The sequence below is a fragment of the Oryctolagus cuniculus genome, chromosome 1 (assembly GCF_964237555.1).
Source record: "Oryctolagus cuniculus chromosome 1, mOryCun1.1, whole genome shotgun sequence".
Taxonomy (NCBI): domain Eukaryota; kingdom Metazoa; phylum Chordata; class Mammalia; order Lagomorpha; family Leporidae; genus Oryctolagus; species Oryctolagus cuniculus.
Genome location: NC_091432.1, coordinates 13,513,637 through 13,657,815, shown reverse-complemented (window position 1 = coordinate 13,657,815; position 144,179 = coordinate 13,513,637). Strand labels below are relative to the sequence as shown.

The 144,179-nt window shown below is 40.9% G+C and overlaps 4 protein-coding genes across 9 annotated transcripts; 2 read left to right on the top strand and 2 right to left on the bottom strand.

The window, feature by feature from the left end:
- Positions 1–23,760: 23,760 nt before the first annotated feature.
- OR5B21 (olfactory receptor family 5 subfamily B member 21) lies at positions 23,761–25,728 on the bottom strand. The gene is made up of 2 exons (XM_008273279.4): positions 24,777–25,728; positions 23,761–23,863 (listed from the first exon to the last, which is right to left on the bottom strand). The coding sequence occupies exons 1-2, from the start codon at positions 25,667–25,669 to the stop codon at positions 23,761–23,763; spliced, it is 996 nt and encodes a 331-aa protein (XP_008271501.2). The 5' UTR covers positions 25,670–25,728.
- Positions 25,729–50,501: 24,773 nt separating this feature from the next.
- Positions 50,502–94,335, bottom strand: LPXN (leupaxin). Of its 5 annotated transcripts, XM_051833960.2 has the most exons (10): positions 92,142–92,676; positions 91,585–92,033; positions 84,803–84,960; positions 78,429–78,475; positions 72,262–72,361; positions 67,113–67,280; positions 65,631–65,804; positions 65,423–65,504; positions 51,628–51,776; positions 50,502–51,302 (listed from the first exon to the last, which is right to left on the bottom strand). In XM_051833960.2, the coding sequence occupies exons 2-10, from the start codon at positions 91,595–91,597 to the stop codon at positions 51,033–51,035; spliced, it is 1,161 nt and encodes a 386-aa protein (XP_051689920.2). In that variant the 5' UTR covers positions 91,598–92,033; positions 92,142–92,676; the 3' UTR covers positions 50,502–51,032.
- A 101-nt stretch (positions 94,336–94,436) lies between these two features.
- Positions 94,437–132,032, top strand: ZFP91 (ZFP91 zinc finger protein, atypical E3 ubiquitin ligase). Of its 2 annotated transcripts, none has more exons than XM_051854290.2 (11): positions 94,437–94,950; positions 99,995–100,023; positions 114,649–114,861; positions 115,664–115,700; positions 116,279–116,380; positions 116,928–117,062; positions 117,820–117,870; positions 118,603–118,681; positions 119,642–119,756; positions 121,370–121,469; positions 121,767–132,032. In XM_051854290.2, exons 1-11 carry the CDS (start codon positions 94,592–94,594, stop codon positions 122,275–122,277), a joined length of 1,731 nt encoding a protein of 576 aa, XP_051710250.1. In that variant the 5' UTR covers positions 94,437–94,591; the 3' UTR covers positions 122,278–132,032. The 2 variants fall into 2 exon arrangements, with proteins under 2 accessions (XP_051710250.1, XP_051710241.1); XM_051854281.2 differs by having other exon boundaries at positions 116,276–116,380.
- Positions 127,029–128,672, top strand: CNTF (ciliary neurotrophic factor). Its single transcript, NM_001082283.1, is given in 2 exon segments — positions 127,029–127,142; positions 128,187–128,672. Coding segments are annotated over 2 exon segments (600 nt in total).
- Positions 132,033–144,179: the final 12,147 nt, after the last annotated feature.

The window sequence follows — 144,179 nt, the reverse complement described above, 5'->3', positions numbered from 1 at the left end:
CAATTTCCATCTTGATTATGGGTCTGTTTAGGTTTTGTATGTCTTCATGGGTCAATTTAGGTAGGTTGTATGTGTCCATGAATCTATCCATTTCTTCTACGTTTCCTGGTTTCTTGGCATACAGCTCTTTGTAGGAATTTCTGATGATTATTTTTATTTATGGGGTGTCTGTTGTTACATTTCCTTTTTCATCCATAATTTTATTAATTTAGGTCTGCTCTTCCATATCTTGGTTAGCTGGGTCAATGGTGTGGCAGTTTTTGTTTATTTTTTCAAAAAACTAGCTCTTCATTTATCCTGATCTTTTGTATTGTTCTTTTGGTTTCAATTTTGTTCATTTCTTCTCTGATTTAAATTATTTCTTTTCTCCTACTAGTTTTGAATTTGCTTTACTGTTTTTTTCTGCATCCTTGAGATGCATTGATAGCTCATTTATTTGGTACTTTTCTGATTTATTTATGTAGGCATGTACTGCTATAAGCTTTCCTCTTACCACTGCTTCTGCTGTATCCCATACATTTTGATATGTTATGTTGTCATCTGCATTTTTTCCAGAAATGCTTTAATTTCTCTTTTGACTTCTCTATGACCCACTGTTCATTCAGGAGCATGTTGTTCAGTCTCCATGTATTGCATGTGTTCTAGACTTTCCTGAATTGCTGATTTCCAGCTTCATTGCATTGTGGTCCAAGAAGATGTATGGTATGACTTTGATTTTTTTGAATTTGCTGTGACTTGCTTTATTGCCTAGCATGTACTCCTAGAGAAAGTTCCATACACTGGGGAGAAGAATGTGTATTCTACAACTATACAATGAAAAGTTCTGTATATGTATGCTAAGTATATACTGTGTTGTTTCCCTGTTAATCTTCTGTCTGATTGATCTATCCATTGCTGAAAGTGGAGATTTGAAGTCTCCCATTACTATTGTATTTGAGTCTATGTCTCCCTTTAGATCCGTAAACATTTCTTTCAAATAGCCAGGTGCCCTGTAATTAGGTGCATATAAAGTTATAATAGTTACATCTTCCTGTTGATCCCTTAATCATTACATAGTGCCCTTCTTTGTCTCTTTTAACAGTTTTTTTTTTTTTTTTTGGTTAAAGTCTATTTTGTCTGATGTTAGGATGGCTACACCAGCTCTTTTTGGGTTTCTTTTAGCACAAAATATTTTTTCCATCTTTTCACTTTCAATCTTCTTGCATCTTTGTGTTGGTGAGATGTGTTTCTTATAGGCAACAAAGAGATGGTCTTGTATTTTTTCCATTCTGCTAGTCTGTGTCTTCTAATTGCAGAGTTGAGGCCATTTACATTCAAGGTGACTATTGATAAGTAATGGCTTTGCTCTGCCATTTTTCCAAAAGTATTCCTATTTTTTACTTTGGATTTCCTTTGTACTTTTACTGGGAGTTTTTCTTCTTTTACTTCTTTCATAGTGATGACTGTGTTTCTGTGTTTCTGTGTGCAGCACATCCTTAAGCATCTTTTGCAGGGATGGATGGGTGGTGACAAATTCTTTCAATTTCTGTTTGTAATGGAAGGTGTTCATTTCTCCTTCATTCATAAATGAGAGCTTTTCAGGGTACATTATTCTAGGCTGAAAGTTTTCTTTTAAACTTGGAGATCCTCTGAGAGTAATCTGGCATTTCTCTAGTGCACATTTTAGAATCTTTATTTTTTACTATGGAGAGTTTGATACAATGTCTCATGTTGAAGATCTTTTCTGGTCATGTCTATTAGGAGTTCTATGTGCTTCCTGTGCTTGGATGTAGCTTTCTTTCTCCAAATTAGGGAAGTTTTCTGTTATTATTTCACTAAAAAGGTCTTTGTGGAGATATTGGTTGGTTTCTTTTTTTTTTTTTTTTTCCTGTGGTGGCTTTTACCTTTGGACTATGTGTAGATTAGTGGAGTGTCTGCTTTCTGTGAATACCTAGAGTCATGTGGTGGGTTGGCCAGGGAGCTCTGTTCAGTGCTCCAGGGTTAAGGGTATGTCTGAAGTGACACCCAGGTTGGGCGTGGTAAATCTCCTTTTCTTAAAAAATCTGAGGGTAGATTTCTCCTTGTCTGTTGACGTAGACTCAGCTTAGCTCCTCTCCTTGGAGACCAGTGAGTATATTATTCATCCACTATGCCACAAGGACCACACAAAGGATCTGTGCAGTCCTCTGTTTAAGCTCAGATTCCACAGTAATATCTCTCACCGGTAACCAGGGAGCCCTGATGGTGTGGGGCCTCCTATAGTGACTGCCAGTGTCCCAGCCACACCCTGAGTCCTCCCATGCTCCCTCAGTGTTTTAACAGTCCCACAGTCCCAATGTTTTCACAGTTCCAGCACACAAGTCTCCCACTGTCAGGAGCACCCAAACCCCTGTCAGTTATCCCCACCAGACTCAGGAGTCTCCACTAGGTTGGTTGCTGGGCAAAGACACCATCTGGTGCAGCTATTACATGTGTCCAAAATAGCACCTGCTCTCTGTCCACTTGATACAGGACTCAGTTGCAGGGTGATCAGGGAGAGAGAAATGTGCCGCCGCCTTTTTTCTGCTCTAGTGTGGCAGATACACTGTTCCCCCACAGGGCTCTATGCTGGTTTCCCTCCAGGCTTTACCTGCAGCTTTTTTGCCAGTGGCTTGAGCTGCTGCATTCTGGTCACACCTCTCACTCCAAAGGGGGTGCAGAGGCTCACAGCTGCTGGGGTCCTGTTTTGTACATGTCTACACCCTCCATGTAGCTCTGTTGTTCCCCCCAACCTGCATGGAGTTTCCTATGCTGTTTTCTCCCTAATTCATCCCTGAGACTGCATCCTTTCCATTTTTTTAATCTTCTAGACTAGAGGAGTAAGCTCCCTCCCTACTCTGCCATCTTAATCCAATATGCAAAAATCCATTAATTTTTCTTTAAAAATTTTTATTTACATAGTCATGTTTTTTGAAATGGATGGATATATATATATAAACTGGAAACCCAATCTGAGTCTCCCACCTGGATGGGACAGGTACACAGCTACTTGAATCATCACCTCCTGCCTCCCTGAGCCATCACCTGCTGCTTCCCAAATAACCCAAAAACAGGAAACGGGCAACAGAGGCAAAGCTTGAACTCGTACCAGGCACATTTCTAGTGATATCTTAACCATTGTGCCACATGTCTGCCCCAACATCATAATTTTCAAGAAAACAGACAGTGTGTGGGAAGAAGTGGGGGTATGATTTAGAATTGATATTAAGGAGAAAAGTAGTCAAATAATAGGACAGAGAAGAGGCCAGTGAACACAGAATGCCATGGAACAGTAGATAATGATTAACTCAATTTCATGTACCTGTGTTCTTTATCCCCAGAGAAGGAGGTTTTGAAAACTGGTTTGTTTTTTTTTGTTTGTTTGTTTGTTTGTTTGTTTGTTTTTTTTGACAGACAGAGTGGACAGTGAGAGAGAGACAGAGAGAAAGGTCTTCCTTTGCCGTTGGTTCACCCTCCAATGGCCGCTGTGGCCGGCGTACCACACTGATCCGATGGCAGGAGCCAGGTACTTATCCTGGTCTCCCATGGGGTGCAGGGCCTAAGTACTTGGGCCATCCTCCACTACACTCCCTGGCCACAGCAGAGAGCTGGCCTGGAAGAGGGGCAACCGGGACTGAAAACTGTTTTAACCCTAGAGTCTACCAAGTTAGCTTCATCTCCAAATTGTCATTGCCCTTCCCTGTGGTGCATACAGAACACAAACAATCAATGGTGATACCTCCAAAAGTTATGCAACATATACTTGGGTACAACAGTGCTTGGCATTCAATAAACACATCTAGACCCACACTACATAATTCTTTCAGTAAAAATAATTTCTCTCAAAAAAATTTCAAAAAAACAAATGAACCAAGTTACAGAGTACAGTCTAAATGACAAATTAAGAAAAAACAACTATTTCTCCTTCCAGTGTAACTGAGGGAGTCAGCCAAAGATAAATCAGACACTAGACATGATGGAAATTCAACACAGGATTGACTCAGCTAACCATGTTGTTCCACTGAATGAAGTTGATCCAAACTGCCCAGAATGAGAAAAGCCAAGAGCATATTCTGATGGGAATTCCCTCATCTCTCAGGCATTTCTCTAAATTTAGGACTTGTTTATACTAGAGAAATACATCAGCAAAAGCAGCCACAGCTACATGGATTGGCAGCATTAGTAGATGAAGCAAAGTGAATCCTCCAAAATATTTCGAATGAGATTCGATGCTCTTCAGACTGGTATGTGATTGCATACACTCATTCCAACAACTTAGCACCTTCTTAAACAGCCAGATGCTTGGGATGGAGAGATTAACTGGACTGTTTCTTAACATCAGGGAGCTAAGCTCTACGTGCACAATGACTATTCCTAAGAAATGTAATAGGACTGTTTTAAAAGGACAAAGGAGAGCTCCAAGACGGTGGAATAGTGGCAAGGATTTGTGTCTGATTTACACAGAGAAAAATTAATATAAAAGGTGGCAGGGCTGGCGCTGTGGCTAAGCAGGTAAAGCTGCCACTTAAGTGCTGGCATCCCATATGGGTGCTGATTTGGGTCCCAGATGCTCCACTTCTGAACCAGCTCTCTGCTATGGCCTGGGAAACCAGTAGAAGGTGGCCCAAGTCCTTGGGCCCCTGCACCTGCATGGGAGACCTGGAAGAAGTTCCTGGCTCCTGGCTTCAGATTGGTGCAGTTCCTGCCATTGTAGCCATCTGGGGAGTGAACCAATGAATGGAAGACATCTCTCTCTCTCTCTCTCTCTCTCTCTCTCTCTCTCTCTCTCTCTCTCTCTCTTTCTCCCGCTCTCTCTCTGACTCTGCTTCTATGTAACCCTGCCTTTCAAATAAATAAATAAATCTTTTTTTAAAGTGGAGAAACTACACTCTCATGATAAAGCTGCAGGGGAAACTGCAGTGGGAGACCTGCGAAAGCTATAGAAACGTCCGAATCTGTGCAGAAATGCAGGCATGAAGAAGGGCACAGTGAGACAACAGAAGACTCAGCAGCTTAGATCTGGGAAAGAAGTCACCCGCCCTGGAAGACCAGGTGAGATCAGACTCCATGGGCCCTTGCTGCTGTTCACACAGAGGGACAGCTTAGAGAACTGCACCTTCTTGAATCTGGCTAGGGTACCTCAGGACAGCCGGGCAACTGTTCGCCCAGAAGTGGGGAGGGAGCAGCACATCTCTCTCTCTCCTCCCTCCTACAACAGTGACCTGCTGCCAGTGGTGGGAGGGCTGCTCCATTTTTGGACATAGGCAGGTAGCAGCCATTCCAGCTTGTATGCGTGAACCCAATAATTATTAGGGTCACCCCCACTCAGTGGGGGCAACCTAATCAGTTTAAGGCAGCCGAATGAGATAATTTCCATCATGCTAGCTTCACCCACCCAGCAACTGGAGAAGAGGGGGAGCCATCCCTGTGGAAGGGAAGTACCGCCTGTGGGACTTTCCTATACACCCAGCACAATTGTCAAGCAAGTAGGGCTGCGGCTGGTGGGTATTTTGCAGGCCTGTGACCCAGAGATCTTATCAAAAAGAAAAACCCATGTACCCACTGGCATCAAATGTGGTTGGGAGGGCCGGCGCCGCAGCTCACTAGGCTAATCCTCCGCCTTGCGGCGCCGGCACACCGGGGTTCTAGTCCTGGTCGGGGCACCAGATTCTGTCTCTGTTGCCCCTCTTCCAGGCCAGCTCTCTGCTGTGGCCAGGGAGTGCAGTGGAGGATAGCCCAAGTGCTTGGGCCCTGCACCCCATGGGAGACCAGGAGAAGTACCTGGCTCCTGCCATCAGATCAGCGTGGTGCACTGGCCGCGGCGGCCATTGGAGGGTAAACCAACGGCAAAGGAAGACCTTTCTCTCTCTCTCTCTCTCACTGTCCACTCTGCCTGTCAAAAAATTTTTTTTAATTAAAAAAAATGTGGTTGGGAGGACAGGACTCTATCCAGCGGGCTGGAACACATGTGGACAGCAGCCCTGGGAGAGCCTCAGTCCCCCTGCGTTCAGGACAGGATAATAGGGCAGAGTGGCTCCACCTGTATTCCTTGACCTGAGAGCCCTGGGTGCTGAGACTGAGAAAATACTGTGATTGTGTGAGACGAGATAGAGTGTAGCTCGGTTCTGGGCAATCAGAATGCTATGGCACACTCACAGAACTTGGTGGCCTACAGCAGCTCATAGCAGTGGGAACAGTGTTGACAAGAGGGGCTGCACAGATCATATGTGTGGTTCCTACAGCAGTGCAGATGAGTGTTAAGCACGCACTCCTCAGCTTGGATAAGAAGCAGTTGCAACAACAGAGGTGACCATTCCTTTCCATACAGTTAACCAGAGGAAAGCTACCACGCTCAACACAGTTCTTACCTCAGAACTTGCAGCATCCTGGACCACTGATCAAAAATCCCTGGCCACACCTTCCACACACCTCTTGGTATTCACAAAAAGCATAGACATTCCATTAAGCCACAGAGGGATAGCTCAAAGATAAAAAACCATCAGAGGAAAAAAAAATTCTACAAATGTTTAAAAATAAGTGCAAAAAAATTCAAAAAAAAAGAATATAGGAAGACACTATGATTTCTGCAAAAGAGTACAACAACATTTCAATATTAGAATGTGAACATGAAGAGATTGAGGAGATGCCAGAAATGGAAATTTAAAAACTAGTCATAGGATTACTCAAAAGTAATCAGAAGCAAATCCATGAGGTAAAGAAAACCAGATATGATATGAATGAAAATGTTTCCCATAAAATTGAGATTTTAAAAAGAAATCAAAATGAAATACTAGAAATGAATAATTCAACAGATCAAACAAAAAAAATACAGTGGAAAGCCTTAACAGAGTTGGTTAGGCAGAGACAGAATATCTGATCTGGAAATTTTACAGTCAGAACAAAAACAAGAAGAAATTAGAAAAACTTAAAAACAGTGTTGGAGATATACAGGATACTATCAAATGACTCAACATACGGGTCTTGGGAGTGCCTGAAGGAGTGGAAAAAGAGAAGGAAAAAGAAGGCTCAGTTAGTGAAATAATTACAGAAAACCTCCCTAACTTGGAGAAAGAAAGTAAGGTCCAAGTACAGGAAGCACACAGAACTCCTAACAGCTTTGACCAGAAAAGATCATCATTACAACACATTATAGTCAAGCTTTCCAAAGTAAGCATAAAGAAAAGATTCCAAAATGTACAAGAGAAATGCCAGATTATCTTCAGGGGATCTCCAACTAGACTCACAGCTGACTTCTTTTTGTTTTGTTTTGTTTTGACAGGCAGAGTGGACAGTGAGAGAGAGAGACAGAGAGAAAGGTCCTCCTTCCGTTGGTTCACCCCACAATGGCCGCTGTGGCCGGCACACTGCGCTGATCCGAAGCCAGGAGCCAGGTGCTTCTCCTGGTCTCCCATGTGGGTGCAGGGCCCAAGCACTTGGGCCATCCTCCACTGCACTCCCAGGCCACAGCAGAGAGCTGGCCTGGAAGAGGGGCAACTGGGACAGAATCCGATGCCCCGACCAGGGCTAGAACCCAGTGTGCCAGAGGATTAGCCTAGTGAGTCACGGCACCGGCCACAGCTGACTTCTTATCAGAAACCCTACAGGCTAGAAGACACTGGCAAGATATAGTCCAAATCTTAAGAGAAAAAAATTGCCAACCCAGAATACTGTACCCTGCAAATCTCTCACTTATGAATAATGATGAAATAAGCACATTCCATAACAAAAAGAAATTGAAAGAATTTGTCACCATCTGTCTAGCCCTATAAAAGATGCTAAGGATATGCTGAACACAGAAACACAGAAAGAAATCCACCAACATGAAAGAATGAGAAGACAGAAAATCCCCCAATAAAAGTATAAAAGAAATCAAAGCAAACAATGGGAATATTCATGGAAGAATGGCAAGGTAAAGAGTTACTTTTCATTAGTCACCTTGAAATTAAATGACCACAACTCTCCAGTTAAAAGATAGACTAACCTAATGGATTAAAAACCAAGATCCATCTATTTGCTGCCCACAGGAAACACACCTCACCAACAGATACACTTAAACTGAAAATGAAAGAATGGAAACGGCATTCCATGTGAACGGGGGAAAAAAAGGGCTGGTATGGCCATCCTGATATCAAGCAAAATAAACTTTAATACAAAAACTTAAAAAAAAAGATAAAGAAGGACATTATGTAATGATTAATGGATCAATACAACAGGACGAAGTGATTATAATAAATGTATACACACCCAATTACAGGGCACTTGGCTATTTCTGGTGGGATGGCCCCGTGGCGTAACAGGTAAAGCCGCCGCCTGCAGTGCTGCCATCCCATATGGGGGCTGGTTGTAGTCCCAGCAGCTTCACTTCCACCCCAACTCTCTGCTATGTCCTGGGAAAGCAATAGAAGATGGCCCAAGTCCTGAGCCCCTGAACCCATGTGGGAGACCTGGAAGAGGCTCCTGGCTCCTTGCTTCAGATCAGCTCAGCTCTAGCTGTTGTGGCCATTTGTGGAGTGAACCAGCAAAAGGAAGCTCACCCTCTCGCTCTCGCTCTCTCTCTCTCTCTGTAATGCTGCCTTTCAAATAAATACATCTTTTAAAAAACTGGTAACTCATAGGGGAACCATTGTGGAGAACAATGAATGTAAACTATCGTGAAACTCAAAATGGTAAGATAGCCATTGAAACCCACGAGGAAAAAGATGCTTACTCAAAGATGCAGGTGGATGAGTGTAGTAAATATACAATTAAAAAAAAAACCTTAACATATTATTATATGGTAATGCTATTTTTTAGTTTTTGGAGGAATCTTCATATTGTTTTCCATAATGGTTATATTAATTTAAATTCCCCACAACCAGTGCACAAGGGTTCTGTTTTCTCCATACCATCATCAACACATTATATTTTGTCTTTTCAATAATTCTATACACTATGGAATACCATCCAGCATTAAAAAGGGGATAAATCCAGTCATTTGTGATAACATGGATGAACCTGGAGGACATTCTGTTAAGTGAATTGAGCCAGGCACAGAAAGGCAAAAAAAAAGTAGTATTTCACTTAGATATGAGATCAAACAAAATTGAACTCATAGAAGTAGAAAGTAGAAAGATGGTTATCAGAGCTGGAGGGAAGGGAAGTGAATGGGGGAAGGGAGATATTGATCAAAGGGTACAACATTTCAGTTACAGGAGGGATAAGTTTTAGCAACTTGTTGCACAAATGATGACTATAATAAGTAATATATTTCAAAATGGATTTTGAAAGAAAATATTTTAAATATTTTCACCACAAAAAATAAGCATGTGAGATGTTGAATTTGTTGATTAGCCTGACATAATCTGTTCACACTACAAATATATTTTAAACATCATATAGTACCCCATAAATATGTATAATTATTATTTTTCAGTTAAAAATAAAACTTTAAATCCTTTTATTAATAGTAACTATAGGCCGGTGCCGCGGCTCACTAGGCTAATCCTCCGCCTTGCGGTGCCAGCACACCGGGTTCTAGTCCCGGTCGGGGCACCAGATTCTGTCCTGGTTGCCCCTCTTCCAGGCCAGCTCTCTGCTGTGGCCAGGGAGTGCAGTGGAGGATGGCCCAGGTGCTTGGGCCCTGCACCCCATGGGAGACCAGGAGAAGTACCTGGCTCCTGCCATTGGATCAGTGCGGTGCGCCGGCCGCAGCGCGCCAGCTGTGGCGGCCATTGGAGGGTGAACCAACGGCAAAGGAAGACCTTTCTCTCTGTCTCTCTCTCTCTCTCACTGTCCACTCTGCTTGTAAAAAAAAATAGTAACTATAGTTATTCATTTGAGCTTATTAACACTTTCAGCAATATTGAAAGTGTCTAAAAATATAAGGCATACGAGCAGTTCAAAAACTAAACTCACAAATTTCCATTTGTGGGTTAACTTATCCTATAATAAAGAATTCAAAAATTGCCAATATTTTCCTATTCAAATCACATACCAGTGGACAATCTTTTAGTTGCAATCTGAGTAAGTCTGTATGAGACATAATAAAGTCCAATGAGTTAAAACTTTTTATTTTGAAGTAACTTTCTCATTCAGCAAATAATCATGGAAGAGGGAAAGTCTGACAGGTTATCTTATAAATAGAAAAATGCTGCCAATTGCCAATGCCCAATCCGGTAGGTAGGGAGTTTAGAGAATAAATACTTTGATATATCTTTCCTACAGTCTTCTGGTCACCTACTGACCAAACCCAAAAAGAAGCCACCAAAAGGAGTCCAGGTGATGTAGTCCATGCAGGAAGTCCCAGAGAGATGGAACAACAGAGTGATGGAAAAAGCAAGGGTATAGAGGGACATTCGGAAAAGGCAGCATGACTTCAATAACTGCCTACAGAATAATCCAACCCCTATTTCTTAACTCAACCATTTTGCAAATTATGGGGCAGTCAATAAACTTACTAGGGTCTAGCATACAACCAGTGCTCAACAAATGCACATTGGAATAATAAATAATGGCTTCTTAAAAGAATTTTCTGTATTATTTTATTCTTTTGACAAAAAAACCTGTACATATTTATCGGATACAATGTAATGTTTCAATTCATGGATATTTTATGTAATGATCAAATCAGAGTAATTAGCATATCCATCATTGTAAACCTCTATCATTTCTTTGGGTATATTCAAAATCCTCTTGTAACTATTTTGAGAGTTTATTGTCATCTACGTTCACCCCACTGTGCAATAGAAGTACAAAACATATTCCTCCTATGTGGTTGTCCTCTCCTGACAGAAGGCTACACATATTCTTGGGGGCCTTTTTGGAGAGGAGTTTTGTACATGGACTGAAATAAGAATCCATGAGTGAAATAAACACTGATTACCAATCATGAATCTTCTGTGGGCTTTGAGGGTGCTTTTCTGTTTTACTTTGAAATAAATAAAAGTGATCCCTTCTGATTTAACAAATTGTCATAGAATATGCATTTCTTGGTCTCTCTTTCTCTCTCTCTCTCTCTCTCTCTCTCTCTCTCATACATGCTTCTAATGTGTAGGCTGGACACAGGAGACAAAAGAAGTAACTTAAATCTGTGAGGAATGACTTCAGCATCCAATCCTGGAGCTACAAAAATGGCTCATAAACAAGAAGAGTGTATCTAAGAGTTATAATCTCCTGTGAAAAATGTCTCTGAGTATCTGGAGTGTCCTCACCACAAAGAAATGATCAATGTTTGTGGTGATGGATTTGTTAATTACCCTGACCTGATCAGCACACATTGTATACATGTATTTAATATCAGAATTTGCCCCTTAAATACCTACAATTATTATACATCAATTAAGAAGGAAAAAGAATATCACTGAACGTCTCCCAAATGTCTGACCACGCCAGATACCACTTTGATTTTCTTTTTTTTTTAAACTTTTATTTAATGAATATAAATTTCCAAAGTACAGCTTATGGATTACAATGGCTTCCCCCCCATAATGTCCCTCCCACCCACAACCCTCCCCTCTCCCACTCCCTCTCCCCTTCCATTCACATCAAGATTCATTTTCGATTCTCTTTATATACAGAAGATCAGTTTAGCATACATTAAGTAAAGATTTCAACAGTTTGCTCCCACACAGAAACATAAAGTGAAAAATACTGTTTGAGTACTAGTTATAGCATTAAATCTCAATGTACAGCACACCAAGGACAAAGATCCTACATGAGGAGTAAGTGCACAGTGACTCCTGTTGTTGACTTAACAAATTGACACTCTTGTTTATGGCATCAGTAATCACCCTAGGCTCTTGTCATGAGCTGCCAAGGCTATGGAAGCCCCCTGAGTTCACCGACTCTGATCATATTTAGACAAGGCCATGGTCAAAGTGGAAGTTCTCTCCTCCCTTCAGAGAAAGGTACCTCCTTCTTTGATGACCTGTTCTTTCCACTGGGATCTCACTTGCGGAGATCTTTCATTTAGGTTTTTTTTTTTCCCCCAGAGTGTCTTGGCTTTCCATGCCTGAAATAGTCTCATGGGCTTTTCAGCCAGATCCGCATGCCTTAAGAGCTGATTCTGAGGCCAGAGTGCTGTTTAGGACATCTGCCATTCTATGGGTCTGCTGTGCATCTCATTTCCCATGTTGGATCATTCTCTCCCTTTTTGATTCTATCAGCTAGTATTTGCAGACACTATTCTTGTTTATGTGATCCCTTTGGTTCTTAGTCCTATCATTACGATCAATTGTAAACAGAAATTGATCACTGGGACTAGTGAGATGGCATTGGTACATGCCACCTCGATGGGATTGAATTCGAATCCCCTGGTATGTTTCTAACTCTACCGTTTGAGGTAAGTCAGCTTGAGCATGTCCCGAATTGCACATCTCTTCCCTCTCTTATTCCCACTCTTATATTTAACAGTGATCACTTTTCAGTTAAGTTTCAGCACTTAAGAAGAATTGTGTATTGATTACAGTATTCAACCAAAAGTACCAAGTAGAACAAACAAAAAAATACTAAGAGGGATAACATATCAAGTTGCTCATCAACAGTCAGGGTGAGGGCTGATCAAGTCACCGTTTCTCATAGTGTTCATTTCACTTTAACAGGTTTCCTTTTTGGTGCTCAGTTAGTTGTCACCTATCAAGGAGAACAAGTGGTATTTGTCCCTTTGGGATTGGCTTATTTCACTTAGCATAATGTTTTCCAAATTCCTAACAGGGATCACTTTTCAGTTAAAATTTAAACACCTAAGAATAATTGTGTGTTAATTACAGAGTTCAACCAATGGTACTAGAACAAAAAAAAATAATACTAAAATGGATAAAGCACTTTGATTTTCTTTCTGTCAAACCCTTTGAGACATTGGTGAATACATTTTGGAACATTGGTGAGAATATTATGTGAGTTCCAAAAATAATTCTATGTTGTCAAAAAATGTAAAATGTTTGAAACCAATACTTAAAACATCCCTATTGAGGAAAGCAAAATGTTCACCAGTCTATTAAAACCACTGAGACAGGCTATTATAAAGTAATAAAAAGCTATTTAACTTCTCTGCTTATGGAAGCACTTTTTCCTATATTACTCTGTCAACTACCCACAGCGTGAGTGTTTGGGGAAAAAATTCAATATTAGAAATGAAACAATCCAATATTACAGAGAAGTGTATAACCCAGGGAATTCCTGTATTGTGCCTCCTTGGAGCAATGTTTGGGACATTTATTTAGACTTTGAATGGTTCATACCAGTTCAGCAGACCTCATATACTATTTGCCCATTTTCATGTTTCTGTTTCATTCACTTGAGTGTTTCACAAGTGTATATTTTTATTATTTTTTCCTTTAAAATGCCATAAAAGAATCTGGAATGTATTATTTATCAGTAAATATCTCTTGAATAAGTGAATAACAGCATTTTTGTTGGTTTTATTGATGGTGAATAAAGTAATCAACTGTTCCAATTTTCCCAGGCTTGAGGGATTTCCCAGGATAAGGACTTTCAGGATTAAAATCAGAAAGTTCCATGCAAAACAGGATAGGAGGACGGCGCCGCGGCTCACTAAGCTAATCCTCCACCTTGCGTCGCCGGTACACCGGGTTCTAGTCCCGGTCAGGGCGCTGGATTCTGTCCCGGTTGCCCCTCTTCCAGGCCAGCTCTCTGCTGTGGCCAGGGAGTGCAGTGGAGGATGGCCCAGGTCCTTGGGCCCTGCACCCCATGGGAGACCAGGAGAAGTACCTGTCTCCTGCCATTGGATCGGCGCGGTGTGCCGGCCGCAGCACGCCGGCTGTGGCTGCCATTGGAGGGTGAACCAATGGAAAAGGAAGACCTTTCTCTCTGTCTCTCTCTCTCTCTCTCACTGTCCACTCTGCCTGTCAAAAAAATAAATAAATAAATAATAAAAAAGAAGATAAAAGATCTCTCTCCTTCCCTCTGTCACTATGCCTTTAAAATAAATTAATATTAAAAAAAAAAAAACAGGATAGGAAAAGTTGGTAATGCTGAGTGGTGGTGACCTTTTATTCGGAGTTATCTTATTTGTTCCCGTATTAGCCCAATTGAGTGGTCAGGAATTACTTTGTTTAATCTTTACAAAAATCCCAGAATATGGATATAATGGTGTCTGTTTCACTGGTGAGGAAATTAAGATAAAGGTTTCATGCCTTGCCTAATGATAAACAACCTTCCTTCAATGTCTGGCTGCAGAGCCTACACCCTTAACCATTTCACACCCATGTCTTCCAAAACTAATTCTTCAGGTGCAGCAAAGAGCTTAAGGTCATGCAATTTATATTTAAAAATAAAAACCCACTAATTTGCATAGAATATAATGTGGGCAATCATAATCCACTTCCTGCTGGGTGAGACAGAACATAAGAGAAAGAAGCCTGGAGAGCCATAATCTTTGCATTAATCCAAGAAGCGAGCCAATTTGAATGTGAGCTTTTAATATATTATATACAGGCCAAGCAAGCTGAGAGTTATTTTTAGCTCCAAGTTATGAAATGAAATCACATGGGCAGATGGCCTACATTTCCAATTTGATATGTGATGAAGAGTTTTGCAATTTAAGTGAGCATGCCATTCTCCTGTGCTTGGAAAGGTAGCAGCAGTCCGACAAATTCAGCAAATGCTGAGCAGAGAGCTAACTGGTGTTGCAGAGTAGGAGATGGTAAACTTGGGGGCTGGACTCACTGCTGGCATCCCAGCTATATGATATGGAGCTACATAAGGATATCTTGGCCTCAGTTTCTTCATCTGAAAGATAGGAGGCGGTAAGGAGGGCAGGATAGAGTAGAAGGCTTCTAAAACCAGTGAAGAAGTGGGTCAGAATCCTGGTTCTAATGCTTAGCACATGTGTATCTAAGCCTCCGTTTCACCACGTGTAAAATGGGAAATTTGGTTCTTGGACCACAGGTTATCATTATTCAGTAGGAGATGGTGGCATTTCCCCAGCTGTTTGATGTTCAGTAAGTTACTTCGCATCTCTGAGTCTTGCTTTTAACAACTATAAAATTAGGATAATAACCTATTTTTAACAAGATAATATAGAAGCAACCAAAGTAATGACACCCAGCAGTGCTCCCAGTACACAGGAAACCATGGGAAAATATCTAGGGATGGGAAATTCTCTAAGGCTCCTGTGCCAAAAATCTGCATTTTGTGCCCACCAACCTCAGGACCCCTGTTTCTAGCAACATAAACTACAATCCTGAAGAAGGTAAAAACAATGTTATCTGGCCCTTAGAAGTTCTCACAAAGCTGAGAGTAGGTAAGGGGACCACTTAGATCAGACACACTGGGAAACAGACTCTGAGGCTGGGACCCCAGGCAGCCTGGCAGAGAGGGCTCTAAGGACCAGCACCTGTGTGAGAGAGAGGGCAGCAGCATCAGCCAGCAGGGAAAGCTGGGCTGACAGGCAGTCACAACAATGGCCTCTGCCAATCCCTGCAGAGCTTGGGAGCTGAGCTGGACCTTAGAGCTGCCTCAAGGAAACAGGAAAAGCAGGCCTGGCTTTTGTCCCCCTTGCTTGGATGCCACTTATCTGAAGGAGAGATCCTAACCCCAGCACGAGCTGGAAGATGGGCTTCAAGATCCAGCCAGCTCTCTAAGGTGTACACTATGGAGGACAGTTATTGACATAAGAGATGCTTGGAGCAGAAGTGGAAAATTGAAAGAGTAGCTAACTAGGGACCTAACGTTGCAATTTACTTGAAAGGCAACATATTGGCTCCTGGACATGACTTTCGTTCAAGCTCTAGCTCAGAAAGTGGCCATTATCTGAACAGAAACTCAGTAAAATATCTGTAAACACAAAGGGTGACTCTGTCAGAAGCGTGCAGAGTGAAGCAAATTAAATGGGTTCTCACAGCACAAAACGCCGTGTGGCCACCTGCCCGAGCAGCTGTGGTGGATGAGGTGGAATGCATAGGTGGAGTAAGGCACGAGATCTGGTTCAGCCACTTCCTGGACATGAGACTTTCTGTGGCCACTTCCTCTTCTCAGGCCTCGACTTCCTTGTCAGTAACACGCAAAGGTGGAATGAAAATAGGTCAAAGGCTCTTTCATCCTCACGGAGGTCTTTATTATTATTATTAGCAAGGAAAAGTGTTTGCAAAATGCATTCCTTGATAATTAGCAGTTTTCTACTGTTAACATTTCATAGAAATGCTTTCTCTGCAGTACTCACCTTCCTGCTAAATTTCTACCTACAGTACATATGGACTTCTCTTGTATTATTGAGAATATTTTTCTCCTACTTAATATTTCACATTTCTATTCTATTCTTTCAAATCCATAAGATCAGTGACTTACCTCTTGTTCACTATACAGTCCCTGGAAGATCATCTGTCACATGTTAGAGAAGACTTATGTTTCATTACAGAGGGCAACTTGGTCTAACTTAAAGAAAAGCAGACAGGTAATGAAAAGGTATCTAGAAGTTCTCAGAATCAAAGAGAAACAACAAAAGGCAGGAATCAGGGCAAGTCTGAAGAATGAGGAATAGAAGTCAGGAGAGAAAAAAATTATCTTGTGTCTGGAATGGTCCTACTAGAATACCATCAATGGATGAATGAGCCCCAAGCCTTCAAGTGATCCTTGCACTACTTGGTTCAGATTCAAGTTTAGGGAATGAGAATTTTTATTGATTGAGCTTAGGACACATGTATGCTTGTCGCTGTCCATCTGTGTGTTTTTGTATTGGGGCTGTAACCCAGTGGGGGCAGGAAAGGAGATTCTCCTTGCCTCTACTCAACAGACTTGGGGGTGCACCGGGAATTCTTCTACCATGAAATTCATGAGTGTGAGATCATTTGCTATTGAAATAAGAAAGTTTTAAGAAGAAAACTGGATCTCAATACGCAAGACAGTGGCCAATATCTGCTATAGCAGGTGCTCAAACAACATTTCCTGTGGATATGTGCTCACACATAAAATACTGAATGATTTCTCTGAAACAAACAAGTACTTTACTTTAACATACGTGCATAAGCAAAGCCATTCTAAAGATTCTGCTGTCATAGTTGGGATTTTGCATTTAGCTCTGACATTTATCTGAGACCTAAAATTTTCTTGGTGGAGTTTGAATCTATAGTATAAATGTGGAAGCCTTAACATGAAAGAGAATGCCCTGCACAGCTGGATACCAACAGTCAATTCTAGACTTATTTTGTGTTACTTCTCTTTGCAAATATTATACTCTGGTTAAACAGAACACTGTTTGCTGAATTCATCTTCCTTCTCATTTCTCTGTATCTTTCTTGTCCACCCTGGAAATTATCCCTCATCCATCTGTCATAGCATTTTATATGGCTCTCTCTTGGTGCTTTTTATCATTCTCTATATTGAATTAAAGTTTCTTATGTATAAGCCTTATCTCATCTTTGGTTAATACTGTAAAATTCTAGAATATAGGAGTTCTGTTGAATATATCATTTTAACATTTGTACTATGAATGATGACATATACATAAGAGTATATTACAAATTTATATAATGGTTTTGATATAGGAGCTATATTTGATTTACCTTTTTATATATTTTTACTCAAATGCATTTTTATATATGATATATTTGTTAAACCAAATATATGCCACATTTTACTTTGACATATTTTTATATATGTCTAACATAGAATAGGATATATTTGCTATACTAAAAAAGTCGTATAGAGTATCTAAGTTCAGTTTAGCAGCAACTACCAAACACCAATATATCTGTCACTCAAGTCAAGAATAGACCGAAAGCCCCTATATAGCTATTATCATTCATTCTCTTATAATTTACTCATGGTAATCTATGGAAAATGAATGAAATATGGGGAGGAGGTGTGCTGAACATCAGTAATCACGGAAATGCAAATTAAGACAACAAAGAGACTATCCTGTCATCAAACTAGCAAAATTTAAAAATTAAATTGGCAAAAATAAAAATTTAAATTAAAGAGACTATCCTCTCATCAAATTGGCATAATTTAAAAGACTAGTGATATCAACTATTGTAAATGAAAACTCACACACAGGGGCCGATGTCGTGGTGTAGCAGGTTAAGCCACAGCCTGCAATGCCGGCATCACACATGGATATTGGTTTGAGTCCTGGCTATTCCACTTCTGATCCAGCTCCCACTAATGCACCTGGAAAAGCAGTGGAAGATGGCCCAAGCACTTGGGCCCTTGCACTCACATGGGAAACCTGGATCCAGCTTGGGGTTGCAACCATTTTGGGGAGTGAACCAGCAGACAGAATACCTCTCTCTTTCTCTCTCTCTCTCTCTTTTTATATCTTTGCCATTCAAATTTTAAAAAAGAAGAAAGGAAGAAAACTCATGTATCATTGATAGGAATAGAAATGTGTTAAACCATTTTGGAAAACAATGTAGTATTATTTAATAGAGTAAAAAATTTGTGATCAGCAATTTCACTTCTAGGTATATATTCCCCAGAGACACAGTTATATATATTCCAATATGTATGAATATACATGTTATCCAACATACATAATCAAAATATTCACCTCACCATTATTTACCATCAACTCAAATAAGCCAGATAAATGATCATGAAAATAAAATACATAATTAAATTTTATACTTTCTAATTTTTATTGGATTGACTGTCTTTTTTCATTGATTTGTTGAAAGTTTGCTTAAAATATGTTTTATACAAAAATGTCTCAAAAAATTCAATGAAAATGCAGATTATGAAAACTATATTGATTTCAAAAATTTTTGCATCAAAATGAGCATCATTTAATTGCATTTTCCACCAATGTTTTTAAGTATATATTGCATTTGTGTGTGTGCTTACATTAACTTTTTTCTAGTTAAATATGCTATGAATATATTTTCACCACACTCACACACACACACACACACACACACACACACACCTTGTGAAATAATCACAGACCAACAACTGAGAAATCCCATGTGTGAACAGGAGGCAGAATTCATGGGCTTTAGGATTCTGGATAACTGAGTGGTGAGTACAAAAATTTCTCTATAAAATGGGATATTTCCATAAGGATGCTATTAACTGTCATAGGCCCAGGCTCTTCATTTAGTCTGATGGAAGTAAGTCCAAATGGCCTGCAGAAGTGATGAAATGAGAAGGAAGGGGTATTCAGGAATTAGCGGTTCACCCACTTCTAAGCTAATTGGTCTACTTTCTTAAAAGCTCCTGCCAACATATGATCCTGAATTCTTCATTCAGCTCTGCTCATAAGATTACCGCCATCAGCAATACCATAGTTAGCAAGAGCAAAGCATTTGGAAAAGGTTTCCCATCCCTTATTTCAGTTGACCCTCACAACGCCCTTGATGAAATTTTGGTGTTATTACCTGCACTTCGACGATGAGGAAACTGGCTCAGAGAGAGGTACCCCATGGCAGTTTCACAACTGGTCAGCGGTACAGTTTTAACTAAAACCTGAAAGTTTCCCATCTTGAAATCCTGGGTTCTTTCTACATATCCTTTAAGAGCCTGGCTAAAGCCCCACCTCTTCCAGGGAGTTCTCCCTGACCACAGGACTCATTTTTTTGGAAAAAAAATTTATTAATACAAACAGAACAGACTTCATGTATTCCACAGGATTCTTTCTTGTCTCTGAAGAGTTCTAATTATTATTTTCTGTACAACTCATTCAACAAAGACCATAAATGCCTGATCTAGAACTCGCATGGGCCTTATTCCACTAAACTTTTTTTTTTTATTTAATGAGCATAAATTTCCAAAGTACAGCTATGGATTACAATAGCTTTCTCCCCCCTGTAACTTCCCTCCCACCCACAATGCTCCCCTCTCCCACTCCCTCTCCCCTCCCTTCACATCAAGATTAATTTTCAATTATCTTTATATACAGAAGATCAATTTAGCATATATTAAGTAAAAATCACATTTTGCTCCCACACAGAAACACAAAGTGTAAAATACTATTTGAGTACTAGTTATAGCATTGATTAAACACCTAAGAGTAATTGTGTATTAATTACAGAGTTCAACCAATAGTTTTAAGTAGAATATACACTGCAACTTTTGTATTGTTGTGGCTTCCCCCCTCAACCTCCCTCCCTCCCGTGGCCCTCCCCTCTCCCACTCCCTCTCCCATCCTGCCCTTCATCACGTTTCATTTTCAATTATCTTCATATACTGAAGATCAACTTAGTATATACTAAGCAGGGATTTCAACAGGCTGCACTCACACAACCGAACCAGGTATAGGGTATTGTTCGACTAGTAGTGTTGTTTTTGAGTTTCATAGTTAAACACATTAAGGACAGAGATCCTGCGAGGGGAGCATGAACCCAGTGACTCCCGTTGTTGATTTAACAATTGGCACTCTTATTTATGACGTCAGTAATCACCCGAGACTCTTGCTATGAGCTGTCTAGGCTATGGAAGCCCCTTGAGTTCACGGACTCTGAATTTGTTTAGTCAAGGCCGTATCACAGTGGGGGTTCCTTCCTCCCTTCAGAGAAAGGCGCCTCTCTCCTGGATGGCCTGATCCTTCTGCTGGGGTCTTGTTCACCAGGATCTTTCATTTAGATTGTTTTTTGCCACCATGTCATGGCTTTCCATGCCTGTGAGACTCTCATGGACCTTTTAGTCAGACCCGAATGACCCAAGGGTTGATTCTGAGGCAGGAGTGCTGTCCACTAAACTATTTGTAAGTTGCTCTTGAAGCAGGAAAAGTGCTGTATATCCTTTGTTTCCTCAGATACTTCAAACTACGCTTTCCTGCAGTGTTGACTGTGGCCTGCTTGTCTCTGTGGGCTGCCACTTCAAAGAATCAATTCCAATAATAAAGACTAAAAACAATTGTGCCTGAACCATTTCTGTTCCATGGAGAACAAGAAAAATTCCTTAAGTAACTGGACATTGAGTCATAAATCTCAAAATGTATTGTGTCACTTAATATCTATGCAGTAGGCTTTGCTTTGTTGAAGTAGGAGTTACATCTTGTCGTCTTCCTCTTGTTTGTATTCTACAGAGTACCTTCCACATAGCAGGGATTTCTCATGAAAGACTGTGAGTGATTTATATATAAATTTACATCTCCATTGCAAATTACCAAAACATAAGGCAAAGGCCATTTTTCTTTTCTCCACACATCAGCTTGGGAAGGCAAAGACTCAGGAACAAATCCTGGCTTCTCTTTTGAGCTATAGGTAGGGAAGTCAACTTTTCAAAGTTTCCACTTCCACAGCTGCAAAACAGAAGCACAAAAACCTCTCTCAAGATGAGGAAATGGTCAAAATATGAAGATGTCTTTGATATACCCAGAACCTTATCAAATGGAAGCTGCGAAAAAGTGCCAAGCAAAATTTAATTCTGTGTTTGAGTTTGAGCAAGTTAAATTGTAGAAATGAGGCTTTTTCAATTGTAAAATGAGAGGGTTGATTCAGATGATTGTAAAGGGTTCTTTGAAGGTCAGATACTAGGATTCTGTAACTCCATCTCCAATCATCAAGGATTCCTATTATTTTTATTTTTCACCCCCTCTACATAAAACTAACTAAATTATCTAATGCACACAAGGTGCTTAACTGTGTAGAAAAAATCAATTATAGTCTTTTTTCAAAGGAATATTCTATTCTGATATAAATAACTGCCCTGACTTGTGTGTGTGTATATTTTGTTTTGATGTTACAGATAGGAGGTTTCCCTGTGCAGGCCTCGCTCACCAGGTCTCTCTTTCATCAGACCATTCCTGCAGAGAAAGGGTGGATGTTGTTAATAACCAAATGAGCATTCAGCCTCTATTTGACAGGTTTCCCGTGTGGAAGTGAAAAGCTCCCCACAGGAATGTGTACCCTGCAAACTGACATCATGCTGGCGACAAGACGTCTCCTCCCAAGTGGCTTCTGAGAATGAACACTCATAAAATGGATCCTTGAAATGCGTCTGCTTGAGGACTGGGAGCTTGGAAGTTAAACAAAAGATCAAAACAAAGGCTTGGCTTCAGGTGGTGGAGAGAGAAGAAGGGAGCTAAGGAGCCAAAGCAGAAAGGACAGCCGAGAGCTGACGCGGGGTCCCAGCAGAATCAAGCACTCGTTCATTTGGATGGGCATGCTCACACACTTGATTCCACGTTAGCATCATGGGTTATCCCATACTTGGCCTCAGAGACATTAAATGACCTTCTGGAAGTCACACAACTCATAAGAGGAGTAAGAATAGTCACCCTGGGACCAGCACTGTGACGTAGTAAGCCTCAGCCTGTGGTGCCAGCATCCCATATGGGTGCCAGTTCATGTCCTGGCTGCTCCTATTCCAATTCAGCTCTGTGTGTATGGCCTGGGAATGCAGTGGAGGATGGCCCAAGTGCTTGGGCCCCTATACTCACATGGGCGACCCAGAAGAAGCTCCTGGCTCCTGGCTTCGGATCAGCCCAGCTCCAGCCTTTGAGGCCATTTGGGGAGTGAACCAGCAGATAGAAGACCTTTCTCTCTGCCTCTCCTTCTTTATCTGTAACTCTACCTCTCAAATAAATAAAAAAATAAAATATATTCACACACTTCTGATACTAGAACTAAATATACTCTTTTATACCCATTTGCAATCAAATGTCACACCTTTTTGAGGTGAGTACAACAGAAAATAAAAATTCATAGGCATTAGTCCTTTAACTCTTGGAAGATCCACACTTTCTCCCTAAACTGGTGTATAGAGACATTAACAAAAAAACACCAAGAAACCTGCCACACTACCTACCGAAACAGTTACAGTATATCAGCTCTGGACTTGAGTTTTTCAAAGGGACCTAATGATTTAGTGCTGAGAAAGGTCTGTCTTGGGACGAGCATTAAAAAGGGGTTGGAGGGGGAGGAAAAAAAGAAAGGGAGAAGAAAGGAAAGAAGAAGTAGAGAAAGAGAGGCGGGAAGAGGAATAAAAGTCAATTCTATCAGGTAAGGGGAAAGGTGAGTTAAAACTGAAAAGCATTCCACTTGGAAAGTAGATTCCCGGGCTAATCTCCAAATCTGGAGACCCTTCAGCCCCGTAACTCCTGTTAAGTCACCAGAAGGGTTCCTTGTGCAATACAGCCCAACAACTGAAGGCGATTTTTCCATGGATGTGGCTGAACAAGACTCCTTGCTAAAAGAGGGAAGCAGGAGGGTGGATGAGTTAGGTGTAGCTCTCCAGGCCTCAGATGCTTCTGGTTTGGGGAGGCGAAGGAGCTGCATGCCAGACAAAGCTTTTCCCACGCTTTGGTCTTCTGTTCTAGAACTCCCTCTTTGCTTCTTTCTCCAGACCTAGGAGAGTACTTCAGACAGCCCATGGAAATGTGTTCTATGAAAAAATTATGCATGAATTTCAAAAAGTTTTGCACAGCATTAAGCTTATATTTTAATTCCATTTTTCCAAAAACTGTTTGAGATACCCTCATGAGATTTACCTTCATCAGGTATAAGCTTCCCTGTGCATTATGATGTCTGATCATCTCAAAAATATTTTGCCTTTCTAAGTTACATGATTTAGCCAACTAAGATTTGTGAGTTTCACATTTAAAATAAAATTGATATGGTTACTTTGAGGATTTGCTTGTTATCTTGAAATCATGAGTTAAGTAGCAGTTTAGGTTAATTGTAGCTGTAAACACCATCAAAAAGTTGATATGTGAGAAGCAAAATTAATCACCACTCCCTTCCCACACACACACAATTGCGCACACCATCTAGCACATGAAATGAGACCTTAAAGTGGACTAGCACTGTGCGTCATTGTGCCATTCCCTATTTTAAGAAGTAAATTTCCATGCTGATTTTTTATTCTGGAACATCTAACCACCAAACATCAGAATGCAGTGGGGACCCAGAAGTGAGCTGAATTATTGAAAAAGTAAAAGCAAAACAGGCCCAGAAAGCTATTATGTGCATTCATAATAGATTTACCAAATTTAAGGGTGCTGAGAAATGCATTTATTTAATTTGGAAGACAAAAATCTCTTAATAGCCCTTGGAAATTTGTGGGATTTTTTTCCTCCAAATCTTCTGAAAGCTTTGTTAATTAAATTAGACAGAAGCCAGAAGCACGGAGCAGAATGCAGACTCTCTAAAGAAAGGTATGTTAATTCAAGTTCAGGTTTAAGCGCTTCATCTCATACACTTCTATGTACAAGAAAGCTTATTATTTTTTACTAAACATATCCTTACATATTCGTATGAGGAGTGGAGAATACAAAGGTGTCTGCCAAGTGAATGAGAGTAGGAACATGGGTAGGGATGGGAGGATAGGACATTGAAAAGATTTGATCTCAAATCACCCAACTCTTGGTCAAGTGCCCTGTCCTTCAAATTACAACCTTTTCTGAAACATTATTAAAAGTGTTGAAACATTCTTTGTTAGAAATTTTAGCTTTCAAACTCATGAACCAAAGAAATGAAAAACACAATACTGTGCATTTCAGTTGATAAATCTTATAAATAAGGATGTGATCCTTTCACCAAATTCAATGGCAAATGGAAATTTCTTACAATTGAAAATAAAAGACAGAAATTCAACACATTCAGTTGTGTGCTGTGGTCTTCTGCTTTAAACCACATCAAGAAATGAATGCACGAAGAGTTTAAATGTGCTATGCTGTTCGCTAAACGTAAGATCATCTTCCTGAGATATTTCCCAGTGTTGCTCCCTACAACTTCTCCTAGTGGCAGAAATAACCACTGTTGTTGGGGAAGAACTGAAATTTGCAAAACCTCAAAGTCATGAATGCATGTAGATCTGAGAGAAGGTTTATGCCTCAGCTGCCTGCCGACTTCCTACACACACTTAGAGACTGGGGGCAAAGTTTGTTCAGTAATTTCCAGAGAGCGTTTTTCACTTCTTTGTTCCTGAGACTGTAGATCAAAGGGTTTAGCATGGGAATCACCACAGTGTAAAACACAGATGCTATTTTGTCTGTGTCCATAGACTGGCCAGAGCTGGGCTGCAAGTACATGAAGATGATCGTGCCATAAAAGATGGAGACCGCAGTGAGGTGGGAAGCACAAGTGGAGAATGCTTTCTTCCGCCCTTCAGCAGAACGCATTTTTTGGATGGCGATGTATATGAAGAAGTAAGAGGTAAGGATGACCAGGAGTGTGAAAAAGACATTGAAGCCCACCACAGAGAAGACAACCAACTTGCTGATGTGTGTGTTGGAGCATGAGAGAGCCAAGAGAGGTGGAATGTCACAGAAAAAATGGTTAATCTCATTAGAACCACAAAAGGAAAGTCTGAAGGTGTCTGCTGCATGGATAGAGGCATTGAGGAAGCCACAGACATAGGAGCCAATAGTCAGGAGGGCACACACACTTGCTGTCATGGTGGTGGTGTAGTGAAGAGGCTTACATACTGCTGCATGGCGGTCGTAGGCCATGGAAGCCAAGAGGTAGCACTCTACAGTGGCAAAACCCACAAAGAAGAAGAACTGAGCCGCACAACCATTGTAGGAGATGACCTTGTTCCCTGATTGCAGTGCAGCCACCATCTTGGGAGCTACAGCTGAGGAATAACCCAGATCCACAAAAGAGAGGTTACTGAGGAAGAAGTACATTGGAGTGTGGAGATGGGAGTCTGAGTGGATGATCATCATCATCCCCCCATTCCCAACCAGAGTGATGAGGTAGATGAACAAAAATATCAGGAGGAGAGGAACCTGAAGATTGGGGTCATCTGTTAATCCCAAGAGGATGAACTCTGTCACTTCTGTGCTATTCTCCATTGAGGTCAACTGTAGGTTAGCCTGATGATTAAAGAAAATGAGTTAATAAAACTCAAATGAAAGAGGGGATGATGGGATAATAAAAATAGAAACCTTATATATATATATAATATATATATATAAAGCATGATACGTAAGACACACATGAGACTTTTCAACTGTATAATAGAATTTAATCTTAAGAGATATGAGCTATTACGCCTATTTTACAGATGAGAAATTTAGTGCTCAGGGAGCTTAATTTTTTTAACTTTTATTTAATAAATATAATATATAATAAATATATATAATAAATATAAATAATATAATAATAAATATAAATATAAATTTCCAAAGTACAGCTTATGGATTACAATGGCTTTTCCCCCCCATACCTTCCCTCCCACCCGCAATACTCCCATCTCCGTTCCCTCTTCCATTCCATCCACTTCAAGATTCATTTTCAATTATCTTTATATACAGAAGATCAACTTAGTATATATTAAGTAAAGATTTCAACAGTTTGCACCCACACAGAAACATAAAGTGTAAAATACTGTTTGAGTACCTGTTACAGCATTAATTCACCTTGAACAACACATTAAGGACAGAGATCCTGTGGAAGGTCTCTCCTCCCTTCAGAGAAAGGTACCTCCTTTGATGGCCCGTTCTTTCTACTGGGATCTCACTCACAGAGATCTTTCATTTAGGGTTTTTTTTTTTGTTTGGTTGGTTTTTTTTTGTTTTTTTTTGTTTTTTTTTGTTTTTTTTTTTCAGAGTGTCTTGGCTTTTCATGCCTATAATACTCTCATGGGCTCTTCAGCCAGATCTGAATGCCTTAAGGACTGATTCTGAGGCTAGAGTGCTTTTTAGGATATCCGCCATTCTATGAGTCTGTTGTGTATCCCGCTTCCCATGTTGGATTGTTCTCTCTGGGAACTTAGTTTTGAGCAACAGAATCTAATTAGTAGGCATCAAAATCAAAGTTCACCCATTTATATTTCTGAATCTAAAGTACACTTATTCAGAGCTTAAATTCTTCATGTTTACATCATATAAACACCTGTTGTGATGCAGATATTATATTACTGATTCAATTTTTAAAAATCAAAAAGACTTTGAAGTAAAAACTTACATCCATAATTTCTTATCTTTTTCATTCCACACCCAGTAGAACAACCTCACTAGAGATTTCCTGAAATTTTCTACGCACATATAACTAAATAGGATTAATTATAGAAATCAAAATAGTTTACTATTGTTCAATAGGTTTTACTTACATTGAACTTATTTAATTCTTATACCAACACTTTGGGACTGATTCTATTATTTTCCTCATTTTACACAAGAGAAACTGATAAAATGGCAAAACTGCACTTCTTCATTTCCAGCGCTTTACCTTTACATACAATGCTCCACGTTCCTTACACTAGGGGATTCCTAATGGGCTGCATATTTTACACATAGTCTTTTTCTGGCTATAATCAAATCCTAAATTTGAGTAGCATGGAAAGCTATAATTATAATATAATAGTAATGAAATAACAATGGACCAGATTCACATGACCGGTAAGTACAGGAAGTGATATTAAAGCCCTAGTCTATTTGATAATAAATCCAGAGTTCTTGAACATAATGTTTAATGTCTTTAGGAGTTTATCATTTAATAGGAGTTCACCCAAAATGGAGTATTGTATATATAAATATAAACATACATTTAATATAGAAGCATAAATTTTATACATATACTCAAATATATTTAATTCTTATACATGAATGTATATAAGTGTGCCAATCAGAAGTCTTTGTGGTTGATCCTGTTCACAACTAACACCTCCCTTTTCTATGCTTTCAAAGCTCTTGGATCTTGCTTGCTTATCACAAAGTTGGTTGGGCAACCATCCAGCTCCTAATCTAGCTCTAAGCCCCTTGGGGCACTGACTGTTTGTACCTCCTCTGGCCTGCCCTGACCCCTTGTGCATATGAATAAATATTTGGTTGATTGAATAGAACACTAATAGCTACATATTTAAATATTTTTCCATGCTATTTAGTTCTACCACAAACAGCCTATTGTTCTCTTGTCTAGCTGCAGTCCAAACTTCCTGCTATAATATTAGCTTAGACGTGTGGTATGAAAAATATTTGGAGGTAACAATGAGCTTGGAGATAGCCAGGTCTGAAGAAAGGCTTGTGTCCTAATTTTAGAGCCCATTCTCCCCCTACCCCACTTGGTGTTTTTCCTCAGCCTGAGGTGTTCACAGTCTTTCCCAGTCCCTGGTAGCAGAGAAGGCTCAGAAGAAGGAAGAGAGGAAATTGTGATAAGAGGAGGGAATGGGAAAACAAGGCCAAAAACTCTTCAGTTCTGCTTGATCTTATCTTACCTTGGAGAGCCATAGTGTTGACCCAATTGGCGAGAATTCCTTTTTTATAACACAAAAAGGAGACAGCTGGGCTTGCCCTATTTGGCTGGCCATTACTCACACAGGTGGTGTGACTGGTTTCGCAAAAACTGGCTCAGCCCATTTGGGACACACTGTTGGACAGGAGCATGATAATACTCCAATCCACAGTTTCCAGTTTTTCACCTTAATAAGAAAAGCTCCAGTGAGTACTCTTCCAGATGTCTGCTCATGCCTCTTTTTCCCTTAGAGTGAATTCCTAGAAGCTTCTATTTCTCAGCCTTTTTCTACTTGCTCATTGATTTCCATCCAGTAATCAACTCATTAGCTTTCTGATCAGCAGCACTCCGCATTACATTTATCCAGACATTTGTGGTTTTTTTTCTTTTGACTTTTGACATGTCAAAACTGAGTAGACGCAGTATCTCATAAACTGTGATAGGCAGTGTCCTTATCTTACATATTAGGAAGCTGATGTATGCAATGCCCTTCGAGATTGGACAACTGCTTAACTGTAAAATCTGTGCAGGCCTCCAAGGCAGATCCCCCAGCTTCCACACAAATGAGGTTGGGGGCTGGACAGCCTTTGTTGCAAGGAAGCTCCCCTATGTATTGTAAGATATCCAGCAGTTTCCCTTGCCTCTACCCACTAGATTCAGAAACCCAACTTTCCATCAATTTGTGACAACCAAAAATGTATCCAGATTTTGTCAAATGTCTCAAATGTTGCCCAAGGGTAACATTCCTCCAGGTTGAAAACCACTACTATGGAGTTCATAAAAGAAAAGGAAAACCATGGGTCTAGAGTTTATAAAACTTTTTTTCATGCACATCTTCATTTAATAATTGTATGATTTGACAGGTAGATTATATAGCAATATATATATGATAAAAAAACTAAGGTTTGGTGAGATGAAGTGACTGGTTCAAGGTCCAGCACACTTATCAAAACTCCTACATTGCAGGGAGTTCAGGAAGGGATAACAGCTTGCAAGGACCATGGTCCATTGACTAAGAAAATTTTAACCCTCCCATTGCGTCAACCAATCTCATTTTCCTAACACGGGGGGATAAAGAGGAAAAAAAACTGGAGAAATTCCAAGAATTAAATGCATCTGACTTAGGGCAGATTGAGAATTCTTTACCGAAACATCTTCTCAAACGCTCATTTGATCTTGCTTTGTTAATTCTGGCCACCCAAGCATATTCCGTCAAACTCTAGGTCCCATTTCTAGAAGCTATTACATGTTCCCCACATGGAACTGCCCAAACTGTTATCTTCATCCATCAGCAGGTAATACTCAAGGTATTTGTATATTTTCCCTGATCTGTGGTAAATAATAGAGTACCAAAAATGTAATGTATAGGAGTGAAATTGACATTTTGAGATTTGATGATTGTTTACAGACCTTGTCTCTACTGTTGAGGAACAGAAGTTTTGTTTTCTTATATTGTTGAACCCTTTACTTAGTGTAGGGTTAATCTTATCAGTATAAAGTAAACTGAAAGTAGATTATTGTAAAAATTAAGACAGGAAATAGGAGAGGACGAAGGAGGAAAAGTGGGAAGTAACATTATGTTCCTAAATCTGTATATATGAAATACATGAAATTTGTAAACCTTAAATTTAAAAAGAAGAAAAATACTCAAGGTACTTTCCATGTTCTCCTGATGAGCAGCCTTTTTCTCATACAATGCAGTCAGAGTTAATAAATGGATTGATTCAGAGCAACAAGAATTCTGGAACCAGTGCAAAGAGATAAGCTTTGCTGGCCGGCGCCACGGCTCACTTGGCTAATCCTCCGCCTGCGGCGCCGGCACCCTGGGTTCTAGTCCCAGCTGGGACGCCTGATTCTGTCCCGGTTGCTCCTCTTCCAGGCCAGCTCTCTGCTGTGGCCTGGGAAGGCAGTGGAGGATGGCCCAAGTGCTTGGGCCCTGCACCTGCAAGGGAGACCAGGAGAAGCACCTGGCTCCTGGCTTCGGATCGGCACAGCGTGCTGGCTGTAGCGGCCATTTGGAGGGTGAACCAAGAGAAGGAAGACCTTTCTCTCTGTCTCTCTCTCTCTCTCACTGTCTAACTCTGCCTGTCAAAAGAGAGAAAGAGAGAGAGAGAGAGAGAGAGAGAGAGAGAGAGAGAGATAGGCTTTGCTTACATCACACATCCCTAAAGGATTGTGAAGCCTAGATCCAAATCTTACTCCACTGCTGTGTCTACCCCCACCCAAGTCCTGCAAAACTAAGCTTTTGTACATGGGTCTTAAACAAATATCAGTAGGAGCCTTGAAAGGGAAAAAATTTTTTTTAATATTTAAGGAAAGTAATGTGTATTGAAAACAGAAAAAGCATTAAAATCTAGGGACTGTTATTGTTATCAAGGGAGAAGAAAGAGCCTAAGCTATCAAGATGGCCTGGAAATGAAGAGTTTCATAACATTTGCTTCTAAAGGGGTTTCAAGAGTCAGCCCAGCCATCCCAGCCCATTTGGAGAGCTGCAAAGAAGACTTTCAATAGAATGACAGTTGGACTGTATTCTATGAAGGAAGATACAAGGTCTATTTTGTCTGTCACTATTTTGTGCATCATTACCCACTGCCTAGGTTAGTGGCAGACACATAATAGACTCAAACATTTGTTAAGTGAATGAGTGAGTTAAAATCCCAGAAGTTGATTTAGAATAACAGCTTTAATGCAGCCTTGCTTTGGGACTGCATACAAACCAATTCCTCTCTGAAAAACAGGACAAAGTAATAGAAAATACAGGAAAAGCCAGGCTCTATGTAGTCTGGGGTCGATGCTCAATACAAACTGATTTATCTATTTCTTTAGATTGTGAGATAATTGCATCACTTTGTTTCCCAGTTTGTATTAACACAGTTGGTAGCAATATTCCATCCAGCAATGATTGTGTTAATATCTCCTTAAGTAAAGATGAGTTAACATTATCAATGGGAATCATTTTTGGTCTCTATTCTCATGAGATATGGCAGAGGAGTTCGGGAAAAATGGAATTAACAGCCTTTTCGTAAACCCACTGCTGGGCTCCCTTCTCCTAGACAAACAGTACTTCTACCTACAGTGTGAAGAATGCAGCTTTAAAACAAGGATTGGGGCCAGTGCTGTGGCGTAGCGGGTAAAGTTGCCACCTGCAGTACCAGCATCCTATATGAGTGCCGGTTCAAGTCCCGGCTGCTCCACTTCTTATCCAGCTCTGCTATGGCCTGGGAATTCAATAGGAGACCCAAGTGGGAGACCCAGAAGGAACGCCTGGCTCCTGGCTTCAGATTGGCCCAGCTCCAGCCACTGCAGCCATTTGGGGCGTGAACAAGTGGATGGAAGACCTCTTTCTCTCTCTCTCTCTCTCTCTCTCTCTCTCTGCCTCTTTGTAACTCTCTGCCTTTCACATAAATAAATAAATCTTTTTAAAATAAATAAATAAAACAAGGATCAAGAGAAACATACCTATGTCCTTGGGAATTGGGAGATCTCAATTCAAAAATATCTTCCACTACCAGACTTTGAAGTCTGTAAAGAAAAGAAAAGCTGTTTGGTCTCTGAGGACACTAAATTTCAAATAATAAAAGGCTATGTGAGAGATGTGTGAAGACAGTTCAGCTGCTGTTGCAGTTTGCATGAGACCCTACGTGAATCATATCAAACTGTGTGAGAGTCTGAGATTAGCCAGAGGCTGGTGCCCATGTTTGTTAGGGTCCTCTAGAGGGAGGTTCCCTAAGGTCTCAACTGCAATCCAGGTTCAGCAACACGCAAACAAGCAATCAAAAGTCTTCCCTGAGGGAACTGAAACATTACTGTGATGTGAAGGAACCTGAAAGATCCCTGACTGGCCAAAGGAGAGCCCTGGTTCTTCTAGTCACAGGCTAGGATTATTGATGAGCAAATTTCGCAAAATACGTTTTCCTTCAAAGGTGCCTGGGGGGTCTAGCCACTCCACACTCAACCCGTGGAAGACGGCCTGTCCTGTGAGTTGGCCCTTTCTCTCTAAGACTAAATGGGGAGAAATTTTAAACATGCCAGATTATGGACCACAGACTTTATCCGAACCCATTTTGCCTAAACCTGTCTCTGACTGCAGAACTCCAAGTTCCAAAGACCTCTGAATCAGAACACTTCCTGGAATGTTTTCCCCAGTGAAGTTGTTTGTAAATGAGTTTTAACATGGAACTTAGAAGAAGTAAAGCATTCTGTTTCATCCTCCACTGAGTTAATATATGTTGAATGAGCTTGATGTTTCTTGCCTTTGTGATCTGTGTGTGTTGTTTCTGTTAATGTCCCCACAACTCTTATGAGAAATTCTCTTTCCAATTTTACAGATGTGAAAACTTCAATATATAATGGGTATACCTAGACCTTTTCTAATATTATTCTCCAATAAACGAAACAGGGGTCTGTGGAAAACACCTAATTTTAGGACTGGAAATGGGAATATATCAGACAAGTTTGGAGCATTTGGTGGTTCTAGAAAGTAAACAAATGCTCAAATCTGTCTGATCTAAAGTCTATGTGCTTGTTCTTGTGCTCCTCTTGGTAACCAAGGTAGGAAAGCCAAAATGCTCTCCAAACCGAGGAGACGCTGTTTCTGCAGGGTTCGTGCCAATGTGTGTTCCAGCACAGTCGGTTGCAAAAGTGAAGCTTATTTAAAACTATTTTTTTTCCTCTCGTGAAAATGCTGTCGTGGAAAATTCCCTGTTAGAATAAATTTAAATTTTTTGATGAAGAAGAAATAAGAAGTAGCCATGCTAGTGAAAACCAGTGATATGAGCCCAAAGATATTTTTGAACTAGTCTTGGAATTTTTAGCATCCAATCACCTGACTTGTATGTCCTACTCCAAACACTTGGCTTTCCTCCTTGCTGTTTTATTTGATAACTACAGGAAGTGTGGGGAGCAAACCGGACTAGACTGAGTTACTGGAATTAAGACTTATTCTATGCATCTGCTCTCCCACTGTGGGGAGCAAACCGGACTAGACTGAGTTACTGGAATTAAGACTTATTCTATGCATCTGCTCTCCCACAATATGGCGCTGGGAGAGAAGTAAACAGCTTCCGCACAGCTGCCTCCAGTTCAACCAATAAACTGTAGGACTTGCTACTGATTGGAGGAGAGCAGCGTACTCGGCGTGTGGGCAGCCGAGTTGGGATTGGCGGAGGAGGACTATAAAGGAGGAGAGAGACGGCATTCACCAGGAACATCTATGGGGAACATCTAAGGGAACCCGTGCAGCCCCCGAGAAAGCCGGCCGGCGGTGTGCCGCTCCCCTGCGGAAGTGGGGAATGTGGCCAGGGGGAACTGCCCTTCCACGGAGGTGGAAGGGATAGTAGCCAACCCGGGAAGAACCAGCAGCAAACCCGGGGAGGGCCGAGCAGACGAAAGAACAACGCAGGGTCCTGTGTCGTTCCTCCACGAAGAGGGGGAGCGACAGGAAGCAAAGAAACGAGAGAGAGAGAGAGAGGGAGAGAGAGAGAGAGAGGAGAAAATTGAAGAGAAGAAGAAAAGGACAAAGAGCAGAAGGGAAGAGAATTAGAAGGAGACGAAGATGAGGAGAAAAGAGGAAATTTCACCTATAGAGTCAATGTAGCCCAAACATCTGGCCTATAAAATAGTTCAGTATTCTCTCCCATAAGGACTTGATATCCTAAAAATTTAAACAGCCTAAACTGAAGACTATTAATATCACAAGTGGTCCTGGATTCTGGCCAGGGTGAGGCCTAGGATCTGCCACTTACTGAATGGAAAATAGAAAACTCAGGTAATTATTAATCTCTGAATCTCATCATCCTCATGACACTGAATATCTCCTCTTCTTTTCTCTCCCAACACTCTTAATTGCAGGAAAAACACTGACTGCGCTGGCTCCTTCACAATATAGCTTCCTCACAAGCTTGATTTGACTCTTCACTTCCAAATAGACATAAAAGATGGGAAAGGAGTCAATTTTTACATCTGGAGTAGTTGAAGGCCAGAGCCCAGGCTGTGCCCATCTATCTATCTTTGAGTTAATTCTGCCACCTTGAGGCCACTTGAAGTTTTTCAGTCAATGTGATATTCCCAGCCATAAGACTGGAAAATTGAGGATTTGTCTTCCTTGTGGCATTGACTAGCAATGCCATTTCTCACAGGACAGAAATGCTGAGAAAGTATAGGAAAAATCAGGAAGTTACCAGTCTATCTAAAAATTTAATTCCGTGGCCAAATTGTGTGTTGGGACTCTTGTGGCATTAGATACCAGCTAGGTGGTAAGGAACACAAGGCTCCACAGCCCAGAAGTAACAATTACAGTCCTAGAGCCTGATGCGTGGGTTCAAATTCCCTCCCACCCAGTGCCTGGAAGGTTCATACAAGACACTAAACTTCTCCAGTACTCTATTTCTTATTATGAGTCACTGAGAGAATTCATAAAGTTAATAGATGTATTTAAAATACTAAACCTGGTGCAATTGTTTTGTTAAAGGCTAAACTGACACCCAAAGAGGTGAGGTAATCTTCCCAACAACACACAGCTGATTAGTGGCACAACAGAAACCCGTAGTTCTAAGACCCCTCACTGAGTTCTATCCATCGATTTCTCCGGAATTTCCAGAGTATCTGTTGCCTGAGCCCCACTCAGCTGTCTGCACTCTTGTCGTCGACACCTTCATCTCCCACACAAAAGTCAAGGCCGTCTAATGTTAGCTTCACTTAAACCTCTCCATCCAAATCCTCTTCTGGATTCCTATCTCAGAACGTCCCCCTCTTCTTTTTGAAAGGTACTCCCCCTCCTCCCTTGGCAACACAGATCCCATCTCTTAACAGCAGTCAGTTCCTGTACATGCCACCCTAATTTAAGCTCTCCTATCTCCTTTGTCCAAAACCGTGCTTCAGTGACCCATCCCTTCCCCTGAAAAAGTCTCAAGATTATTCCAGCCCTAAAACACCCTTTTGCCATACCAGTATCCTCCATTCTCATCTCAAAAATGATAGCAGAGGTCCATACCATCTCCCATTCTCTCCTCACATCATTGAGTCATGGCTTCACCTATTTCCACTCCATATTGTTGAAACAATATTCTTAAGGGGCACTCCACATCTGTGAAGGTCCAGTTTCACAGATGGACACATGAATGTGGTTAGTCACAACTGCGTGTTAGAAACACCCCACACTTGGTGTTTAAGACCCTGTAGTTGTCATCTTCAAATTCTAAAACATTCCCTTTTTGGAATTATATTTTTGCAGTCACCATTGTTGCCTGGAGCTGCCTGTGGCCGGCCATGGTCAACTCCGCAATGTCCCTTGACATCACTGTCAGTAGCCAGGCTTTGGACTGTGTCTCCTCTGAGCTATTTGCAGAAAAAGCCCTGAATACAGAGGAAGGCTTTCCTGCTCTGACACAGAAGAGAAAGGACTTGGTTTTAAGGGTTTCTGCTTTCACAGAACTATTCCAGGATTTATAAGCCAGAGTGGTGGCTTCACAGACCATAATGGCACTGGCAACAAGAATATTTACAAAGATAAATTTGATGAAAAGAACTTCATCCTGAAGCACACAGGTTCTAGTAACTTGTCCATGGCAAATGCTGGAAACAACACAACGAGTTCCCAGTTTTCCATCTGTATTGAATAGTTGGATGGCAAGAATGTGGTCTTTGGCAAAGCGAGAAAGGGCAGGAGTATTGTAGAAGCTCTGGAGCACTTGATTCTGAGAATGACAAGACTAGGAAGAAGATCACCACTGCTAACTGTGAACAACTCTAATACGTCTGCATTTGATACCCCATAATCTTTGTTTTCTCAGTTGAGCTCTTTGGGTTCCATGTTTTCTTTATTCCCCTCCAAGTTTAGCTGGGTTGCAGAGTTTAAGTTATTCTTAGGAAATAAAAACTAAATACCCCCCCAAAATAAGTAAACTCTAAGGAGACAATGTATTATTCACAGTAAGCTTTGAGCCTCAGCTCACATATGTTCATACATACTGTTCCTCCTAGTCTTTCCTCAATTCACCACATTCAAAGTCATTGACAAATGCTTGTCATCTAGAATATAATGTCCAACCTCTCTAGCCTGACATTCAAAACAGTCTAATCCCAAAAGTCTTTCCAGTGTTTATTTCACTTTATAATCCCTATGTATCTTAGTCTCTATTCACGCAGATCCAAAGTACCTAAACCAAAATGTTTGGCACACAGCAGACCCTCAGTACACGAGCTCTTTTCCACCTACCACACCGTGAATGTGTTTCCCTTTTGCCTTACTTCATGCTGCTTCCTCAGATTGCAGGTTAGGTCTTTCATTTGTAGGTTCAAATTAGAGCCACCTCCATGGTGATGATATGAAAACATATATATGTCCGATTTACAATGTTTTTCCAAATCGTCTGTTATTACTTAGTTTTGTTCATGTCTTCTTTTGCCTCCCCACCCAGCTTCTCCCATCCTCTTGCTCATATGCATTACATTCCCTGATCTCTGCTTCCAGGGAAGTCATCATCCTGTATAGACAAACTTGGTTTAGGGGCCCATCCTAGGCTGCAAATCCTTTGAGGACAGAGATAATGCCTTACTCATCTTGGACTTTCTCCTGGAACCTAGCACAAGCCTTGGACCTGATAAATTATACAAATTTCAACTGCTTCTCTATTTAACAGATTAGGCACAGAAATGTCCATTGAAAAACTCACATCAGGGAATTGATCTGTCCTTGACTCACCAAGCTCACTTTCTAATCACCAGCCACAGTATATAAAATAGCACTATTGGGGCCAGCATCATGGCCTAGTGGGTTGAGACGCCGGCATCCCATGTGGGCACTGTTCGGTTCTCAGTTGCTCCATTTACAATCCAGCTCCCTGCTAATGGCCTGGGAAGAGCATCAAAGAATGGCCCAAGTGTTTGGGCCCTTGCCACTCATGTGGGAGACCTGGAGGAAGCTCCTGGCTCTGACCTGGCCAAGCACCAGCTGTTGTGGCCATCTAGGGAGTAGGCCAGCAGATGGAGGATCTCTCTCTCTCTCTCTCTCTCTCTCTCTCCCTCTCTCTCTCCCCTTGTCTCTCTCTCTCCCCTTGTCTCTCTCTCCCCCCTTCTCTCTGTGTAACTCAGACTTTCAAATGAATAAGTTAAAAAAATAAAATTACTCTCCATACTTCTGATTAGGAACAAAAATGAAGAATCATTGGTTTGTCAACTGGTAAACTTTGCGGCTATTTATTGGTGAAAAACGACAAGGGACCATTTAAATTGATGCCTTGTAACATAGCTCTGCCCCCACTTTTGAAAAGTGGACCGTATCCACTCACTATACTCACAGCATGTTAGAATTTATACATGCATAGAAAATGGACTATCCTTGTTCCTAAGCAAAACAGTTTCATCACTGCTCCTGCCTCCATCAGACCTGCCCCCTTTAGAATCTGTTTGAGTTCCTTCATCTTAAATCTCTTCCATCTGCAATATCTCCATTTCTGTGAATTCTGTCCTCTCTGATCACTTCCCAAAACACTACTCAATCTGATCATCCTTGGAGCTACCCTCCTAATTCACTTTTCATTTCCACAAACCATTCCCAAACAGAGGTTCATGTCATTGGAGTGAAGGAGCAAATGACTTAAAAAGATCTCAATGATATTGATGAGGTAACAGAACTCATAAATAGTGTAATGTAAGTGGTGGATCAGGGACAGAAACCCACCCCTGAGGTCAAGACTCACATTGGAAAGCCTCCCCTGCCTTTCTTTTTGTTAAAAAAAAAGATTTAGATTTATTTTATTTATTTGAAAGACACAGTTATAGAGAGAGGTAGAGACAAAGAGAGAAGTCATCCATCTGCTGGTTCACTCCCCAAATGACCGCAATGGCCGAAGCTGGGCCGATCCAAAACCAGGAGCCAGGAGTTTCTTCCGGGTCTCCCATGTGGGTGCAGGGGTCCAAGGACTTGGGCCATCTTCTACTGCTTTCCTAGGCCTTAGCAGAGAGCTGGATTGAAAGTGGAGCAGTCAAGACTCGAACTGGTGCCCATATGGGATGCTGGAGCTTCAGGCTGGGGCTTTAACCCACTGTGCCACAGTGCCAGCCCTCCCCCGCCTTTCAACAGCAACTCAAATGTATCAATTCCAAATGGGCCACATGCAAAAAGAAAAAAATTCCCTTTGGTAGAGTTGGGATTGGCTTACAGAGTGCCACCACCTTGCTGTGGAGTTCTATCCTTGTTGCTGAATTTAAGTAATATTTAAGTAAATTTTAAGTAATTTAAGTGACTATTTAGATTTTCTTAGGATTTTCCCCTGGATTGTGGCTAGATAAATGATAGGCAATGAAAATCTTGCCATTTGAACATTTCTGAACTCCTTCCCCAAGGCTATGCTTCTTTGACCTGCGTTACATCTTTTCTATCTGTGGGATGCAGCTAACCATGGATTTCCTGTACTGTGAAAATCATTCACTCCTGAGCATTACTTTGCCAATATAGTGCTGCAAAGGAAGATTATGAGTTCAAACTCAAACACTTCTCTTAATCTCTCAGCATTTTCAATTCCACCCACTTTCATCCTGAGCCCTAAAAAAGATTTCTAAAATCATAAAAAAAAAAAATAAGACCTTGCTAAGGTTTTACAGTTTCCATAGAAATGCTGGAGATGGATGCTGTGTTGACTTCTTCATGTATCTCTTGGACTATTTTGCAAATGCCTTTTACATATGATACTTGGTTTGCAAAGCTCTCTCTCTTTTATTATCTCAGTTAATCCTCTTGGCAAACCCATGTGGTAAGTATTATTACTCATGCTTACCATATTATGAAACTGAAGTTTGAAGAAGATAAATGGCTTAACCAAGGTTCACACAGTTTGTAAGAATTAGAATCAACATTTAAACTTGATTTTGTCTGAAGCCAAGGCTGCTATTCTTGACATAGACCCCAAGTAGCACAGCCTGCAGCAGATCACTTAAATGCCCTAGCACCCAAGCTTATCCCTTGAAAATTCACCTCATGGAGCATACTTCCTAGAGGAGCTTTATAATATTGATTCAGATACTAAGATATAGCCTCCCAGGCAAGGAATTAGCAAACTGGTCCTGACTCTAGTTTTATCACCAAATTGAGTGACTTTGTTCTATTCACATGATTAGTTACTTTTCTCTCTCTCACAAATGGAAATAATAACCCTTGCCCATTCTCTCCCTTCATCAATCACTTCTGCCATCACTACCCCTATATAAAATACATTAAACATCCTAGAATTGGAATATTATAAAGTTTTGCAAGTGAATGGCTTACCACACTTTCAAAGTACTGTGGTTACTAGTAAATGGAAGACCTTTGCAATGATTTTATTCTTTGAGGGTCACACCTCCATAGTTTTCTTCTACAGATGCTATCAGTTTCCTATCCATATCTGTTGGCACTCACTGTTAGGTGAACATTGATGCTTTCTATTGGACATGCCTATGACTTAGAAGAGGGGATTTTTTAGCCATAGAAACACATTCAGCTTGCATACAGAAGTAGGGCTGCAGAGTGGGGGTGTTGATGTTCTTTGTGCTCTTCAACAAATCCCAGATGTCTTCAACAGTGTTGAGCCCTAAACTTCCATAGCTGTTATCTGTCCATTGAATTAGCTTCCTTACCTTTGCTATTCTACCTCCTCACTCTCCTACCTATATATCCAGAGATCATCTTCTAAATAGACTATTGTACAAGTCCTAGCCTCAGGGTCCATTTCTAGGATAATCCAAACTAAGAGACATTCCAGGATAATCCACAGCTGCCACGCTGGTTATGCAGAGGGAGTGAGTGACAGGCCTGACCCTCCTCCCCACTTTTCTTTTCCTCACAGAGTATGTGCTATATGTCTATTATGGATGGAAATTTGGCTCCCCAAACTGATGCAAATGTTTAAACCTCAGAGTCTTATGTTAATATGCAATGGATTAAGAGTAGAGAATTGATCTAATTATGGCATACACGAGATGACCTGAAAACCTCCCTTTCAGACCAAACAAGGGAAAAGAAAGCTTTAAAGTTAGGACATAGCTTCCTAATGGGCATTGTCTACCTCAGAGAAACCACTACCAGTACATACCTGTGACTATAGACTTCTAGTTTAGGCCCCCAAAGATTAGAGATGGGACTGAGCACTCCTTGACTTGCATCCTCGAGTCTGCTTTAACAAAAACCAGGAGGAAAAGAAAGCTAGGCATCAGAAGCAGCGTAAAGACAGGTGGCAGACCTATTAAAGGCTGCTCTGTACAGTGATCTGCCCTCAAGGAGACCAACAGGCCAGTCCACTGCAATGGCTTTCAATGTGGTAAGCCTGGGCTTCAGCAGAAGTCAGCTTATGAAGAGCCCTGGCAGCTAGCCAGCCAAGAGTTGGATCCCTGGAAATGGAACTGCCCTGGAGTCAAAGGACACCCAGGTCAGAGCCACAGATCTTGCTGGCTCTAAGCTGAAAAGCCCTTCACTCAGCCCAGCTTCCAAAGTGACCACTGCAACTGAGGAAATGGCCAAGTAGGGTCAGTAACATTGCAGGCAGAACTGTAAATTTCCAGTTAGAGATTCCATCCCCCTCTTTGCCTGGCCAGCTGTCCTCCCAGACCAGCTAGGTAATGGAAGTCCACAAGGTTCTTCCCAAGGAGGTTCACACCTCCCTTAGGATGTATCCCATGTGAATAGATAGGTCCGGGCCTCATAACTGACAAGGTCTTAAACCCCACCATATTATTATCAAGCCCCTCTGTCAGTTTCTATTTGCCTCTCAATCAGAAAACTTAGTTGTAGCTTAGATAGCACCTTTCTTAGGTCCTCTAATAATGACTCCATCCTTTGTTCCACACCCTGTCTAGCCCACTTGGGGCCTCATTCCTTTGTAATCACAGCTTCTACTCTTACATTAATGGCCCTACTCCCAACCTGTGTGTATTAATGGTCCTTTTCCCCACTTAATGTTGTATGATTGTTCAGAATTTCTCTACAGACAAACCCCTCTACCTGCAAAAGTTGAGTGGCCTTTCTCCCGGTCTTGGCTGGGATTAGCTTTAAACCACGTCCATCAAACTGTCCCCACAAGGGTCCAGAGACCCCCTCATTTCCTCTCCTCTGTGAAATGCTCTCATTACTTGGTTAATGCCACTCTTAGGGTCATTGGTTGCTATTCTCACCCTGTCTTTTAAACTACCATGTTTACTTAAGTGTTTACAGGAGTTGATAATGGAATGAACTAAGGCTTTCAGCAACCAGGCATTCAACCAAATGCTGCTACAGGGGTATACTTGGCTCCCCACCCAGGAGACAGCAGCTTGAGATATTGCCCCGTGCCAGCGAAGAATACCTCATCACCTCATGTCCCCAGGAAGTAGCTCTAAAAACAGATCAGCATCCCTCTACCCCTCCTGGACTTTTGGGACTAATGTAATCCCATACAACTCCTGTTCTATAAAAAAAAAGGGGGGGGGGAATGTTAGTAAATGGCACAGTCATATCTATGGTGAGATCTATACCCTGACACCATCCTAGGCTCTAGCCGCCCCCCACCCCGCCATTGCCGGAAGCCAGGTGGCCACATGGCCCAACCACTGGTGACAGCCCCACCCCCATCCTAATGGGATTCACTGTTCCTACTTCCATGCCTGCCCCCCTCCCCCACAGCCAAGTTTTAAAAGGATCGTTCCTGAACACGTGGCTCTCTCTCTTTCTCTGAACTCTTTCTCTGTCTCCATCTCTCTCTCTTACACTCTTCTTCCTCTTTTCCTTCTTCACCCCTTCCCTCCAGTCTGTTGGGTTTCCCCCACTAAACTCTTAAAAAAAAAAAAAAAAAGAGGTAGCCTGGTGGGAAGTTGTTGGGAGCTTGAGCTCAAAAGGAAAGGTAGTATTCCTGATAAGGTTGGTTATAGAAGCCAAACTTGCTTCCCTGCATCTATCTTGGGTCCTCTGCACCTGTTCAACCACTGCCAACCTCCTCCAGATACTAGACTAACGGGGCTTCCTGACCTTGCTCTATGAACCTCTGACTGTAAGCCACAACAAACCTTTTCCTTCTCAGCAATCTCTTCTCAGGGTTTCAATTAAAGTAACAGAAAGCTGACTAATACTGTCACTCTTGATTTTCCCATGTCGCCTGCTTTGCTGAAAGCTCTAGAACTTCACCTTGCCCAACTCATAAGCTCCCTTATGTATCCTGTAACTTTCTCCCCACTGGCTTTTCACTCAATCTTAGCCAAAAGGCTGAGAAGCGATGCCAACTTTTCCTCTCTTCCAAAATTTTCGGATTATCTTCGGAAAGACTTCCTCTAAGCTCCTCATTTCTATTTTTGATCTCCCAATATTTCTTTACTCATGTGTGAAAATAAAAGAGCATTTCCAGAGAGGGAAAATCATATTTTCCAAGGGCTGTTGAACATAATGAAAATCATCACCCTCAACCTCCAAAGCACAGAAAACTGATCTCTGAGATAGATTTTCCTCAGAATCATGATAAATGTCTTCTTTCTCTTTCTCAGTCTCTTGTAAACCTATTTTCTTTAACAAGCAACTTTCAAGCATATTATGGACCAAATATGTGCCTCTCCAAACTGTATTGAAGCCCTAACCCCCAGTGTGGCTGTATTTGGTATAAGGAAGAAAATACATTTAAATGAAGTCATAAGGGTGGGGCCATGAACTGATAAAATTAAGGTCATTAGAGGAAGAGACACCAGACAGGACTTTTTTCCTTCCCCCTTCTCCCTCCCAGGTGAGGAAAGAGAAGGAAAGGACACATAAAGAAGGAAGCTGTATGTACGTTAAGAAGAGAGCCCTCTCCAGAAACTGACCTTGCTGGAGCTTGATCTGGGACTTCTGATCTCCAGGTCGGGGAGAAAATAAATTTCCATTATTCAAGACACCCAGTCCATAGTATTTTGTTGTGGCAGCCAAGCAAATTAAGGCAGGATAAATGCAAATCTATTTTGCATAGAATATTCTAAATTTTCTTTCTTTTTTCATTTGCAACCAAGATATCAATATTTTTACAGTTATTTTTCACTACAAACACATGGCATTGAAAACATATTGAATATTTAATACTTTTCAATGCATGAGAACTATTCAAAGCAATATGAATAACATAATTTCCATTCATTTCTGAATCTTAGAGGATATAGGCACTCTACTACCCCTTTTATTTTCCTGTAGATTACTACACACACACACACACACACTACTCATTGCATTGGTAAATTGAACAGGAACAAGAAATTAGTATTTTAAATATATGAGCTATCCACAGGATACCTTCATCTTAAAATACAAACTATTCCACTGTTCTCTAATATAAAAATTATAGGTGAAATATGAAATTTATTTTTCTATTAGTTTTTCATGATGACATGCAATGTATATTCTGTGCCAACAATGACTTTATTCATCTGTGCACTTACTCTTTGACTTAGGATGATGACATACCACACTATAGTGCCTAGGTTATACACAGCTCCAGCTTCTGACTCCAGCTTCCTGACAACATGGATCCTTGAAGGCAGCAATCATGGCTCAAGTAAGCAGGTTCCTGCCACCCGTGTGGGAGACCTGGATTGAGTTCCCAGCCCCCAGCTTCAGCCTCCCTGCCACTGTGAACATCTGGGGAGTGAAACAGCTGGTAAGAGCAGCGTCTCTCTTTCTCTTCCCCTCCCACTCCCCACTTTTTTGCTTCTCAAATTTGTTTCTATTTATTTGACAGAGAGACAGAGATATAAAAAACAAACAGAAAGATAGACAGAGATCTTCCATCTACTGGTTCATTCTTTGGCAGGCTTGCAGCAATTAGGGCTGAACCTGTAACTCAATCCAGATCTCTACTGTGGTGGCAGAGACCCAAGAACTTGAATCAATACTCACTTCATCCTAGGGTGCACATTAGCAGGAAGCTGGAAGTGGTAATGGAGCCAGGACTCAAACTCAGACTCCCCAATATGGGATATGGGTTTCACAAACAACATTTTAACCACTGTACCAAGCGTCCACCTATAAATTTTGTGTTCTAGCAATTAATCTGTGACAGATTCCCAACTCATATAAGTTTAAACAAAAAGGAGAATTTATTTTCTCTTGTAATTCTCCATTTTAGGATTGACATGCTGATATGGTAGAATTAAGCAGCTCAAAAATAGAAAGGATAGCCTTTTCCATTACTCAGTTCTACTTAATGTGTTGGCTTCTTTCTCAGGAAGACTGGCCCTGAGTGATGACAAAGATATATCTCAGCAGGCATGGGTTTATATTGTTTTCACAACTGGAATTCCAACAAATGAGAATGTTTGTTTCCAGTAAATCCAGAGAGGTCCTAAGGAGCAATGTCATTGACTTTGCCAGGATCACAAATCTACCCTTGACCTGATCACCTTAGTTCAGAAGAATGAATATGTTATTGGTCAGACCTAAGACATCATCAGCCTTTCCTAAACACACGGACCAAGAATGGTAGATAAAGTTCCTGGTGGAGAAAGTAGACTGGGGCAAAGGTAGCAAATGGAAATGGGGGAGCTGAGAAAAAAATGCCCACTATATTTCACCAATTGTATCCACTTTAAAAAAAAAAGATTTATTTATTTATTTGAAAGTCTAAGTTACACAGAGAGAGAAGGAGAGGCAGAGAGCGAGATCTTCCATCCACTGGTTCACTCCTCAATTGGCCACAACAGCCGGAGCTGCGCCAATCTGAAGCCAGGAGCCAGGAGATTCTTCCGGCTCTCCTGCACAGATGCAGGGGCCCAAGGACCTGGACCATCCTCTACTGCTTTCCTCTACTGCTGGATTGGAAGTGGAGCAGCTGGGACTCGAACTGGCACCCATATGGGATGCTGGCACTGCAGATGGCGGCTTTATTTGCTACGCTACAGTACCATCCAGTCACTTTATTAACATGGTATATTACAGTACAAAGGTATTGAAATCCAAAGTAAAACAGCACACCAAGTTAAAATTTAAAGGAAGTAACGTCATCTTTGATTTCTTGGTCTGTTCATTCCTATCTATAGAGGTATGTCCATCAGTACCTGTGACCTGAGATATATCTCACTGGAATTGGAGTAGTAAAATACATAATACATAATACGTGAAAATGTAGTGATTTCCAAAATTGAAAGAGAAGATGGACTACTCTTACAAAGATGCCAAGAAGTCTATGCAACTGTCCACAATCAATGGTCTGTGAACTTAAATTCAGAAAATATCACCCACAAAAAAATTAATTTAGGCACTGTGCATTCATCATTATCTGGAGGGGGAGGAGCCTCCTGTAAATACAGTCTCTTTTCTTTCACAGTAGATTTGAGGCCCTGTTGATTTCCAGCAAAATTATAAGTTGGCCCTAAGAGCAACCCAAGCACCAGCTCTCATCTGAGATTCATTTCTTTTTTAATCCCATGGACCCCAGGAAACTCAATTTATCATTTGAGCTCTGGGATTCCAGCTCTTAGTGCAGCCCAGATGCCAAGTTCTACCTAGTAACAAGTTTTATATATCAACTGAAATATAAAACTAAAAAAGCATATATATATTTATAAAACTGAAAAAGCAACTTCTTCCCCCAGCCAAGATACTGTGAAGGTTGTTATAAGACGAGGTCTCTTATTGAGGACCTGTTATGCTTAAGACACTTGCATCTAAGAGAATTCGCCTTATTTCTTACAGTGGAGAACTCCTTTCTCACACTCCCAAACTAAAGCTGCTTTTGATGCTTGATGCTAAGCTCTTAGGGAAGACCAGTCCCTCTGCCACACCTCACCATGACACCATCATTCCTGGCTCTTCTCTATTTTTAATGCTCTGACATTCTCAGACATATTCCTCTGACGCAAGTAGGCAATACCTACTTGTTTACTCTCTGAATTACTTTGAAACTCAAACTATATAACATTCTCACTTTGGAACACATGAATTTGAAATTCCCTCTTATCAACACCCACATTTTTTGGTGCTCACTCTTCCACAGACCTCTGGGGTTGTTACCAGAGGAAAATGAAGTCTTGCCTCTAAATCTGTGAATGCTGTAGTTTAAAAATCACTGATGACCATGTGACTTCACGATTTGGGCTGCCTACAGCTGGAGAAGAGCACTCTCTCTCCCCCTGCTGGTCATGAAAACAGGTGCATTTGGCTGGCAGCCCTCTCAATCACCATAAAATGAGTACATGATAGAACTTGCATGGAAAAACAATTTTGTGTTTATCAAACTATCATGTAGGATGACTCTGTATTTCTCCTAAAAAAATAATTATCAAGACTAGTTGAGTGATTTCTTTTTTTTTTTTAATTTTTTTTTTTTTGACAGGCAGAGTGGACAGTGAGAGAGAGAGACAGAGAGAAAGGTCTTCCTTTGCCGTTGGTTCACCCTCCAATGGCCGCCGCGGCCGGCGCGCTGCGGCCGGCGCACCGCGCTGATCCGATGGCAGGAGCCAGGATCCAGGTGCTTTTCCTGGTCTCCCATGGGGTGCAGGGCCCAAGCACCTGGGCCATCCTCCACTGCACTCCCTGGCCACAGCAGAGAGCTGGCCTGGAAGAGGGGCAACCGGGACAGAATCCGGCGCCCCGACCGGGACTAGAACCCGGTGTGCCGGCGCCGCTAGGCGGAGGATTAGCCTAGTGAGCCGCGGCGCCGGCTGAGTGATTTCTTTTTAAGAATAAAGTTGCCAATCTATGGCATATTCCTTCATACAGAGTTATGCTCATTGGCAGAACCACTCTGTGCTTTGAGATGTGTTTTATTTTTAAAAAACCTAGAAGTTACACAGAACCAAAAGGAAATAGATGAGTGGTCAGTCTGAGTAACTGAATTTCTGGAATTTTACAGAAAAGGGTAACTTTTACTTGTGAGTGGTTTCCTTGCTGCTAAAACACTGGTCCAAAGGGCAGCATATCTCTCCCTCTCTCCCTCCCTCCCTCTTTTTCTCCATCTCCCATCCCTCCTTGGCAGTATCTCTCTCTCTACTTAAAAATTTCTTATTTACTTATTTGAAATAGAGATAGAATGAGAGAAAGAGAAAGATATCAATCTTCTATCTACTGATTCATCTCCTAAATGGCCACAAAAGCCTGGGCTGAGCCAAGCTGAAGCCAAGTGCCAAGAACTCCATCATCTGGATCTCTCCCACATGAATGGCAGGGACTCAAGTATTTGATACATCACCTGCTGCTTCCCAGTCTCCTTAGTAAGGAGCTGGATCAGAAGTGGAGCAATTGGGACTTGAACCAGCCCTCTGATATGAGATATGGGCATCCCAAGCAGTGGTGTGACTCATTCTGTTGCAACGCACTCCAGTGTCTTTCTTAATTTTTTAAAAAATGTTCAATCTCTAGAATAGAAAATAAAATTTAAATAAAATCACTAACTTTTAGTGCATACATTCAGGGGGTAAAATGTGATAATACTGTGTTTTTTCCATTTAGTTAAACATTACTTTTTTCTTATTAACACATAATAATGGCACCCAGAACTTATTCCTTCAATCTAATTGTATTTTGGTATCCATTATCCAACCTCTCTTATTCCCCCACCTTCTCAGTCTCCAGTCTCTGCATTAAGGTCAACGTTTTATTTATTTATTTTATTTTTCTTTCTAAGATTTATTTATTTGAAAGGCACAGTTACAGAAAGAGGGAGAGACAGAGAGACAATCTTTGACCTGCTGGCTCATTTTCCAAATGGCTGCAAAGACTAGGGCCAAAACCAAGAGCTTGGAATTCTATCCAGGTCTCCCATGGAGGCGCAGATGTCCAAAGTCTTGGGCCATCTTCTGCTGGTTTCCCAGGCTCATTAGCAGGGAGCTAGATCAGAACTGGCACATGCAGGACTCAAATCAGATATAGGATGCTGGCATCACATGCCTAACCCACTGCTTCACAACACTGGCTGCTACTTTTATTTTTAAGAATTATGTTATTTATTTGAAATGTAGAGTGACAGAAAGAAAGACAGGGATAGAGACCGAGAGAAAAACAGATCTTCCATCTGCTGGTTCACTCCCCAAATGGTTGCAACTTCTGGACTAAGCCAGAAGTCTGGAACTCCATCTGGGCCTCCACATGGGTTGCAAGGGCCCCAGCACTTGACCCCTCTTTTACTGCTTTTTGAGGAGCGTTAGCAGAGAGCTGGACTGTTCCTAAAGTGGTGAATTGGTGCTTATATGGGATGCCAGCATCACAGGTGGCAGCTTAACTCACCACATCACAACAGCAGCTCCCAGCTCAGCTATATGGTTACTTCCACACGTGACACAGAATGAGAGTGTCAATGTATGTCTTTTTGTATCTGAGTTATTTCACTTAACATAATACCCTCCAGTTTCATTCATTTTACTGCAAATGTCAGTTTATGATCCCTTTTATGGCCTAATAGTATTTCATTTTGTAATATTCCACATATTCTTTATCCATTCACCTGTTAATGGTTGATATGGATCTTAGCTATTGTGAATGATGCAGCAATAAACAGGAGGGCACTGGTATCACTTTGATATGTTGATATCACTTCCTTGGTATATATATCCAGAAGTGGGATAGCTGGATCATACAGTTGTATTTCTAGTTTTTCACAGGACTTCCATACTGTCCTCCATAATGGCTGGACTAATTTACATTCCCACCAGCTGTGCATCAGAGTTGCTTTTTCTCCACATCCTTGCCAGCATTTGTTATTTTCTGTCTTTTTGGTACTAGCAATTCTAAGAGGGGAGACAGGCTATCTTATGGTGTTTTTGACATATTTCCCTGATGGCTGATGATATTGAGCATTTTTAAATAAATTTATTGTCCTTTTGAATTTCTTCTTTTGAAATTTCTTGTCCAGTTTTATCTCTTGTCCATTTTTGAGTCTCTTGTTTGCAGTTTGCTGGGGTTTTTTTTTGGGGGGGGGAGGGGTTTCTTTTAACTTTTGAATATGAATTTTTTGTCAGATGAATAGCTTGAAAAACATTTTTTTCCATTCTGTAAGTTTTCTCACTACCTCTTTTTGAATAAATAAAACCACTAACGTTCAGATCTTAATGAACTTGCTTTTCTCTGATATTCTTAAATATTTAGATTCTACTTAAATCTCAAAATAGCTAATACTTAAAAATAATTTTAAAAAAAGTTTTAGCATCTGCACATTTCTTTTTATAAACACCAAGTTTACTTTGTCAAATTGCCAAGGCAACTATGAACACTGTCATATTAACACCTGCACATGACATCACAGAGTGAAGACCCTGTAAAAAGGATGTTTAGAAGTTGAATGTGTATTTTGCTTAGTCTGGTAGTCTCAGCTAGCCAAACAGGATAGAAGGCCAGATGGCTCTATTTCTGTGTGGCCTTCCACATTTCTTATACACATTTGGAGTTCCTATTTTACAGATTTAACTGTTACTACTTCCTTTTAACTTTCTAAGACCCTTTAACACCCCTCCCAAAAAAGAATATAGATATCATAAAGCTAGGCAAGAATCATTTAATCTATTGCTGTTCTCTAAATACTATTACCATGCTGATCTAAATGAAGATGACCAATTTGATGCTACTTCAAAATGTTCATAGAATTAAAAGATAAGTTTATGTTGGTGAAAAAATATTTTGAAAGCTGTGCATAAAAGGAGTCTTGAAATGTTCATGGAGAATGCATCCTATGAAAAAAATTTGGTATGATTTCACAATATTTTTGCACCAAAATAAACTTATCTTCTAATCCTATTTTTCTATGACTTTTTGAACTCTATTCATATTTTTAAAAACATCTCAAACCAAGGAGTTTTTGTCAGGAACTTATTACAGAATAAAGATTCTAAAACACTGGTTTTTTGTTGTTGTTGTTGTTGTAACAAGTAATCACACAGCTATTTTAAGACTGTGGTAAGAAACATACAAGTACAGATTTTACTAATATCTTCTCGGGGAAGGATGACTGCGAAGCTTTTATTAACAAACTGATAGGACATGAGAAAGGCAAATTTCTTAAGAATCTGGAAGCTTTCCTCTAAATTTACTTATAATATTTTGGTAGGAAAAAAATAATTAAGAGGAAATTGTTCTTTGGGTCTTGGCTTTGCCAGCATCCCTTATGGTAATGGGTTTGATTCCTGGCTGCTCCACTTCTGATCTAGCTCCTTGCTCATGGCCTGAGAAAGCAGAGGAAGATGAACCCTACACCCATGTGGGAGACCCTGGTTCCTGGCTTTGGATCAGCCCAGCTCTGGCCACTGCGGCCATTTGGGGAGTGAACTAGTGGATGGAAGATTCTCTTCGTCTCTGTCTTTTTGTTTGTAACTCTGCCTCTCAAATAAATAATCTTAAAAAGAAGTTAATGAATAGGAGTCCTTCCTTTTAATTACTTCTGATATTTTAAAATGCTTATTGTATGGAAGGAAACAAGAAGTAGGATTACAAATTTAATTCACAAAGTTTACAGTATATAACATGTGAAGCAGCAAGTTTATCTACCAAACAAGTATGACAATGAGTCATTAAAATCACAAGACATTTTATTTATCAAGGATGTAATTAAAATTAAAAGTCACTTCCTCTTGAAAAAGAGAAATGCACTGAAGGAAGAAGGGGAGAGTTTAAGAGTGGTTTCATGATTCCTGACAGCAAGGATAAAATCATAGCAGTGAACATGGAACAGTGAACCACAGGGGAAAATGGGGGAAGCTGGAAAGAGGCAGTTACGTGGAGGGATATCATCAAGGTGAAAAGGGAGAAACCTAAGAAAACCAGTAGTGAAAGAAATCGCACAAGTGAAAACATGTCTTATGGGGAACTGATAGCAGGGTCTAAATCCAATCACTTGATTAAAAAAAAAAAAAAAAAAGACTAGAAGCCTAAAACTTAAGATTAGAAGCCTGTTCCTGTAACAACTACCAGTTCCCTTAGCTGCTCACCACCTTTACTCTCTCTATAAAATTATCAAGCCACAGGTCAGTAACAATTTATCCATTCCTTCCTCTTGCTTTAAATTTTAAAGGGGATCAGAAGAGGCTGTGGATCAACTGAGACTACAGTGAGAAGAGCTTGTTGAAGCAAGGCTGGCAATAGGTCTTGTCATTCTGCTCCCTGAAGACGCCCTTTGACAACTGTGTCAGGCAGAAAGCACACACAAAGTGCTCAGGATGGAACTTGTGCCCCATGGCGCTGATGCAGCGGCCCGTGATGGGCTGCCCACACCCATGGCAGAGGGTTCCTCGGCGCTGATGGTAGTGGAGCTCACAGAACGGACGGCCTTCCAGTTCAAAGAAGGAACCGGTAGAAAAACTGCTGAAGCAGTCCTGTGGGGATGGGGTGGGGGAAAGAAATAACACAGATGTTAGGAAGTAAATCATCGGCAGAGTCAAATTTTCAGACTTGACATTACTGCCAGCTGCATGCATTTCATGTGTGTCCTTGACAAATGGAGGCTAGATTGCCCTCTTACAAAACAGACCAGCAAATGCCCACATGGATGCTGTCTCTTGTTTCTCCATTAGGAAGCCCACATCAGTTCCTCATCCAGCGCTCTGAACCCTTTTACTAGTTGCAGTTCTTCGTTTCAGAGAGGAGAACCCTCGCCTTTCCCTAAACCAAAGGATAAGTGAGTATACAGACTATACAGACCCCACACACAAAGCACTCCGGGTGCCAGACAGTGTTCATGGCTGAAAGGTAGTTTTCCAACACCGGGCGGTTGCAGCCACCACACTTGGGTGAGAACATGGCTAAGAAATCCTTTCGGCAATATGGCTTCTTGTCCTTCTCATGAAAGCCTGGAGAGACAAAATCAAGGATGCACTTTTACGGTCTGAGCCCTAAAGCTATGGTAGAGGATGGAGAGGCACCAATGACCTACACTCTCCTAAACTCAGTGACTTCACACTCACAATTGGGTAAATTAGATTCCTATCTCAACAAATTGTTGTAAAAAAGAAATGAGGCAATGCAGGTATAGTGCTTTAGCACTGCGCCTGGTTCACAGTAAGCATTTAGTAAGTTAACAACTATTCTTCTTCAATGTGTTTGTACTAAGTATTCCCTTGGCCGTGGACATTCCTGCTCCAGGTCTTTTTTTTTTTTTTAACTTTTATTTAGTAGATGTAAATTTCCAAAGTACAGTTTATGGATTATAATGGCTTCCCCCCCCCCATAACTTCCCTCCCACCTGCAACCCTCCCATTTCCCGCTCCCTGTCCCAATCCATTCACATCAAGATTCATTTTCAATTATCTTTATATACAGAAGATCAATTTAGTACATATTAAGTAAATATTTCATCAGTTTGCCCCCACACAGCACACAAAGTGCCAAATACTGTGTGAGCACTAGTCATATCATTAATTCAAATTGAACTACACATTAAGGACAGAGATCCTACATGGGGAGTAAGTGCACAGTCACTCCTGTTGTTGACTTAACAAATTGACACTCTTGTTTAAGGCGTCAGCAATCTTCCCAGGCTCCAGTCATGAGTTGCCAAGGCCATGGAAGCCCCCTAAGCTCACCATCTTTGATCTTATTTCGACAAGGCCATAGTCAAAGTGGAAGTTCTCTCCTCCCTTCAGAGAAAGGTACCTCCTTCTCTGATGGCTCGTTCTTTCTACTGGGATCTCACTCACAGAGATCTTTCATTTAGGTCCTCTTCCCCCCCCCCCCCCGAGTGTCTTGGCTTTCCATGCCTACAATACTCTCATGGGCTCTTCAGCCAGATCCGAATGCCTTAAGGGCTGATTCCAAGGCCAGAGTGCTGTTTAGAACAACTGCCATTCTATGAGTCTGCTGTGTATCCTGCTTCCCATGTTGGATTGTTCTCTCCTTTTTAATTCTATCAGTTAGTATTATCAGACACTAGTCTTGTTTATGTGATCCCTTTGACTCGTAGACCTATCGTTAAGGTCTATTGTGACCTGAAATTGATAACTTGGACTAGTGAGGTGGCATTGGTACATGCCACCTTGATGGGATTGAACTGGAATCCCCTGGCACATTTCTAACTCCACTACTGGGGGCAAGTCAGCTTGAGCATGTCCCAAATTATATATCCCCTCCCTCTCTTATTCCCACTCTTATATTTAACAGAAATCACTTTTCAGTTAACTTTAAACACCTAAGAATAATTGTGTGTTAATTACATAGCTCAACCAATGGTATTAAGTAGAACAAAAACAATACTAAAAAGGATAAAGTATTAAATTGTACATCAATGGTCAGGACAAGCCTCTTCCTGTGATTCAGGAATCAGCTCAAATATCATCCTATCCGAAAGACACCTCTTCAGTCCCTTTTTATATTTCTTTTTTTTCATTGTCTCTGTAGTGATTAACATCTGAAATCATCATTATGGTTTGTCTATCTTCACTGGAAGATTAGCAAGAGAAACTACCTACTGTTGACCTTGTCACCATTATATCCCCAGTATTTAAAACAGCATCTTAAAAAAAGAGCTGATTCTTTATTTAATAAAGTATTATTAAATAATATTTTACAAATAGATGCAAGATCTAATTGTCATAATAAAAGCCATGCAACTACTTGAATTATAAATGGATAGATTCTTCTTTAATATGGAAATGGAAAAACCACAGTAAATATGGCTCAAGTTTCAAAAGCAGACTAAAGATTAGTAAGTCTAGATGCATAAAAATACGTGAACGGCTTATTAATGTTGAAAAAACACTGAAAGCAAAGTTAAAGACAGAACAATCTGAAGAAAATATTTGTTAATTATACCCTAGAGAAACACAGCTAATACAAAGAACACCTATTATATGTATTGCTTCAACCATCTTTGTATAAAATTCAAGTGAAAAAATTAAAATGGAAAAAAATCCTTGAAAATTGAATTAAGTTGAAATAAATGAATTGTATAAGAAATTAACAACATCGCTAAAGAAACAATTCATTTAATTGACTTTAAAACATAGTATTTTGGGGCTGGCGCTGTGACATGGCAGGTAAAGCCACTGCCTGCATTGCTGGCATCCCATATGGGCACTGGTTCTAGTCTTGGCTGCTCCACTTCCAATCCAGCTCTCTGCCATGGCCTGGGAAAGCAATAGAAGATGGCCCAAATCCCTGGGCTCCTGTACCCATGTGAGAAGACCTGGAGGAAGCTTCTAGCTCCTGGCTTCAAATCAGCACAGCTCTTGCTATTGCAGCCAATTGGGGAGTGAACCAGCAGATAGAAGACCTCTCTCTCTCTCTCTTCCTCTCCTCTCTCCGTGTAACTCTAAGTTCCAAATAAATAAATAAATCTTTATAAATAAAAAAACACAGTATTTTGACTATTTATATTCCTATAGGATTCTAAAGGCAATAAATACTAATAAATTATTCTATTTTAATTTTAAACTATTTTCATGAATACTAGAAATCTGAAGAGTAGATTTTTGATGTTCTTACCACACACACACACACACACACACACACACTAAAGGTAACCATACCAGAGGGTGGTTATGTTTCTTTGACCATAGTAACTATTTCACTAGGATGAATATATCAAAACATTATTTATCCTTAAGATAATACAATAAGGGGCAGGCATTTGGTGGTCTAGTGATTAAGATGTCACTTAGGATGCCCACATCCATATCAGAGTGCTTAAGTTGGATTTGCAGCTCTAGCTCTCTATTCCAGCTTCTTGCTATTGTGTACTCTAAAAGGAAGCAGGTGATGGCTCAAGTACTTGGGTCCCTGCTACCCATGTAGGAGACCTGGTCTTGTTCTTGGTTCCTGGCCCTGGCCCAGGCCCTCAGATATTGCAAGCATTTAGGGAGTGCATTAGCAAGTGGGAATTCTTTTTCTCTCTCTCTGTCTCTCTGCCTCTAAAAAAAATAAAATTTTAAAAGCATATACATAGAAAATAAAGGTTATTTCCAACATTCATATGCTTTTTTGAAATTATTATAGGTAGACTGTAAAATAAAGTAAATATAAATCATAGTAATGCCTTTGGAAAGCAAGATTTCTAGTGTAAAAACAGACACAAGTATAAAAAAATCAGACAAATTTTTAAAAACTATAATAAAACTTACATAAAATGAGAAAGACCAGTATAAACATATGATTTACTCTTCTCTTTTAAAAAGAAAAAAAAATGGATTCTAAGCCCTGCCCACTGAAAGCTGGAAGTAATGACATTCCAGAAATAACTAATACTCCTCTTACCCACATTGTGCTTTCTAAATATTCTCACTGAAACAGTGTTTTGGAAAAATTGATGAATCCAAATGTGGTGCACAGTTGATGAGATTGACACATCTTGGTGTACCAATAAAAAAAAAAAAAGAAATCACGGATAATTGAAGTCACATCAAAAGGATATAGTAACCTACTTGAAGGGTCGACCTCAGACTTCAGATAAAGCAACCAGAGCATTAAAAATAAACCTACTGCAGTGATCAAAAAAATGTCAGCTAAATATAGTTTCAGGAGTTCATAAGGATTTTCCAAAAATAAAAACCCAGCCTTCACTGGGCATTATTAACAAATCCATTCATTACATTATAAGGAAAGAGGCCATTTACTCCACATTTCTTTTTTTTTTTTTTAAGATTTATTTATTTGTTTGAAAGGCAGTTAAAGAAAGCCAAAGGCTGAGAGAGATAGAAACATCTTCCATCCACTGGTTCACTCCCTAGATGGCCACAACAGCTGTAGCTGCACCGATTTGAAGCTAGGAGCCAGGAACTTCTTCCAGGTCTCCCACATGGGTGCAGAGGCCCAAAGACTTGGGCCATCTTCTACTGCTTTCCCAGGCCATAGCAAAGAGCCGGATTGAAAGCAGAGCAGCTGGGACTTGAACCAGCACCTACATAGGATGCCAGCACTTCAGGCAGAGGCTTTATCTGCTACACCACAGCGCTGGCCCCTACCCCACCTTTCTTATACGAAATGTATTTCAAGATAACCGAATAGCTGATGATAAAAAGTTAGTTTTCTAGAATCACAGCTAATAAATATAGAAGTAATATAAAACACAACACTTTCTTACCTAGAACTTTGGGCTTACGCAATGATCATTGGCAGGGTACTTAAGAATGGAGAGATCAGGCTGGCACTGGTTGATCTTAGCATCAATAAAAATTTTTGATGTGATTCAATAAGTATGAAATGGCACCCACCACCTATAACCTACTCTTGTCCCTACATGCCCCAAACTGAACCTAAACCTAATCAAGAATCTAAGTCTAAACTAACAATTTACAGAAAACATAGGAAAAGTGGCATAGGAGTGAATAAAGCAAATAAGTTGAATTGTAACATGAGGAACCAGCTAGTCAAATCAGGAATATAGCTAATCCTCCACCTGCAGCGCCAGCACCCCGGGTTCCAGTCCCGGTCAGGGTGCCAGATTCTGTCCCAGTTGCTCCTCCTCCAGTCCAGCTCTCTGCTGTGGCCTGGGAAGGCAGTGGAGGATGGCCCAAGTGCTTGGGCCCTGCACACGCATGGGAGATCAGGAGGAAGCACCTGGCTCCTGGCTTCGGATCGGCGCAGCATGCCGACCATAGCGGCCATTTGGGGGGTGAACCAACAGAAGGAAGACCTTTCTCTCTGACTGTCTAACTCTGCCTGTCAAAAAAAAAAAAAAAAAAAATAGAATATGGGATTTTTTTTAGAAACGGCTTTTAGTTTCCTAACAAATCAATGGTATACAAAGGTGGTGAAGACAAGACTGCTAACAGAATTTTTAAAATTTGAGACACAAAGCAGCCAAATGCAATGCATAGATTTTGCTTAGAACCTGGTTCAAGAAACCAAGTAAAAATTGCATTTTTTTAGAAATTTGAATATGAGTTTTAAGTAATGTGTTCATTTTCTATGCATGAATGTGATTTTTAAAGTCCTTGTCAGTTAAAGATAATGTATGTTCAAATATTTAATCACAAGATGAAATGATTTCTATGATTTGCCTTTAAACATCCCAGTAAGAAAAAAGGTAGATGGATGAATATGTGGGTGTTAAAAGAAAAAGTCAGTTTGGCAAAACACTAACACTTACTGAATAGAGCTAAGGAAGTGCTATTGCATTTTAAATTCTCTGTAATTAAAAAGTTTTTAAAAAGTAGTTTATTGAAGTATAAGCACTTTTTCTTCAACATATGAAATTTTTATCATTAGACACATATTAGAAAATTTCTGGCTTGGGTCTTACTGAGCTCACATCCAGATAATGGATTTGCACTGAGGCTGAGAAAATCATAGGGGTTATTTTCTAAACCTTTTAAAATAAGTCCATTTTACAAATTCTCAAACAGCTCAAGAAGAAATATTTTAATAGTGCTATATTGATATGATTAATAAGTCATGAAAACAATGAAGCTCTAATTTTTCCTAATTAGTAGTATAATTTAAAATTATAGTTTATATAATTTATAATTTTTTAAGTAATTAAAAAACTGTTAAATAAATCCAATGCTGGAAAATACAGAGTGATTCACGTACTTATATATGCCTAAAACAAAGACAAAGACAACTGTTATTTTACCTTTAGAAATTTGATGATATATATCAGGAATTTTAAAAAGATTCAGACATTTAAATGAGAATTAATCCATACAAATAATTCAAAAAAGAAAACATTATTTTTAAAGATATTCATTGTAGTACTGCTAAAATACCAGAAAGATTTTAAATATGCTACTGTGAACACATTTAGTTGTTTCCAATATTTGGAACCATAAATAATGCTTCACTGAACATCTTCAGGTATATAACATTTTATCTTTTATGATTTGTTTACATAAAACCTTATGGAATAATTGAACTGTTAAAATTATTATAAAACTATGAAACAGCATAAAAATGCTTTAAAAACAATTTTAGGCACTTTATAACATATGTATGGAGAAATGTGAAAAATATAGTACATTTACTGTAAAATACTGCTTTTGGTTAACAGAAATATGTTCTAAGTGAAGTTTCCTGCAGGGACTTTTTATTGTCTTTACATTAAAAAAGAAAAACGTAATAAGCTGATGTGTCTTCAAATAACACACTTGAGTGGTATTTCTATGCTTCCTTAGTTACTCAGACAGCTTAGTCCTAAACATAACTCAGGGGTCTGCTTAAGAGAACTGACTTCACTATCCTATCGCAAACAACATCTCATCACTCTCTCTCTTAACACAGAATTAAGTCAGTGGTTAGTTGGCTAATTTGATTAATGTATGTTCCTCCCACTAGTATATATTTACTATGAGGGCAGGAACTTCCTTTTTTTCTGTTATAGTGATATCCCTGGTACCTGATCCATACACAGTAGTTGTTCCATGAATGTGGACAATGTTATGATATTACAGTTGAGACCCTAAGCTCCAGAAGTATGTTGTACCTCAGGGTCTCACTTTAGCACTGACTAGAATATGCATAAGCAAGTGAAATGTACTTATCTGCGCAGAGTATTCCTTAGTAATTACCTAGAATTTAGGCTGCCTAAAATGTACAATATTGTCTGCAATCCCATTTATGGGGCACCTGCCTTGTACAGGTTACACTGAGTGCTCTACCCACAGTCCAAAATTGAAGTGAGATTCTTCACAGCGATCCCCTAAAATGGGTTTTAACCCCGTTTTACAAGTGAGAAAACGAGAGCTCAGAGAAGTTACACATTACTAACTTGAAAGTAAAGGAGCTGAGACTCAAATTTATGCCTAATTTCAAAGTCTAACTTAAATGCCACATCTCTACCTTAGGTGCATCCTGACCTGGACCACTCCGTGGGCACTGATGGTATCAGCTGAGCTGAAATACCATAGTCCAATTGTTTCATAAATAGGAGAGCTCTGTCTGTGCTCCACTGAAACAGCACATAAAGCGTAAACAGTGGATGGTGAAGCAGCCTATCCCAGGAACAGTATCTCTGAAATCAACTTTGACAGTGGCATCCAGATGACGAACATGCAGGAGTAGCCAAGGGTTGGGATCCAAATCACGCAGCTGCAGTTTTCACAAGACCTCTTGTCACTCTTTGACATATCTTTGTTCAACTATGCTTTCATTGCAAAGTAGACAATTTAGCACAATTCTGAGGCCTATGTATCTAAAATTAAAACTATACATTTTCTTGCTTCCCAATGTTCTTTCTCTACACATTCCAGGCACAGAGGAGCTCACTATACTTCTACTGACTTTATCAAAGGATCTCTAGAGTCTGCTCAAGGCAAACTGAGTGCAGGAAGCTCTGCCGTTTAAGAAAACAAACACTCACATCTATATTTCTTGCTTTTGTGTGGCACAGTATTTCTCAAACCTTAACATACATCACTCACCTGAGAACCAGTTAAAATGCAGATTATTGGGTCCCCCCTCCCAGAATTTTTGATTCAGTGGGTCAGGGACTAGACCTAGGATTTTGCACATTGTAACAAGTCCCCATGTGATGCTGATGCTCCGTGAAGCAAATGACATCAAACTGAGCTACGTATAAACAGGTATTACTTGAGAAAACTGTAAGACACACTAGCTAACCGAGGATTGACCCTCATCTAAGCATTTGCAGGGCAGCTAGTCTCAAGAGTGGGACAGGAAGGAACTAACAGCCTCTGTTTCAACTTGGGTGAGTCTCAGGAGAGGAATCAAAAGCAATCAGCCAAACCTACTGTGATACCTGTGCATTTAGTGGTCTAATAAATGGAGAAACTTTCAGCACATACTTTTGCTGAGGCTCTCTCTGGGGCCAATTATCTCTGGAGGATGAATGAGAAACTGTGACAATTAAAAGTGTCACACAGAAAAGGAGGGTGTTTAGACTCTGGTGAGGCTGTCAGCCACAGGGGAAATTAGGGAGCACTTGCATGGCCTGGATAATGAACAATTAAAAAGGAGACAGGGAGGCAGGAGGACCTTGTCCCTGGAGGAGGATGACAAGACCCAATGAGCTTAGAGCTTTGAGCCTTAAAGAAGAATTATCTGAACTGAAGAAAAAAATGCAGATGAATTTAATTTCCCAGGAGGCTTGCTGGTTAAGCTGTCATTATAGAAACTCTGTGTGTGACTATGTGACTTAGGGTAAGGCAGGATGCCACCTAATTAATAGCCTGACAATATGGTATAAGATTCATTTAGAAAAATCCAGGTATAAAAATGGAAATATAACCTAAGAGGAACTTCCGATTAATATATGGCCCCCTTTTTTCCCAAAAGTCTCCATTTATAAATATTTTAAGTGTAGTTTCATGTTTCTATAAAGACATAAATGACCCTATTGGTCATGTATGCTTATGAGAGACCCAACTCAAGAACAACGAGAACTAAGTACTTTCATGGTACTTTCATGCCATCCTATGGATTGGGTACTTTTCATTTTCATCTAACATTTCTCTACGTGAAATGTGTATGTATCCCATGGTTCTCCTGTCAGGCAACTTCCACATCATCATCATCATCATCATCATCCAGGGGTAGTGTTCACTTGCTGACTGTTTTTTTTTTTAAAGGTTTTTTATTTATTTGACAGGTAGAGTTACAGACAATGACAGGGAGAGACAGAGAGAAAGGTCTTCCGTCTGCTGGTTCACTCCCCAAATGGCCACAGCGATCACAGCTGCACTGATCTGAAGCCAGGAGCCAGGAGCTTCTTCCAGGTCTCCCACATGAGTGCAGGGGCCCAAGGACTTGGGCCATCCTCTACTCTTTTCCCAGGCCACAGCAGAGAGCTGGATGGGAAGAGGAGCAGCTGGGACTAGAACCAGCGCCCATATGGGATGCTGGCACCACAAGTGGAGGATTAACCTACTGTGCCACAGCGCCCATCCCTTGCTGATTGTTCTACTGAACTCACTCTCAGCCTTCTATGGCTACCAGTACAATATAAATTTACTGTGACATATTTTAATATGATTTAAATTAAGTCTCAATGAAAAATGCTGTTTAACTAAAGTTTAATTTCGAAGTAAAATAACAAACAACTTGTGGAAAGCGTTGAACAAGCTCTGGTGAACAAGCAAATTACTGCAAAGTACTTTGCCAATGACCATGTCAGTGCTTCTGTATTGGGTCTACTGTGAAATAAAGTGTAGCATGTTGGCATCAAGTAAAGAAATACAGCAGCAGAAGACAAGTGGAGTCTTGATCAAAGGACAGTTGTGATGTTGTAGAGAAAACAGAGACTCTGCAGACATGAGACCTGAGTATAAATCCCTGATCTTTGACGTTATAGTTGTACAACTTTAAGAAAACTATTTTATCTCCTAGAAGTTCACTGTTTTCATCTATAACCGGTAAAATATAGAATAAAGTTGCTGGGGCCGGTGCTGTGGTGTAGTGGGCTAAGCCTCTGCCTGCAGCACCAGCATCCCATATGGGGGCTGGTTTGCGTTCCAGCTGCTCCTCTTCCAATCCATCTCTCTGCGATGGCCTAGGAAAGCAGTAGAAGATGGCCCAAGTCCTTGGGCCCCTGGAACCACATGGGAGACCCAGAAGAAGCTCCTGGCTCCTGGCTTTGGATCAGCGTAGCTCTAGTGGTTGCAACCATCTGGGGAGTGAACCAGCGGATAGAAAGCCTCTCTCTCTCTGCCTTTGCCTCTCTGTAACTCTTTCAAATAAATAAATAAATCTTTAAAAAATCAATAAAATTGCTCTCATAGGTTGTAGTGGGGATCAAATGAATAATAGCTATCAATGTACATAATACCATACCTAATACTTAGGAGAATCTCTCTACAGGTAAAAGGCCTGAACACATGGAATTATCCCACACTCCCCGCCTGTGATAACACTAAGACAACAGTTAAGAAAGAAAATTATAAAGATTCATAAGGAAATAGAGAAAAGGAAGGGGCAGGCACTGTGGCGTAGCAGGTAAAGCCGCTGCCTGCAGCACTGGCATCCCATATGGGCACCTGTTCGACTCCCAGCTACTCTACTTCCAACCCAGCTCTCTGCTATGGTCTAGGAAAGCAATAGAAGATGGCCCAAGCCCTTGGGCCCCTACACCTGCATGGGAGACCTAGAGGAAGCTCCTGGCTTCGGATCAGCTCAGCTCTGGCCATTGTGGCCATTTGGAGAGTGAACCAGTGGATGGAAGACCTCTCTCTCTGGCTCTGCCTCTCTCTAGTTCTGCCTTTCAAACAAATAAATAAATCACTAACCAAAAAAATTTTTAAAAAAAAGAGAAAAAGAAAAAGCAAAATGGAAAAGAGATGTAACCAGATGAAGCAACAACAAGTTTTTCAAAACTTTAAAGGTGGCAACTAGGTCGACATAAATAAGAAAATTGAAACCCATATCTCTACAGGTGGAAGATACCAACAAACATCAAGCCACCCTGAGCTCTCTAACATCAGAGGGGCTTAGAGACTGAACATGGAAGATACTCCTCAGGACTAGAAGTGGGATTGGTTCAAAGTCTGAAACACCATTAGAAATCAGATGTCCCACTAAACCATAGATGTAGTGATTATTTCTGAAAATATCGAGCCAGAGAATCTCAGGGATCAGCACTTGTGGGGATCATGAAGAATGAAGTCAAGTTCTCTGTTGAAAAGTGGGAATTAAGTAAAAACTGAAATGCTGAACAATGAAAATCTCATTCCTCAATCCTTCCCCCACCCCTACCCTGATCCTTTTTTTTTTTTTTCAACTCTGAATGTTGGCAGAGAGAACACGAGATACAGCTGAAAATTAACTGCGATCCCATTGACTGTGAGGGAAGAGTACACACATTTCCTATGATCCTTAACTAAAAATTCAAGTGAAAAAGATGATCTGGAACATTTCAATCATTTCTAAGTGATCACCAGAAGGGGCTGAGGAAAATCCCATGAAGACAAGATAATCTGAAGAACATATCCTCAAAGGAATAACAGGATGAGGAAAGAAAGCCAGCCAGGACACAAAGAGAAATCAAGAGTTTGCTACTGGATTTATACATAATCCACAAAAGCATCCAAGACTGTTTAACAACAGTCAGGCCTAAAGGTTACAAAACCAATTTAACAGAAGTACTACACACATTAGAACTTCCCTGCCCTCCATTTTCTTCTCCTTCTACCCTGACAGGACACTTCAGCCCTGAAGGAATTCACGTCAAGATAAGCAACAGGACTGAGGATGGTAAAATGCCAAAGGCAGGTTAAGAGAGGTGAAAGGTCATACACCTTTGCTGGTCTCCTGCAACTTGAAGGCCCCACCAGGGAGAGGCAGTTGCTGTCACTTTTAAACAGTTGAAAGTTTTATCTATTAATAGATTGAATCACCCAAGAACTAAGTTTTTGCATTTTGTGTCTTAAATTTTATGTTTAGAAGTATTTATTAAGAGTAATCAGAAAATACCTGAGATTGTTGAAGTTTTTATCTAGGAAAGAGGAGAAAACTTTCCTTACTGGACTGAGTGGTTGGTTTAAAATATGTAAGTAGTACACGAATTAATCAAAATTTTAAATAATAAAATGATTTAAAACATATAAAATAACAGGAAAAGGCAATATAAAGAAGTTTTCTGATCCCATGCATGGGTCATATTTGTTCAAAAGAAACATGAAATCAGGGGGAAAATTAAGACAATTCAGAAAATATAAGGAAAAAAGCTTATAAAAGGGGAAAAACAGGTCACATAGAAAAGATCAAGAAAAAGAATAAAATGTTAATAAATATTCTCAACAATGGAATCTGGAAGAGAGTGAAGCAATGTCTTCAGAATTATGAGCAAAAATAGTTTACATCCAGAATTCTACAGCTAGGCAACTTAAGGGTAAAAACAGATGAAAAGGAATTTTAGATATTCAATGTTTTCAAAAACATTACCTCCTATTCATTGTTTCTTATAAAGCTGCTAGAGGATATGATACACAAAAATAAGGTGGAAACATGTGGAAACCACATGTTATCCAGGAAACAGAAGATCCAAAGAGGAAAGTAGTAAAATGAATTTTCAGGGATACCAGGGTAGAATGACTAATACTTAGCAGAAAGAAACCATTTTAGGTTGGAACAAGAGGTTAGAAATCTCCTAGAGGTAGGTACTACAGGGGAAAAAAATGGAACTGACTTCCAGAGGTGGTTGAAAATTGTGAGAAGGATTTCAAATTTCTATCAGATAAATTAGTGATAAGTAGAAGAAAAACTAACCTAATGAGAAAGAGATTCAAATGTTAACTCTAGAAAAAAAAAGAGTTATACAAAAAAAGGCACCATGATAATAACATTAATCATAAGTATGCTTCCATGTCAGTCACTAGGCTAAATATAATAATGACGTTATCTCATAATAACCATGTAAGATAGGCGCTTTTATTAGACTTTTATTGTTACTGATGAGAAAAGTGAGATATAGAGAAGCTGAATGCCTTGACCAAGATCATATACCTCATAAATAACATAGCCCAGATTTCAACCAAGAAGTCTGACTCCAAAATCCATGCTCCACTGTAATCAGTTTGCTACATGGCTTAACAATGTTTGTGTGACTGTCAGCATATACACACTGAACATTGTTTTATAATTATGGAATAAGACTTAGTCACTCCAGGAGCAGGCATTCAGTCTAGCACTTAAGACACTTGCACCCCATAGTTGGAGAGCTTGGGTTTAATTCCTGTCTCTAACTCTGATCTTCAGTTCCCTGCTAACGAAGATCCTAGGAGGCAACAGAGACAGCACAAGAAATTGGGTTCCTGGGGACAGTGTTGTGACATAGCATGTAAAGCCACCTCCTGCAACACTGGCATCCCATATAGGCACTAGTTTGTGTCTGGCTGCCCACTTCCAATCCAGCTTCCTGCTAATGGCCTGAGAAAAATAGCAAAAAATGATCCAAGTAGGCCCCAGCTACCCACACGAGAGACCTAGAAGAAACTCCTGGCTTAGGCCTGGTCTAGCCCAGCTGTTGTAGGCATCTGGGGAATGAAACAGATAGATGGAATCTCTCTCTCTCTCTCTCTCTCCCCCTATCCCTCTATAACTCTGACTTTTAAGCAAATAAATAAATCTTTAAAAAAAAATTCCCCAAGAATAAGTCTGGTATGAGTGGAGCAGCAATAACATTTCTTGATCTCAATTTTCCTGGAAGAAAATGAATATATAGTGGTTAAAATGGGAGAAAATATTAGTATATAGTATTATAAGTTGTTATTTAAAACATACAAGCAAATAACAAAAAAATACTACTAAAAGAACTTGGAGAGGAAAACTGGATTTGGGGATGAGGAAGGGAAAAGCAGCGTACTATTCTTTTTAAATATTGACCTTGAAGTAATACTTGAGCTTTAAACTTTGTATTTCTTTGATTACAGTATCAATTTAAACACAAATTATAAAAGTTGGAAAAAGGTAGGGAGGGGTGCTATCCAGGACTGAAGAGAACACTTAGAAGGCAGGAAGCAGGACTCTCACATCAGACAGGCAGCAGGCCACAAAGAAAAGCACTGCGGAGCACATCATTACCCCGTGGGGTTTGGGATGAAGCCTGGGGCCATACCTTCTGTACCAAACACCTCTCCACAGTGAGAGCAGAAGAAGTGCTCCGGGTGCCAGGTCTGGTTCATTGCTGTCAGCACTTTCTGGAAAAGGAACACGGAGGGAGATATGAGAGTGCTGCAGAGTTGTAAAACATGACCCTGGCTATAAATGAGTGGTGAAAAGCTACAGGAAGGCTTGAGATGTAGGTGGGGGGAATTTATACTTACATCCAGGATGGGAGCTGCACAGTAGGCACAGCGTGGTGAGAAAAGGTGGTGGTAGTCCTTGGGGCAGTAGGCCAAGCCGCTCCGCTCGAAGAAGGGACTGGAGCCAATCTCTTCCTTGCAGTGAGTGCAGATGAAGTGCTCCGGATGCCAGGACTGCCCCAGAGCATGGATCACCTGGGGGATGGCAAACAGCCTGACCTGGGAGCGCAGCTGAGTGCTCTAGGTTTACAGGCCACAAGACTATAGAGGGCATTGTGTTCCATGTAAACCCCACTGTGGTCCACTGTCTGAGCTCTGTGGATAGTAAGACTAGCTATTTTCCTAATGATAACTCTGATGGAAACTTGGAAATGTCCCATACCACTTTACTGCCCCAGAGGGTGATAGAAACACAAGACACAGTGATGACAGGCTAAAGAGAATGGAAAGGATGTGGGGAGCAACTGGGAGCAACTTGGACTAGACTAAGTTACTCGAATTAAGACTTATTCTATGCATCTGCTCTCCCACAATATGGCGCTGAGAAGGGAGAAACAGCTTCTACACAGCTGCCTCCAGTTCAACCAATAAACTGTAGGACCTGCTCCTGATTGGAGGAGAGCAGCGTACTTGGCGTGTGGGCAGCTGAGTTGGGATTGGTGGAAGAGGACTATAAAGGAGGAGAGAGACAACGTGCACCGGGAACATCTATCTGAAGGAACACCTGTGCAGCCCCCGAGAGAGCCGGCCGGTGGTGTGCCACTCCCCCGCGGAAGTGGGGAAAGTGGCAGGGGGAACCGCCCTTCCACGGAGGTGGGAGGGACGGTAGCCAACCCGGGAAGAACCAGCAGCAAACCCGGGGAGGGCCGAGCAGACAAAAGAACAGCGCAGGGTCCTGTGTCGTTCCTCCACGAAGACGGGGAGCGACAAAGGACCCTAGGATGAGGAAAAGTCCAAGTGACAGTTTTGATTCCCTTGTCCGAACACCTCACCTCACTCTCCTATTAGGGTCAGGTCTCAATGCCCTTTCTCTTGGCTATGGAAAGGATGAGGCAGAGTGGGAGTCTGAGGCTGAACTCAGCTGGAATTTGTCATCTATCAATTTACACTGGGTATGTGTGAATAGAGGAAGCAAGCAATGAGAAAGGTCACACGGTAAAGGCAGTGCAGAAAAACGGTTCAGGGGTTCAGTCTCTCCTGGTTTCAACTCTTACACCATGTCTTCCTAAACCTTGAACATGTCAGCAAACATCTCCAGTCCCTCAGTTTTCTTATTTATATAGAAGAAACAAAAATAGTCATTTTCTTAGGCTAATGTGATGATTAAATGAGGGAACTCATGTAAAGCACTTAGCTCATTGCCCACAGCACTGTAAGCGGTCACTATTAACAATCATTAAAATGCCTTAGAGAAATAAAGAGAAAGAGCAATCTTGGGGGAAGGCGGAAGACACAAACACACAGGCACAGAGGCTGTAGGGCCAACATCTTGGCCCCTCCCACCTTCCCAACAATGGGTTTCTGGCAGGAAGCACAGTGGCCCTTGGGCACTGTCGGGATCCCAAGGTTCTGCAACTCCTGCTCCAAGCCCCCAAGCATTGAGTCCAGGGACGCCTTGTGGTCCAGATTCTCCGATACGGGTTTCTTGCCAGCATCTGCTTTCACTGACACCTGGTACAAGGAAAGAACCATGAAGAGAATCAGCCTCCACACACTTTCATTCTCACGTGCATTTTCTACACAACTTTCTGGGCTCCCTCTACTGACTGATCTTTTTTTTTTTTTTTAACTTTTATTTAATGAATACAAATTTCCAAAGTACAGCTTATGGATTACAATGGCTCCCCCCCCATAACTTCCCTCCCACCCGCAACCCTCCCCTTTCCCTCTCCCTCCCCCCTTCCATTCACATCAAGATTCATTTTCAATTCTCTTTATATACAGAAGATCAGTTTAGCATACATTAAGTAAAGATTCCAACAGTTTGCACCCACATAGAAACACAAAGTGAAAAATACTGTTTCAGTACTAGTTATAGCATTAAATCACAATGTACAGCACATTAAGGACAGAGATCCTACATGAGGAGTAAGTGCACTGTGACTCCTGTTGTTGACTTAACAGACACTCTTGTTTATGGCGTCACTAATCACCCTAGGCTCTTGTCATGAGTTGCCAAGGCTATGGAAGCCCCCTGAGTTCACTGACTCTGATCATATTTAGACAAGGCCATGGTCAAAGTGGAAGTTCTCTCCTCCCTTCAGAGAAAGGTACCTCCTTCTTTGATGACCCATTCTTTCCACTGGGATCTCACTCAGAGATCTTTCATTTAGGGTTTTTTTTTTTTTTTTTTTTTTTTTTTGCCAGAGTGTTTTGGCTTTCCATGCCTGCCTGTAATACTCTCATGGGTTTTTCAGCCAGATCCCTGTGCCTTAAGGGCTGATTCTGAGGCCAGAGTGCTGTTAGGACATCTGCCATTCTATGGGTCTGCTGTGTATCCCGCTTCCCATGTTTCTACCAACTGATCTTTGATCCATTCCCTAACCTTCCTCTGGCGCAGCAGAGGAATCCAACAATTTAACCCCAGTGAAAACACTTTCAGCTCCCTTGTTCTAAGCTCCTTGAGCCAAATGAAATGTGACTCACCTTTGCTATGTCTGTCTTTTCTGACAACAGAAAATTGAGTGTATGAGGATGATACCCCTTCTAACTCTTAGGATGACCCCAGGTCAACAGTTAGTCACATCTTCCTGTTATTTGTTTATTTTTCAATATCGGTTAAACATCTAGTGTGGGTTAGTCACTGTTCTAGGTGCTTGAATAAAGCAAGGTACTATTCAGATCAAGTATCTGCCTCAGTGGAATTTGCATTCTATGAGTGAAAGACAACAGACAAATAAACATGAGAGATAAGGTATAAGTTACACAGAGAGATGGAAGTGACAAAGGGCAAAATGGTAAGGAAGAATTGATTCAGATGTGGGGATCCAAGAAGATCCTGCTAAGGAAGTGATATTTGAAATACTGGAGTGATTACGAAGGAATCCAAAAATATGGACATTTGTAGGCACAGCATTTCAGAGGGAGAGAAGGCCCTGGGAAAGAAACAGTTTGATACATTAAAAGTCAAAAGGGTCTGCAGGGTTAGAGCAGAGACTAAGCATGACAGGAAATGATGGAGAAAAGAGAGAGGCCAAAATAACATAGGGTCTTCATGGTAAAAGCTTGGGTTTTACTCCAAGGTGATGGGATCCATTAAAGGATTTTAAGCATGAGAGTAAAGGAATCTGGTTTATAATGTCCCATAGTAGTAGAGTAAAGAATCAAGTGTTGAGAAGCAAGAATGGATGCAGAGTGACTTCTGCATAATGATTTAGTCCTGTGTTACAGAAGAAAGTAGTAGGAAATAGATAAGACTTGCTGAGGGATTGGCTTTGTTCAAGCAAAATTTTAAAATAATTATTAGAAACCATTCACAGAGAGATCATCAAATTACAGAAATATTTCTACCTCATCCTTTATCACCTTGTATCCCAATTCTGCTCTCTGTGTGCTACCATTTAACTAATATTTTGTGGATCAGAAAACTACAATGCTTCTCCAGCACCCCCATATCAAATTTGTACTTCTCAGACAGACACTCAAAATCTCTCATCCATAGCCCTCACTTCACCTTTCCAATTTCATCTTTTATAATGCAATAGAAGTCATCCCTTGCTTAAGGTCAGCCAAGCTCCCTACATCTCCTGAATATGACTTGTTACTATCTGCCTTCAGGCCTTTACTTATTCTGTTTTCACTGCTTAGAATAATTGCACCGATCAAAATGTTTGTGTCCCTTCAAGAAACTTGAATCATCTGAAAAATCTCCTTCCTCCTCTAGTATATATAGTTAATGTTCAAGAGGTTAGTGTTCAAAAGGTCAGTGTCTGAAGGATCTGAAAGGGTGACTGATATTAAGTGTGAAAAATAACTGCAAAAAATATGACAATGTTCTACAAGAAGACTTCTCTTTTTTTTTGACAGGCAGAGTTAGACAGTGAGAGAGACAGAGACAGAGAGAAAGGTCTTCCTTTTTCCGTTGGTTCACCCCCCCAGTAGCCGCTACAGCCAGCGTGCTGCGCCGATCCAAAGCCAGGAGCCAGGTGCTTCCTCAAGGTCTCCCATGCGGGTGCAGGGCCCAAGGACCTGGGCCATCCTCCACTGCCCTCCTGGGCCACAGCAGAGAGCTGGACTGGAAGAGGAGCGACTGGGACAGAATCCGGTGCCCCAACCGGGACTAGAACCCAGAGTGCCAGCGCTGCAAGCAGAGGATTAGCCTAGTGAGCCGCGGCGCCGGCCCCTACAAGACTTTTAAAAGTTGATGGAAAATGCATGTTATAAGAAAAATATGAATGTATTTCATGCTCAAGCTGACTTGCCCCAAATGGTAGAGTTAGAAACATACCAGGGGATTCCAATTCAATCCCATCAAGGTGGCATGTACCAATGCCATCTCACCAGTCCAAGTGATCAATTTCAGTTCACAATTGATCATAATGAAAGGACTAAGAGTCAAAGGGAGCACATAGACAAGTCTAGTACCTGCTAACGCTAACCGATAGAATAAATAAAGGGGAGAGTGATCCAACAAGGGAAGTGAGATACTCAGCAGACTCATAGAATGGCAGATGTCCTAAATAGCACTCTGGCCTCTGAATCAGCCCTAAAGGCATTCGGATCTGGCTGAAAAGCCCATGAGAGTATTTCAGGCATGGAAAGCCAAGACACTCTGGCAAAAGATCTCTGTGAGTGAGATCCCAGTGGAAAGAACAGGTCTTCAAAGAAGGAGGTACCTTTCTCTGAAGGGAGGAGAGAACCTCCACTTTGACTATGACCTTGTCTAAACAAGATAAGAGTCGGAGAACTCAGAGGGCTTCCATAGCCTTGGAAACTCATGACTGGAGCATAGGGAGATTACTGATGCCACAGACAGGAGTGTCAATTGGTAAAGTCAACAACAGGAGTCACTGTGCACTTACTCCTCATGTAGGATCTCTGTCCTTAATGTGCTGTGCATTGAGATTTAATGCTACAACGAGTACTCAAACAATATATTTCACTTTGTGTTTCTATGGGGGTGCAAACTGTTGAAATCTTTACTTAATGCATACTAAACTGATCTTCTGTAAAAAAAAAAAAAAAAAAAAAAAAAAAAAAAGAAATTATCAATTCCCAACTTGACTCTCACTGGGATTAAACATGACAATAGGTCTGATCTGATTTCATCATCATTTAAAAAAAATCATCTATTATTTTTCACTTTATGTTTCTGTGTGGGAGCAAACTGTTGAAATCCTTACTTAATGTATACTAAGCTGATCTTCTGTATATTAAGATAATCGAAAATGAATCTTGATGTGAATGGAAGGGGAGAGGGAGTGGGAAAGGGGAGGGTTGTGGGTGAGAGGGACGGTATAGGGGGGAAGCCATTGTAATCCATAAGCCGTACTTTGGAAATTTATATTCATTAAATAAAAGTTAAAAAAAAATTACTTACTGCAAAAAAAAAAGAAAAAAGAAAAATATGAATGTATTTCACAAGCTTTTTACCAAAATGGATTTTTTTTTAAAAAGTTTTATTTATTTATTTTTATTTATTTAAAAAACAGAGCAGCAGCAGAGAAACATAGAGACATATCTTCCATTTACTGGTTTACTCCCCAAATGCCCACAACAGCTGGACCTGGGCCAATGAGAAACCAGATCTGTTTGGGTCTCCCAAATGGCTATCAGGGACCCAAGTACTTGAGTCATCATCTGTTGCCTCCCAGAGTATTCATTAGCACAAACTGGATTGGAAGTAGAGTTGAAACTCAAACCCAGGCACTCCAATATGGGATGTGGCATACCAGGCAGCCTCTTAATTGCCTTTTCCAAACTTATTTTTTAATTCCAATTTTTCATGAACTTAACTTTTTAAAAAATACTTATTTATTTATTTGAAAGGCAAAGCTACAGGGAAGCAGAGGCAGAGAGAGAGAGAAGTCTTCCATCTCCCTGGTTCACTCCCCAGATGGCCACAATGGCCAGAGCTGGACTGATCCAAATCCAGGAGCTAGGAATTTCTGAGTCTCCCGTGCAGGCGCAGGGGCCCAAGGACTTGGGCCATCTTCTACTGCATTCCTAGGCCATAGCAGAGAGCTGGATGGGAAGTGGATCAGAAGTGGAGCTGGACTGGCACTGCAGGTGGCAGTCTACACATTACACCACAGTGCTGGCCCCAATGAACTTTAAAAAATTAACATATTTGAAAAAGAAGGGGAGAGAAAAGAGATATATGGAGAGAAAGAACTCCATCATTTGGGGAAGGCATGGGGTTGGACTAGTGCTGAGACTGGAAACTGGGAACTCAATCCAGATCTCTCATTTGAGCCATCTTTTATCATATAAATGTTACAGAGGTACATGCCTCATTTTACCACTCAGTTTCCTTACAACAATGAGTACAAACAACATAAACCTGAGTTTTTCCACTAAATTAAATTTAATTTGGAAAATGAAATGCCAATTTAAGAGAATTCCTAAGAAAAGAGAATTGAAAGCTGATTTCTACAATGAGAAACTGGGGCCCCTGCATGCCCTGGAAGTTTTATCATCAGTCTGTACCCACCTTGGCCTGCATTTCACTAAGGTGGGCCATGAGCTCATCCAACTGGGCAGCTGCTGAGGTTTTAGCAGGTGGTGGAGATTTCTTTGGCTCTTGGACCTCACTACAGAGGAAAAAAAAAAAAAAAGAATCATCCTAAGACATCAAAACCCAAGTAAATGTTAAGCCATGCATAAAATACCAGAAGACAGAATTTTAACTATTAACTCTTTAGATGTGAGTCTAGAACCAGAGACATAGTCTTTTTTTTTTTTTTTTTTTTTTGTATTTATTTGGCAGGTAGAGTTATAGACAGTGAGAGAGAGAAAGACAGAGAGAAAGGTCTTCCTTCTGTTGGTTCACTCCCCAAACGGCTGCTACGGCCAGGGCTGCGCCGATCTGAAGCCAGGAGCCAGGTGCTTCCTCCTGGTCTCTCATGTGGGTGCAGGGCCCAAGCACTTGGGCCATCCTCCTCTGCCCTCTGGGGCCACAGCAGAGAGCTGGAGTGGAAGAGGAGCAACCAAGACTAGAACTTGGTGCCCATATGGGATGCCAGCACCGCAGGCAGAGGATTAACCAAGTGAGCCACAGTGCCGGCCCCATGAGACAGAGTCTTTTAAAAATAGCTAGTAGAATATCTGAATGAGGTTTATCAGTCTTTTGTCCATTTCTCCTTGTTCATCTTAAAAAAAAAAAAATCCAGTCTTCAAAACTGAAGGAAAATGCTGGACATGTAGTTTGACAGCCACGCTCCTCCAACTGTAGCCTCTGAAAACAGCTTTAAAATCACATCTCTGAATTTAAAAAAAAAATTTTTTTGACAGGCAGAGTGGACAGTGAGAGAGAGAGAGAGAAAGGTCTTCCTTCCGTTGGTTCACCCCTCAAGTGGCCGCTATGGCCAGCACGCTGCGGGCTGGTGCACTGTGCTGATCCGAAGCCAGGAGCCAGGTGCTTCTCCTGGTCTCCCATGTGGGTGCAGCGCCCAAGGACTTGGGCCATCCTTCACTGCACTCCTGGGGCAGTGCAGAGAGCTGGACTGGAAGAGGAGCGACTGGGACAGAATCCGGTGCCCCGACTGGGGCTAGAACCCGGTGTGCTGGCGCCACAGGCGGAGGATTAGCCTATTGAGCCGCAGCACTGGCCTGAATTTTTAAATTTTAATAGCATTTTAAAAGTTAATGTAGGGCCGACACTGTGGTATAGTTGATAAGGCCACCGCCTGCAGTGTCGGCATCCCATATGGGTGTTGGTTCGAGTCCTGGCTGCTCTACTTCTGATCCAGCTCTCTGCTATGGCCTGGGAAAGCAGTAGATGGCCCAGTTTCTTGGGCTCCTGCATCTGTGTGGGAGACCTAGAAGAAGCTCTTGGCTCCTGGCTTCAGATCAGCACAGCTCTGGCTGTTGCGCCCATCTGGGGAGTGAACCAGAGGATGGAAGACTCTCTCTCTGCCTCTACCTCTCTGTAACTCTGCCTTTCAAATAAATAAATAAATAAATAAATAAATCTTTTTTTAAAAAAAGTTAATGCATCAGGTATTATAACTCTTTGTCAGTTACTTCAGACAGCATATAAAGAATAAATGAGGACATAAAGTAGGCATCGATAAACTAAGGTCTGTGGATCGAATCGGGCCATGTCCACTCATCTACCTACTGGCTACCATTGCTCACCTATAGACTTCAGTAAATGCTATACATAAATGTTATGGTAAACAAAGCCTAAAGTATTTATTATCCGGACTTTTCCAGAAATAAAGGGTGCAAATTCTTGGTCTAGATAGTTCAGATAGACCTCAAATAGCTAAAGCAATCTTATACAACAAAAACAAAGCCGGAAGCATTACAATACCAAATTTCAAGAAATACTACAGGACAGCTATAATCAAAACAGCCTGGTACTGGTACAAAAACAGAGAGATAGACCAATGGAACAGAATAGAAATGCCAGAAATCAATCCAAACATCTACAACCAACTTATATTCGACAAAGGAGCTAAAACCAACCCCTGGAACAGGGACAGTCTTTTCAACAAATGGTGCTTGGAAAACTGGATGTCCACATATAGAAGTAGGAAGCAAGACCCCTACCTTACACCTTACACAAAAATCCACTCAACATGGATTAAAGATCTAAATCTATGCCACAACACCATCAAATTAATTGAGAACAATGGGGAAACCCTTTAAGACATAGGCACAGGCAAGACTTCTTGGAAAAGACCCCACAGGCACAGGTAGTCAAAGCCAAAATGAACAATTGGGATTACCCCAAATGGAGACGCTTCTGTACAGCAAAAGAAACAGTCAGGAAAGTGAAGAAGCAACCGGTAGAATGGGAGAAATTATTTGCAAACTACACAACCAATAAAGGATTAATAACCAGAATCTACAAAGAGATCAAGAAACTCCACAGTAACAAAACAACCCAGTTAAGAAATGGGCAAAGGACTTAAACAGGCATTTTCAAAAGAGGAAATCCAAATGGCCAACAGACACATGAAAAAATGTTCAGGATCTCTAGCCGTCAGGGAAATGCAAATCAAAACCACAATGAGGTTTCACCTCACCCCAGTTACAGTGGCCCTCATACAGAAATCAACAAACAACAAATGCTGGAGAGGATGTGGGGAAAAGGGCACCCTAACCCACAGTTGGTGGAAATGTAAACTGGTAAAGCCACTGTGGAAAACAGTATGGAGATACCTCAAAAATCTGAATATAGACCTACCATATGACCCAGTCATCCCACTCCTGGGAATTTACCCAAGGGAAATGAATCAGTAAACAAAAGAGCTATCTGCACCTCCATGTTTACCACAGCTCAATTCACAATAGCTAAGACATAGAATAAACTTAAATATCCATCAACTGAAGACTGGATAAAGAAACTGTGGGATATGTACATTATGGAATACTACACAGCAGTAAAAAACAATGAAATTTGGTCATTTGCAACAAAATGGAGCAAGCTGGAAAACCTCATACTTAGTGAAATAACCCAGTCCCAAAGAGACAAGCACCATATGTTCTCCCTGATTTGGGAGAATTAATAGTGCTCCTAAAATGAAAGCAATAGAAGCGAAATTGACACTTTTAGAATCAGTGACTTGAATAGTCCTTGACCTAACTGTTGAGGGACAGTTTATCATAGTTACTTTTTATTTTGTATAACCTTTTTGTTTTGTTTTGTTTTTTTCTTTTTTCTTTTTCTTTTCTCTCCTTCATACTATATGCTGAACTCTTTATGTAACATAGAGTTAATCATATGTATTTTAAGTTATTTGGAAAAAGATCCCAGTTAAGGATAAGAGAGGGAATAAGAGAGGGAGGAGGTAGTCTATAACTGTAAAGCAGTATAGTTCTGCCAACAGTCCAACAGACTGACTTCTAAGGGTACAGCCTAAAAACTTGGCATGGGACTCCAAACCCATAAAAATCAATGTTATAAATGCCATCTGAACTATTAAAATGATCATGTTAAATGTTAAGGTCAACATATAGATAACTTTAAGTATAAAATTGATCATATAAATAATATCAAGTGCCTGGTAATAATAATAGAATTAAAAAGGAAGGAAAGTCCAATATGGGAAGCAGTCCACACAGCAGACTCCTAGAATGACATTTGCTGTAAATAACACTCTGACCTCAGAATCAACCCTTAAGGCTTCTTGGTGTGGCTGAAAGGCCTGTGAGAGCATTTCAGGCATGGAAAGGCAAGACTCTGTGGCAAAAAATATCCTACTGTGAGACCTCAGTGGAAAGAAGGGTCATCAAAGAAGGATATACTCTTCTCTGAAGGGATGAGAGAACATCCACTTCACTTATAGCTGTGTCCAAATACCGATGGAGTGAGTCTATGGTCACAAAAGGCTTCTCTAGCCTTAGCAGCCCATGGCAAGAGCCTTGGATGATCACTGACATCACAGATAAAAGTGTTAATTGTTAAAGGAACAACAGAAGTCACTGTGTACTTACTCCCCATTTAGGACCTCCGTCCCTAATGAGTTGCAAATTTTGTTCCCAGACTGTACTCTATATGCTGTATGTGTGCGTGGGTGCAAACTGTTGAAATCTATGCTTAACATGGAGTTGGTCCTCTGTATATAAAATCAACTAAAAATGAACCATAATGAAGAAGGAGTTGGGAGAGAGAGAGGGATAAGGGATGGAAGTTGGGGCTAGGGGAGGGTGAGTATGGGGGAAAGAACCATTATGTTCCTAAAGTTGTATCTATGAAAAAATGCATTCATTACATAAAAGCTTTAAAAAAGTTCAGATAATATATATGATGATGGTTTCATATTCATATAAGCAAATGAGGAATCAGTGAAACTTTGAACTCAACAAATGGAATACAGATCCTGTTCAAGTACCTGCATACTCATTAGTAAAATGATATATGAAAATGCAAAATAAAGTTCAATATATTCTAAAAAGTAAATCATAAAGATGAAATTTTTATATTACAGTGAATTATACAAGCCTCAGTGATTTATATCAGTCTACTACATATCTATTTTTGTTTTTACTTATTTATTAGAGAGAGAGAAAGAGGGGAGGGGGAAGATGCTATTCACTGAGTCACTTCCCAAATGCCCAGGCTGAGACTGGACTGGCTAAGCCAGGAGCTAGGAATTCATTTCAAGCCTCCCACTTGGGTGGCAGGAATCTAACTACTCAAGCTGTCACGGCTGCCTCTTAGGGTTCCCATTATAGAAAAAAAGATGACCAAAGGAAACTTAACGAGTTAGCCAGAGACCCACGTTAAAAAGCAGAAAGCTGGAATTAAAGCAGATGTGTCACTCTGGCAGAAATCAAGGTGTAGCTGTCAACAGAGATACTAAGGGAAGAAGGTGACAGGAGAAAATACCCTGGATTTCCCACTTTGCATCCTCCACAGTGCTTCCCACTGGTCACAGCAAAGAGAGCCAACTGACCTACAGCCTTGTAAAACCCAACCTGCAGAGTCAGCTCCCCGGGAACACGGAGCAAGAAAGGAGGAGGAAGTGAAGAGAAACAAGCCACAGCCTCATAACTACAGGGAAGAAGGTGCCAATAATAGGACTAGGGTGCCAAATATTAATCACAAAGTCAGATTAAACAAGAAAACTGCATTTGGCTGGGCTGACTTTTCATATTATATGTTCTTATATTCACTTGTGCTTCTACTGAAGCCTTGGTTTCCTAGCTCGAAGAAAACTAATACACCTGGCATGGTGTTGTACTTACTTTGTTTTGATTTTCACCAGGCCTGGGAACAGAAAGAACAGGGACCAAGAGGAATGCTCACTGTGCAACTCACTGCAACTGGAATAAACTGGAAATACTTATTCATAAATTGTCTTCGCTTCCACCAAAACAGAAAGTACCCTTGAGTGGGAAGTTCTAAAAAGACTTCTGACTTCTGGTAGCACAAGTGCTTCCCCCGCATCTTTTTTTTTTTTTTTTTTTTTTTGGCCTTCTGTGTGCACTACTGAGTATAATCCTAAAACCTAATAAGGTATGGTGTACCATTCTTAACCAAGCATGACTCTCTACTATCTGTACTTTCAGCCCCTTCATTTACTTCCCAGAAACTTGTGCCGTGTTTTTAAAAACTGCAAGCTATCGCTAAAGAGGAACACGGAAAGTGGCCTTTCTATTTTTTCAGACTGCTGACTCTGCTTTGGCCAGGAGAAGTGATTTAGTAGTGAATCTGTTTCAACACATAATTTTCATGAAAAGCAAATATCTCCATTTATACTCATTAGTATATACTAATTGATTAGTATACACTTATTAGTCTGCGATGGAGGCCCAATGTCTAGGCTTAGCCCTGATCCTAGATCTGATATTGCTGTTATTTTACTTCAGTTTTTTTCAGATGTGTTTTCACTTTTGTGGACCACAGCATGGTATGTGGAAGAGCCAGGCCAACACACCAGTAATGATTCTGGCCTATCGCTTTTATCAGGTAGTTAAAGAAATTGCAGGGCCCACCAGCCTAAACAGCCTAACTAGAAGCCAAGCACCTCGAGAAGTTGCAGTTAGCTTAGCAGAATCCCAACTCTGCTCAAAGTCTGTGGATAACTGAGGAGGGGAGGGAGTCAAAGTTCTAATAATAAACACTTGTAGAGCAAATTATTAGCCACAGATTGATAACAATTACTTCATAAGTTTAATTTACAAAAGCAATTAATAAAAAAATACCTGTAGACATTGCGGTCCTGGATATTGGTGGTATACACGAGCTGTACCTAATAAAAGTGACAGAAAAGAGCAAGGAATGAATTTTCGTTTCTAAAACGTGAGTCTTTATCAACACCCAGAGTTAGAGGATATTTTTAGCTTCTAAACCAGACTGACGCTAGAATATCTCTGAGATCTCCCTTCCTAAGGCAGAGGAATTTCCAGCCAGATAGGCTTAATTCTCAACAGAGTGGTTGTCATCTAAGCAAATACTGGCAGCCCTTCTCTGCCTAAAAATCTTTGAAATAGAGAAGTAGATCACTCTCACATAGAAACCAGAAAACAAACAAAATGGGTCAGGGTAAAGCCCCTTTAACTAGTCAGAATGGTGCTTAGGGGTAAACTATAACATGATTATCTCAACATTTAAAAAAAGATAACTGTGGATCTAAAGGGTGGTGGACCAACAATCCATTTATTTATTGAATGAATATTTGTTGTCTGTCATATCCCCAGAGTTGGGAATGTGGCAATCAAAAAGCAAAACAGAACAATCAAATAAAGACTGTCTACCAGGAAGTTTATAATCTGGTGATGAGAAATGGATCATAAACAAATTAATAAGTGCAAAAGATGGAAAGTGGGGGAAGGAGGGCCAAATACTCATACATGAATCAAGGAATGAGTCAATAGAAGAGGACACGTGAGCAAGAACTTACAGGAGGTGAGGAAAGTAAGCAGGTATCAGAAGAAATGTGATCCATGTTGGAAGAACCATTAGGAAAGCACCCTCAAGCATCTGTGGCGCAAGGAAGCCTCAGGGCCTGAGTAGAGTGAACCAGGGAGAAAGAGGCAAAGAGTGAAAGTGGTCAGATCATGTTAGGGTGCCTATATAATTTACTGTCCAAATTGGGACACTTTTGAAAGTGAAAGGCAATTCTAAAAATAATTCCTTTTTCACATTTTAAATGTATTTATTTATCTATTTATTGAGAAAGAGAGCGATTGGGAGAGAGAGGTCTCCCATCTGCTGACTCACTCCCCAAATGCCCACAACACCTGGGGTTAGGCCAGAACTGAAACTAGGAGCTGGGAACTCAGTCCAAGTCTTCCGTATGAGTGGCAGGGACCCAACTACTTGAACCATCACCTAATGCCTCCCAGAGTGTGCATTAGCAGGAAGCTGGAATCGGAAGTGGAGCCACGCCTGCTTACTTATATCAAGAGGCATCTAAACCACTACATCAAATTCCCACTCTTATTATTTTTAAAATATATTTGTTGATCAAAAATTGTTTTATCATATTGTAAACCTATGAGATAATTCTACTCAAAGCTTATTTTCTAAACAAAATTTTCTAAAATATCTTAAATGGCATGTGACTAACATTAAACCAAATTTTAAGGAATGTCATATTATCTGAACACCAAAAATCAAACAAATAAATCATTATTATTGATATATAATACATACCTTCATTGGTTATTAGTCACTTTTAAAATACATTTTACTTTTTATAATATATAATAATTGTACATATTTATGGGTACAGTGTGATAATTAAATATATGTATGCGATGTATATTGTTCAAAGTCAGGTAATTGGCATCTCAAGCTCCTTAGATATTTTTTTTCTTTGCATTGAGAATATTTGAACTCCAGTCTTTTAGTTTGTTATAAAATATATAATAACTTGTGAACTACAGTCACCCTGTGGTACTGTGAAATAGGAGGCTTATTTCTCCCAAATAGCAGTATTTTGGTACCCTTTATCCAACCTCACTCTCTCTTTCTCCCTACCCTTCCCAACCTCTAGTGAACACTATTCTACTCTCTACACGTATTTCAGTGAAATCAACTTTTTTTTAAATTAGCCATTGCTGTCTCCAACATTGTGATGTGGAACATTTTCTGAAAGATGCTTTTCAATATGGTGTCTTAATTTTCATAAAACTACAATCTTCTTCAAAGGAGTATTTTATGATTAAAATATTTGAAATTGATGGCTCTTTGATGCTTCTCTGAAGACTATAACGTTCTTAATTGAAAACATGATCCCTCTTTAGAAACGGATGAACCTCTAAATTCAGAGCAAATTCTGCTCAATTGAGAATATTCTTAATTCTACTTTTATATTACAATACATAAATATTTCAGGTCAATATTTCAAGAACTGCTGTCTTCCTGCTTCCTCCTTTCTTCAATAATATTCTTATAAGATAAAATTTCCACATTGTCCCAATTTATAATTCTTTTCAACATTTTGCCAAATACAAATACTTCAAAATCATAGATTTCCACAATTTCATTCTGTTTAGTGAAGAATATAAATTTGTCCAATTAAAATTAGGAGTTGAAAATCCATCAAAGTCAAGATTTTCCTGAAGCACAATTTTCAAATTAGATAATTAAAACATGCAGCCTCCCATCTTTTGATTTATTCAATGTCTTTCCAGGTTTTTGGGGGGAGAAATCTGAACTGCTTCCTTTTTGCAAGCTTTTCTTTAGAAACTTACACCTTGCTAAAAGCCTTGAAAGCTGAATTTTCATGCTACATTCATTGAGCAACTTGGTTAAATATTTCCAACTGATTTTGGACATACTGTAACCTAAATTTGGATGGCCTTACAAAGTGATTTTTCAAAGGCTCTCTGGCATTTGCAAAATTGACAGGCAACACAGAGAGAAAACACACACACCCGTGCTGAATTGTTTCTTTGTGTTTGGTATCTGTTTTAGCCACAAAAGTTTGTGTATTTATAGAATATAACATTTGTAAATTTTGATGACTGCAGTTTCTATATTGATTGGTAGAACACTGTAGCTTGTTTGGATGCAGTCATCAACTTTGTGCACACTGCAGCTAGTTCCAACTACATTTCTGCTTCTCAGGTTTTGAAGTTGGTAAGAATACGGCGTAATGTTACCACAATGCTATGCTCCACCAACATTTGTATGCATCTTCTCACCACAAAAACCAACATTTTATCTTTCATATTAAACTTTTCAACTAAGTTTGCAATGGCATTAGCAATCTCAGGTTTCACTTTGTAACTGGAGAGTGAACAGGCAAACGTTTTATTCTTATTCTTTTGATTAAATGAAAGAAATGGAATCGTTTTGGAATGAATAGATTCTTGATTGAAGCCTCTGATAACACTGATACAAAATGGACATGATTTGATGGTTTGCACAGGGAATCAACTCATTATTCATCACAAGTTCACGTTACTTATAAGCTTCTTGGAATTGAAAATGAGCCACGTGGATTTAGGAAAGCTGTTTGACAATGACGGAAGGTGTGATTCCCAGTGAAGTGCAAACACTCTTCCCACAGCTGCTTGTGCTGAATTGTCTCTTGTGGCACATCCTTTTGTAGCTATGTGTTAACTTTCGAAGTAGACGCCGATGCTTCTTCACCATGTGTGCCTCCTGCTTTACTAAAGGATACTGATATCTCTATTTGTCCCTGTGGTAGATGTTAATTGTTGACAAGTATTTTGAGTTACACATGCGTCATCAACTTTCTTAAGAAAACTAAACAAGCTGTTTGGCTTTTGGTTTGTTTTGAGCTAACTGCTGAAAGGGTTTATTGTAAAATTTTTAAAAAGTGTTACCAAATAAAACAAACAGAGCTTTATACATACAAATAATCTCAAAACTGCTTTAACGAGCACATTCAGATTACATTATGCTCCATGGCGAGAAAGCCTAGCCTCCATTTCCCAAACATAATTTGTAAAACACTAAGGCATAATTTCCCATCTTTCCCACTGACCCTGAGGAGACTCCTTGCATCTCTCAGACCACCGCAGGGACAATGGTAGAGCATTAGTGGTGGGACACCAAGTGGCCCACAGCAGAAAACCTGCAACAATTTTCTTATACCACCTAAGACCAGAGAAGTTAACTGCCGCTGACTTCTTGCACTCATTTAGTTTATACAGCCAACATCCTGCATATTTTCTTTGGAACACTGCTGGTTGGTTAGATTGTCCTTAACCTTTCTATCTAAGGATATGGAAAAGAGGTTAGTTACCTCTCATCATTAGTTACCTTTTGGACTTAGCCGCAATGAAGAAAGCTGGTGTTGTGGTGTAGTGCGTTTAAGCCACTGCCTGCAGCACCAGTGCTCAGGGCGCCAGTCCAAGTCCTGACCACTCCACTTTGCGCCTGGGATAGCAGCAGAGGATGGCCCCTGCATCCAAGTGAGAGAACTGGAAGAGTCTCCTGGCTCCGGCCTGGCCCAGCCCTGGCCATTGTGGCCATTTGGGAAGTGAACCAGCTAAGGGGAAGATCTCTCTGTGTGTCTCTCCCTCTGTCTCTGAAACTCTGATTTTCAAATAAGTAAAATAAAAAATAAAACAAAATACCTCTCACCACTGCCTACATGATTTAAGCACTGGAAGAGGCCAGAAGAATCAGATGGAGGTCTGCTAACCAACGCTGGCTTACTCTAACACAAATACTAGCAAGAAAATTTAAAAGAAAACAAAAATCCTGAAATTAATGGAAAAGTCAATAGAATATTGGAAAAACAAACATTAACCCAGGCCTCTTCCAGGTAAACTAAGACATAGGAGAGTGCTTCAAAAAGTTCATGAAAAATGAAAGATAATGCAGGAGTAGATACTTGGCCTAATGGTTAAACACCTGTGTCCCACATCAAAATACCTAGGCTACAGTTCAAGCTCCACTCCTGATTCCAGCTTCCTGCTAATGTGGACCCTAGGAGGCAGCAAGTGATGGCTCAAGTAGTTAGATCTGGCCAACATGAGCACTTGAGGAGTGAAGTAGTGGGTGGGATCTCTCTCTCTCTCTTTCTGATTAAAAAATGCAAATTTTAATGTCCATGAAATTTCTGGTGTTCTCATTATAATCACCCCAAAAGGATCAGTGTAAAGGCAGTGGCTTTTACTTCAAATGAGATGGGAAGTCATCATGGGGTTCTGAATAGAAAAATGGCATGGGGGTGTACATTGTGGCAGAATGGTTTAAGCCACCACTTGGGGGTGTGGATTTGAGTCCTACCTACTCTGCTTCCAATCCAGCTGCCTGCTAATGCAGCCTGTGAGGCAGCAGAGGTGATAGCTCAAGCTGCCATTCACATGGAAGACCTGGATGAAATTCTGGGGTCCTGGCTTTGGGCTGGTCCAGCCCTGGGTGTTGAAGGCATCTGGGGAGTGAACCAGTAGAAAGAAGATCTCTCCCCTTCTCCCAACCCCTGTGTTGGTTACTCTGCCTTTCAAGTAGATAAGAATAAATCTTTCAAAAATCCTCAAAAAAAAAAAAAAAAGGTATTGTCTGACAAGAGTTTTTAAAGGATCACCCTGCATGGAGGCAAGGACAGAAGAACAGTTAGGAGTATTGGGCTATAACCTAACAGCAACAATGAAGACAATAGCTCCCTAACAGAGAGAGAAATGAGCCATCTGGAGGAAATACAGGGGAGATATCTACCCATGGGTTCAAGTTTCAGGCCTGTGATACTGGTTATTTCATATGGTGGACAAGAATGAATTACGGGGCCGACGCTGTGGTGTAGTGGGTAAAGCTGCCGCCTGCAGTGCTGGCATCTAATATGGGCGCCAGTTCAAGTCTCATCTGCTCCACTTCTGATCCAGCTCTCTGCTATGGCCTGGGAAAGCAGTAAAAGATGGCCCAAGTCCTTGGGCCCTTGCACTCACATAGGAGACCCAGAAGAAGCTCCTGGTCCCTGGCTTCGGATCAGCCCAGCTCTGGCCATTGCAGCCATTTAGGGAGTAAACCAGCAGATGGAAGATCTTTCTCCCTCTCTCTCTCTCTGCCTCTGCCTCTCTGTTACTTTGCCTTTCAAATAAATAAATAAATATTTTTAAAAATAAATACAATATCTATCTCTGATGTCCAGAAATAATATCAGAATATACCAAGTGATTGATACAATACTTTGTCTGTTAGCATGACATTATGAGAAAAAAAAATTTATCATAGTCTTAGTCTTCTATGGTGATTTTCTCATTTATCCTCATCTTTCAAAAAAAAAAAAAAACCATCTTGAATGTTCAAGGACACAGAAAGCTTCAAAACTTGTGAGTAGGCCTCATTTCCAAGCCAAGTAAAGGCCCTAGGAGACACCAGATCTAGTCAATCTTGACATCAAGATCCAAACACTTTGTCTTGATCATGGACTTTTAGTCTAGAATAGTAAGAAAACAAATTTCTATCTTCAAACTAACACAACCCAAAATAAAACATACACATATGTACACAAAATCTCTATCATTGAAGGGTTATTTGCTGTCTTTCTTGGTATATGATTCTCCTTTCATATCATTTTATGTGGGATACAATTGGTTTTCAGAAATGCACTCAGAGATCTACATTCAAGGTTCTATAATAAATGAAAAGTTACCGGAAAGGGATTTGTGCTATCCTGGACGGAGAGCATCTTCGAAGTCTCATCCAGGTTACTCTCCTTTCTGGAAGACTGATCCAGTGGAAGAGGAGCAGAGTTGGAATATTCATCACTGTCCTGGAGAGTGGAACGTTCCAGTTCCTCCAACAAGGCATCTTTACCATAACAAACAAGAGAATCAAAATAGTATGAAGTTTCTGGAATCAGTTTCCCCTTAAACATCAACCCCTGCCACACTGCTGCATCACCATTCAATACCTTCTTCTCATGGGTCAAAACTATTTTCAAACACCTTCTTCTACTTATTTCACTGCAAGAATTTGGTGTTTAAAGAAGGAGATGCTTAATGCCTCCACATATTGTCACTTGTTCTTATTTTGTATGTTGCATTTCATAGTCTCACCCTATAACTTGACTTATGGAAATTAGGTCCCCATAAAGTATCTTTTATAAAGATAACAGATACTCTCAAGTCCTAGTCTCCCATGGTCTCCCAGAATCCCTCCTTTAGCTTAGTTTCCTTGTCTGGCTTATATGATTGCAAATCAATCTCTTACTAAAATTGACTCACTGAATGGAGGGAGTGGTACAGCCAACCCCAGGGTCTCTGATCAGAGGACTAATGAGGTCATTTACCTCCACTATTAATAACATTTTGATGTTCAGTTTTGTTGAAAGGTTTCTTTTCCAGGAACCCCAGGTTCCAAGTGGGAAGTAACTACCACCTGACTGGAGCCCAGTTTGCCATCACCAAAATTCCCCAAAGAAATGATATTGCTGACCATCTGAAAGAGGGCAATGAGTACTACAGACCAACAAGGGTCCTGGACATGAGCTGACTATACACCTCTCAACCCCAACTTCAACCCAGAAGAACCTTGATTTCTAATTCCTCAGGGGGCTTAGGAATTAAGCAATGGCTCCTTGGCTGTTTGATCTGAGCTTTGCCATAAATCCCTACTTCCTTCTCAACACCTTAGTGTCAGTAACTGGCTTCCTGCATGTTGGGTGAGCAGACCCAGTTTTGGGGATTCTGTAGCAATTTCTTCAACCAGTTTTGGGAGTGTTCCATAACACTATATTGCAGGTGCCAATTTTTATTGCTCATTGGGGAAGATTATTCACAAAGATCCCCAAGTAGAAAAAAATTCTCGATATTTCTATAAGAAAAAATAAGCTATTATATTACTGTTTTACAAAATATTCCAGGAAAGTTCTTTATCCTAATGATTACTCTTTATCCTGGTGCTTTTTTTTTTTTTTAAATCCCAAGCACATTACCAAAGTGTAAATATTCTGTCTTTTGAGGTATGGAGGAGGAAAGGGCTTGAGAAGAAAACTGAAAACTGAGATACTGCAAAATAAATACGATGTTGCAATCCAAATAGTTGGGACTTGTTTCCCTTGCAGTCGGAAATTCAGTGAACTTTAGAAGCACTTTAGTGTAACGTTTTGTTATAATGAAATTACTAATATTAATAATCAATAAAAATTATCATGTGCCAGCCACGTCTCCAGTTTATACATTTCATTTAATCATTCTAATATCTTGAGGCAAATGATATTATTGTCCCCATTTTGTAGACAATAACTTGCTTATGCTCACGAGCACAACACCAGTATTTGCACATGGGCTATCTTACAGCACTAACTGAAAGTTCCAGTCCCCATTCTCACAAGAACTCTCTGGATTATCTATAACATGACATCTTCTCTGAAGCTGTCTCCTCGTCTACATAAGGAAGCAATTAGATCAGAACAGTTTTCAAGCTTGTGGGTCAAGACTCATCTTGGATTGCTAGTGGATTTCTTGCCACAGGTTATAGTTTTTAAAAGTCTGGCAAAAGGGGCTGTCGCCATGGCTCACTTGGTTAATCCTCCACCTGAGGTGCTGGCATCCCATATGGGTGCCGGGTTCTAGCCTCGGTTGCTCCTCTTCCAGTCTAGCTCTCTGCTGTGGTCCAGGAGGACAGTGGAGGATGGCCCAAGTGCTTGGGTCCCTGCACCCACATGGGAGACCAGGAAGAAGCACCTGACTCCTGGCTTCAGGCCGGTGCAGTGCCGGCCATGGCGGCCATTTGGGGAGTGAATGAAAACCTTTCTCTCTGTCTCTCTCTCTCTCTCACTGTCTGTAACTCTACCTGTCAAAAAAAAAAAAAAAAGTTTTGAAAAAAAACTAGATTATATTACTTATAAGGACCTGCCTAGTTCTAAAGTTCTCAGTGAGGAAAGTGAAATTTACAGATCATTAAAAAACAAAAACATAACACAGTTTCATTTATTTTTGATTCTGGGGGGAATGGATATTTCTTGCTATTATACAATAATATAGGCAGACATACAGAAATGGAGGCAAACGAAAAATGAGTTCCATCTAATAGTTCACAATAGCCAGAGTTAGGGCAGACCTCAGTGAGGAACTGGGAACTCAATATGGGTCTCCCACGTGCGTAGAAAAGACCCAACAACTTGGGACATCATCTGCTTCCTCTCAGTACACTTATTAGGAAGAAGCTGAAATCGGGTGTGGAGCTAGGATTAGAAATCAGGCACTTTGATATGGGATGTAGGTTGTTCCAACTGGTGTGGTAACTTCTATGCCCAAGACCCATTCCTGGATATTTCTGAATGCCATAAGGAAATTCCTAATCATTTTTAAGGATTTATTTTTATTTATTATTTATTTATTTGAAAGGCAGAGTTACAAACAAAGAGGGAGAGACAGAGATCTTCCATTCACTGGTTCACTCCCAAAAATGGCTACAATAGCCAGGGCTGGGCCAGGCTGAAGTCAGGAGCCAGGAACTTCATCCGGGTGTCCCATGTGGGTACAGGGGCTCAAGTATTTGGGCCATTTTCTGCTGCTTTCCCAGGTGAATTAGCAGAGATCTGGATCAGAAGTGGAGTACTTGGGTTGCAAACCACTGCCCATACAGGATGCCGGTGCTGCAGGCAGCGGGCTTAACCCATTATGCCACAACACCGGCTCCCTAATCATTTGTTACAAATGAAATCATATGCTTTTTTGCAGTCTTACATCTTACAAAAATGTTGACTTTCATGCAACATTTTAGAGATAAGCAAACTGAACTAAACTCTTCAGGTCAAACTATCTCTCAACAACAAATTGTAGTGGGAAAGAAAGCAATGGAGAGGAAACCTATAAATTCAAAGAAGTTAAGCATAACTAATTTCAATCTATGAACCTTATTTGGATGATTAAATGAACTTTAAAAATGAAATAGTCAATATTGTAATTAATCATATTAATTACTATTAATTCATTTTATCTGTGATGATATTTGATAATATTAAGTAATTTCTATTCATTTTTAGGTGTTATAATGGTATTTCATGATACTGAGAAATTACTATTATGTCTGTTGTGGAAATGATACTGGTATTATGGTTATTTGTATAAGTATATATTTATCTTAGAGATTAATGCTAAATTATTTATGATGAAATGATACAACATACAAAATTTTTAAAAAATAATTTAAGAGTAGAAGAAATGGATGGTATATACATAAGTCAAGTTTGCTTAAACTGCTTGATGGGTATAACTTATTTCACTGAACTACTTTCTCCACTTTTTTATATTTTAAAATTCTTGACTCGGAAGAAGCTCCTGTCTCCTGGCTCTGGGCTTCAGATTGGCACAGCTCCAGCTTTTGTGGCCATTTGGGGAGTGAACCAGCAAATGGAAGACCTCTCTCTCTCTGTTTCCCTCTCCCTCTCAGTAGTTCTGCCTTTGACATAAATAAATAAATCTTTAAAATAAAAACATAAGTAAAAAAGAGAAAGAAAAGTGAAGTAGAAAATAAACATTTTTGTCTTGGGATTTTATTACTCAGACTCAATTACAAATTTCAGAATTCAAAAATTTTACTCAGTATCTATTAAGATAGTGCCCCAGGGCTCACGCTGTGGCAGTAGCAGGTAAAGCCGCCACCTGCAGCACCGGCATCCTATATGGGCACAGGTTCGAGACCTGGCTGCTCCATTTCCAGTCCCGCTCTCTGCTATGGCCTGGGAAAGCAGTAGAAGATGGCCCCAAGTCCTTGGGCCCCTGCACCCATGTGGGAGACCCAGAAGAAGCTCCTGGATCCTGGCTTTGGATTGACCCAGCTCCAGCTGTTGCGGCCATCTGGGGAATAAACAAGCAGATGGAAGACTACCCCCACCCCACCTCACCTCTGCCTCTCTGTAACTCTGCCTTTCGAAATAAATAATTATTTAAAATAAATAAAAGTAGAGCCTCTTTTCTATTTTCTAAGCTTACCTCCAATCAGAAATCAAAGATCCTCCTGGATTAATAAAAATTCATATACAATAGAGATTATAGGAACAAGGAGAGCACACCACTGAGGGTAGGGAGCTACCCTTAAAAGCACCAGCTAATCAAACTTATTCAAGCTGGCCTTCTGGGTCATGAGTTAGCAGGCATTCTTCTTCCTGCTTCCTGTGCATGTATGTATCACCAACACCCGGAGATTAGGCCTTTGGCCAATTTATGTAATTTGAGGATGACTAATTTCAGTATGACAAATGCAGGATTATGTGTGTGGGGGGGGTGCTGGGAGATAGGGAAGTACTAATCTGAAAACTTTATCTATATAATCTTTTACTTGTGGAAATCAAATAATACCACACATAAACTAGAGAAAAGTAAAGTAGGGTTTTTTGAGGTGGGACATGGTCTCCACAAGTTGTGATTTGGAGCCAGTGCCTGCTCCTGGTTCCTTTTTCGCCTATCATCCCTGTGGACTGGGTAGATAGATACAAGCTACCAACCTCCCAGGCAGTACTGTACAGAGGAAATGTTTTGTCTGAGCCATTGTGTCTGTTACTGTTTCCCTGCAGACTGGAAGAAAACCCACCTCAAATCTTGACGGTTACTGATGGGCTGATGATAGTTGGAAGAAACTGCTAAGGTGAAGCTACCAACAGCGTGCTGAGTTGCAGCTAATAGTAGTACAACTAACACAAATGTTAGCTTCCAGGATGCTTTAATGCTTTCTACATTGTTGGGCAGTACTTTTTTTTTTTTTTTTTTTTTTTTTTTTTTACCATCCAAACTGCTCAGAAAATACCAACCAACACAATTTTTAAAATCTGAGTTATCACATTAGTTAGAACGCTTGCAATGACACTTCTAAAATAGAAGAGATGGCATTCAGCCTACTGGTTAAGCCTCCACGTGGGATGCCAGCATCTGTATCAGAGATCTTAAGTTTAAGTCCCAGCTCAGTTCCCCCAATTTCGGTTTTCTGCTAATATGCACTGGGGGAGCCAGCAGGTGATGGCTCAAGTAGTTGGGTTCCTGCCACCCACATAGGAAACTTGGATTGAGCCTGGGAGATAAACCAGAGATTGGGAGCTCTGTCTGTCTGTCTGCCTGTGTCTCTCAAATAAAAAGTAAAATAAAATAGAACTCTTAGAATAATGGATTTTGGTGCTCCTTACAGTAATATTGAACAAGCTTTGTTTTTCTTAGTTTACTCATCTGAGTGAAGTGGGTAATACTTACTTCAGAGGGTTGCTGCAGACACTGGAAATAGTTAACAAATGTGAAAATGTCAGTTTTGGCCTAAGTCACTGAATAAATATCGGTTCCCTTTTTGAACTGTCTACATGAAATTAGGTATCCTTAAAATTATATTTAAAAATCTGCACATACAGAAATTCAAATTCTCCCAACACTCACACAGCCTAAGAATTTGGATTCTAAATCAAGTCCTAAACTAGTCTACCCTAGTATCAATGTATTGGTAGGTAGACTTTGCTTCCAAAACAGTTCAATACTTATTAAACACCTCCTTTTTTCTCTTAAGTAACATCTCTTCTCTCCAGTTACTTGCCCTTCTTCCTGTTTCTTCAGCTCTTAAATCAATTTAACTCCAATTTTTTTAAAAAAAATACAATTGCAAGCTGTGGTTTTTGTTGTTTGCACTTTTGATACATCTCAACCATGCACAAGCACAGGAGACCATGCAATCAGCAGAGCTGAGAAATTGGGTAAAGGTTATTTTTGGTTAGGATGCCAGAAACAAAAGTTGGCAGAGTCTATGGAATGAGTCCCAACAATGAGAGACATAATTCTCCAAAGGTTTGAAATAAGGTTTCTCTCTAGGTAACATGACTGATGGCTCTGCTGGTGGTTTTAATTGCCTTGAAGTGCAAAGAAGCATTATATTGTCATGCCACAGTAATCCGTCCTTTTAGAATTTCTCTGAATAAAAAGCTTAGCAACAAAACTCATTGGAGTTACGCCACTATATCTTTTTGATTTAATACTAAATCACAAAAAACTGAAGCCACACTGATCTTTCTCCAACCTCTGCAGATCCCTTTCTCGAATGTCTATTCCATGTCTCCGCCTTGTGACACATTTGCCAATCCCTGACTCCTTTTTTTCACCCAGATCCCGGTTGTCGTTGCCCAGCTGTGTGGCCAACCTAGTATCTCCAGGAGCCCTCAAAGAAGAATATGCCCATAATAAAATGATAATTTTGAAGTGATTCAGTCCAAAGGTATTTGTCTGGAGTATACTTTGTGGTTACCACAGAATTCTCTGCCTATTGTGCCACTACAAAGAGTAAACCCAAAATGTTCCCAATCATAGTTCCTCAGTTCCCTCTTGGTTGAGCAGAGGACAAAAGTGAAAATAAAATCTTCCAACATCTCCCTCAAACAACTAGAAGTATACCCCCGCACATAGAGATGGTGGCTGCTGCTTCATTCCCTCTGTTTCTCCCAAGAAGCTCCTCACTCACCCAATTCCTCCATGGCCCCACACCCAGGATGCTCCGGTCTCACCAGTTGTGAAGAAGAACTGCTTTTGGCATGTGCTGAACAGAAGACCGCAAAGGAACTGAACAAGACAACGTAATGCAGCCTTTATAACCCTTTTTGGTTACTGTATTTGCTTAGCACTTCCTCTCTTTTGATTTGGTGCATTTCTTCTTCTTCTACTTTTTAAGTAGGTCACAGTTTTTAAAAGGAGACTGACTTTGAAAGGCAGGTTGTTAAGATTTAAGTTCTGGCAGTGCATTGGCTATGGTGATAAAGATCCAAAATTAATTTTTCAAAACTTGAGCACCTACTATATGCTGGGATTCATCTTGAATTCATGGGAATAGCCCATTCACACATGTGGTTTTCTTCCAAAGGTACATGTCCCATTGTGCCTGGGCTTCTGCCTTATTTTTTTCCTTCTGTGAACCTAGGGGACCATTGAGGCGAATCCCTTTTAAAATTTCCATAGCAGTTAACTAGCTCCCAGCTACTTTTGCAGTCTGTATTTGCTTAGTTATTCAGAAATTATGCTTACCTGTTTTCCTAGACAGACAGACTGAAAATCCATTAAAAGCAAGGCATAAATGGGTTCATGTTTGGATCTCAGGGGCTGACTGAGCGGATTCAAATGCAAACATCTACAAGGGGCATGAAGAAGGAAACTGGAAAGTTTTAAGATATCGCGCGTGCTTAAACTGCAAATATCTCAGCTGGGCCTAGTTACACAGCTGTGTAGCAGTGTCGGAAAAATACAAGAAATTAACTCTTCACCATTTTTACTCCTGTGACTTCATCTACCTTAAATGAAATAAAACATTACAAAAAGCCTACTTTGAGAAGGTAGTATGTAAACAGCTTTAATTGTAGCTCTGTTAAATATATTTTATCCCATTTCCCCAGTGGTGAAATAGGTTTGTGGAATCGTACTAAAATAACAGAATGTATCATTCTTCTACAACACTGGGGTCTTTTAAAAAAAAAACCAATAATCCATTTATCACTGTATGACTTAAAAAATTCTCTGTATTACTTTAAGCAGCCATTGGATGTCAGTGCTGTTCTAAAAGTCTGCTCACCGAGAAAGCGGTCGGGAAACACTGCCAGGGACGCTGGGCTAGACAATTTTTACAACTGGAAATGACCTTACGGAAATGAAAAAATGTCCCCAAATACTCAATACCAACATAATTTTTTAGCCTAACGTGGTAACTGAGTCAACACATGGGAAGGAAAACGTCCTTCGGCACTCGTCTACGGTTTAACTGAATGATTCATGTGGAACTTAGAACGGGAACCCCGGATCTTGTTTCCGTCCTCTTTCCTGTGGGGCTTCTACCCTCGGAACCCGGAGGCTTTCGTTTTCAAGGGTGAAGCGCTCAGCTCGCCCCTCGCCGGCTGCACCACCCACTGACTTGCACGCGGAAACCCCCTTCGGACGCGCAGAGGACGACTTAGTTCCACACGCCAGGGGCCCAGAGAGCCGCTTCTGACACAGGGACGCGGACGAACCGCAGACCCAGAGGCTCCGGGGCGGCGAGCCGGGGCCCTCAGCCACTCGGCGGAGGTCGCGGAGTCACGCGAACAGCCCACGCCAGCTCCGCGATGCCCCAACACCGCAGCTCTACAAGTCAGCCCACGCCCCGAGATACTAGGTGCCCGATGAGTCCTGGTCATCGTGATATCGAAGACCCGACGGAGCCAGACTCAGTTCCCGGGTCAGACACACGAGGCCCGGACGAGCGTTGCAAACAGGAACGCCGGACTGCCCCTGAGGAGGCATCATCTGGCTACCTCGAAGGAAGCCAAGTCTACTGGGTGGCCATCCCCAAAAAACCAGAGGCCAAGTTACAAAAAAAAAAAAAAGTACTCAGAAGTAACACAGAACCCTCCCGCAGGCAATCCTGCTCGGCAATTGGCTGAACTTTCGAGCCGGGATGTACGCAGGCGTCCTGGCCTAACCCGGAAACACTACCTCCCTCAAAAAGTAAACTACGGTAGCAGAGTAAACTACTTTTCCCGTCGCCAGTCAAAACCTCCCGGCATCCTCTCCGCCTCCGGCTTCCTAATTTTTTTTTTTCTGCACGTATTAGGATAAACAGGACTTCATTTCCCACAATGCACTTGGCTGAAGTTATCGTGCGCATGCGTCGAGGCGGGCCCTCCTTACCCCCCTCGACCCCGCCTCCATTCTGCCGACGCCATTTTTTCGGAGACTTTCATCCGGCAGCCGACGGGGCTTTTTTTCTTAAAGGAGAAGCGACAACTCAAAAAATTTCCCCCTTCTCCCCGCAAGACCTGGCGGCGCTGGGGACAGAAAAGCCAGAGACAGGAAAGTGGGGACGGGGTGGAGACGGAAGGACACCCAGGCTACTTCTGCGGCCTAAGGAAGGGCAGAAAGAGCCCTTGTGGCGTTCGCGGCTCCTTAGGGAGGCAGGTGCGCGCGCAGCCAGCCCGCGCGAGGCGGGGAAAGGTGCGTTTTTTCCCTTCCACCTTCTTCGCGACACCTGCCCCTCCTCCTGCCCCTAGCTCGCGTTGAACTCCGGAGAGGGGGAAAGGTCACTTTGGGATTGTCGCGAGACGCAGCCGTTTAACGGTGAGAACGGGTGCGCGGGGAAGGAAACCTCGCGCGCTCCCTCAGAGCCGTTTCCTGATTGGGTGAAGGGAGAGGTGAGGGAGGGAACCTGGTGCGTCGCTGCGCGTGAGACCGCCAGGGGCGGGGCGAGGAGGCCGTCCCTCCTCTCCTATTGGTCTGCAGAGGTTGTGTGGCGGGCGCGCGCGCGCCGCCAGCGGTAGCGGGCCGTGAGTGGCAGGGGGTGGGGGGGCGCCCTCGGAGCCGGGCGGAGGGGAGGGGGGAAAAGAAGAGCGCAGGGTGAGAGTGAGCCGGACGCTCCGGGAGGCGAGGGGGGCGGGGGGAGCAGCGTCGCGGCCGCCGCCGCCTCCGCCTCCGCCGCCTGGGTCGAGGGGGTGGGGGACGGACGAGCCCTGATGCCGGGGGAGACGGAAGAGCCGAGACCCCCGGAGCAGCAGGACCAGGAAGGGGGAGAGGCGGCGGCGGCCAAGGCGGCTCCGGAGGAGCCCCAACCTCGGCCCCCTGAGGCGGCGGCGGCGACGCCTGCGGGCGCTACGAGCAGCCGCGTGCTGAGGGGCGGTCGGGACCGGGGCCGGGCCGCGGCGGCCGCCGCCGCAGCCGCCGCCGCGGCCGCTGTGTCCCGCCGGAGGAAGGCCGAGTATCCCCGCCGGCGAAGGAGCAGCCCCAGCGCCAGGCCTCTGGACGTCCCAGGGCAGCAGTCCCAGGCCGCGAAGCCCCCGTCTCCAGTTCAGGGCAAGAAGAGTCCGCGACTCCTGTGAGTAACGCAGTCTTTCAGGCGGTGGGAGAGACCCCCTCTGTCCGCACGCAAACCCTCTCGGCTCCCGTAGCGCCTTCTCCACGTGACATCCTGCCTGCGCTGCCCCCTGCCGGCTCCGCACGCCAGGTGTCCCCCGGTTCTCCCGGGCGGCGGCCCGCACCTGCCCGCCGCGCCCCCGGTCGGGCCGCCTCCCCGCCCCCGGGGTCGCGCGGGGCGCCCCTGCCCCGCTCCCCTCTCCCGCCTCTCCCCGCCGCCCGCGGGCCCCTTGCTCCCCTGGCACCCGCACCGCCTTTGTCAGCCTATCCCTTTCCCTTCGGCGGCTCTCCAGTATGACATCACATCCCCATTAGGAAATCCACAGCACGGACCTCGCCTGCGAAAACAAATCGGTCCCGTGGCTGGAGAGCGAGTCGTCCTGCAGTGTCTGTCGCAGCGCTCGCCCTTCTGAGTCTTCACCTGGGTGCTCGCTGTTTGTAGAAATGGTCACATTTAGGGTCAAACGTGGCCGTGCCAATTTCAGGTGTAGGCGCTTCCATAGAACAAAAATTGGGTTCTTCAGCTTCTAACATTTTTTAAAATTTTGCATATACTTAGTGTAGGGGCTTTAATCTTCAAAATTGGACGCCTCTGAAGGGAATTCCGCTCTTACCAAGAGGTGATAGAATAACTTGAACCACCATGAACAAGTGGTCAGGAACATACATATGTTTAAAACGCAAGCTCTTGTTAAGAATACTGAAGCCCTCAAGTTTGTAAGTTCCTGAAGTCAATCCTGTTAGCTATTAAATTGATTACAGAAAACATCATTTATGTTACTTGCCTTTGAAATTAAAAAGTTAGTAAAAGCAGGGAATCTGGAAGGTGGAGAGGGAAAAGTCAATTTTAAGTGTTCCCGTTACACCGGTAGAAATAGTGGCAAGGTTTGGTTACCCTAGACCTAGTATTTTTAAACCTAGAAATAGATACGTTCCAAAATTAAGTCTATGACTTGGCAGCCTTGGCTTAGGAAGCTCTCAGAAAGAGGAATAAAATTTAAAGATGTCTTACTACTACAGTAAGTAGTGCATTAAGTATGCATTCAAATTTTTGAAGGTCATTTAACAGAATTTACCCAATTCGTTGTAAATTCGTTCTGTGGACAACAGAAATCTGTATGTACAGATCAGCTGCAGTTAGAATCTTAATTGCTGTAGGTGCATTTTATGTTGAAAAAACTTGGTTTATTCTTTTATAAATTTGAAAATATTAACCTTATTTGGATATAAATTTCTTGGATAAATTCTTTAGCCTGTCAGTTTCCTTATCTGTATGGGATTATATATGTGGAATAACTGCCATGACACTGAGTTTGTGAGAATTCGAGCATGTGAACTACCGACCACAACGTGTGACACTTTAGTAAAATACTAAGTGAAAGACACTGTATTGAACGATGGGGGCATAGTAGAAGTGTGAGTGGCCAGGGGTGGTGGTTTTCACGTTATTTCTGAAACACACTTTTTTTTTTGTATTATACATAATGGGGTTAATAAAATATTTTTAAAATACTCTTTCATTTTCACATACTACTTGAAAGAGGAATACAGCTGTATCTGTTAAGATACCTAGAGTGGTGGTTTTAACTGCTGTCATGATTTATTTGTTCCCCTAACTCTTGGCAAAGAGTACTAATGAGTCATTTTACTTCCACAATGTAACTATTAAGACAAATGAACTTGAATGAAGATGACTTAATTAAATCCTTAGAGTGTTTTCCTCCTCAAAATTCCCTGTGGGTAAGAAACAAGTCTATAAATTCTTCATGTCCCCACTTCTCTCATCCAGTATCATAACAGATAGTGAAGTTGGTGTTCTCTTAACCACCTTTAGCAAGATAATTATCTCTTGACAGTGCACTGAAAGCTAATTTTAATTGGATTGCTAATTTTTGTCATAGTGTTTTTGTTGAATGTTTTCAATTTTCTGTCTGGCCTGGAAATCAAAGAATCCCAAAACATTTCAGCCTGGCAGTGATCTTTGAGCAGGAGCTGAGCCTGGTACTAGAATCTGAGCTAGGTAGTGGAAACATAAGAGTCTTCAAGGACCTTGCACTGCAAGGGAAGATGCATTAATTGATGGAGATTTTTCAAACAGGTGCATCACTTACCAATTTTCAGTGATATAATACATTTTAAAACTCGTTTTTCCAAAAAAGAAAAAGCAAATAAAACTCCTTCCTACATAATCCTTTCAGACAAGAGGTTTTATCAGTTTATTGAGACCCTGAACTAGATTCATCTGTGTTTTCCAAATATCTTGAGAATTTTAAAAGGGAAGCAAGGAATTTAATCTCTGCATTAGCTGCTTATGCTATTCAGGTCATTTTTCTGTATCTTTCTTTCCCCCCATAAAATCCTAATAATCAGCTGTTGAACCTAGATTTGTTTCTCTTGGTGTAAAGGTAGCATAATGTACAATAAGTTAAGCCAATAAATACACAGATTTGGAGTTTTTGAGGTCTCTGTTGCTACTAGAAGGCAAAATAATACAGTGGAAAAACACTGGACTTGAATTGGAAAGTTTTGGGTCCCGGCTTTGTATTGCTAAGTGACCTTGGGCGAGTCATTTAACCTCTATAGGCCTACTTCATCTGTAATTGATATTTTTATAAATTCATGAAATGAGCTTTGTGGTTGGATGATGATAAAGTTTCTTAAAGTTAATAAGCTCAAAACACCTTCATATTTGCATTGTATTTGGTATTTAATAGGAAGAGTAAAGGAAATATCTGAATGGAAGGAAGTAAAAAAATTTTCAGTAAATGTGCTCAAGAGAAAGGCATCAAGTTAAATGCCAGGATCATAATTCAAAGCCTAGACAACTAATACTAAAGAAAGGTTATCCAAGCTCGAACGCGAATGTATAGACTTCAAAATATTTTGCCCCCAAATAAATATCTTTTAGTTCCATTTTCCATGAACTTTTTGAAATACTCTAGTACATCTGAAGAATTAGGCTAATCATGTGTTGAATTTTAGTCAATAAATTATACAGCTAAGATTCTCAAGTAATTTTATTCTTTTAAATGCAGTGTTTATATACTTGTGTTTAATTTTTATATAGATATATTGCACAACAAATATTTGGTAACACTAGTAAAATAGTTTCTGGATAGTTTTTGATTTGTAATTGAAAGTGTCTGTGTTCTCTGCTAATATGCAAACCGTGAAATTCTCAAATTAAGACTAGATTAAAGGCCGGCGCCGCGGCTCAATAGGCTAATCCTCCACCTTGCGGTGCCAGCACACCGGGTTCTAGTCCTGGTCGGGGCGCCGGATTCTGTCCCGGTTGCCCCTCTTCCTGGCCAGCTCTCTGCTGTGTGCAGTGGAGGTTGGCCCAAGTGCTTGGGCCCTGCACCCCATGGGAGACCAGGATAAGTACCTGGCTCCTTGCTTCGGATCAGCGCATCGCGCCGGCCGCAGCAGCCATTGGAGGGTGAACCAATAGCAAAGGAATACCTTTCTCTCCCTCTCCTTCTCCCTCTCCCTCTCCACTCTGTAAATAAATAAATAAAAAAATAAAAAGAATTAAAAAAGACTAGATTAAAATTAAAAAACTTTTATTTCTTTTTATTATAGTATATCTTCTGTTTATCCTGTGCATTTTAGATTTAAAGCTTCTGATTTAGCTGTTTAGTAACTGTGTTAGCTAAAATTTGAGTATTTTTAGGGGCTTTCCTTCAGGTTCCAATTAGTTACAGATGAAGGAAAGCATTTCTGGTATATGGAATTGCATTTTGGATGTGTTTTCTTTCTAAAAGTAAAATGATAATAAACCTTTAGGTGGCTTTTTTTTTTTTCCTGTTTTCATTTTGAGAGTCATGCGTAGTGCGAATGAAGCGGTAATATTCTGAATTTTAAAAACTTACAGCCCTTTGGAGAAAGCGTCAATGTCCCTAGTGATCAGAATCCAAGAACAATCACTATAGATTGTGATAGAAGCATTGAACCATTTCAGAAAGTTCTTGGAAAGTCTGTTTTACAATTTCTCAAAAATCTAATAATGTTAGTTTTCATTTACGTTCTTTAGGGTGATTAGCAACTAAGTTGGGTATTGGTAATATAATTTAAAAGTGTATCAACTTTTAAAAAAATGTGGAACAGAAAATGATAGCTATTCTTTCTAATAAGGACAGATTTTGTATTATGGCTTCTAAATTTGCTTGTATCTTTTATAACAAAAGGGTCTTTGATTGTATTAGGCTTACTCACCTTCTCTCCCTACCCCCAAAAATGATAAAGATCTAAGGTATGTTAACTTTTACCCATCAGTGATGTATGAGAGAAATTTTCTCAAATTAAAAACATGGGGAGTACTTTATCTTTTAAATCTCTTGAGTTTATCTGTTGCCTTTTTAGATCTAGAGTTTGTTACGAGTTTAGGGTCTTTTTAAAAGCTTCACTAAACTTTTATGAAAATTGCCAATATACAACCTTAGATTTTAAAACTGTATACTAAAACCTCAGTGTCTTATTATCTAGATTTAACAGTTCATGAGATTTTGCCACACTTGCTGTGTCTGTCCCTCTCTTCCATCCCCTTTTTTTGGGCAGAAGTCTTCTAGAACAGAGAAGTCATTTCATTGCTAGTTACTGCATTTATGTAAAACAAGGACATTCATTTTCTTCTGTTACCACATATGTAATAAAATTGCAATATTTTCTTTGGATTAGTGTCAGTTTGCAGTTAAAATCTGTTTTGGTTGATGTTCTGGCTCTGTGTTGTCAGTTACAACAGGTACATGTGGCTGTTTAAATTTATATTAATAAAAATTAAAAATTCAATTCCTCAAGTACACTTGGTATTGCAAGTGCTGAGTAGCCACATGGGAAAGTGAAGCTACAGAATTTCCATCACTGGGCAAAGTTGGACTTGACTGTTAGCGCTGCTAAAGATGCGTTCTGCCTTACTCTAGAGATGAATTAAAAAGATATAAATGTTTATGTTTTAAGAAAATATACAAGATTGTTCACTTAATGTTTGATTCTTATTTCTATTTCAGATGTGTAGAAAAAGTAACAACTGATAAAGGTAAGACTTGGTCATTCTTACCTCTCCTGTGAAGATTATGGTGATTTCATAATCTTATAGAACATAGAAAAATTTCAAGCCTGATCCTTCAGATTAGTTCCATTTAAAAGTGATTCTTATTAAGTAAAAAATTATTGGAGTTGATAGAATTGTTAAGCTGACAGCAGATTTGGATACTAGGATATCTTGACAATATTTAAAAATGCAGTAATGGGGAATCAGTTTGAAGAATGCGGGAAGTGTATTCTAAGATTTTAGCCTGGTGAATAATTAAATGAAATCTTAAGGTCATTTCTCTGGGGCTTTAGCAAACCAAATATATGAGTATGTAGTGACTGTAGTTTTCTGCTTATCTGTATAGTAATGTGGGGAAGGTAATATTCACTTTTTTGTTTTTAAACACTTTTTAAAGGCTCTAGTCTAGTTTTACAGATGGGATTATTAAAATTACCTCCATCACGTTGGACACTTTTTCACTACAGCTTTTCTTCCTCTTTGTTGGCTGCCTTTTTTTTAATGCTAAATTCAGACACACTGCATTCTCATAGCTGAAACAAGTATATTTTTCAGATATTTCATTTGTTGTATATAATCTTGATCCAGTCCTAGCTTGGCGAGTTTCCAACTCGTAGAGTCTGCTTTTAAAAGCTGAGAGTTGACTGATTAATTTTTAAGATCCACTTATGACCTGTTATTTTTTCTAAGTATTTATATTTATCTTCATAAAAAACTAAGTTTAAAACTCAGATTTTAATGCAATTTGAAAGGACTAGGAACACATACCTTGTGTTGATGGCTATGGTGTAAGTTAATTGGGTGTCAACACTCAGTTCACTTGTTTCTTTGAAGTTTGAAATTGAGGTTAATATCTCATAATATACCAGGTAGAAGTATTCTATACTAGACAAATTTTTTGTGTGGAAAACTGCGTCATTATTTTGTCAAGCCTTTTTTTTTTTTCTTCTTCTTTTTTTTGCTGTTCACTTGGAAGATAGGTTAAGAATAGAAGGTTGTGAGGTGGGCATTTGGCACAGCAGTTAAGTTACTGCTTGGGAAACCCGCATCCTATATTGGAGTGCCTGGCTACTCTGCCTCACATCCAGCTTCCCACTAATGTCCACCCTGGAAGGCACCAGATGATGACTCAAATAGATGGGTGCTTGTCACACGCATGGGAGATACGAATTGAATTAACTTCAGCATGGCCCATCCTTGGTTGTGTAGGCATTTGGGGGAGTGAACCAGCAGATGGGAGATGTCTGTTTTCTCTGTCTCAAGCTCTTTGTTGGTCTGTATTTCAAATAAATAAATCTTAACATTCCTTATTCAGAGAGATCATTTTGTAGAGTTTTGTGTTTTGGGGAAAATGTAGACAGGTGACTATCAAATATTAGAGCTATTTTGATTGAAATGAAGCATGATTTTATTAGAACTAAAATTACCTATGTGTCTAAAAAGTATGTCTGAAGAAATTACTCTGTGTTGCCTTGAGGAGAATTTGGAGAATGTGATGGAAATTAAGTGTTCTTTGTGTAGGAGTCTCAAACCAGAAGTTGGCATATTATGCAACTGTGGAGAGATAAAGGTGGATTGTAGGTAATTCAGTCTCCAAATCAATCCCACTTTTCTTTCCTGGCTCAGGAAAGGAGTTGTATTAGGATCCATGGAGATATCTATCTATCTATCTATCTATCCATCTATCTTATCATGATAGCCTCCAAACTGGCTACTGTATATTTATATTCTGTAGTTTGTGTAGTCGTTACCTACCTGAAAGATATTTCTTCATTTTCCCACAAGATTACAGGTGATCTTTTAAGCAGCTATTAAAAGACATCCTTATACTAGAGTATACATGTTGTAAATAGGCAAGCCCAGTTATTTGACCATCACTGAGCTCATGACATAAAATGTAACTAGCATCTTAGAAACTAAACTCCCTTGTGTATCTTTCAATTCAGCCACCCCCAAATATAACCATTTTTCTGACTTTGAATGGCAAAGATTTGTTGCCAGTTTTGATTTTTACATAAATGGAAGAAAACAGTATATACTTTCTTTCATCAGGCTTCATTTGCTCACCGTTATGTGACATTCCTCTGTTGTGTTGATGAATTGTATTCCTTTATGGTATTGCACACAGTTGATCCATTTTTCTATTGATGAGCATTTGGGTAGTTTTCAGTTATGGACCATTATGAGTACTGATTTTTTTAATTACCCCGTGGTTGATAGGTAGATTGCATTACCCCAGAGAATGGTGCCATGTTGAAGCCTGATAGTTGATTTCTATTACTGTCAGGTTTGGTACTGAGTGGCTGTAGCCAGGTTGGCATTGGTGAGGCTCACTCTGGGTTTAGTTTTCAGCAATCTCAATTCTGCAGCTACAAGAGATCAGTATTTCAGGCAGATACAGAAACTTTTAAGTCATTTATGTGGTATTTAAACTGGAAATCTGAATCCCTGAAAAATCCTTTTCTTTACTTGTATTTTTTTTTTAAGATTTATTTATTTTATTTGAAAGGCAGAGTTACACAGAGGCAGAGCAAGAGAGAGCAGTCTCCATCTGCTGGTTCACTTCCCAGATGGCCACAATGGCCAAAGCTGTGCCAATCTGAAGCCAGGAGCAAGGAGCTTTTTCCGGGTCTCCCATGCAGGGGCAGGGGCAGGGGCACAAGGACTTGGGACATCTTCTGCTTTCCCAGGCCATAGCAGAGAGCTGGATCAGAAGTGGAGTAGCTGGGGCTTGAACTAGCACCCATATGGGATGCTGGCACTGCAGGCATCAGCTTTAACCGTTACATCACAGCTGGCCCCACTTAATTGTATTTTGTAACTAGGAGCAACCAGTCACTCTTAATTCTCATTAGTTTAACCAGTATATTATAAGGAACAAAATGTACAATTACCAGAACCTTGCCACTTAAATGTTTCATTAAAAGTATCCATTAGTAAGATTTTGCTTATTTTTGTTATTGCATCATAGCATGCACTATTAGTGATCTCTTTACTATTGGATATACCTACTAATGTCTTTAATCACGTTAGAGAGATAATTGTAGAAATTGAGAACCAGCACAGAAAATATGTCCTTATGATTTCTTTCTCTGTAACCATTGTCAATACCAGAGACTCACAGAAAAAGCAGAGATGGTTACCAGAGGCTGGGAAGGGATGGGGAAAAGAGAAATATTGATCAAAGGTCACTAAGTTCACTTAAACTAGAGGAATAAGTTTTAGTCCTCTCTCAAACTGCTTGGTGACTACTGCTAATGATACTGTATTACATATTTCAGAATTATAAAGTAGATTTTTAACATTGTTGCCACAAAAAGTGAAGTGCTATCTGTTAGTTTTAGTTAGCTTGATTGAATCTTTCTGCAGTGTACACAGTAAATCAGTACATCACAGTGTGGGATGATGGGCCTGTGGAACAGTGGGTTAAGCCTCTGTTGGGGATTCCTGTATCCTGTATTGGAGCACCTAGTTCCAATTTCTGTTCCTTCATCCAGCTTCCTGCTAATGTGTTTCGGGAGGTAGTCAGTGAAGGCCCCAGTACTTGGGTTCCTGCCATCCACATGGGAGACTTGGATGAAATTACGTCCTCCTGGATTTGGCCTGGTCTAATGGACCAGATGGAAGACGTCTCTTTCTGTCTGTCTCTGCCTTTTAAGTAAATAAATTTTAAAAATAAATTACATTGAACCTTATTTAGAAGGAAACTCTTTGAGCTTCTCCATAACCTACCTGATAGCTATTGTCTCCATCAACCAGTAGAGGCCAAGACAAAGGAGCACCAACAAGGATCCACCCACATGGGATCCCTGAGATAACCTTGTTCTTTCATGGATTTGACTAGGCATGACTTCACTATGAGAACTACATTGTGAAAGTGTTTAAGAGTTCTTGTATTTCTAGATTCTGAGGGGTAGACAGCATGCCTGGAAGCTACACACAATGGAGGTCATTGAGCCCAGGCAGGGAGAGAGAAAAGAGCAAGGCAAACAACAGTAGGTATGAGGAATGAGATATGGATCACTTTGAGGAGAATGGTCCTTTTTAATTGATGAGAAAGTGGGAGCCCACTCTCCTAGACAAAAGAGAATTCTTTAATTGAAAAATTTTAAAAATATATATAAGTTTTAGGGGCAGGTTTTGACCCAGCAGTTAAGACACATGTGTCCCACATCAGAGTTGCTAGGTTCGGTTCCCAGCTCCAGCTCCCAGTTTGAGTTTCCAAGCAGTGAAGACCCTGGGAGGCAGCAGTGATTGCTTGAGTAGCTGGGTCCCTGCCATCCCACGGTAGATCTGAGTTGAATTCTCAAATTTTGACCAGAGTCAAGCCCAGCCCAGCCCTGGGCATATTGCTAACATTTGGGGAGTATACCAGCAGGTGGCAGGTCCCTCTGTCTTCCCACCCCCTTTCTCTTTCACTGTGTCTCGAATAACAGAAGTATTAAAATACATTTTAAAAATCCACAGAACACACCAACAGATTGGAAATTCAAGTAATAACATTCATTTGTGAATCAGAAATCCACAGGGTTGAAAACTTGGGGTTTTTGTTTCAGTCTTGAGGTTGGTTGGATTTCTTCTTGAAGACTCAGTCTTCAGTTTTATGGCTATTGATCTAGACTAGTGTTTGACCAAACAATTGGGCACCTTAGCTTAGCCATATTGATGCAAAAAATTAGCTATTAAAGTCCTTAATTTTTGACAGAATTTTTCTTGTTTTGTTAATAGCTTTGCCACTTTTATTTGCTCTTTTAATTTTATCTTTTTCCAAAAAAATGTTTTATTTATTTGAAAGGCACCGTTACAGGGCCAGTGAATGAGAGATCTTTCATCCCGGGGTCACTCTTCAAATGGCCTCAGTGGCCAGGGCTGGCCAGGAGTTTCTTTCAGGACTCCCATGTTGTGCAGGGCCCCAAGGACTTGGGCCACCTGCCGCTACTTTCCCAGGTGCATTAGCGGGGAGCTGGATCCGAAGTAGAGCAGCCAAGTCTAACTGTTGCCCATATGGGATTCTGGCATTGCAGGTAGTGGCTTAACCCATTATGCCACAATGCCAGTCCCTAATTTTATATTGTATTGCATTATTGCATTTTCTTATCCTTTTCTGTTTTCTGGTACTCTTACTCAAAGATTTTCTCAGTTTAAACCACTCCCTTCAAGGTTTTAACTTTTGCTGTATTTTTTTTATCTGTAAGGGTGTTTTTTGAGCATGGCCTTGCTTTCTGCTGTGATTTGAGTGTCCTCTTTTAAAAATTTCTATGTAACCTCTGCTCTCTGTTTTAGAGGTATCTTGTAACTCCAACTCTTGACCCTTTCTGGAATGGTTAAAAATGTATATTAAAGATTTTTTTTTTTAAATTTTTGACAGGCAGAGTGGACAGAGAGAGAGATACAGAGAGAATGGTCTTCCTTTTTGCCGTTGGTTCACCCTCCAATAGCCGCTGCGGCCGGCGCATCCGCCAGGAGCCAGGTGTTCTCCTGGTCTCCCATGCGGGTGCAGGGCCCAAGGAGCTGGGCCATCCTCCACTGCACTCCCAGGCCATAGCAGAGAGCTGGCCTGGAAGAGGGGCAACTGGGACAGAATCTGGTGCCCCGACCGGGACTAGAACCTGGTGTGCCGGCGCCGCAAGGTGGAGGATTAGCCTATTGAGTCGCGACGCCGACCTAAAGATTCGTTTTTATTTGAAAGAGTTACACAGAGAGAGGAGAGGCAGTGACAGAGAGGTCTTCCATCCACTTATTCACTTCCCAACTGGCCGCAACGGCCGGAGCTACTCCAATCCAAAGCCAGGAGCCAAAAATTTCTTCCAGGTCTCCCACGTGTGTGCTTGGACCCAAGCACTTGGGCCATTCTCTACTGCTTTCCCAGGCCATAGCAGAGAGCTGGATCGGAAGTGGAGCAGCCGGGACTTGAACTGGCACCCATATTGGGATGCCAGCATTGCAGGCAGTGGCTTTACCCATTACGCCACAGCACTGACACCAGTTAAAATTTTAATTTAAAAAAATAAAGAGGCCAGTGCTGTGGCATAGCAGGTTAAAGCCCTGGCCTGTGGTGCCAGCATCCTATATGGGTGCTGGTTAGAGTCCTGGCAGCTCCACTTCCACTCCAGCTCCCTATTAATGTGCTTGGGAAGGTAGCGGAGGATGGCCCAAATCCTTGGGCCCCTGCACCCACATGGGAGACCCAGAGGAAGATCCTGTCTCCTGGCTTCAGATCAACTCAACTCTGGCCATTGTAGCCACTTGGGGAGTGAACCAGTGGATGGAAGGCCTCTCTCTCTCCCTCTCTGCCTCTCTCCCTCCCTCTCTCTCTCGCTCTCTCTACTTCTTTCTCTGTAACTGTCAAATAAATAAAATAAATCTTTGAAAATAACTTATTTATAAAACTCTGTCATGGTGCCTAGGAAGTACCTCCTTGTTAACAGCCACCATTCCTTAATATACTGAATAACACAAAAAAATTGTTCATTTTGGGGTGGACATTGTGGTACCTGTGAGACCACATCCCATATTGGAGTACTCGTTCAAGTCCCAGCTTCTCAGTTTCTGATCTGGCTTCCTCCTCATGCACCTGGAAAGGTAGTGATGATGGTCCAAATAGTTGGGAACCTGCCACCATGTGAGAGACCTGGATGGAATTCTGGGCTCCTGGCTTCAGTGTGGCTCTGCCGTGGCGGTCATGGGCATTTGGGGAATGAGTCAGTGGATGCCATACCTTTCTTGTCTCTCCATCCTGCCTTTCAAATAATAAATAAGTGCATCTTTTTAAAAAAATTTATGTATTTTTGTGAGGTACCATGGGTTGTTTCTGTGCATGTACACACTGCATTATACCCAATCTGAGTGTAAACATCTCCTCAAGCATTTCACATCTTCTCAAGCATTTCACATTTCTTTATGGTGAAAACATCCAAAAATCTTTTCTTCCAATTTATTATTATTATTTTATAGAAATATACTGTGCAATACAAAACCAGAATTTCTTTTTCCTATCTTAACTGTAGTGTAGCGCCCATTAATCAACTTTTCCTTATCGTTTTCTGTGCACAACAGGTACTAACCAGTGTTTTTATACATATGCGTGTGTGTGTGTATTTTAAGATTTATTTATTTGAAAGAGAGATGCTCAGTCTGTTGGTTTACTTCTCAAATGACTATAATGGTTGGGGCTGGTCCAGGCCAAATCCAGGAGCCAGGAATTCTATCAAGGGCTTCCATGTGGGTGTTAGGAGTCCAAGTATTTAGGCCATCTTCCGCTGCTTTCCTTATTAACAGGGAGCTGAAGTGGAAACAGCAGCTGGGACTCAAACCAGCACTATGGTGGGAGGTGCCAATGTCAAGAGCAGTAATTTAATCAACTGTGCCACAGAGCTAGCCGCCAACCTTCTTAACTTTGAGAACAACTTTATATTTCACTTATGAGTGGGGTCATGCAATACTTGTCTTCCTCTGCTTTTTTTTTTTTTTTTAATTATTTTTTTTTATTTTTGACAGGCAGAGTGGACAGTGAGAAAGAGAGAGAGAAAGGTCTTCCTTTTACCGTTGGTTCACCCCCCAATGGCCACCGCAGCCAGCGCACTGTGCCGATCCGAAGCCGGGAGCCAAGTGCTTTTCCTGGTCTCCCATACAGGTGCAGGGCCCAAGCACTTGGGCCATCCTCCACTGCACTCCCTGGCCACAGCAGAGAGCTGGCCTGGAAGAGGGGCAACCGGGGCAGAATCCGGCGCCCCGACCGGGACTAGAACCCAGTGTGCCGGCGCCGCAAGGTGGAGGATTAGCCTATTGAGCCACGGTGCCGGCCTTCCTCTGCTTCTTTCTTTCTTTTTTAAGAATTATTTATTTGGAAGAGTTACAGAGAGAGGTAGAGACACAGAGGTGTCTTTCATCCACTGGTTCACTCCCCAAATGGCCGCAACGGCTGGAGCTGAACTGTTCCAAAGCTAGGTGCCAGGAGCTTCTTCTGGGTCTCCCGTGTGGGTGCAGGGGTCCAGGCACTTGGGCCATCCTCTGCTGCCTTCCCAGGTCCGTTAGCAGGGAGCTGGATTGGAAGTGGAGCAGACAGGACTACTGGGACCCATATGGGATGCCAGCGCTGTAGGCCAGGGTTTTAACCCATTGTGCCACAGTGTCTGTCCCTTCCTGTGGTTCTTTCACAAAACATAATCTCCCGTATAATCAGTATTGGTACATATGACAAGATTTCATCCTTTTTATGGCTGAACATTAATTATTCTCTTATGTATATGCACAGCATTGTCTTTGTCCAGTCATCAGTGAATGAGACTTACGTTATTTTCATAGCTGTTGTAAGTTTTACTGCAACAAACATGGGAGTGCAGATGTCTGTTTGACAGGCTGATTTCATTTCCCTTGGCTGTTTCCTCAGAAGTGGAAACTGTCGTATGTTCAAATGTGTAATGTGCAGATATTTTTCTCCCATTCTGTGGGTTGTCTCTTCACTCTAGACAAGTCAACTGATTTCTTAAATAAAGTTTGAAAAATATTTTTCTGGTTTTAAATCACATACAAAAAAAATCCTCTGGTTCTGTTTTGAAACCTAAAGAAATACCACATGCACTTTCAGATGGAAATTTCTTACTATGGGTATTTTAAGACAATATGAACAGTGTCCTCATGGCACATACACCCAAGGCTGGGTGGACCAGCCCTCTCCTATCCTACTTTATATGGTTAGGTGTGGCATTGTAAAAAGAATATATACTTCAAACTTACATATACCTGGGTTCAGTTCCCAGCTCCATACTTAATATGTGAGCTTGAGAAAGCTGGTTACTTCCTTTCCTCATCCATAAAGATAATAATAATTAATTGACAAGATTACAAGAACTAAGAATGGAAGAAAATGTTTTGTTGTCTGTTATTTAGTAAGTATTTAAAGTTCATTAGTTTTCTAGAAGAAACTCAAATATTTAAATAGAGGTGAAAAGACTTTGTTTCTTCCAAACCTATCAAGCAACCATGCCATATTTCATGCAATAGTCAAATTATTAATTATTAATTTTGTTTAATTTCTCTATGCTTCAGTTAGAAAAATGGGGCAACCTGAAGGTCAAAGGATCAATTCATGTGTTAGGGTGGCTCTTCTAACTTGAAGTATTTTATCATGACTAAGTAACTGTCATCTTTCTTAATTTGATAAGTTAGCTTATTTAGACAGATTTCTCTGTGCCTTTGGATTGAGGTGACTCACTTGTACATTGCATCTTTTCCTACCTAGAAGAAAATTTTGTGTGACATCTGTATCTTACTGTCTCAATTAATAGAATAAAACCCTTTACTTGATCCCTTTCAGGAATGTAGTTTTGGGGCAGGTGTTGTGGCATAACAGGATAAGTCACCACCTGCAGTTGTTCAGGCACCCATAGTCCTGGCTGCTCCACAGGCAATCCAGCTCCTTGCTAATGCACCTGGGAAAGCAGTGGAGGATGGCCCAAGTACAAAGGCCTCTGTACCCATGTGGAAGACTAGAAGCAGCACCTGGCCTGACCTGGCTCAGCCCTGGCCCTTGCAGCCATTTGGGGAGTGAACCAGCAGATGGAAAGTCTCTTTCCCTGCCTTGGTTACTCTGCATTTCAAGTAAATAAAACTTCAAAAAAAAAAACCAAAGAATTTATTTTATTCACTGTGTGTCTGTATATTGCTCAGTCAGTGGCTTGCCTGTTGTTTCTTCACCTCAACTACAGGGAATTTTTTTTCTGTTATGTATCAAGGGGTTTCCTCTCAGTTAACTGCTGTTAGAAAAAAACAACTAGAAACTGTCTTCAAACTGCTACACAGAAGAAAGTGGGATTTTTTTTTTTTTTTTTCTAATCTGGTCAAGATTGTTTTTGCTGATGTGTGAGTTATCCTTCTGTTGACAAACTTAACTGTGTGTGTGTGTATACATATGTTGAAGTGAAACTTAGCTGTCAAAAGCAACATTTTCAGCCTACAATTCAAGCCTATGGCCACAAGGTTGTGTAGCTATCTGTGTCTAGTTAGCATTTTCATCACCCCCAAAGAGGACCATTGTACCCATTTAAAGCAGTAGTTCCTCATTCTCCCTAATCTGCCATCTGTCTCTGTGCTTTTAACCTTTTCTGGATATTTCATTCAAATAGAATCATAGAATTTCTAACCTTTGTATCTGGCATCTGTTGTATAGTGTAATTTTTTAAATCTGTATTATAGCATGTATTTGTACTTGATGCCTTTTTATGACTGGGTAAAAATCTCATTATAGATTATTTGTTGCTCATACATTTAAAACAGTAGATTTGTATGTTGATTTGTATTCTTCCACCTCGCTGAATTTGTGTTACCTTTAGTTTTGTACAGAAGCACACACACATTCCTTAAAATTATCTGTATGAGGTCATTTCATCTGCAAATACAGATAGTTTTACTTCTTCCTTACCAGTGAAGGTGCCTTTTTCTACTTGCCTCATTGCTTTGGCCAGAGTACAATACTGAATAGAAGTGAAGAAAGAGGACATCCTTATCTAATTCTTAACCTTGGAGCTAGAACTTGTAGTCTCTGTAAGTTTGATGTTAGATCTTCATAGTTGCCCTTTATCAGCTTGAGGAAGTTAATTCCTAGTTACTAGTTTGTTAATGTGTTCTTATTGTGAAAGTTTAATTTTGTCACTTTCTAGGACGGATGAGATTATTATGTAGGGTTTTGTTCTGTTATTGTGATTTATGTTAAATTCTTTTGTGTGTTGAATCACCTTCATTATCTTGGGATGTGTTCCCTTTGATCCTCATAAAATGCTGCTTACATTGGATTTGAAAGGGATAAGTGGCTTATACGTTTTCTTTGGTGCCTTTGTCAGGCTTAGGAATGGGTTGGGAAATGTTTTGTATTCCAGTTTTCGAAGCATTTGAGAAGGACTGGAGTTAATTCTTTAAATGATTGGTAGAATTCATTAGTGAAACCATCTGCTCCTTGGGCTTTTCCATTTGGTACTGTTTTTGTTGCTGATTCGATGGCTTTGCTTGCTGAAAGTGTGTTCAGATTTTGTTTTTCTTGAGCTAGTTCCCATACTTCATATGTGTCGAGGAGGTCGTTATTTTATCTAGGTTATCTATTTCATGTTAATAGTTCATTTTTATTTCAGTGGTAATATTCCCACTTTTCATTTTCAGTTTTAATAATTTGGATCTTCTGTTGACTGTTGATTTTTCTCCGTACGTGCTGCTCTGATCACTATTTCTTTTGTTGTGCTAACTTTGGGCTTTGCTGTTTTCCTAATTTCTTAAGGTGTGATATTAGGTTATTGATTAAGCATGTAAAATTTTTTCTGATTCATTGTAAGTATTTTTATGTTAGTTTCCATCTGCGCACTACTATAATAACAGCTTCTAAGTTTTGTTATGTCTTCATTTTTATTATCTTTAAGTATTGTAATTTTCCTGGTGATTTCTTCTTTGAGCCATTGGTTATTTAAAAATATGTTGTTTAATTTCCACATATTTGTGTATCATCTAGTTTTCTTTCTGATACTGATTTCTAGTTTCATTCTACTGTGATAAGAGAAATGTACTTATAATCTCAGTCCAACATATGGTCTATCCTGGAGAATCTTCTGTGTCCTTCTGAAAATGTATATTCTGTTATAGTGTGGAGCATTCTATATCTGTTAGGTCTCACTTTAAAAATTTTGCTCAAATTCTGTATTTCCTATTCCGTATTTATTATTAAAAGTAGAGTATTGGGCAAGTATTATGTAGCAGATGAAGCTGCTGCCTGATACTGGCATCCCATTTGGGCACTGGCTGTTCTATTTCCTATCTAGCTCCTCACTAGATGCCTGGGAAAGCGAGGAAACATGGCCAACTGCTTGAGTCCTTGCTACCTACTTGGGAGATCCAGTTGTAGTTCCAGGCTCCTGGCTTCTGCCTAGCCCAGCCACAGCTGTTGTGGCCATTTGGGGAGTGAACCAGTGGATGGAAGATCGATTCTCATTCTCTCCCTCCCTCCCTCCCCCATCTGTGTATCTTTGCCATTGAAATAAATAAGTGAAGTTTTATTTTTCTTTTTGTTAAAGGTAATCTGGGGAGGCCTTAGAAGGAAATGATGAAATATTATTAGAAAGTAGGAAAACGGTGATCTTTGTTGCAGAGATTTGGAAGTATGTTCTGACATTGGGTACAAAGGAGAATTTATATCCTATTTGAAGTTGGACATTTAGCTGAGGTTTCCAAGCAAAATATAGAGGGTATAGTCCGATTTCTCCTTGTCTATACTAAAATGTGCAATGAAAGAAATTTGAGGGAAGAATTGTTTTTTCAAAAAGAAACCAGCCCTGGGTAATTTAGATTTTATTTTATCTAGATAATATTTTCTGGTAACAAGACCAGGGGTGTGACTATATAACTGTTACCTAAAGAGATTAGGTTGTATGTAATTTACAGATCCACTCAGCCATCTCAGCACTTCCCAGAATAGCAATGTGGTAATCCAGAAGTCATCTGTGGAGAATCTTCTTCTTTGATATTTTGCAACCCATGAGTTACACTGGAGACTGACAAGGTTTCTGGGAATTTTGTACCAGCAGAAACTGCCAGACTGGACTGAAAGGGACAGAAACAGGAAGAAATAAAAGAATGAGAATAAAGCTAAAAAATGGAGAGGCCTGGCCTGGTAATAGGGGACTTCTTGAGGCCAGGCTCTGGTTACAAAGTATTCATCAGTATAACTTATTCATAGGTCTTAAAATGTAACACAGGGGTCTTTGTTTCCTGCAATGCCAGCATCCCAAATGGGTGCCAGTTCTAGTTCTGGCTTCTTTAGTTCTGATCCAGCTTCCTGCTGTTATGTCTGAGAAGGCATTAGAGGATGGCCCAAGTGCTTTGGACCCTACCCATTTGGGGGACCCAGAAGAAGCTCCTGGCTTCAGCCTGGCCCAGCCTTGGCTGTTGGAGCCGTTTGGGGAGTGAACCAGCATGTGGAAGATCTCTCTCTCTTTATCCTCTTCTAAGTCTGTAACTCTTCCTTTCTAATAAATTAAATAAATGTTAAGAAAATTTAACAGAATTTGCTTTGCTAATATCATCATCTGTATATTTGAGTGCTTGTTTTCCTGCAGGTTTGCCAATATGGTGTGTTGAACTTTGGCATCTTTGCCATTGTAATAGGTGAAAAAATGGTGTCACGCTGCTGTTTTCATTTGAATTTCTCATTATGAATATATTCAGCTTTTTTTGCTTTTTGTTCTTATGTTTAAAAGCCATGTTTTAATATCAGTTTGGCTGTTAAATTTTGGTTATAGTTGATTTTGCCATGTAGAAAATTACTTTTACGGGGACTGGTGCTGTGGTGTAGTGGGTCAGGCTGTGGCCTGCAGTGCTGGCATCCCATATAGGTGCCAGTTGGAGTACCGGCTGCTCCACTTCCGGTCCAGCTCTCTGCTGTGGCCTGGGAAAGGAGTACAAGGTGGCCCAAGTCCTTGGGCCCCTACACCTGTATAGGAGACCTGGAAGAAGCTCCTGGCTCCTAGCTTCGGATTGGCCAACTGTCCAACTGTCGTGGCCGTTTTGAGAATGAACCAGTGGATGGAAAACCTCTCTCTGTAACTCTGCCTTTCAAGTAAATCTTTAAAAAGAAAAAAAAGAAAATTACTTTTTTGTAAGAATCTGATGTTGTCAAAATGGACTCACTCTTCTTCAAGATTTATTTATTTGAAAGAGCTACACAGAGGTCCTCCATCCCGATTGTTCACTCTCCAGTTGGCTGCAAAGGCCAGAGCTGCGCTGATCCGGAGCCAGGAGCTTCTTACAGGTCTCCCATGCGGGTGCAGGGGCCCAAGGACTTGGGCCTTCTTCTGCCTTCCCAGGCTATAGCAGAGAGCTGGATCGGAAGTGGAGCAGCTGGGTCTTGAACTGGCACCCATATGGGATGTCAGCGCTTCAGGACAGGGTGTTAACCTGCTGCATCACAGCGCCAGCCCCATTCACTTCTAATATATTGCCTTTACATAAGACAAATAAGCTATTCTAAGTATGAAAGACAAGTTCTGATTTTAAATTTTTATTATTTAATGCTCACAGGAGAAGGGCCCACCTCATTTTATTCAGCCTTAGAATTTGAAGAAATGTAGGATAATACAGATAATAACAACAGACTGTGTGTATGTATCTGTGCACAGTGTTTCAAATGACAGCTGAAATAGAACTGCCCTGGAATTCGGTTTTACCTAGCGGTTACTCTGTAGATGATCAAATTCATGGTATAGTGATTCTTCACAGCAGTGTTCAGTTGTTAAAACAGCTGTGCCTGCATCTCTTTTTCATATCTCTGTAGATCTGACCATCTTTCTGAAACTACTTCTTTTAACTTAGATCAAAATGTTAGAATTGTGTGAATCAAAAATAGATGTATTTGGCTTACTTAGCATTGCATTTGCAATGAGAAGTACTAAGAATAATGTCATAAATTTTATCTAATTTTTTTGCTTCTTATTTCTGTTACATCCGTAAAAACATGGATTTTTTTATTTAAAGACATTTACCTTCTGTTCAATGGCTGTTTTTATAATTAGTAGATACACATGGCTCATTGTCAGTTAACTGTAAACTTAAAAAGAATGATATGTTTTCATCTAGATCCCAAGGAAGAGAAAGAGGAAGAAGACGATTCTGCCCTCTCTCAGGAAGTTTCCGTTGCTGCAACCAGACCTGGCCGGGGCTGGCGCAGTAGTAGCAGGACATCTGCCTCTCGCCATCGTGACACAGAGAATACTCGAAGCTCTAGGTCCAAGACTGGTTCATTGCAGCTCATCTGCAAGTCAGAACCAAATACAGATCAGCTTGATTATGGTACAGTGCAAGTAGAGTATGGTTACTCAGTAGTCAGTTGGTATTTTATCTTAAATATATGTTGGGAGTGTGCGTTTGATGTAGCTGCTAGGACATTGCCCTGTACCCACACCCTGTATTGGAGTTTCTGGGTTTAAGTCCTGGCTCTGCTGCCATTCCAGCTTTCTGCTAATGTACGCCCTTTGAAGCAGCAGGTGGTTGTATCCCTTCCGCCCACGTGAGTTCTTGGTTCTTGGCTTCAACTTGGCCTAGCCCTGGCTATTGAAGGCATTTGAGGAAATGACCCTGAGATGAAATATCTCTCTCTCTCACTTTCTCTCTCTTTCCTTGTCTTTCTGCCTTTCAAATAAATAGATTTTTAAAAAAAATGTAATGTTGAGGGGCCAGTGCTGTGGCATAGATCGTTAAGCCATTGCCTGCAGTACCGGCATCCCATATGGGTGCCAAGCAGTCCCAGCTACTCTGCTTCAGTCCAGCTCCTTGCGAATTGGGAAAGCCTGGGAAAGCAGTGAAAGATGGCCCAAGTACTTGGGCCCCTGTACTCGGAAGTCCTGGAAGAAGCTCCTGGTTCCTGGCTTCAGCCTGGTCTACAGCCCTGGCCATTGCTGCCATTTGGGGAGTGAACCAGCAGATGGAAGATCTTTCTTTCTCTTTCTCTGTACTTCTGAGTTTCAAGTGAATAAAATAAATCTTTAAAAAAATAAATAAATGTAATGTTGAGCAGCTCAACTTTTAGGGACAGGTATGATGTCCAAAATATCCTACGTATACCTAAACTTTGGTTTTGGCTTTGTTTTTCCAGAAGTTGCAGAAGAACATCAATCTCCAGGTGGCATTAGGTAAAAAATATTTCATATTTAAACCTTCAGGAACAGTAGAGCACTAACAAAGTCAATGATTTGGAAGTTACTTTCTAAAATGCATTTTGAGCCATAAGAAAAGCTTCACTTTTGATACTAAATTTAGGTTCCACATTGATGATTAACCATGTAATCTTAACATAGTTTATAAACTGTCTTGAGTTCCTATTCTTTCTTATTTTGTACTAGGCACTAATGTGAAATGTAGGTGTTTTGATGAGGATTTAAAAATTTTATCATTATCTTCCAAGGTAAATCTTGGTTATGTTCTGTTATATCTTTTCTGATACAGCACATTGCCAGCCATAGTCAATTGTTTTTTAGTTCTTAGTGCCATTGGGTAGTGATCTTCCTATCTTTGTTTTATAAAGTGGTAGTGTATCTAGGATTTATATTATTTTGCTCCATTTATTCTTCAGATAAAGTAGTTAGATAAGGAGGAAAATTTTAGACAACTTCATGTGAATTCTTGACTACCTCTACATAAATTACCAAAAATAGTCCACTCAGTTGTGATTCTTCAACCAGAATTTCTCGTTTCTGTTTTCTTCTAGTAGTGATGAGGAAGAGGAGGAGGAAGAAGAGATGTTAATCAGTGAAGAGGAAATACCATTTAAAGATGACCCAAGAGATGAGACGTACAAACCCCACCTAGAAAGGCATGTGTCCGATTTTACTAGATACCTCAGTGAAAAATAAGTAGGAAAGCACTGTTATATGCTTTTATTTTGTCCTGTTACCAAACTAATAGTTATATAATTAATTTTAAGTAATTAATTTTGTATTTGTTTTACAGATAATTATTTTATTAGTTTCTAGTACAGTCCTCTCTTCCATTTGTAAAACTTTATATTAATCATACACGATAACTGTAATGTCTACATATGTTATCTTAATATGTTCTTGAAAATTTTTGGATTCTTAAATTCTTCTTTTTATCTAATTTCTCTTCACTACTAAAATGAGATCTGACTTTCAAGAATCTTTAGCCTGAGACGAGGAAGGGTCTTCCTGTACGTATCTGATACATGCATCATGACTGTGCATGTGAGGAATAGTTTGATGGGAAATCTTACATTTCATGAGCTGAGATTCATAATTTTATAATAAAACAATGTTAACACTAAACTTTAACCTGTTTGTCATAGTCTTTTTTGAAAATATCCCTTGTATGATGCCAGTGTTAAAATGAATTTGTGTTTTCAGGGAAACCCCAAAACCACGAAGAAAATCAGGGAAGGTGAAAGAAGAGAAAGAGAAGAAGGAGATTAAAGTAGAAGTGGAGGTAGAGGTGAAAGAAGAAGAGAATGAAATTAGGGAAGATGAAGAACCTCCTAGGAAGTGAGTAGGCAATTAATTATAAAAATGGAAGTTAGTGGGTTTTGAAGCCATTAATGGAGTAAAGGATTGGAATGAGAAGGGATATTGACATAAGCATACTTCAAAATTTGTATCTTTTTAACTTGGAAAATTTTAGCATAAAGCATCTGACGCTTTCATTCAAGCAACTGCTGATGTTGAAGAAGTTTTATCTTTAATTCAAAGCAGTCCAAATGAGCAAGGAACACAATAGCTATAAAGATGCAGAAAGAGTGGAGACAACAAGAAAAAATATGGCAAATGTAGATCCTCAAAAGAAGGACAAAGCAAATGATGTAATAACCATAATTGGATAAAAAGATTTTTTGCCTAACCATTTCTCATTGCAGAAAATTTTAAGTGTATAGGCTTTTTGGCTTTAGGAGAGAGTAGTTTAGATGAGAGTCTTACTCTGTTTTTACCTTGACTAAATTCAGATGATAGACTTCATTTTAGTAACTCTTGAAGTAATAACATTTGAGATGTATCCAAATCCTCTATAACAATGCATAGTTTATGGAAGGTGTATATTTAATTTGTGATGTGGAACGATTTGACAGACATTACTTCAGAAAAAATCTTGCTTGATTTGCCAGACACTAGTTCCTTTGACGTAATATATTCTGGGTTATCCTTTGCATCTGCCACCTACTCTTTGACCTCAAGTATAAGTCTTCCGCCATCTTTCATTCTGTAACTTTCAGTCTAGAATATATGCACAATTACACTGTCTTTATAGGAGAGGAAGAAGACGAAAAGATGACAAAAGTCCACGTTTACCCAAAAGGAGGTAAGGAATATATACCCGTGTTTTATACCTTATTTTTGTGTTAGCCACTTTACATGTTAAGAAGAATAATAATCCTGTAGAATTGAATATATATGAATATGTGTATGTAAACACTTCATACAAGTTTTTGACGTACAATTAAATTTATTTTTATTTTCATTGCTGGATCCTAAGAATTCTAAGAATTTTTATACTTTTATCTTCTTGGAGTTAATGGTTAATTTTTTGCTATTTTGAAGCTCTGTGAAACATACTGCAATTCCTGGCTACTTCCAACAATTCTGTGCACACCATATACTAGGAAAGAGATTTTAAAGATATATTTATTTGTTTGAAAGACAGAGTGATACAGAAAGAGAGCAAGAGAAAGGTCAATCTTTTCATCCACCATTGGTTTACTCCCTAAATGGCTGTAATGTGGCTAAGGCTGGGTGGATCAAAACCTAGGAGCCGGGAACCCCATCCTAGCCTCCTATGTGGGAGACAAGGACCCAAGTACTGGGGCTATCATCCAGTGTGTTTTCCTCGGCACATTAGCTGGGTAGGAAGTGGAGTAGCCAGGACTCAGGCTGGCTCTCCAGTAAACTCACTGCACCACTATCCTGTGCCACTAGTAAGGAGATTTTAATTGTTCATACTGTGAAATAACTTTCTTATAATACAATTCAAGTTAAAGGCCGCTGTAGACAATGCCACTTTCCTGTTAACTGTTCACTTAAATTTTGTTACTAGGAAAAAACCTCCAATCCAGTATGTCCGTTGTGAGATGGAAGGATGTGGAACTGTTCTTGCTCACCCTCGTTATTTGCAGGTCAGTGAAGTTGTTTCTGTAAGATGGTCTTTAAGTCTTTAAGTGACTAAGACCTTGAGCCTTTCCTTTAAGTCTTGGAATATTATAGTATTTCCCAATGCGTTGTAAATACTTTTAGGAGGTGATTGTAACAAACATCAAGACATAGAGTAGCAGGTTTTATTTTAACGTATATTTTAAAAAAAGTCAGCAGTTCAAACTGATGATTTCTTAAATACTGTTTCTGAATAAAAGATTTTTAATTTGGGCTTTTTGTTTTTCTCAAATGAATACTTTTTAAATGAATAGAGATACAGTTTATATTCGGACCTGACAGAATACATGAAAAAGAAATACTGTCTGGAAGTCAGTATTTGATCTTCAGTATCACATAACTGGACCTTGAAGTATTTAAATACATCTCCTAGGATCACACTGCTAGTGAATGACAAACCCAGTTGGAACCCATTTCTGTATATTTCTTTTCTTTTCTTTTTTTTTTTTTTTTTTTTTTTTTTGTGGACAGTGAGAGAGAGAGAGAGGAAGGTCTTCCTTTGCCGTTGGTTCACCCTCCAATGGCCGCCGCGGCCAGCGCACCGCGCTGATCCGATGGCAGGAGCCAGGTACTTATCCTGGTCTCCCATGGGGTGCAGGGCCCAAGCACTTGGGCCATCCTCCACTGCACTCCCTGGCCACAGCAGAGAGCTGGCCTGGAAGAGGGGCAACCGGGACAGAATCCGGCGCCCCGACTGGGACTAGAACCCGGTGTGCCGGCGCCACAAGGCGGAGGATTAGCCTAGTGAGCTACGGTGCCGGCTTGTATATTTCTATAACCTGTGATCTTAACCATTTGATTATACTACCTTCCTATCTATATACAAAGTAGCTAGTTGGTTTTCATTCAGCACTTTGGACTTAGCAAAGAAAAAGATCTTTTAGGTACCTTTAATTTGTATCACTTTTCACATTTTATTATTGTAGCACCATATTAAATACCAGCATTTGCTGAAGAAGAAATACGTATGTCCCCATCCCTCCTGTGGACGACTTTTCAGGCTCCAGAAGCAACTTCTGCGACATGCCAAACATCACACAGGTAATTATTTAAATAAAATATTTATCAAGTAGGAGAGGCTGCTGTGTGTTTCATGTGTTATTATTATTTATTAATTTGTTTATTTGAGGTACAGAGAGTGAGGCAGTGCTCTCATTCACTTATTCAGTCCCAAAATTTCCACAGTGGCCAGGGTTGTATAGTGCCAAAGCTGAGTGGCAGAAACTCAGTTCAGATCTCTCCATGTGTGTGGCAGGAACCTAAATATTTGAATCATCACTGCTGTCCAGTAATTTTTAAAAAATTTTTTAATTATTTTTATTTGAAAGGCAGACAGAAATCTTCCATCTGTTGTCTTGTTCCCCAGATACCCACAATAGGTAGAACTGGGACAGGCTGAAGCCAGAAGCCCAGAACTCAATCTAGGTCTCCATGTGGGTAACAGGGACGCACATATTTGAGCCATTAGCTGCCGCCTCTCACAGTATGCATTATCAGGACGCTGGAATCAGAAAGAGAGTCAGAATTCAAAACCAGACACTCTGCTGTGGGATGTAGGCGTCTTAAGGGCTGAGCCAAAAACACCTGTCCCAGTGTCTAGTAATTTTCAATGAAAACATTCAGAACTGTTGTCATTATATAGTAAATTTATGCTGAGTACTTATTTGACTGTGGGCTTGCAAAGTGATAAAGAATTATGTAAGCACAGGCTTCTTTGTTCCATAGATTCTATACCTAACTACCAAATTAATCAGAAATCCTATAGAATAGGAGGTATGTGTGTGTGTTGGGAATGGGGGAGGTGAATGTGACCAGATAGATGGAAATGGTTGAATGGTGCAGAAGCTAAAAGGTAGTAGAATGAAGAAAAATGCAGATACTTTTTGCATATATTTGATTATAGGAAGCTGAAATTGTTTTGTCTTGGGACCACTTTTTAAATCTGAAATAGAATATAATTATTTCTGACATGGATCATTTTATTCAAAGAGATGCTGGTTTTGGTTTGGTTTGGTTTGGTTTGGTTTGAGTGCCAGATTCATCATTATATAAGCATTCAGTTTTCACATATGAAACCCATTTTAAAGAATAAGACCCCTGGCCAGAGCTCTGTGATGCAGTGGGTTAAACCGTGGTGCTGGCATCTCATTTGGTTGCTGGTTCAAGTCCCACCTGTTCCACTTCAATCCAGTTCCCTACTTAGGTGCCTAGGAAAGCAAAGGAAAGTGACCCAACTCCTTGGACCTCTGCACCCACATGAGAGGCCCAAAAGAAGCTTCTGGGCTCGTCCTGGACTAGCTCCTGTCATTGTAGCCATTTGGGGAGTGAGCCTTCTGGTGGAAGATTCTCTTGCTTGCTCTCTCTCTTAATTCTGCCTTTCAATAAATGAATAAGTCTTAAAAAAAAAAAAAAAAAAAAAAAAAAAAAAAAAAAAACCCAAAACTGAAAACTGTGGAAAATGTAATTGTTTACTTGCCAAACAATTTACCCAGCATCTGGATTAGTGGTAAGATTGCAATTGGAATTTCATTTCTCATATTTCTGTTTTTTATTCTGTATTTTGTTTACACATTGAAACCAGCATTGCTTATACTCTAAAATGACCTCCCTAATGTCTCTAAACAACACACTAATCACATTATTTTTCTTCTTAGATCAAAGAGATTACATTTGTGAATATTGTGCTCGGGCCTTCAAGAGCTCCCACAACCTGGCAGTACACCGGATGATTCACACTGGCGAGAAGCCATTACAGTGAGTTATATACTGATAAACCCCTGGGTGAGAGGTGCATATACCCCACATTAAGATTTTCCCCTTTGCAAATGTTTCACCTGCTACAGCTGTTTATTTTCAATGGATTAAAGTGACCTTTTTCTTCATTTTACTGTGTTTTGTAAGCAGAGTATTTAGTAAAGTTTTCTAGTCCTTCATAAGGGTATGTTATTGATTATCATGTATTTGTGTGAGCTCCAAAGTCTCACCTGACCCCTAAATAAGAGCTGTCTTTATTTCTGTTTGATCAGCCATTTCCTCTTCCACTCTCCTTAGATGTGAGATCTGTGGATTTACTTGTCGACAAAAGGCATCCCTTAATTGGCACATGAAGAAACATGATGCAGACTCCTTCTACCAGTTTTCTTGCAATATCTGTGGCAAAAAATTTGAGAAGAAGGACAGCGTGGTGGCACACAAAGCAAAAAGCCACCCTGAGGTGCTGATTGCAGAAGCTCTGGCTGCCAATGCAGGCGCCCTCATCACCAGCACAGATATCTTGGGCACTAACCCAGAGTCCCTGACACAACCTGCAGATGGTCAGGGTCTTCCTCTTCTTCCTGAGCCTTTGGGAAACTCAACCTCGGGAGAGTGCCTGCTACTAGAAGCTGAAGGGATGTCAAAATCGTATTGCAGTGGGACAGAACGGGTGAGCCTAATGGCTGATGGGAAGATCTTTGTGGGAAGCGGCAGCAGTGGGGGCACTGAAGGGCTGGTCATGAACTCGGATATACTCGGTGCTACCACAGAGGTTCTGATTGAAGATTCAGACTCTACTGGACCTTAGTGGGAAAGAAGACTTTGGGCACTGGAACAGCTCAGACTTTGTATTTAAAAGATAAAAAGGACAAAAAAATTTTAAAGCATTTAAAATCTAGTAAAATAACTGAAGGGCCTGCTTTTTCCATTGTGGATCACAGCACACATAGACCCCATCCCCTGTCCCTCCCTCTGTTGCCCCCTTACAAAAATTGATGTTGCCTTTACCAAGAAGGTAGACAAAAATGAAGCAGCAGCAACTCTTAAAGTGAGGGGTATCCTCATACTCAGTTCCGGCCAGTGGCAGACGTCCTGCTCATGGGCATATTCCCTTTTCCAACCTATAACTCTGATGTGCTCTGGATCAGCTTTTGACTCTTATTAGTGTATTACTATCTTCTAAATCCCTTCTCCTCTATTGCTGCCCTATGGTTCTGGCTTCTACCCACTGCAGCACACTTATCCTCAAATATTAATTCTAATCTCTGGAGGCTGGCAGCTTGACTTGGCACTTTAGGACCCCTTAGTAGGGTGAGCTGTTAAAACAGCACACATCTCACCCTTTCTTCCTCCATTCCCCACTGGGTTTTGGAAAGGAAGGATACATGGGGACCATCTCCCTTCTCTTTGATCCCAGCACCTCAGTCCCCCTCTCGAACCTCCATATAGCTCTTAATGGTGCTCACTTGCTTGGAAGCAGGCTCCCAAGAGGGAGGGGGCTGCCCTCTACACAGTCCCTTTGACTAAGACAGGGCTCTGTATCAGTGAGACAGTGAGAAAAGTCCCAGGCTAATGGCAGAAATTTGCACTTTGAACATGTGTGTTTTTGTGTTGTGGAACCTGAGATTCCTTATTTATTAACGGAAAGTCTGATTTTTTGGGGGTGGGGAGGGTCTTTGTTGCTATATTTTGTGGGGCTGGGAGAGATTAGATTATTTTGACATGGGATCCTTTCCACAGGAGGTACTCTGAAGGCAAGGCATAGGGTGGAAGAAGCACAGCCAGCCTCTAAAATCATAGCTCTCCAGTGGCCTTTAAAGAAAGCTGGTCCTCAGCACTAACAAAATCACTACAATAGCCTACTGTTTTTTTGTCAGCCTTCTTAGGGGAAGGATAATAGGTTTATGGTAACTAATGTGCTCTTTGACATTTGTAGAGCATTGAGATTTAGGAATTTTGAGGGGATGTCAGAGGGTTCAGGGTCTGAATTACAGATAAAAGATTTCTCTTATAAATTCTTTTTTTGTTCCCATTGTTTCTTTACGTATACCTTCCTATTGGCTCAACTCTGGCCCCTTGGCTTCCTTTTTGTTTTTTGCTTTGCTTTATCATTGGTTCATTCCAGCTCCTTATTAGTTAAGAATACTGCCATTAGTGAAGGAACAAAGTCTGAGTCCCTGAAGCTTTAAGTCAAAGAGAACGGCTGTTTCCCTTTTAGTAACGCTTCAGAAGAGGAGAAACTTCAATGGACAAGCTAATCTTTATAATAAAGGCTTTGACTTTCACTTGAAATTCTGGGAATTACCACTTCCCTTGATGTAGGAATTTTCATGGGGGTGTAGAAGTTCATAACTCCCGGAAGACTAGAAACCTATTTGGGCTCATTTTTCGAGAATGAGAGGATGATTCCTATCCTCCTATGTACCTCAGAAGTTGGAATTGAAGACTTGCCCTATTCATTGTTTATTGTCACAAGTGTATGATGGCTGTTGGAAAGAATGAAGGTTTGCTGAGAACAAAATAAGGAACATCTTGTTTTTCACAAACACTAAAAATACAAAATTTATCAGTTTTCTCTTTGATTTATTTTTTCCCGGAAAGAAGGATAATAAAATGTCATCTCTGAAAGAGACTTACTGTACAACCCACTGTGTCAGTGGTTGGGATGCCAGGGAACAGGGAGTGAGACACCTACAGTGAACAGTCTTAAATGCACTATTGTTTCTTAGAACGACCCTTCAATGTGGGGATAGAAAATGAAATAAGGGTAGAAGGGATGTAGAATATGCTCTCCTGCCCACAGTAAGAATTCAGAGTTGACTTTGATTTAAAAATATTTTAAGATTGGATGGATCTATAGCAAAGTTGTTCCACTTGCAAATAAGTTCATTTTGTACTAGCTAGCATCTATGTTCCACACTTGGCGTTGTCTTTGTTACATGTAAACTTTGTCTCCATAAGTTTTCATTTGCAGTGGTTAGTCATCAGATAGCCACCTACACAAAAGCAAACTACAGTTTTTTTAGGGATGGGGGAAAATACATTGTTCTCCTTTCCTATACTACAAAAAGCAACTAAATAGTCCTAATAATTAGGAGTTTCCTATTCTCTGCTCTTTTTTCTTCTTCTTCAGAACTATCATTGCCTACAGTAAATTATTGTAGCATTTTGCAGTAGATTTTAAAATGTTTCTCATGAACTTTTTATTTTCTTTTTGAGAAAGGGGTGCTAGCGTAGGTAAAGAGTTTGTGTAAGTAAACTAAGCCTTCTTCCCATTTCCCTTCTGTTCTCCATGGTGTTTCATTGTCCTTCCAGAAACATCTTCTACTCTTAAAATTTACATTTCATACTCTTTTATTAGTCAAATTCTGTTACCTTTTAAGTAACTCTTAACCGCTGCATATTATCCATCTTGAATTGGCAATTCTAAAGTCTGATAATTGAGTTTAGGTACAGCTAGAGCCATGGTTCCCTTTAGTGATTGCCCAGGGTTATTTTGCATAATTAGACTCCTTAATGTGATTCGGAGAGTTAAGACAAACATTGGTTGGGAGTACTGGGAATGAAAAAAATTACTAAAGTATAGAAAAGCATCCACATAGAGCACTTGAACCTCCTTGTTGTCTGGAGGAAAAAATAGATAGACTACCAGCCTAACTAAGGTGATTACAGGCTCCTTGTTTGAAGTCCCGTATTTTCCTCTTTCTGTCTTTTCCCACTTTCCAATGTACTCAAGAAAATTTAGAAAATTGTAATGGATCAACTTAAAGTTTTATTTCCGAAAAGCCTTTTTTGCCTGTTGTAATGTGCAGGACCCTTCTCCTTTGATGGGAGAGACAGGTAGTTACCTGAATCTAGGTTGAAAAGGTTATGTAAAAAGAAATTATAATAAAAGGGATACTTTGCTTTTCAAATCCTTGTTTTTCTCTTAATCTAGTTAAGGCATATTCAAAATAAGTATGTAAAGTAGAAAAATAAAAGTCTTCATGGAAGCAACTTGTCTTCCCTGGTTGTACTGAGTTACAGTTATCCAAGGGGTGAAACTATGGATACTGCTAAGTGAAGAAACCAAATGCCATTAGAGCAGGTTTTATGTGGGGTATTCTGTTTTTCACTCCTGTTGAGAATCATATGGATTAATTCTTGATTTGTAAGGCTAAAATGCCATGATTCTGTGATTGTTTAGCAAACTGGGAAACTGATGATTCAGTTGTGTTCTAGAAAGCAGCCATCATATTGATCTAGTGGAGTGAAGATTAAAGATGCTTTAATATTAGTTTCACTCTGATAATAAGAGAACCTTGATAGTGTATAGTATGAGTGCTTCTTCACAAAACCCAGTGCTCATAATCAAATAACTATCTTTAAGAAAAAGAAAAAACTAATCCCTATACCATATTCCCAGGCCTCATTTCTTTCCTTGTTATATACCTTGTCTTTAATTTACTTATGTAAATTTGCTCCTGAGGTGGCATGTGTTTCAAAGCTGATTGATTAATTTGAGGATGAAACGTGCAGCTCTTACCCAGTTAGCATCATGCTCTGAGGTATAATACAATAGAATGATTTCACTCCTTTTCTCTGGTTTTCTTAAGAAGCATGAATTGGGTAGGGAGGAAAAAGAAAAGCATGTTGTCACTTGAGCGAGAATACCTTAGAAATGTTACCACGTTCAGGTTGGGTGTTTCCTGTCCTTTGGGGAACAGGCCTAAACAGTGCTTTTCTCATCCTGTAGCTACCAGGAAAGCACCACGATTGAGATCAGAGATGCTGCCTTGGTTGATTTTTAATCAAGTATAAAAAAAATTTACAAAAGATGGGGGTTTTAAAATGCTGTGTCATATAACCTTTGTTTCTTCAACAAGACGTGAATTCCCAAAAGAAATGAGAAGCATGGGAAAAACAACTGTGGAGTCAAAGACCTCTATTTAAATATGAGCTAAGTTACTGTTTTTTGTGCACATTAATTAACTTCTTTAAGCTTCAGTTTTGTATATAAAGTGAGAAAAGTAGTATTTACCCTAGAATTATTTTAAGAATCAGATAGAAATGCTTCTGACCCAGGATGCTATTATTAGTAACTTAGTATTATTGACCACTTGTCAGGCCGAAAAAAAAAAAAAAAAACCAATAAACAAGAAGTACATGAAAATGCAAGAGGGGGATAATAAAGTAAACTGATCATGTGTGTATATAAAATAGATTAGGCAGGGGTGTCATGAGGATTAGTGTGATAGTGACCTTGTTGCTAAGTGCAAAAGCAAAACAATGACATAGAAACAAGTGTGCCAAGAACTGAGTGGAGGAGAGGGATGGAGGCAGACGCTGCAGGAAAAAAGCTGATTAAAAAGGGCTCTTTGATTCCACAGGCACAAAAATCCACAGCCAGGAATTTGCTGCCACCTCTGAGTCAGGCAGGGGGTGGGGGTGGGGGTGCAGGATCCCATTAGAAGAGAATGCCCAGTGGATTTAGTCTGTGAGAGTCACATTTCTTATCTGGACCAGTGTAGACATAAGCAAACTCAGCTGACTTGTTTCCTGGGACAGTTGAGTTAGGGGATGGCTTTCATGGAGCATTCAGCACTGACCCCTCACCGCCGGGAGCTCTGTAGCCGTACCATCTGGCTAGCGAGGAAGATTCGTTCAGACCTGACCGCTCTTATGGAATCTTACGTAAGTTATCCATTTTGCAATTGTCTGTTTTCCCTGCATCTCTTTTGATCCAGCTGTTACCATCATGTTCTAGTCACAGTACCAATTACAGAAGCCCTGAACATATAGTCACTCATATATCAAGAATGTATTATTTGGCATCCCCTTTCCCCTGAGAAAACTCATGTGACATAATTTTCCTCCTCTAGGATGTGTAGGACATGTTCCTTGAGTGAGAAATTACATACATAGAGTTTTGCTAAGTTTGGCTGTATACCTTAGAGACCGTTCTTAATTTGATTGCCTATTTTCTGAATTCTACCAAAATAGTCATAGGCCCTCTAAGTTTGGGTTTTTCATGCATATTGTTCTGAACTTTTGACCTGTGTACATGGAAGAGGTTTATAGCATTGGGAGGAAGAGCAGTGTAAACTTGAGAAATTTGTAAATCTAACCGATTTCTCTTTTGATGTATTAGCTCCTGCAGATTTTAATATTGGGCATCAGAAATGTCCTGGTGTCTAAAATGGTCAACTTAAGCTAGGAAGAGGATCCCCTAGAAGAATCATTAGGGACTTTTTAAGTAAGGAATTACTAACTGTAGAGGTTTTTAACACCAATTGCTATTGAATTTTCTAAAGGATTGAACTCACCCTGGAGAGTAGGCAGTGAGGAGGGGAGGTTAGAGAAACTGGGATAGCTACTGTAGAAATTCTGGGAATGATCAGTGTCTTCATACTGAGACCAGTATGATTAAAATCCAGTTTCAAGAGAGTTTGAAGTGGGGAGGAAAAATTCTATGTCAGTGGTTTCAACTTTTAAAAGTTGAACATTCTCCCAAGAAAAATGCCCAGATACTTCATTTCAGGTAATGTAGAATCTTCCTAAAATCCAATCATGAATCCCAAAAGAAGAGTTTCTGTTCCAGATATTTTTGGTTTTTTCTTTTTCTTTTCTTTTACAACTTGCATGCTTCATGAAGGAGGTTTATAAGATTTTAGGATCGTTTTAAGTCAGGACATTGGGGTGATGTACAGATGTGAAGTTTTCCTATATGTCATCCAGGTGAAGCATCAGGGCCTGAACAAGAACATCAACCTGGACTCTGTGGATGGAGTACCAATGGCAAGCACTGATCAGTGGAGTGAGCTGACTGAGGCAGAGCGACTCCGAGAGAACCTCCAAGCTTATCGGACCTTCCATATTATGTTGGCCAGGCTTTTAGAAGACCAGCAGGTGCATTTTACCCCAGCTGAAGGTGACTTCCATCAAGCTATACATACCCTTCTACTCCAAGTTGCTGCCTTCGCTTACCAGATAGAGGAGTTAATGGTGCTGTTGGAATGTAATATCCCTCCCAAAGATGCTGATGGGACACCTGTCATTGGAGGTGATGGTCTCTTTGAGAAGAAGCTGTGGGGCCTGAAGGTGCTACAAGAGCTTTCACACTGGACAGTGAGATCCATTCATGACCTTCGTGTCATTTCTTGTCATCAAACTGGAATCCCAGCACATGGGAGCCATTATATTGCTAACGACAAGGAAATGTAGCAGTTAGCCCTCTCTATTCCTGGTTTTCATTTCTAATGGAATATACATAGTTCTTTGGGGCTTCACTTTCCCACCTTAAGGTTTTTGAAAACTTTGAAAGCCATAGACATTTCCATCAAGTAGAATTAGAGATACAGACAAATGGGCAGACAAGTCTGGGATGGTGGGTACTTGTGGAATGAGGGGGTGTAAGAGTGGGAGCGGGGACAACATCCTTTGTGCGCTAATGTTTCCACCTACTAAGTAACCTTTTAAGAATTTAACAGCCTTATCAACAGAAGAGAGATTTTAACTCTAGGTCTGGGTGACTCTTCTGAAAGGACTAAGCCAGTGATTGAGAAATCATAGACTCTAGTTAATTCAGACTCTTAGATAATCAAAGTAACAATAACTAACATTTACTGAGTATCCACTAAATTGAAACAGTATGCCAGCAGCTTTATGTATATTATGTATAACAAGACAACCTTGTGAGGAAGGTGGTGATGTTCGTATTTATTTGACAGATGAGAAAAAGTTGGAACAGTTATAAATCCGAAGATTCCCATGGGGGAAATATTAGGCCCAGTAAACTTAGGGACCTTCGAAGCTGGGGATGTATGGTATTATGGCCTGTTTTAGAGTCCACTAATAATCTTGAATATTGAAATAGGCACAACTTACACTAGTTTGCCTTATGTGGTACAGGGATACAGGCACTGTGACCCAAGTGTTCATACAAGATGAGTGAAATACTACTCAGGTTAAAAAGTCACAGAACTCTGTCACTACAGGTTTTCTGGACTCAGTCATAAGAGGGTGATGTGATAGGGTCCACTCTGTTCCCACTGAGAATTCCAGAGTGAAACATAACGGTAAAACCTCTGTCTTGTGCAAGAAAAGGACAGTGCTGTGTGTGAAATGTTGGCATCAGTGGAAATGGTCATTTGCAGCAAAGTGTGTTCCTAGTGTGGTAATGTACTCAAGTGTCGTTAATTTAGCACCAGTGAAGTAAAACTTAAAATACCAGATTGAGAGCCCAAGTCAGTTCTGTTTAATTAACCAAGAGGTCTGTATTAAATGAGCCTTGAGTCTGAAGACTAGCTCCCAAAGGATGCGTGAGTTGGGATTGAATGACTTTGGGCTTATGTTCCCATATGTTCAAAACTACATGAAGCCAATGTTACAGGAGGACTCAGGGGTCAGCTTTGTGACAGGTCAAAGGAAAGAAAGCCCTACATTTCTAGTATGTATTTGTGGCAATACAGTTGTATATAAATAAACTACCGATCAATACTTGCTTGTAATTACATTGCCCAGATTCACCTCAAAGGAAAGAGATCAGGAAGTGTCAGAAATAATTTCCTAGAGGAGGTAGGAGCTGAGTATTAAGAGTTAGTTGCATGCAAAATAGAATTCACAAGGAGAGAAACAGAGAAAAGTAGTCTGCTCAGAACAAAGGCTGTAGGAACTATCTGTGCCCTGCTGCCACCATGGTCGTGTTGAACTTGGCATTTGTGAATTTTTCACAAAGTATAGTTCCCACTGAATGCGTAGAAGCTTATTCTCCATTCAAGCTTTTCCTTATTCAGATAGTTTCTTCTGCTCAAGAGCAGCATTTTCAATTAATAAAGTATCTTTATTATTATTATGAAGCTCTTGGATTTATCTGAATAATGCCTTTGCTTAATTGAGAAAGATTGTGGCTAAAATTTCTTGATGAAAAATAACTGATTATGAACTTGTTGGGTCTGAAATGAGTGACCCCTCTCAAGGCTTTTGTGTCCAGCAGATATGGCAGGACAGACATCTACAGAAATTTAAAGCATCAGCAGAGCCTGGTTTAAGCTCTGCTGCACTGAAGAGAAGGAATATTTTTGTATGAGAAGCAGACTTGAGGTAGCAGAGGTACAGAAAAGGCACCAGTACTAACTGTTGAGTGGGAGGAGAGAGGATGTGTCAGTCTTGGTTAGATTGCAGAAGAACAAGTCTAGTGCATACACCACTGTGCTGTATCAGCTTCTCCTTCAAGAAACTTGACATAAACCCCAGAAGAAATGTGGGGAGACTGCTTAGGAAAAGATGATGTAAGGAGAAAATGAACATTTAGCCATATAACAAAAACATAAATAGATATGAGATGTAAGTGTGCAGACATTGAAACATACTTACCTGAAAGGAGAAATCAGATTGAAAGAGAGACTGACAATGGGCCAGTGTTCTAGAAGTGTGTCCTGTAGTAGAGAACATGATGACAACACAGTGGAAGTGCATATTTTTTAAGGAGCCACAACTAAAAAGAGATGTTCTTTAGATTTTATTCCCTTGGCTCTTAGATCCGTATATAGTTAGGATCTCTGAGAAGTCATAGCTCTGTTGTGTTGTAGTTATATTAATAAGGTGCTTACATTTAGTTCCTAGCCCCTGACTCTAAAAAGGAACCCTTCTATCTCATTTACTCCAGTAAAGATTTATTTTTCTTGAGTTGGTGAATTGTATAGATGAGATTTGATAAATTTGTTTCACATTAGCTTGAAAATTAAGCACAAATTTGAAGGCCAAGCATGGAATAAAATTAGTTTTCAGATACTCAGGTTCAAGGGAAGTGGGAGTTTTTATAAAAATGGAAAGTGTAAAGTCATAGCTCTGGCATTGCTGTTATTTCAAGCTGCTGTGGATTAAAGCCCAAGGGATGACTCATTGTTGTGACCACTGGTCAAGTGGAGAGACAGCATGAGTGAATATTTCAGAGTGACATCTGAAAAGTTGTTTGAAATGATTTTTGTTTGTGTATCTTCAACTCCTCATGAAGTACCTGAGCATCATCTTCGTTTAGTAAGGGGTCAGATAGAGATGCAGTAAGCAGAGAGATCTCCACCATGATGAGAAAAGGTTCTTTGGGTGAAGAGGAATGCAGGGTGGAGAGTAGAATTTGAATTTCACTGTAGTTGATTGCCCTCCGGTGTGTAGGGGTGTGTGTGTGTGTGTGTGTGTGTGTGTGTGAGAGAGAGAGAGAGAGAGAGAGATGCTAATGCAGTGTTTAGGCCAGGGCATTCTTTGAAAAGAATCTTGCTGGCCTCCTGCCTCATTCTTCCCTGCACTTTAGGCATCAGCTTTAAGATTGAGCCCTGCAGATGTTGGTGCATTCAAAAAGTGAAAGATGATAAAAGCTTCATCATCGTGCAGCACAAAAGCCTCTGTGGAGATCTGAGGACTACAGACAAAGACAAAGTAAAAAGATAATTCAAATGTGTACAGGGTGTAAAAAATCCATGTGCCTGTGATTTTTAACATAAAATGTTGTTACTTTGATCTAGTTTTGGCACATAGCAAATAAAAGATGTACGAATAGCTAACAATAAAGTTCTTTTCTCAGCAAGACCATTGAGTTGGTTCTTTTATTTCTGTATCTTTGGATGAACAAGAGGAATTTCAAGTGATTTCAACATTGGAGGAAATGTAATCCTCCCAGCCAGGGCCAGGCTTCATCAAACATGCTGGCTAAATCTCCATGATGCCAGGCTGCTGGGCAAAACTCCCAAAGCCAGGCAGCCTTGAAAAGGTAGAATGACCTTACACCACTAGGCCAGTGCTGCTTTGCCCTCGGAATATGTAGCCCTGTCAGGTTGCCTGAAAATGAAGATTTCCTTTTACACGGTTTGATTTTAAGTACTTGACCCCACAGTGACCCTTCTGACTGAAAGAGAAGAACCCTGCCTAGCCCATCCATTTCTAGTGAGTTTGGAGGAAGAAACCGAGCTCTGGAAAGTGATAGGAAAATATAAGGAGGAGGGGGGGATTGTGTGCTTCTATTTACATGTTCAAAGTAGTATGAAAGGGAATACAATATTTACTTATTCACCATGTCTGGCAACTCTACACTATGTGACTAACCCTACGAATGTCCTTTTCACAAATAAAGGAAATAAGAATGAGCATTAACATTTGCCCAAGTTCCCTCCTGTAGCATAGGATAGAGCTAGAGGAATCATCTGTTCCGCGGGTTGAAATGCAGGCTGTTCACTGCACCCAAAAGATGGCTTTTATAGTAGGTGGGGCTAGTTAGGTCCTAAAGAAACCTCACAAGCTCTAGAGGAAACCGAGGAATCCTGCAAACCAGAACACCACCCAGGATGTGTTAAAGCCTGCATTTAGATACGGAATCATCCAACCATATACATGCACTCTCCATCCAGGAACGAATGCAAGCTTCCTTTAGTCAATCTCCATTAAACACATAGCATGCGGCAGCCAAAGAGGCTCAGCCTTCTGCATCAGTGTCCCAACTAAAATGCAAGAAAGAACTACAGCTTAAGTCCATGGGTTGCCCCACTGCACCTCCCTGCTCTGAGAGACCAACCTAATTGGAAAAAATACCTGGTGTCTGTTTTTGCTCTTCCTTCTAGTAATCCTCCGGAAGATCTAGGGACAGCTTCATGACAGACCTCCCTGTCTCCCACTTCTATAATTGGATGAATGGTCGTCCTCTCCTGAAATAATGGGAAAAGTTGGACACTGACAGTGGCTCGCTCAACTGTTACTCCACCTAGGATAAGTATCATGTAAACAATGCACTGAACTGGGAGAAAGTTTCTTAAAATACATATTTTTGTTGACTTTAATTTTATTTGAAAGGGAGTAAAGAAGTATTTCATCTGCTGATTCACTCCCTAAACGCTTGCAATAGCTGGGACTGGGCCAGGCTACAGCCAGGAACCCAGAACTCCATTCAGGTCTCCCATGTGGGTAGCAGGGACTACTTGAGCCCTCACCTTCTGCCTCCCAGTGTGTACATTAGCAAGTAGATATATCAGAAGTAGAATAGCTGATGGGGCCGGCGCCGTGGCTCAATAGGCTAATCCTCCACCTTGCGGCGCCGGCACACCGGGTTCTAGTCCCGGTTGGGGCGCCGGATTCTGTCCCGGTTGCCCCTCTTCCAGGCCAGCTCTCTGCTGTGGCCAGGGAGTGCAGTGGAGGATGGCCCAGGTGCTTGGGCCCTGCACCCCATGGGAGACCAGGAAAAGCACCTGGCTCCTGGCTCCTGCCAGGATCAGCGCGGTGCGCCGGCTGCAGCGGCGGCCATTGGAGGGTGAACCAACGGCAAAGGAAGACCTTTCTCTCTCTGTCTCTCTCTCTCTCACTGTCCACTCTGCCTGTCAAAAAAAAAAAAAAAAAAAAAAAAAAAAAGAAGTAGAATAGCTGAGATGTGAATCAGGCACCCTGATAAGGAATGCAGGTGTCCCAAGCAGCAACGTAACTGCTGTAACAAATGCCTGCCCCAGAGAAGCTTTTTAAAATACCATTCCAAGATAGTTGTCTTCAGATTGGATCAACATTTAAGCCATACCACAAGGTAAAGGGTTTGGACTGGTTTCTCTTACTTAACAATCCTTGGCTCCTATCCCCAGAGTTTGGGATGACAAGAAGGTTGAAGATTATACAAATAACGAGGCTATTGAAAAAAAAGAATACCAGTGTTTCCAATCAGGTTCTAGGCTGAAAAGTTCAACCTTTCAAAAGTTAACTGCAGCACTCCAGCCAAATCCAGTAGCAGTGCATATTGATGTTGGATACAGAAATAATACAATAATAATAACCTTTCAGCAATGTTTGCTATGTGCCAGACATTGGTCTAATTGCTTTACTGGCGTTAACTCATTTTACTCCTCAGAATCCTGAGATAAGCACAAAGATTCTTAATTTACATATGAAGAATCAGGCACAGAGCTATGCTGGTTTCCCACCCTTGAAACTCTCATGGTCTCTTGGGAAAGAAAACAGCTATACAACCAACTGTGACAGAAGTCAGGAAGGTAACAATGCTGTAGAAGCACAGAGGGAAGCAGGATTGCAGAGAGCTCAAGAGAGGCCTTTGAAAGGTAGGGCTTGAAGGAGGACTAGGATTTTGCCCTAAGAAAAACAAGCATGGGCAAGAATTTTTTTTTTTTTTCCCACAGGCAGAGTGGACAGTGAGAGAGAGAGAGAAAGGTCTTTCTTTGCCGTTGGTTCACCCTCCAATGGCTGCTGCGGCCAGTGCGCTGCGGCCAGCGCACCGCGCTGATCCGAAGGCAGGAGTCAGGTGCTTCTCCTGGTCTCCCATGGGGTGCAGGGCCCAAGCACTTGGGCCATCCTCCACTGCACTCCCTGGCCACAGCAGAGAGCTGGCCTGGAAGAGGGGCAACGGCAACCGGGACAGAATCCGGCACCCCAACCGGGACTAGAACCTGGTGTGCCGGCGCCACAAGGCGGAGGATTAGCCTGTTGAGCAAGAATTTTTTTTAACTATTTATTTGGAAGTCAAAGAGGAAGAGACAGATTCCAAATGCTTGTTCATTTCCCAGATGGCTGCAACAGGATTGGGCCAGACCAAAGCCAGGAGCTTCATTTTGGTCTCCAGTGTGGGTGACAGGGGCCTAGACACTTGGGCCATATTCTGTTGCTTTTCCCAGGCCATTAGCAGTGAGCTGGATCAGAAGTGGAGCAGCCGGGACAGGGACTGGCACCCACATGGATGCCGGCATGCCTGGCACCAGCTTTACTGCTACACAACAATGCTGGCCCCACAAGAACATGTTAGAAGTAGCGGCAGTTGTCGGGGCCTGGCTGTGAAAGGTATGTGAAGCTCAGGGTTCCCTGAGAGCTACAGTAGAATCCAGAGGAACCAAGTGATGACAGCTTGGAGAAGAATCCTTGGAAGGTTTGTGAAGATCAGGAGAAGGCTAGCATTAACCCTTGGTTTCAGAAAAATAATTGGAGATGACAGCAGCTGGAGGCAGAAGGATCCGTTAAGAAGATGCTATAATGCTCAAGGAGAGGGATGTTTTAGTCATTCATAGAAATGCTAGAGGCACCAGGATTCAGAGATAAACACCCACCGGGGTCCCTGGCTCTTGAGATTTGCATTCTGGTAAGGGAAGGCAAGCAACACACAATAATATAATTCAGAGAGTGTAAAGAATCATGTAGGAAATCAGCAAGGAGATACAGAATTACTGAGAGTCATGGGTGTGAATGCAAAGAATGGGAAGCCCAGAGGCACAGCCATCTTAGGCCTCATGAGCCCTACCTGAACCATGAGTTGCCCATGAACTGCCCAGCAACGCCCCAGCCAGTGGAGACCCAGGAGAAAGGGAAGCAAAGCGGGGTTGGGAGAGTTCATGTCCTATAGGGTTCTGGTAAGTAACGCCTCTGCAATGGTCAGTGAGGCTGCAACATAGGCATAACCCGGTTTGGAGCCATATTATGTGGTTTATGACTTACATTATTACTCCTCACCATTTTCAATAAAACTTTGCCATTTTACTCTTTAATTCTTAAAAGATTACATTTTCCCTGAGATCTGAATGATGCGAAGGAGTCAACCAAAGAGTAGACCTCAGTAGGGTAAAGATTCTGTTCAATCCAAAGCCCTGAGGCTGGAAGGAACTTGCTGTCTCAAGTAACTGAAAGCCAATGTCACTGAGCAGGGGAGCAACGCAGGTGTCCTTCAGCCAAATCCTGCAGAAATACCTGCTGTTAAATGGTTGGGTGTATTATTTGTTGCAGAGAGGAAGAACACGCTATTGGGAACTATGGGGTGTCTCGGGAAAAGAATGCTAACTTCAGGGTCTGATTGGAGATATAGGGCATGTGAAAGGATGTAGACATTTGTTCTAGTTTGGTTGTCAGTAAGTGGGGACAAGTCGGTATTTTATGGGTGGTACAGTGACTTTGCTTTAACCTGTGCTTAGACAAAATTATGAAGTAAGCTTTTTTTTTCCTTTTATCATGTTCTCAGTGTAATTTCTGAAGTTGTCATTTTATGAACTTGTTTAGGCTCACTGGGCTGTGAGCCTCAGACCAGCGTATAGTAACGTTGCAGTTCCAGCTGTGAACATCAGGTCAATTCTGGATGCCAGAGCCTACGCTTGGTTTCTTTCTCACTGCTAACAAGATTATGCATGGAAAGGGATCTAGATTTTATTCCAATTGCTGGACAGACAACAGGTGTACGACTGATAGAAAATCAGTCTATGGTTAGTGTTGCCATTTGCAACAAACAATTGGTAGATTTAAAAAAAAAAAGTGAGGATTGTAGAATCACCCTTACTTTCTAACAGCATCTAATTCAGAGCAAAACTATGCCTCGTTAAATCCTTTGTGAAAATTAACTAACCCAAGTCTAAGTCCGATCTAATGCTTCCTTATTGAGGTACTGCGGGGTCCCCCATGATGCCTCCCTCCTTGCAATGCACCAATAAACTCAGGTGTTGTCCTGGTGGTCTTTGGCTACAGGGCATCAGCACTGCAAAGACATATTTCTAAAAATTTAAGTAGTAACGTAACAGAGAGGCTACAGACAGGTGAGTTTATAGAGACAAGAGTGTGGAAACAGAAACTCTAGATGAAGAGAATCTGAATTAAGGCAGTAATGTGGGTGTGGAGGAAAGAAGACAGCTCTGAAAGACATGACAGGGGATTTGGCCTGGGAGGGGTTTTGGGAAGAAGGATGATGACTTTCAGGAAGAGAGGAACCAGAGAGCACACGCTCTCCACAGCTATGAGGACAGTGAATCAACCAGGCAGGGAACAAGAGCAGAGCAGGAGACTGAAAGTCTGGTCTTTAACTACTGTATTCTGAACTGAACATGGAAGCCAGGAAGCATGGGGGAAGGAGTGGAGAATGAGTGACTGTGACTCAGGCTGGAGCTCATTTCTGAAAGGCCTTGACAATCAGGCTAACGAATCGAGATCTCATTCTGTAGATTTAGATCAGTGACCTTCTTAAAGTCAGCAATAATAAGACCAAGATAAGAAGGAAGGAAAGGGGAGATAATCCTTGTCCAAATCTAAATCCAGAGCCCACTCTGATTCTGGGCGTCCCCAGAGCAATAACAGACCTAAAGCATGCGTGTCAGGAAAGTGCTCACTCTCCATCTCCCAACTTGGGCAAAGTTGGATTTCATTTTATTGTGATTTTTTTTTTCTCTATCTGCACTTCCAGTCCTTCTCCATATGATTAACTCAGGTCAAACCCCATGTCCTCTTCCTTGTGAAAATGTCTGATCCATAGCTCTATACCACTGCTCTCTCCCTTTCATGAATGTGCCTTATATATCGTCTACTATCACTTCTGCTTCTTCTACTGATAATTACCGATTCCTACCACTGCTACTGGCAATAAGAATAATATTGAGCCCTGACACTGAAAGAAGTGTTTTGCTCCTAACAGCTCTTTGCAGTTACATAATTTAGCTCTGCTAAAAATTGCAGAGCTGATAATTGGCAGAGCAGGGATTTAAATTGAGGTATATGGATATGCAAGCCATATTTATTCTTTGCATAACTATAATACTCCTTAAAACATTGTGTATTTGTGTGTATGCCTCTCTCCTGCTGGAGTACAGGCTCTTGGAGGCGTGTCTTCCCTGGCATATGGTAGGTCCTTACCAAATGTTACCTGGATAAGTGGAGGAAAGGAATGCGGTTGCTGTGTCATGGAATAAACATAATGATGTTTGTATGGCACACTGGGGTAAGCTGAGTGAACTGAGTGAATCTGGATTCCAGGAAGAAGCTACTCCAGGTCAGAGGGAAATGGACCATGGTAGGTACTGTGTCTGGCAGCCTCAGTACATACTTGGGTTACCGTGGTTTTGAAGAGACTAATACATCTTGGATACCTGTCAGGTAGTTTGTGCTTTATATCAGGGAGGGAATTAATATTTTAGGCTTATGAGCCCATAAGATCTCTATTACAAGCATTTAACTCTGCCATTGTAACATGCAAGCAGTTAGAGGCAATGCATAAATGAATGAGTATGGCTGTGTTCCAACAAAACTGTTTACAAGAGGCACCTGGCCTGTAGACCATGTTTGTTGACCCCAGTTTTATATGAATATATGTTTCAGAGACTATATCCTTCTTCTCTCAGCACTGTTTTTAATTTTGATGAAATTCAGTGTGTATTAATTTGTTAGTTTATGGATTGTGCTTTTGGTGTCATATATAAAAATCTCTGTCTAACCCAAAGTCACAAAGATTATTTGTCCTTTCTTTCCTCCTTCATTTATCTTTGACACTTAGTAAAGGATTATTTTTTGTGGAGAATGAATGAATCTTTTTTAACAATGAGTGAATGAATGAATGATTTAAATTAAAAAAGGAGAGTTCTTTCTTCCTTTTGATTCCACCCAACCTAGTTTTCCCAAACCATGAATCTCAACAGAAATTCCTAGAATTTAGATCAGCTTTCTGAGCTCCCAAGCTGGCTGCTTGGTTTACCTGTATTTTAGTAATTCGCGATCTTTCAACGGTACAACATATTCTATTTACAACATACACACTGCGCCGATCCGAAGCCAGGAGCCAGGTGCTTCCTCCTGGTCTCCCATGCGGGGGCAGGGCCCAAGCACTTGGGCCATCCTCCACTGCCTTCCCCAGGCCACAGCAGAGAGCTGGACTGGAAGAGGAGCAACCAGGACAGAATCTGGTTCCCCAACCAGGACTAGAACCCAGGGTGCCGGTGGAGGATTAGCCAAGTGAGCCGCGGCACCGGCCACACACTGCACTTTTACCTACACCCTCAATCTGCCTTAAAAAAAAAAAAATTTACTGCAACAAAATTTTTAAATTAAGTTCAAATTTATTTTTCATGCTCAATTTTTTGGCAACCAGACAATCTCTGGTTTAGTTCAGCCTTTCTCCTTGGGGTAAAGAGAATAATGCTTAGCAAGGATGGCATTTGGACCAAGGCTAACTCTATGGATAGCGAGATTGGGCTAGAGAGAAGGAGTGGGCTTAGGGGGTGGGGCTCACTGGTTTACGAAGTCCACCCTGGTGAGTCTCCTCCCACCAAAGTGCAACTTGGTATTCATTTCTCTTTATTTTTTTAAAAAACATACATTATTTAATGTAACTACATATCTTACAAGATCTTGAAAAATGAGTTCATTAAAAGGGAATATAATGGGGCCAGTGCTGTGGTGTAGTAGGCTAATAACCACCTGTGGTGCTGGCATCCCATATGGGTGCCAGTTCGTGTCCTGGCTGCTCCTCTTCGGATCCAGCTCTCTGCTGTGGCCTGGGAAAGCAGTAGAAGATGGCCCAAGTCCTTGGGCCCCTGCACCTGTGTGGGAGACATGGAGGAAGCTCCTGGTTTGTGGCTTCAGATGGGCTCAGCTCTGGCTGTTGTGGCCATTTGGGGAGTGAATCAGAGGATAGAAGACCTTTCTCTGTCTCTTGTCAGTAACTACCTCTCAAATCAATAAATCTTTAAAAAAAAAAAAAAAGATTATAAAAGTAGAAAACTAAAGTCGATTTAGCAAAAAAAAAAAAAAAAAAAATGGTGGAGAGGACCAAAAATTGATACTAAGCTCTCTGGGAGCTGAAATAGAGGAAGACCACTGTTTTTGTTTTTAATTGTGACATCCCTAAGAACATTTTATAAGCACCAGAGCTGCTGCAGTACTCTGTTTTATTTGACTTACATTGTCACTTAGATAGCAGCAACCAGCTGTCCAAGAGGAGCTTATTCTGGGAAAGACATTGCGTAATGCCCAAGGAACAACTCCCTGATAGTACTCCAGCCGTCTCCATTCTGTCATCAGCGGGGATGGAATTACTGTAGCTTCTCCACCCTGTTACTCAGAGTTCTAGAAGGAATCTGGGGACCTGATGGCCACAAAATGCTATGATAGTTCCCTTTCTCATCCTTTTTATTTGTCTTTTCATTTATTTAATATAGGAGTGGACATTTGGTACAGCAATTAAGACGCTGCTTCAGACACCTACATTCCAGATCAGAGTGCTTGGGATCAAGTTCTGGCTCCACTTCTGATTCCAACTTCCTGCTAATGTGCACAAGGGGAAGTGATGACTCAAGTGGTTGGATCCCGGGCTCCCAGTTAAAATACTTGCCTAGAATATTTTGAAACAGTGAAAACTGAGTCTTATTTATCTTTGTATTTACCATAACACTTACACTGGGGAAACAGGGCTTAAAACTGCTTTATTAATAAAATAATAATATCTTTAAGAATCCCAAAGGGGTAGGCAGAGTAAAAGAACTTGATAGCTTGGTCCTGTCTCCTGGATCCTCACAAGGCCCCTTCTGATTTCCTTTTTTTTTTTTTTTTTTTTTTTTGACAGGCAGAGTGGACAGTGAGAGAGAGAGAGAGACAGAGAGAAAGCTCTTCCTTTTGCCGTTGGTTCACCCTCCAATGGCTGCCGCGGCCAGCGCACTGCAGCCGGCACACCGTACCTTCTCCTGGTCTCCCATGGGGTGCAGGGCCCAAGGACTTTGGCCATCCTCCACTGCACTCCCGGGCCACAGCAGAGAGCTGGCCTGGAAGAGGGGCAACCGGGACAGAATCTGGCGCCCCGGCCGGGACTAGAACCCGGTGTGCCGGCGCCACTAGGTGGAGGATTAGCCCATTGAGCCATGGCGCCGACCTCTGATTTCCTTTCATTCATTCAGCAAACATTTAGAGCATTGCTGATGCTGAGCTCTGGCAATGGCTACAAAAAGCACAACACCAAAAGAGCTTATGGTCACGCTGGATAAAGAACTCATGCAAAATGACATATTCATATTAACAAGCTGCCAAGGGAATTAAGAGAAATAAGAGAGGAGTTATTTCTCAGAGATGGAAGGTTTGCATGGAAAGAGGGAGTGGGCAGACAGAAGCATACTCTCTGGGGAAGTGACATTTGAAATGGGTCTTGATTGATGACCCATATTTCATCAGTAAAAGGCATACACAGACATTGATATGTTCTGTTGAGGGACCTGTGTGTGGAACACAGTGGGCATGCAGGGAGAGGGGAACTAGGAGCCAGCCATCACTGGGTCAGGCCCCAGTGGCAGATAGTGGCGTGTAAAGGTAAAACTGGTGGATATTCCAGTTTACAGCCATTGTGCCATGAAATGATTAGTAGTACCTCCTTTAAGTCTCAATTGCTGTCCAGATTTGGATTATAAACTATATGGCCACCCTACTGACAGAATGGTGCATTCTTTCCTCTCCCTTCTTTTGTATCCCAGGCCAAAGCCTTCTATTCTACCCTGGGCTCCACCTCATCTCTCTCAGTGTGGGGGCAAAGACTGTAGAACATGGAGTGGGGAGCTCTTCCAGGCACTGAACTGAGACCATCAGAAAAGGGCATTCAGTTGCTGTTGAAAGGATCCTCCTAGACCAGCAGAACTGAACAAATTTGAACAGATGCCTGGCTGAGGCCAGCATGAGTCTGGTGCACCCCTTCCAGCATTGGACCAAGCTGTGTTCCTTTCTGGGAAAACCCTCTTCTCTTTTTGACATCTAATCTTTCTTCAAGACCAGCTGAAATCCCATCCCCTCCCAAGAAACCTTACCAAACCTCTCACAGAAATTGTGTCTCTCATTTAGTTTCCCATAGAGTCTTGTCTGAAGCTGTGTCACGTTTCCACAAGCAGTAATTGGTATTTTGTGTGCATGTACCCCACTCATCTGTGAGCCCTGATCAGACATCTTTGTGCATTTGGTGGCACCACTATCAGGTGACAGCTCAAGGTGACAGACCAGGCACAGTAGCAGGGGATTTCCTTGTATCTTGTCTAATCACTGCAATAATTCTCATGACACCAGCTTTATGATTACCCATAGTTTATGGATGATAAATTCTTTATTAATTCCATGACAGGTGAGACAATTTGCCCCTGGTCACAGAGCTAGCAACTAGCTGTGCTGGGACTTGAACTCAGGTCTGTCTGATTTGACTCAGGAGTCTTACTCTCAAAGCAGTGGCAAATGATCATAGATTTGAATTTTCATTTAGAAAGGTTACGGACTTTTCCAAGATGCTTTGCATGTAATAGCTCATATAATCTTCCCAATTGACCTATAAATTTGAAAAGCTGGCCTATTTTATCAAGGACTAAACTGAGGCACTAGGAAAAATTGCAAGAGACCAGTGTTTGACCCAGAACAGGCTCATAGTTTCCTTACTACGTTAAGCTGCCGTGCCCTGTAAAAGCCACTTAACTTCTTTGATCTTCAGTTTCCTCTCTGCTAAAATAGGGATATTCTTAGTGCCTAATTAACATCATTTTCAAAGAATGGTGTGAAATTGGTTCCAGTATTGTGGCACAGTGGGTTAAATTGCCACCTGTGACACTGGTATCCCATATGAGCATCAACCCAAGTCCTGGCTATTGTACTTCCAATCCAGCTCCCTGCTAATGTGCCTGAGAAAAGCTAAAGAAGATGCCCAAGTGCTTTGGCCACTGCCATGCATATGAGAGACCTGGATGGAGTTCCTGGCTCCTGGATTCTAGCTGTCCCAGCCCTGGACATGGTGGCTATTTAGGGAGTGAACCAGCAGATGGGAGCTCACTCTCCCTCTCTCTCTCACTGCCTCTCCCTCTCTCTCTGTAACACTGCCTTTCAAATAAATAAATAAGTAAGTAAGTAAATCTTTTGGAAAAAACTAATTAAATGAAATGATCTTTGCAAAGGCATATTCCAAATATTTAATACATACTACACGTTGCTATACTAAATAGTTGAGTCAGACAAATTTCAATTTATCATGTGACTTTGAGCAAGTTTATTAACCTGCTCTGGGCCACAGTTTTTTCCTCCATAAAACAGGATTTATGGTACCTTAGAGTTGGTGGAGATTAAATGAAAAACTTTTAATAAGTTGTTATATACATGGGGGAAATGTCTGTAAGTGGCAGTGACCTGCATCAGGAGGAGACTCAGGACAGTCATCAATCCATTGGTCCCTAACCAACAGTTTGCTAATGTGCTATCAGACCAGTGGAAGAAATGATCCTTGCTCTCCCCAAATTATTTGGATTTCAATTCTCTTCCTCTCAGGATTCACAGTTTGCATCGATATTATGTCATCAGTATCCTAAGAGAGCATCTCTGATACTTTCCAATTTGTAGCTAGGGTGGTTGAAACTCTAAGAAGTGGAGGAATGCTTAAGGGTCATCCAAAGGTTCAGGCAAGTGTCAGCCCTATGAGGCCATTTTTTTGGTGGGCCAGCAATGAGAAGATATGGGAAATATTATGTAATCACCAGCACCTACAATCTCTCCTCGTGCCTCCAGAAGTGGGTCTAAAAATGTGCACTTCCTGGGGCTCATTTGAATGAGGCCCTGTGGTTCTGAGGTTAGGGTTTGATGGGACACCCTCAGTTTGTTCTTCTGCCTGGAGGCCCACACTCTGGGATTAAAACTGTGAGAGACCAGTGCTTCAAGAGCATTACAATACTGAACCACCTCCCCAACAGATTCCTGACTAGGGTGAGAAAAGGCAACTTACTCTGACTTTATTTTGTTAAATAAGAGCTGCAAGGGAAATATCTTCTGCATGAGACAGAGGGGTGGGGAATTATAACCAAGCTTCCTAAAGCTAAATATCCTGGAACATCCACTGAAAACAGTTGGCTTTCAAATGTCTGTGACCAAAGTAAATATATTTGACAGTGTTACTCAGTATAATAATATATATATATATTTTGGACAGGCAGAGTGGACAGTGAGAGAGAGAGACAGAGA

Excerpts from the sequence above, each read along its gene's own strand:
- OR5B21 (XM_008273279.4), bottom strand. The coding sequence starts at position 25,669 with ATGGAGAATAGCACAGAAGTGACAGAGTTCATCCTCTTGGGATTAACA. Across the intron at positions 23,864-24,776 it reads AACAAAGAAGTGAAAAACGC|ATTTGGTAAATCTATTATGA; the intron begins TCTCTGGAAATT and ends CAGCACCCTTAA.
- LPXN (XM_051833960.2), bottom strand. Across the intron at positions 72,362-78,428 it reads CAGGACCGCAATGTCTACAG|TGAGGTCCAAGAGCCAAAGA; the intron begins GTATTTTTTTAT and ends TTTCCTCTGTAG. Across the intron at positions 51,777-65,422 it reads AGAGGTGTTTGGTACAGAAG|GCTTTCATGAGAAGGACAAG; the intron begins GTATGGCCCCAG and ends TTGTCTCTCCAG.
- ZFP91 (XM_051854281.2), top strand. The coding sequence starts at position 94,592 with ATGCCGGGGGAGACGGAAGAGCCGAGACCCCCGGAGCAGCAGGACCAG. Across the intron at positions 114,862-115,663 it reads TACAGATCAGCTTGATTATG|AAGTTGCAGAAGAACATCAA; the intron begins GTACAGTGCAAG and ends TTGTTTTTCCAG. Across the intron at positions 116,381-116,927 it reads TACAAACCCCACCTAGAAAG|GGAAACCCCAAAACCACGAA; the intron begins GCATGTGTCCGA and ends TTGTGTTTTCAG.